The sequence below is a fragment of the Camellia sinensis genome, chromosome 8 (assembly GCF_055761805.1).
Source record: "Camellia sinensis isolate YWXY chromosome 8, ASM5576180v1, whole genome shotgun sequence".
Lineage (NCBI taxonomy): Eukaryota > Viridiplantae > Streptophyta > Magnoliopsida > Ericales > Theaceae > Camellia > Camellia sinensis.
In genome coordinates this window covers 12,647,475-12,791,653 of record NC_138968.1, presented here as the reverse complement: position 1 = coordinate 12,791,653, position 144,179 = coordinate 12,647,475, and the positions used below count along the sequence as shown (strand labels likewise).

The window sequence follows — 144,179 nt, the reverse complement described above, 5'->3', positions numbered from 1 at the left end:
ACTAGGTGTCTATACTCTCGAATATAAGACCCACCAATTCTCAACTTGAGGCCCCGCCTCAACTTCCGCTCAAACTCATAGCAACGGCGTTCCTCAGACGCCACCAATTCAGGTGCAAACCTAGACAGACTGGTAAAAGTAGCCTCAAACTCGGCCACTGACAAGCCCTGCTGATTAAGCCGGCTAAACTGATCCCTCAGCTTCTCCCTAGCTGCTGCTGATAAAAACCTCTCCTGAAAAGCATTCACAAACGCCTCCCAAGTACCACCAACACGAGCTTTCTCGTACTTCCACCATTGACCCGCATCTCCCTTCAGTTGGAAGGATGCCAAGGTCACTTTCAGTGCTCCGTCCTCGATGCCAAGCATCTCAAACGTCTTCGTTGTCTGTTCGAGCCATTCATCTGCCTTAAGCGGCTCTTTAGGATCCCCGATAAACTCGTCCGGATTACACCGAAAGAACTCCCTCTTCAAGAAGGAAGGCCCTGTCTCAGCTGCCTGATTCCCAGCTCCAAGAATACCCAAAGCTCCTGCTATCTCTCTGGCCAAGGCACCCATAGCCTGCTGACCTACTGGCTCGGCCACATTGGCCTGCCCAACTCCCTCTTGCACTGCCGGGACCTCACCCGGTAACGGTACTTCCTGCCTCGCAGGTCTACCACGCCTAGCACCTCTTCCTCGTCCTGACATCCTAATAAAGGCAACACAGAACATTAGCACATTCATAAATGTGCCGAAACTAAACACTCACGTCCTAATACATGGACAACTGTAATTCACTCCGCATAAGCACATAAACACATAAGCACTTACGAATTTCATTTCCGGATAATAATAGTCCCGAGGCGTTACTAGAGTTCCGGTTAGAAACAGCATTGATCAAGTGCTTTTCCAACAAGACTCCAGAAACTCAAGGATCCAATCAATATCCCAGAAATTAAATCCCATACCCACATAGTCACATAAACATGTTATCACTTAAGCCCATAGCATATAATACTATATCTAAGTCTCTATCAAGCGAGACAAACCCATTGTGATACTAATCACTTCCCACGTACCCAAAGTATTCGAACCCGGTACGCTCTGATACCAAGTTGTAACGCCCTCAAAATAACAACAATAAATCCATCAGATAAGACATGCATTTACATATAAACTAACCACACTCTTTTATTCATTAGAGCTCCATTACATAAATATTACATGTTAACATCATAACAAAATGCCCTACAGGCTTACAGCTTTCCAAGTTAACACTTGGTTACAACAAAAGAGTGCTAACTCGTTTACACATTAAGCCCTAGGCTTGAAGTTACATGTAATACATCAAAAGTTAAGCGACAAAAGTATGTCCGCCACTAGCCTCCCAGCTATGTCCTTGGAGGTGGCATGCTTCCTGCACCTGAAAATGATGTTCCCATATAGGGTGAGCCACAGCCCAGTAGAAATGCACTAAACCAACCATGGACATTGACTAAAACATTAGCAATTGATAGTTGGTCAACACTGATACAATCACATAAATAACATATTTATGTCAACGACTTACAAGTCCCAATTACTTTTCATTTTCCCTTTAACAACAGATAAGCATACTAGCTCTATCATCATTTCCACAGATATGTATAAAAACTATATCCACATTCTCAACAGATATGTATAACAACAATATCCTCAGATAAGCATATAAGCTGTATCCACATTCTACTACAGATATGTATATCAACAATATCCACAGATAAGCATACAAGCTGTATCCACACTCTACAACAGATATGTATATCAACAATATCCACAGATAAGCATACAAGCTGTATCCACACTTCACAAAGATAAGCATATGAGCTCTATCTTCACTTCTCTAGACAAGCATATGAGCTGTGTCTACGGAGTTCATCCCCTATCTCCTCCCAATACCTATCCGGTTTAGAGGTACATCCCCTATCTTCCCCTAAACCGCGGAGTACATCCCCTATCTCCTCCTCTACACATAACGTATATAAACACATTGGTTCTATATACAATCACACAATACACACAATTAATGTATTCTATCAACCGTCAAGTTCCATGACACATTTCATTGATTAGTTTCAGTTTACCTAATCATCATGCATTGTCTACAACAATCACGACTATCCTCCACCGATAACCCAAAGCAGTTATTTCTAAAACAGAAAATAAATGCACAAATGGATATTCAATCAACATTTCATTTCTTCATTCTTCTCAATTAATTATCCCAATTAATTAAACAATGTAGTTAGGGCAATTCCCATAATTAACATTTCAACCCTTAGGTCCCATTTTCATCAATGATTCAACAATCATTCCATTCTTTTCATGCCAAACATGCATCTAGGTTTATTATGAATAAAACCCCAACTTTTGTAAAATTACACAAAAGTCCCAAACTTTCACAAAATTACCAAACCAAGCCCAACATCTCAAAATACCAAAATTTAAAGACAAAACCCATAGAGAGGAGTAGGTTATCCCTACCTCAAATTCGGAGTCCCAAAGGAGAAGACGACAAAACCCAACGTGCTCCAAAACCCGAGATTTTCAGATTAAAATGAAGCCCTCGACGATCAACAATTTTTTTGTAAAGGCCAAAGGTGAGTAAATCACTCCTACTAGATCAAAACCTAGAGAGAAGGTAGAGTCTAGAGTGAGAGGCTCAACAATGGTGATTTTGGAAAAGTAAGAGAGAGAAGAGAAAGTGAAAAAGTGATTTGAAAAGTCACAATTTCGGGACTTTAACCCAGGTCTCCGCTCGAGCGTAAAACACCCCGCTCGAGCGTCCACTCACAGACTTCCGCTCGAGCGGCCAACCTCCCGCTCGAGCGCAGAATGCACTCGCCCAGCACTTTTGCAGAACCAGGCCTCCGCTCGAGCTCCCAACCCTACGCTCGAGCGGCACTCAGACAACCCCGCTCGAGCGGCCAATACCACGCTCGAGCGTACAACGCTGCACAGGAAAATACTGAATGGGCGTAATCTCCGCTCGAGCGCCAACACCTCCGCTCGAGCGTACAGGCCAAAAATCTGGGCAACTAGTTTTGGTTTCTAAACTCAACCAACCTGAAACAAATCCGCTCAACACATCCTATAACTCAAATACGAAGTAAAAGGATGTAAACAAAATAATAAACAACTACCAACACCCACGGACACATGTCCGGATCACGGTATAACAAGGGTAAACCCGGGATCGCTATATTCTCAAGGCTGAGAATCAAGTCTAGGCCCATGTTGCTGAGGCAGGGCCTTCTTTTCTGAAAAGGGAGTTTTTCCGGTCTAACCCGGTTGAGTTTATGGGTGATCCGAAAGAGCCACTTAAGCCACAAAAAGATTGCAGATTTGAGATTGAGGGCTTGTTTTAAAAATGTTTTTTTCATTTTTCTTTTACTCAATCCAAAATAACAATAATGAAAAATATATAAAAAATACAAATTAAAATTTTTCATAAATTTAAAGATTATTTATACAGAGATCCTTAAACTATTGAGAAATATTAATTTGACTCCTTAAATTATAAAAATATACAAATAGACTCCATAAATTATTGAAAAGTATCACTTTACCCCTAAATTATAAAAATATACAAATAGACTGCCTAAATTATTGAAAAGTATCACTTTACCCCTGAATTATAAAAATATACAAATAGACCTCTAAACTATTAGTTTATTTCACTTTAACCCATTTCGTTAACGGTCAAATTTTTACATGTTTATAATTTAAGAACATTTGTACGTTTTTATAATTTGGAGGGCAAAGTGATACTTATCAATAGTTTAGGGGTTCATTTGTACGTTTTTATAATGTAAAGGGCAAAGTGATACTTATTAATAGTTTAAGGGGTTCATTTGTACGCTTTTATCATTTACGAAATTATCCAACATACAATTGACATTTAATGTCAAAAGCATAGGTATAAGATAAAATTAAATATTATTATATTAAATAACTTATAAACCATAACGTAATTTTAAAACCATACTAAGCACAAAACTAAGAATGAAAAAGAAGTTTAGTAATAGGAATTTTATCTTCGTAATAGAAAAAAAATATTATTTTCGACTGAAGTATGACACAGCTTGGATATATATTAGATATGTCTGGGTAGGCCAAAAATTAAGAAAGAAAAATTTCGAGTACATATTTTGTGTATGCAGAAATATCATACATCGATAAGTACCCTGTACAGGTATGACTTGTTTGTCGAATTATCCATGTTTCATAGTCTCAAAATAATTCAGAATGAGAATTTTTGTATTTTTTATTATTTGTTTTGCAAAGTATATATTATTTAAAATTTAATTTTTTCATTATTGAGATAAAAAAATTATTTATTAAATATTTAAATTTAATTTTTTATATTTGGGGGGCAAATTGATTTTTAAGATATAATTTGGGAGGTAAAATGAAAGTCCAAATGAATTTTGATGCCACGTCAGCACATTTTGTCTAATTGTAGACAGAATGTGACGGCAAGGGTTAAATTGATTAATTTGTTGAAAGTTTAGATACTAAATTGAAATAAATCAAAATATGAAGGTCCAATTAAAAAATGCGTGATAGTTTGAGGGACAAAATGATATTTCCTTTAAAGACATTGATATTGATTTATTGAATGACCCATTTGAATGATATTTTTGACTACGCTACTGGAGGATGTAACCAATATGATGCCAGTGTGATATAAAATACTTTTTCACACATGCAGGGGCGGAGACAGCAGTCCTGGCACCTCCAATTTCCTACAAAATCTCTATTTTATACATATGTTTTTGACATTTTTTTTTGTATATTATATAATGGCCCCCCAACTTCAATCTAACAGTCACAAAAATTGTAAAGATCCTAATGTAGTAGAGTTATCTTTCAAAGAAATATTTACAATAATGTTATGGTAATCATATTTTCTTATTATGTATTGTTTATTCTCTTATGTGTCAGTGTTATATTAGTATCAAATAGAGTGGTTAAGGTAATAACATTATTGTAGTTCAAAAAAAAAAAAATTTCTAACATTATTGAAAAAATTTAGTCCGGTTCCTGTTAAAAACAATATAGTTTACTTGTGAGTTTCTATAATTTATTTAATGGAATAAATTGTAAAACTTTATGTACCTAAGGATGTTTTACAATAGATTAATTATATTAACATTACCTTAACCTTTATCTATAAATTCTTACATTTTCACCTCCTTAACCATAAAATTCATACAAATAATATTTAATTAATACTAATCTCTTATAATTTTATAGGTCGATTTGGCATCTATTGAGTAATATTTAATAATAATTTAATCAAATAAAACTCCAATGGATCCATTTACGGTTTGGTAGATTTATCTTGTCTTCTCTTTGGCGAAATGGTATCTCCATCGAAGAAATCTTGGCTCCGCCCTTACACACATGGATAGAGCTACGAAAGAGGTTGATCCATACTTCAAGGCCCCGTTTATTTTCAGAGGTAGAATGGAGGAGATTCATAGTGAGGGGATTGATAGTGAGGAGATTAAGTAAAATTGTATTTGTTTTGATGATAGTTGTTGGTGTAAGGATTGTTAAATTATTTTTATATAAAATAAATAAATAATAATAAAACAAATAAAAAAAATACAAAACATTAAACATTAATGTTTAAAAAAAAATGCCTAACATGTAAAAATTAAAAAAATAAAAAATTTTCAGAAAAAAATAAAACAATGATTTTTACTTAACAAAAAGGGTAAATTATACAAATAGTCCCTGTAATTTACACGATGTGTCAATTTGGTCCATGTTGTTTTAATTTGCTCGATTTTGCCCATTAATTTAACGAATTGTGTCATTTTAGTCCAATAAATAATGGTTGTTAAGTTTGGTGGACGGAAAGTCAAAGTATGTGTCAATTTGGTCCCTGTAGTTTACACAATGTGCCAATTTAGTCCCTATCAAAATCGAGCAAATTAAAACAATAGGAACCAAATTGACACATTCTCTAAACTATAAGGACTAAATTGACACATTGTGTAGACTTTCCGTCCACCAAACTTAACAACCGTTATTTATTGGGTTAAAATGACACAATCTGTTAAATTAAGGGGGCAAAATCGAGCAAATTGAAATAACAGGGATCAAATTGACACATCATGTAAATTACATGAACCATTTGCATAATTTACCCTAACAAAAAATACAAAAAAATTAAACATTAATGTTAGAAAAAAAATGGCCAACATATAAAAATAAAAATAAAAAAGTAGTCCGGCGGACTATTTTTCTAATACTAAGTGCTGGAGCTCAATTCGAATCCCCTCCCCAAGGGGATTTATAATCTGGTGGAGATTACGAATCCCCTCTCCATCTTCCAAAACAAACACAAAGATAATGGGTCCCACCTTACTATCAATCACAATCCTCTTTCTATAATCCCAAACAAACGGGCCCAATACTTGAAGTACATGGTTCAAATGAAGAGGTTCTTCCAATATGTATATGTTGTGATGATTATATACACCTTCACAATTCATTAATCCCCTTACCGAAAAAAAAAAAATCCAAGGTTTTAATATGTACAAGATGATTGTGTTGGTAAATTCACTTTTTTTGAACTGGCAAGTTGTAGGACGTTACAAATGATATCAAAATTGACCCGTGCAAATGACTGTGTGAGTCATTGTTCCGCATGGTGTATGGCAGTGGTCACCAGTAGGGGCAATGACGGTGTGTGGTTGATGGGGTCCATCCCCCATCAACCAAACAAAAATTCTTTAAAAAAATATATATATTTGTATTACTAATATTTTATTGGGCAAATTACAGCGATAGTCCCTGTAGTTTACTCGTTTTATCATTTTGGTCCCTGTTGTTTCAATTTGACCAATTTTGCCCCTCAATTTTACGAATTATGTCAATTTAGTCCAATAAATAATGGTAGTTAAGTTTAATGGACAGAAAATCAAATGATGTGTCAATTTGGTCCCTATAGTTTACAGGATGTGTCAATTTAGTCCATGTTGTTTAGACTTTCCTATAAACTATAGGGACCAAATTGACACATCCTGTAAACTACAAGGACCAAATTGATATATCATTTGATTTTTTGTCCGTCAAACTTAACCGCCATTATTTATTGGACTAATATGACACAATCCATAAAATTCAGGAGCAAAATTGATCAAATTGAACAACATGGACCAAAATAATAAAACGGGTAAATTATAGGAACCATTTGCATAATTTGCCCCATTTTATTTTGTGTAGTTTAGTTCATTTAAAAATCAAGGGACCCCATTAAATAAGAAAAAAAAAAGTTCAATACGATGGTGATATCATGTCATTAGTATTACCATTCAATAATATTTTGCCATCATCTCTCATGTATGTGTGACAAGGTAATTATATTTTGAAAACGAAATCTACTCTCCACGTGTAGGCCCGGCCCTAGCCATAGGCCCACAAGGCCATGGCTTAGGGCCCCTCAAAATAGGCCCAAAATAAGGGCCCCTCCTATTATAAGTTAGTATAATATGTTAGGTGTATTTTAAGTCCAAAAAAAATTAAAAAAAGGCTCAAACTAACTTAATTTTTTTGACCCATTAAAAGGCCAATAGTTTAAGGCCCAGCCCAACAGTTTGAAAGGCCCATTTTTCTAATTCCTAACCCTATCATCTCTTAATCCAACCTTCCCTACATTTGTTTGATAGGACGAAGCACACACCAGCAGCAAGGACGAAGCACACACCAGCAGCCCAGACGAAGCAATAACAAGCACAGGTAATTTTTTTTTCTATTCAATTAATTAAATATTTATCTTGTCTTTTGTACAATTAATTACTATTATAATATTGGTATTTACATTATCAATAAAAATTTATTTAAGTTTAATAGTTCACATCACATAATTTAAAAGTTTTGTGTTTTGTTAAGTGGTGGTGCTCTTGTTTTGAATTTTGATTTTAAAAAATATTTTGATCTTAGCACAGCAAGCATAGGTAAATAATTTTTTTTTCTATTCAATTAATTAAATATTTATCTTGTCTTTTGCACAATTAATTGCTATTATAATATTGGTATTTATATCATCAAGAAAATTTATTTAAGTTTAATAGTTCATATCACATAATTTAAAAGTTTTGTGTTTTGTTAAGTGATGGTGCTTTTGTTTTGAATTTTGATTTAAAAAAATATTTTAATCTCAGCACAGTAAGCACAGGTAAATATTTTTTTTTTCTATTCAATTAATTAAATATTTGTCTTGTCTTTTGCCCAATTAATTGCTATTATAATATTGGTATTTACATCATCAAGAAGAATTCGTTTAAGTTTAATAGTTCACATCACATAATTTAAAAGTTTTGTATTTTGTTAAGTGGTGGTGCTCTTGTGATTTTAATACAAATCTTTTGTCCTTTATCTTAATTTTTTTTTATTTAATAAAAAAAAATGTGAAGGGCCCCAGAAATTTAGTGGTTGATTATCTTCTTTGAGCCCCGAAAATCTCAAGACCGGGTCTATCCACGTGTACATATATTGTTCAATGGTGATATGGTGTTATTGTAAAACTAAATTTTTACTCATCAAATAAAGGTGTACACCCGTTAGAGATCCACTGTTTGAGAAGATAAAATCTATTTGGTAAATAGTTTTTGTTTTTTTGCTTTGTGTTGCTTGTCTTTGGTAAAATTTTTAAATTTTAAATCAATTATTTATTTATTTTTAAATTCATTTAATCTACATAAAAGTAAAATATTTCTGATTTTTTTTTTAAAATTAATTAAATACAAAATATAAAAAAAGTCACTGCATTTTTCATAAATATTTTATTTTTTAAGTGCATCTAAAAAAATGACTAAAATATAAAAAAATTTACTAAAAACAACAAAACACAAAAAATCAAAAAAAAAAAAAAATCAAAAACTGTTTTTAAAAATTCAAAGCCAAACAAAATAATGTTGTTTAGCTTTAGAAAAATATTATTTTTAAAATTTATAAAACTTAAACTTATGAGATGATCTCATCTGTAAAAATTTCTAGAGTCTTCACTGGTCACCGATTGATATTATAAGTTTATGTTAAAATAAAAATTTTCTAATTATTATTTTGTAACTTCACAACATTAAAGAGCATTTAATAATATAATTATCAATATGACTTTTTTCATCTGTTTCACAATCGATATTCAAAATGTTTCTATTGCACAGGCTTTATTTATAGGGATTTTTATTGATAAACCCCATTTAGAAGTGTTTTAACCCAAGAAGTTCATGAAGGAATTTTTTAACCCATTTAGTCCCATGTATGTATAGTTTTATTCCATAAAGTTCTTTTTCTTGATTTACACTATTTTCTTGGACACTTATTCCCTTATATTTAATTTTGATACCCTTATAAATATTTTTTGAACAGTTAGCAATTTTATGATGTGAACATTCATATTTTAAAATTCACATTGGTAGGAATGTAAAATTGGCCCGTGGGCGGCCCGAAACCCGCCCGCGAGGCGGGGCGGGCCCGGCCCGTTGACAATGTGAATATTCACATTGACATGTTAACATTCACATTAATAGGAGTGTAAAATTGGCCCGCGTCCTGTGGCGGTGCGAAACCCGCCGGCGGCCCATGGGCGGCCCGGGGCGGGCCCAGTCCGGCCCGTTGACAATGTGAATATTCGCATTGACATGTTAACATTCACATTGATAAGAGTATAAAATTGGCCCGCGGCCCATGGGCGGCCAAAAGCCCCCCCCGCGGCTCAGGGCGGGCCCGGCCCGGCCCGTTGACAATGTGAATATTCACATTGACATGTTAACATTCACATTGATAGGAGTGTAAAATTAGCCCGCGCCCCGTGGCTGCCTGAAACCTGCCCACGGCCTGTGGGCGGCCCGGGGCGGGCCCGGCCCAGCCTGTTAACAATGTGAATATTCACATTGACATATTAACATTCACATTGATAAGAGTATAAAATTGGTCAACAGCCTAGGGCGGGCCCAACCCGGCCCGTTGACAATGTGAATATTCACATTGACATGTTAACATTCAAATTGATAAGAGTGTAAAATTGGCCCGCAACCTATGGGCAGCCCGAAGCCCGACCGCAGCCCGACCCGTGACATTGTGAATATTCACATTGACATGTTAACATTAACATTGCTAGGAGCGTAAAATTTGCCCGCTGTTCGAAGCTTGCCCGCGGCCCGGGGTAGGCCCGGCCCGGCCCGTTGACAATGTGAATATTCACATTGACATGTTAACATGCACATTGATAGGAATGTAGAATTGGCCCGCGGCCCGTGCGCTGCCCGAAGCTTGCCCACGGCTCGGGGCAGGCTCGTTTGGGTCTGGGCCCGAGCCGGTGGGTCGAGCCTCGGGTCGGGCTGATGGGCCTAGGCCTAGCCTCAGGCTTGGGTCAGGCTTGGGCTGGCCTGGCTATTTTTTTTTAATTCTTTTTAATTTTTTCTACCAAAATTTTATTATTTTCCACAAAAAAAGACACTAGGCCTCAGCGTGAACCGGGCCTCGGATCGAACCTTGAATGGGCCGAGCCGGGCTTCAAAGTGATGGCCCAGACCCTAGCCTAGGGTCTCGGACTAGGCTCGATCCGGGCCCAAAAGAGCCTTTCCTGAGCCGTGGGTGGGCTTCGGGCAGCCTACGTTCTTTTTGACAATTCCATTAAGTCCTATTTGAAGTAAGAAGACCAAAATACCATTTTTATCTACTTATATTCTATTGAGTCCACATTCTTTTCTTATGTTTCAATAAGTCTTATGGGAGACATAATTATCAAAATACCCATAATGTGAATGTTCACATTGTCAATGTGAATGTTCATATCATCAATGCGTAGAGGCCCGGGCTGGCCCATATCGAGCCTCGTGGGTGTTCGAAAAAATTCGGGCCAGCCTGGCCTGGCCCGGCCCACGGGCCAAAAAATTAGGCCTAGGCCCTAGCCCTGGCACAAGGGTATTCGAGCTTTGGACGGGCTGATGGATCGAGCCTCGGGTCAGGCCGGTGGCCCTGGGCCTAGCCTCGAGCTTAGGTCGGGCTTGGGCGAGCCTGGCCATTTTTTTTAATTCTTTTTAATTTTTTCTACCAAAATTTTATTATTTTTCACAAAAAAAGACATTGCGCCTTGGGCGGGCTGAGCCTCGGACCGAGCCTGGAATGGGCCTTAAGCGGGCTGATGGGCCGGGCCAGGCTTCAAAGTGATGGCCTAGGCCCTAGCGGGCCAATTCTACATTCCTATCAATGTGCATGTTAACATGTCAATGTGAATATTCACATTGTCAACGGGCCGGGCCGGGCCTACCCTGAGCCGCGGGCAAGCTTCGGGCAGTAGACAAATTTTACACTCCTATCAATGTTAATGTTAATATGTCAATGTGAATATTCACATTGTCACGGGTCGGGCCAAGCCCCCCTTGGGCTGCGGTCGGGCTTCGGGCCGCCCATGGGCTGCGAGCCAATTTTACACTCTTATCAATGTGAATGTTAATATGTCAATGTGAATATTCACATTGTCAATGGGCCGGGTCGGGCTCGCCCTAGGCCGTTGGCCAATTTTATACTCTTATCAATGTGAATGTTAACATGTCAATGTGAATATTCACATTGTCAACAGGCCGAGCCGGGCCCACCCCGGGCCGCCCACAGGCCGTGGGCGGGTTTCGAGCAGCCACGGGGCGCGGGCTAATTTTACACTCCTATCAATGCGAATGTTAACATGTCAATGTGAATATTCACATTGTCAACGGGCCGGGCCGTGGGCCAATTTTGTACTCTTATCAATGTGAATGTTAACATGTCAATGTGAATATTTACATTGTCAACGGGCTGGACCGGGCCCGCCCCGGGCCGCAGGCGGATTTCGCGCCGCCATGGGATGCGGGCCAATTTTACACTCCTATTAATGTGAATGTTAACATGTCAATGTGAATATTCACATTGTCAACGGGCCGGGCCCGCCCCGGCCCGACTCGAATTTTTTCGGGCACCCACGAGGATCGACATGGGCCGGGCCCCTACACATTGACGATATGAACATTCACATTGACAGTGTGAACATTCACATTAGGGGTATTTTGGTAATTATGTCACCCATAGGACTTATTGAAACATAAGAAAATAATGTGAACTAAATGGAACATATGTAGATAAAAAGGGTATTTTGGTCTTCTTATCTCAAATAGGACCTAATGGAATAGTAAAAAAGAATATGGGTTGGATGGAATAAAGCTCTTAGAAAGTGGATTTATCAAAAAAGCTCTCTTATTTATATTTATGCAATTTGATAGGTGGTGTAACCCATTCATCCGTTTCACAATCAATAATCAATTGTTACTATTGCACAAGCTTTGTTTGTATTTATGCTATTTGATGGGTGGTGTAACCCATTCATCCGTTTCACAATCAATAATCAATTGTTTCTATTGCACAAGCTTTATTTGTATTTATGCAATTTGATGGGTGGTCTAACCCATGCCTACATCTATACACTATAGCAGGGGTGTTTAGGAAGAGGGTTGGATTAAAATAATTTACTAAAAAATTAAATAAATTAAAATAGTTAAAAAGATAAAATGTCATATCTAATTTATAATCATTTTATTTTTTTTCTCATAACTATCAAATCAATTAAAAAAAAAAGTCAACTAAATTACCAAGCAAAACTATTTTAACTAAATTAAAATAGTAAAAATCTAAACAGGTAATTAAAATAGTCCATTTTCGAAGAGCTATAAGAGGGAGCTACTACTGCTATAGTAGCATGGCTCTTTTTTTTTTGTTTGTCACTTTTGCTCTTCTCTAGCCTTCTTGGGGGCGCTTTGGAAACATTCTAAAAAAACTAATTTTTTGACTTTTTTGACTTTTTTACACAAAAAAAAAAAAACTTATAAACAAGATCTTTTAACACAAAAAAGTCAAAAAATTAAGTTTTTACCAACTTCTCAAAACACCACTTAATAAGTTAACCATTTAGGGTTTGCTCCATAATTTTGAATGTGCATGTGCATTTGTATTTTTTGTTGTTTTGTTTTGTAGAGCTTCGACGTTGTGTAGTTGCGTTTGAGCTTCCACGTTGTGCTTTTGTATTTTTTTTTTGTTTTTTATTTTTACACTTGCCAACGCATTAGTGGTGCTTTTAAAGCTTCCAATTTAGTGCTTTAAATCGGGACTGGATCTCAAAGAAAAATGCTTCATACCACTAATTCAACACCACTAATGGACCACCCCACTATTGATGTGATAGTTTGGCCTTTGTTTTTTTTTTTTCCCCTTGCACTTGCCCACTCATTAGTGGTGCTTTTAGAGGTTCCAACTTAGTACTCTAATCAGGACTGTGTGCCAAAGAAAAAGTTTCATACCACTAATTCAACATTATTAATACATCACTAATTACATGACATCATGTAAACCCTACTATTAATGTGATAGTTTGACTTTTATTTTATTTTATTTTTTCTTGCACTTACAAACTCATGTTTTAGAGGTTCTAATTTAGTGCTCTGAATCGGGAGTGTATCTCAAATCAACCCATTCTTCTTTCTACTCTCTTGAGAGAGAACCACCACTGCTGACCGCAAGACTACGTGTCGCCGAATTCTTCCTCTTCTACAGCGTCAGCGAGAATAAATACGAAGTTGAATCCTCCCATGGGAGGACTCTTTTCTTCTCGGAAACATCAACGGCGAAGACCGACAAGGCGATGACGATGAGGAATAAGAAAGACAGGGTCTTAATCTCATCTTCTCATTGGTACTTGGACTTTCTATTTTCTCTCTTATTCTTTTCTCCTCTTTGCCTCTATTTTGTTCTTCACTTCTTTTCTTGCATTCTTCCTTTTTTTTCCCTTTGCAGCTAAGGCCGATTTAGTGGTTCAACTTTGAGTAGTGTTCTACTCGCAGATTGCCATCTATTATTTGTTACGAGTTGATTTTCAAAGGTATTTGTTGCACCTTTAACTACTATTTTTGTGCTATATTTTTTCCCAAAATTGTAACCCTGTTGGTTTTGGGTCTGTTTGATTGAGTGTTTTGGGGAATCTATTTTTGGTCTCTGTTTAGTATTGTGTGTATAATCTGGCTTTATATGAAAATTTGTTATCTAAATTGGCCATTTAGATAGTTCTAGAAGGCCAAAATCACAAACCCTGTAATAGCTAGGGAAGAAGAGACAGAAACATAGAGAAAGGAAGTAACAAATCTCTGTATTATTCTCAGAAAATTACATATCCCTCATATGGGAGTTCCCCAATTATTTATAACTACTTCTTTACCTCACACCTCTAACTAGCTAACTAATTCACAACTGACTTCCTCTAACTGACTAACTAATCTCTCAACCAACTACCTAACTGACTTCTTCTCAACTGACCCTCAATTGACCCACAATTCATAACATTCTTGACATAACATTCCTTGCTGCTTGAGAAATAGCCTTGGCCTCAAGGTTAAAATTGGAGATACTTTACTTCTATCAATGAATGGTCAACCCAGGTAGCATCCTCTGGAAAAGAATTCGCCCATTAGACTAACCATTGAACCACAGTCTTATTATCACGCTTAACCATCCTCATATCCAAGACAACCATAGGTTCCAGTTGCAAAGTTCCCTCAAGACCTACTGGGGGAAAGAGTAGTGTGAGCTAACACATTAGTCCCAATTTTCTTTTTAAGCAGTGAGACATGAAAAACAAGGTGAATTTTAGCAGTTGTTGGTAACTACAGCTTATAAGCTACTGAACCAACCCTTTCCAAGACCTGATATGGCCCATAAAACCTTGGAGATAGCTTCATATTCCTTTGCAAAGGCACTGTAGTCTGTTTATAAGGTTGTAACCTGAGGAACACCCAGTCTCCAATTTCAAATTCCCTTTCACACCTTCCCATATCAGCATAATGTTTTATCCTTTGTTGTGCCTACGTCAAATGCTCCCTTAAGGTCTTGATAATAGCAGCCCTCTCTTTTACTTAATTACCTACAACTGCTATTGAAGAAGGTGTGGAAAGGCAAAAAGTATGGTCAGGAGGTTCTTGTCCATAGACTGCAAAGTAGGGAGTAGTTTTGGTGGCAGCATGATAGGTGGTATTATACCACCACTCAGCTAAAGAGAGCCACTTAGCCCACTGCCTAGGACAGTCTCCAGACATACACCTAAGGTAGTTCTCCAAGCATTTGTTCAAAATTTCAGTTTGACCATCTATTTGAGGGTGATAAGTAGTGCTAAGGCACAACTTACAGCCATGTACAGTGAAAAGTTCATGCCCAGAAATGGCTAGTAAACACAGCATCTCTATTTGAAATAATGGTAGAAGGAAGACCATGCAACTTAAACACTTGATCAAAGAATACTTTGGCCACATCTGTAGCCATATAGGGATGTGATAAAGCATGAAATGTCCATATTTTGACAATCTATCTACTATTACAAAGATCACAATCTTGCCTTGAGAATTTGGTAAACCTTCAATGAAATCCATGGAAATGTCAAACCATATCCTATTAGGAATGGGAAGGGGCTGGAATTAGGCTTGGATACTTGACATTTTCACTTTTGTATGTCTGACATGTATCACATTCAAAAATGAAATGAGCCACATCCTGCTGCAGGCCCTTCCAATAAAAATTCCTATGCAATCTTTTTGTGGTCTTGATTATCCCTGAGTGTCCTCCCACAGGTGAAGAATGGAAGTCCTGAATAAGTTGCATCCTGAGGGCTGAGTTCCCAACTACCAACCTGCCATGGTAGGTTACAATATCATGGTCCCAAGCATAACCAGCATGAGCTTGACCTTGTTGCAGATCCACTATCAACTGTTGAATGTCAGCATCTTCACTCCAACTAAGCTTTACTTCAGCCAACCAACTGGTAGAGACATAAGATAAAGCATGAATCATAGCTATTGAATTAGCAGTATTGGTCAACTTTTCTTTCCTGGACAAAGCATCAGCAGCTTGGTTATCTTTCCCACATTTGTATGTGATAGTGTAGTCAAAACCCAACAGCTTAGTCATCCATTTTTGCTGGAAAAGAGTTCCTACTCTCTGCTCTAAAAGGTATTTTAAACTTTGGTGGTCAGTCCTAATAAGGAAGTGCCTATCTAGAAGGTAATGCCTCTATTTGAGGACTGCAAACACTACTGCCATTAATTCCTTTTCATAAGTAAATAGAGCTTGGTCTCTTGTTGAAATACCCTTACTCCAATAGGCAATGGGATGCCCATCTTGCATAAGCACAGCCCCAAGGCCTGTGCCAGAGGTATCTGATTCTAAAACAAAGGCCTTACTATAATCAGGTAAGGTAAGGACTGGTGTTGAAAGCAATGCAACTTTGAGTTGAAGAAAAGCTATTGTAGCTGCAGGGGACCATACAAAGGAATCTTTTTTTTTTTTGGATCAACAGAAGCCCACTTTATTGATGAAGAAAGTATAGCATACACAACTTACATCAAGAAAGAGAGAATAGTAGAAAGCACAAGACCCTAAATTGGTGAGGAACCAATGAAGGAAACAAAGAGAAAGAAAAAAGGAAGAGCAAAGACAGAGCAGGGTAGGGGGACCCTGAAATACTACCACCAAATGTGACTCCAGAAACACTATCAACCAACCCCTATAGCCAGACCAACAGCAGCATATAAGCCCCATACCAGCAGCCTACCAGTAACAAAACTTCTTGCTGTAAACCTGACCACACACAGCATAGTAACAGGCTTCCAAAATTCGTACTTCACCTATAACACCACCAGCAGAGACCACACACCCTTGCTTCCTGTCAGAAAGCTGCTGCTGAACCACAGCATCAGGTCAGCCAGCATACCTTCTAAACAGAGCAGGCAGGTAGCATACCGATCAAACCACCAGCAGCATACCAGCATACTAACCATTTCCAACCCGAATCTCCTGAATGTTACAGATAATCTGCTGCACTGAGTAACAGCAATCCTGAGTGTACAATTTAGCCCACAAAGCAATCCTCGTCTTGATTAACTCACACAGCTCCTCCAAGTGCATTTGGCTATCACAGAATAGTTTCTCATTCCTGAATTTCCATAACGACCACAAAACCGCAAATGGTATAATTCGCCAGATCTTATTCAGGTTTTTTCTCCACTTGAAGCCCCTCCACCAATTAAGAATCCCTTCCACAGTTTGTGGAATTACCCAAGTCAATCCCCACCACTGCATCAGATCACACCAAATTCTCCAAGCAAATGGGCACCATAGAAGAAGATGAAATACAGATTCTAACCCTTCATTACAAAACACACACATAGCAGAGGCTTCCGGCTCCAACACACCAATCCTCTGTAGAAAACTAGCTGTTTTAAGTCTCCTCTTCCATGCTAGCCAAACTAAAAATTGAACCTTTGGAGGAGAAAAATTATTCCAGATGAACTTTGTTACCAGTAGTCTAGAAGACGGCTCAGCCAAAGAATACAGAGAGGAGACCGAAAACTCAGCAGATGGAGATGCCAACCATCCAAGACGATCCTCCCTATCCGAGAGGCCAACCATATTCTGGTCCACAAAGGTACTCAATCTTCTAAGCTCATCATTCTCCCAACCCAATAACCTTCTTCTAAACTTGAAAGTCCCCCTAGGAGAAGCTTCCTGCCTCTGTAGCACCACTCTCAGAGACACCTCATTTTCAGTTGAAAGACTATACATCCTAGGAAACTCATTCTTGACACAGCAAGCCCCCAGCCAGTAATCAGTCCAAAACTGAATTCTAAACCCATTTCCCACCACCACCCGACTATTGTCCAGGAAAACACTCAAAAGCTGTGGGTTAGATTGACCTAAACTAATAATGCCACTCCAGATTTTTGAATAAGAGCCAGAGAATGAAGTACTAGGCAGCCAATTTCCACCCACTGATCCATACCTACTACACAAAACTCTTTTCCACACAGTATTTGATTCAGCCCCAAACCTCCACCACCATTTAGTCAACAAGCACTCATTAACCATCTTGAGTCTTCTAATGCCCAAACCCCCATTCTCTTTACTTTTGGTTGCTTCCACCCAACTGACCAGATGAACTTTTCTCTTCAGATCAGACCCTCCCCAGAGAAAATTTGCTTGAATCCTTTCTATACCCTTAGCCACAGATACAGGAATCTTGAAAATGGATAAATAATAGATAGGCAGACTAGATAACACAGATTTTATAAGGACCAACCTCCCACCAAAAGATAGGAAGCGTCTTTTCCAAGAAGCTAGTCTAACTCTGCACTTTTCTATGACTGGATTCCATGTTTTTCTTAACCTGGGGTTAGCCCCCAAAGGCAGACCAAGATACGACATCGGAAGCTTCTGGCTTGCACAATGGAGTCTAAAGGCAAACTCCTTCACCTCTTCATCTGACACTCCAATTCCACAGAGGGAACTCTTATGAAAGTTAATCTTCAACCCTGAAACCAGTTCAAAACACCTCAGAATTCGTTTAATAGCCATGACCTCCTCCATATTGGCTTCATAGAAAATTATTGTATCATCAGCAAATTGGAGATGTGAAACCACCACTTTATCTTTGCCCACTACAGCTCCCTTGACCAGCCCCAAAGATCTGGCTCGATCCATTAGCAAATTCAGCCCTTCAGCTACCAAATTGAAAAGGAATGGAGACAACGGATCACCTTGCCTAAGGCCTTTTTCAGGAAAGAACTCAGCCGTAGGGGAGCCATTCACTAATACAGACACTCTGGCTGATGTTACACACTCTTTGATCCACCCTCTCCACCTAGCCCCGAACCCAAAATTTTCCATCAAAGATACGAGACACTCCCAACTGACAGAGTCATATGCCTTCTGAAAATCCAGCTTGAGAATCAACCCTTTTCTCCGACTCCCCTTCCACCAATCAACAATCTCATTCGCAATGAGTACACCATCAAAAATGTTTCTACCTCCCAAAAACGCTGATTGAACCTCTCCCACCACCCTAGGCATCACCTTCTTGATTCTATTAGACAAGACCTTAGCTACAATCTTGTATAGAGACCCAATGAGACTAATCGGTCTAAAATCTGATAGACTAGAAGGGCATTTAGTTTTTGGGATCAAAGTGATGAAAGAATTATTCACACCAGCCCCCAATTTCCCACTATCATGGAATTCTTTGAAAAATAGAAGGACATCAGACTTCACACAACCCCAGCACTTCTGAAAGAACAGCAGATTAAACCCATCAGGACCAGGAGACTTATTCCCATCACAACTCCTAATAGCACTCCACACCTCATCTTCAGTAAAATCTGCTTCCAGGGTTCCAGCCACTGGATCCTGACCAATAGATTTAAATTGACCCATCAACTTTGGCCTATTTCTCCAATTTTCAGAGAACAAGCCTTTAAAATGCTTTAATACCTCCTGCTTCACCAAAATGGGATCCTCGAAGAGTACCCCTTCCACTGTAATTGAGTTCAGCAAATTTCGATTCTGTCTAGAGGAAGCAATGATATGGAAATACCTTGTATTCTTATCCCCCTTCAAGCTCCAGTCTAGTCTTGATTTCTGAAGCCAAAGCCACTCATCCCTCTTCCTAAGAGACCACACCTCCTTTTTGACCTCCCTTCGTCTGACAATCTCAGCCTCTGACAAGTCTCTAGCCTCAGCCACCAGATCAAGCTCATGAAGCTCCACCTCTGCTTTTTTGAGGGAGTAGGAAATATTGCCAAACACTTCATCATTCCATTTTTTCAATTCCATCTTAAGATATCTAAGTTTTGTAGCGATGACAAATCCTGCCCACCCAGAGACATTTGAAGTCTCCCATATTTGCTTGACCATATCTAAAAAATTAGGGTGTAACAACCAAGCATTTAAGAACCTAAATGGCTTTGGCCCCCAGTCCCTCTCATCCTCCATCAATACCAATGGACAATGGTCAGACACACCCCTTGGAAGGCCCCACAGCTTAAAATTAAACCTACTCAACCACTCAGGCGCTAGAAGAACTCTGTCAATTCTACTCCAATTACCCCCATCTTCTGAATTACTCCAAGAAAATTGCCTGCCATGCATAGGGACATCATACAAGGCTAACCCTTCAATAAATTCGTTAAACTCTACCATCCCTTTATCCCTTCTTAAACACCCTCTTCTGTCCCCTAAATCTCTAATTTCATTAAAATCCCCACCTACACACCAAGGTTCTGGAAATCCTAGATTGAGACTAGTTATACCTTTCCACACTTGCCTCCTACTTACTGCATCATTAGGCGCATAAACATTAACCAAAACACACCTAAAATCTGGAAGTAGTGTACCTGACAGTAGGAGAAACCTTCTTGAACCACAACACTGAGATAATGAGAACACTGAGGGCTTCCACACGCAGAGCAGCCCACCAGCCGAACCATCCGCATCAACACACATGTATTCCAATTCATCAACATGCCAAATCGACCGAACCAAATCGTCTGACATACTTTCTTTCTTAGTCTCTTGAAAAAAGGCAACATCAATTTTTCTCTCTTTGAGTAGAGACCTGATTCTTCTTCTCTTTTCCGGCCTTCCAATCCCCCTAATGTTCCAAGACAGCAACTTCATTAAAAACCTCACAAGAAACACCTAAATCACCCATGAAAACCGTCTAAACTAAAACAGTTTCATCCATTTTAGTTGCCCTCTCCACATCGTTTTTTTCCAGCTCCATAATTCTGTGGACTATTTCCTTTTCCTTCCCTTTAAAAACTGATGCCCAAGGATTTACCCATCTCCACTGTCTTTCGGGCTTCCTGAAGGACTTGGTCTTCTCCCCTCTCTGCCACACTAGCCGAACTTGACCGAGATAAAACAGCCGCAGCAACTCTGAATGCAGGTCCTTTATGCCACACTCCTATAGATGATCCGCCAATTCGACCTCCCTTTCCCTCTTTCCGAGCTAACTTACCACGCTCTCCCTTCAGCCTGGGCAGCAGAGCTTTCTCCTTCCCTACTGGTTTGCAATGTTGAAATTTCATCCCCCTCCAATCCACATTCTGGCCTATATCCATCAAGTCCACACTCCCAACTTCTGGGTTGGGCCTAGACACAACCTCTTTGTTTTGGGCCTCCTCTAACAGTACTTGAATTCGAATTCCAGGCCTCTCAAGGCCAGATCCACTTATGCTTTTCATAAACCCAGGGGTCACAATTTCCTCATCCTCTCCCTCCCTCTCATTACTCCCCCTCTTATTTACCGTTGTAATACCAATACCTTTTCCACTGTTGCATGCTTCTGCCCCTTTTACATTCCCCATACTTGGAATGATAGTTTCTCCCACTAGCGACTGGGATGAATCGTCCACCTCCCACTCACCTGACCCTTGTATGCCATGCGTCCCAACATCCTTCTGCAAAGCTGCCATGCCATTCCTCTTCTGGACAGTCTGCTCACCAATATCTGCCACTGCAACTTGCAGCTCTCCTTCCACCTCAGCCACCTCCTCTGCTACTGGTACACCATTGCTGCCATACATGTTCTCCATATTGTTTGAGCTACATCTTTCATGAAGAGAGCACTTACAGGCTTCTGTGATAGTTTTAGTTACCCTAACTTGTTCCTCACAAACTCTAACTGAATAATTTCTGCCAGAACACCTCACCTGAACAACTGAATTTATATACCCCATACAAGAGGTAACAATTTTAATTCTGCCATATTTGAAAGATAACTGGTTGGTTGTCTCCTCATCCAACCTGATTACCTCCCCCCACAATCTCCCAATCTTGTTAAAGGTGTCTGAACTCCATAGATTAAGTGGAACTCCATAACAGCTCAACCAAACTCCACGTTCTTGCTCTATGTGCCCGAACTTCTTCCATTCCGAAACTGATTCGCACCATTCATGCAAGCAGTCCTTTAGTATTGATGCATTTTCCTTCATATCTTCAGAAGATTTAAATGACACCACTGCCATTCTTCCTCCCCCCCTCCTAACCAGAATTTCTGCTGATCCTTTTTCCATGACTGCTTTTCGGAAGTTTGAAAATGAGTAATAGCTTTTCAACTTAACAATAAGGCTATCATATAGCCATCCATTCCCTGCCTCATGGGCTACCACCGATGGACCCACACTTTTCTTGCTATCTCCCAGCTGCACTGCTTCTGCATATGACCGATAGCCTATGTTTGGCAGAGCTTTTTGGCCCTTTTGCCCCCGAGATCCTCCCTCCTCTCTTCCAGATCCATTCCCTGGTTGCCCTTCTTGACGTCCTCTGCCACCTACTGCTTTCTTTTCAAACTCTGCTTTCTTAACTCTCAAGGCTTTATCGTCACACCACAGCCCATTAGCTTTTTGGATTGCCACTTCAGCAGCTACAGGACAATCGTACCTGACAAAGCCAAACCTGGACCGCGTAGATTTCCTTAACTTATTTGGAATGAATACATCTCGAACAATTCCAAACTTCCTGAACAGATCATTGAGCCCCTTCGAGCTCAAGGATAAGGGAATATTGTCAACAAAGATTGTATGAATACCAGCTCGGCCTCTATCTTGGCTCTGCGAGTGCGTACCCTTGCCATATAGCACCGGTTTCCACCCTCCTCCTAACATGAACTCAGCTACGTCCATACAAAGGAATCTTTCTGAGCAAACAATGAAGTGGAGAGCAAATTCGACCATAATGCTGGATAAATCTTCTATAATAACCAGTGAGACCCAAAAAACCCCTCAATTCCTTGATAGTAGAAGGGATTGGCCAAGATTTGATAGCTTGTAACTTTGTTGGTTTTGCAGAAACACCTATAGCTGAAACTAAATGTCCCAAATACTCCACCTCAGCCTACAAATGCTGCAAATGGTCTCCCCAAGACCCACTATATACCAGGATATCATCAAAAAATACCAGAATAAATTTCCTTAAGAAAGGTCTAACAACTTCATTCATGAGACTCTGAAAGGTAGAAGGAGCATTAGTGAGTCCAAAGGGCATCACTAAAAATTCATAGTGCCCATCATGAGTTCTAAAAGCTGTTTTTTCAATGTTAGAGGAATGAACCCTGATTTGGTGATAGCCCGACCTGAGATCCAATTTAGAAAAATATTGTGCCCCACATAATTCATCCAGAAGTTGATCAATTACTGGGATAGAAAACTTATCCTTGACAATAGCATTATTAAGAGCTCTATAATCCACACACATTCTCCAAGTGCTATCTTTTTTCTTAACCAACAGTACTGGTGAAGAATATGGATTGACATTAGGCCTTATTATACCAGAGGTAAGCATGTCTTTTACTTGTTTCTCAATCTCAGTTTTTTGAAAGTAAGGATACTGGTACGGTCTCACATTTGTAGGTTCAGTCCCTAGTTTGAGAGGGATGCAATGGTCATGAGATCTATGAGGTGGTAAGTCCTTTGGTTCTTGAAATACACCTGCAAAGTCAGAAAACAAAGCCACCAAATCTGGTGGAGTCTCATTTTCCCTCACATGACAATCAGCCTGCAACAAATAGAGTTGGGCTATGGCTCTTTATGGCTGTTTGTGCAACAACTTCTGCATCTTTTCTGGGCTCAAAACCTTTAATTCATCACTCTTTCCCCCTCTCTTAAAACATGTTTTCTGCCATTGAGATGAAACTCCATGCTAAGATGCTTAAAATCCCACTTAAGTGGACCTAGAGTTGCCAACCATTGGAAACCCAAAACTATATCAGACCCCTTTAGTTGCAGAACCCTTATGTTAGCCTGAAAAGTTGTGCTTTGCGTTTCCCACTGAAATTTTTTGCACATCTCTGTACTCAACATTCTTGTCCCATCAGCAACTGATACTGGTAAGGAATCAGTATTTTCACTCTCAATATTAGCTCTTTTGGCCATTGCTGGACTTAGAAAATTATGTGTACTTCCCGAATCAATCAAGATGATGATAAGGTGTTTTTTAACATTACGTCTAACCCTCATTGTTCTATAAGAGATTGTACCAGTTAAAGCATTCAAAGAAATTTGTAGTTTCCTCCCCAGATACTTGTTCCTCATCTTCCCTTTTATCTTCCTCAAGAGCTGGTAGTTGATCATCTTCCTCTCCATCTTCTTCTCTTTCCATAACATACGATTGCTTCTTTTTGCACACATGCCCTTTAGTATACCTCTCATTGCACTTAAAACATAACCCTTTAGCCTTTTTTTCTTCCAATTCCTTAGATAACTCTTTTCGAACATATCCCCTATTACCCACTTGTGACCTATTTAAAGAAAAAGGAGAGATGCCTTCTGATTTGGTTCCCAACCTAGTCTTTTTGGTAATGGCTTCAATACTTGTTTCTTGAAGTTTTGCCAACCCAATAGCCTGAGTGATAGAGGTTGGTTTAAACATTAACACCCAGGTTGAATTTCATTCTTAAGACCACTTATGAAACAACTAATAAAGAAAGTTTCGGGGAGGTTTTGAGTTTTATTTGCCAAAATCTCAAACTGTTCTTGGTAAGCTCTCACAGTAGTGGTCTGTTTCAATTTGTTTAGGTTACCCATTGCATCTTCATATGAATTTGGGCCAAATCTTGATAGAAATCCTTGTGTAAACAAATCCCAAGTAACATGATGATGGCATCTTTCAAACCATTGAAACCGCTGTAGGAACGAGTCCTCCAAATGAAGAGACGCCAATTTCACTTTATCAAGATTGCCAACCATTTGGATTATCACCATAGAAGCGAGGAAATTCAATCTTCGCAAATCGTTGATGAGATTGGTAGTCTGACCTGCATGGCAAATCCTCGTGAGCTTGAAAATCCCCACGAGCCTGAACCCTTATTGGAAAAACCCCTGACTGTTCTTGGTGGAGCATTCTAGAATTGTCACTCCGATCTACATGCTGTTTCCCATAGATGTGTCCTTCCATTTGATCATACTTCATACTCATGGTAGCAATCAATTCCTTGATATCCCCCAAATCTTTGATAGAACTCCTGATTTCCCCGATTTCCTTCGCATTTCTCTGATTTCCCTCCTTTGATGAGTGCAATGTCTCCTCAATTTTTTTAGCTTCCTGGGCTGCTCTAGTTCTGTCAACCATAGTGGTTGCAGAGGATGAAAAGGCCAAGAACCTAAAAGCACTAATACCAATGTAATAGCTAAGGAAGAAAAGACAGAAACATAGAGAAAGGAAGTAACAAATCTATGAATTATTCTCAGAAAATTACATATCTCTGATATGGGAGTTCCCCAATTATTTATAACTACTTCTTTGCCTCACACCTCTAACTAACTAACTAATTCACAATTGACTTCCTCTAACTGACTAACTAATCTCTCAACCAACTACCTAACTAACTTCCTCTCAACTAACCCTCAATTGACCCACAATTCATAACATTCTTGACATAACAAACCCTAACCAAGATTTTGTATTATGTTGCATTGGTTTTCGTCATTTAGTATTTTTTTAAAAAAATATTTCTGAGTGTTTTTCCATTGCAGTGCTTATTTGATGTATTACCAGAGGACTGTAGACTTGATGTCTCTTCATTCTGGTTTGTATTTCTTCTTTATTAAAAAGACTACTGAAATTCAATTAAATCATATGACCTTTTTGGTTGCTTTGACTATCTAAAGAAAGTAAAGGTAAAACCTTGGGTTTATATACATAAATTTGTTCTGCTTCTTGATAGCTTTTAGGAAACAATTGGAGCAATGGTAGAAAATTCATAAAATTATTCCTCTTCTAGAGTCTCCATAATTGATTACAGCCTATATATGGCTTTCATAGATATGGTTTTTAAGGAAGTGGTTGTTTGGAAGAAAAAGTTTGTCTACCAAGAGAAGAACCAAGAAATAGAAAAGGCTGTAGGGGAATTTAGGAAAGCCGTAAAAGAATTGGCAAACACTGATGGTTTTATTTCTTGTTCTACCTTTGTGATGCAGATAATCAAAATGAATAGAAAAGTTGTGGTCTTCATGATAAACAACTCTGTTAGATGGGCCAGGTTATTGTGACATTGCAATTCTTAAATTCGCCTTGATTTTTTTACTATTATTGACAAAGATAATTCTTGTACAAATTATGTATTTCTCAAATTTGCATCAAGTAATTGTTTTGGTTCTTGTACAAATTATGTATTTCTCAAATTTGCATCAAGTAATTGTTTTGGTTATGTACATTGTCTTAATTAGAGCATATTGGAGAAAATAATTCATGTAGCCCACTTAATTGAGACACAAGGATATGCTTGGTTTGGTTTGGTACTGGATTCAGTTGTGGATACTAAACTAGGAAGCACGGGGTACGGATACAGGATACGGGTACGATACGGATACGGATACGACGATACGAAAAAATTTAAAAAAGTAGGATACGAATACGGTGGGAATACGTTCATAAAAAATATTATTTGTACAATTTTTAATAATGTAGCATGCATAAAAATAAAACTTCAACAATTTTTAGTAATGTAGCATACATAAAAATAAAAATTCAACAATTTTTAGTAATGTAGCATACCCTAAAGTATGACCCATTGTACTCATTTTGACAGTAATTGCATTTAAACCTGGTATTACCACCTTATTCTCCCATTTTTTCTAGTTTTGTAACATAACACCAAAGAGGAGCATGATCTTCTTCTTCCATTGGTGTACCACTTGTTGAACCTAAACTTCCCGTACCCGAACTCATTTGCTAAAATTTATAAATTTGGTATACAAATAAAACAAAACATTAATGTAGCATCACCCATAACAACCATAATGCATCACCCATAACAAAAAATCTATCAATTCAATTAAATTTCAGCAATTTCAACAATATAACATCACCCATAACAACCATAATACAATTCAAAATAAGGGAGAAAAAATTTACAAAGTTCTTTTATTTATCAATAAGTTTATTTATTTATTTATCCAGACCAAGTTTATAAATTTACAAAGTTCATTAATAACTTTATTTATTTATTTATTAATAAATTTTTTACCTTATTTGATTTATTTTATTTTATTTCACAGGTAATACCTGTTTTTTTTTTTTTGGATACATCAAAATACATACAAAGTTATTATTTTTATTTTTTTATCTTATTTGATTTATTTTGTTTTACAGAGTATACATAAAAATAAATAAATAAATAACTAAATAAAATAAAAATAAAATAAAATGTGACTGGAAAGAGAGAGCGAGAGACGATAGATAAAGGGAGAGGGAGAGATCGACCGGGAGGAGGGGAGATGAGATCGAGCGATCTGTCCATCTACAGACCAGACAGATCGAGCGAGAGGGAGAGGGAGAGGGAGAGAGAGAGAGAGAGAGAGTGAGATCGAGAGAGAGGGAGACAGAGAGGGAGCGAAAGGGAGAGAGAGGGGGACGAACCTGATCGACTATCGTCGAGCTGCTGTTCGCGAACCTGATCGACGAACCTGAGCGAGAGAGAGACGACGACAAACTCCTCTCCTCCTTTGCCGCTGCTGTTCGACCTAGGTAGGTTTGGTTGATTGATTTTTATTTTTTGTTTTATTTTACCTTATTTTGATATTTCATATTTTGACCCGCATTTTAAGTTTTTGAAATTATTTTTTTCTCCGCCGTATCCCGACACTACCATCGCGCATCCCAAAGTATCCGAAATTCAAAAAAAAAAAAAAAAAAACTTTTTTACCACATCTGATACGTATCCCGCTGTATCGGGTTCGTATCCACATCCGAGACATATCCGATATGCCTACGAGACCATTTTGAGCTTCATAGATACTAACAAAATACTGACTTCACCAAGGTTATAATGACAAATCCTTAATGGTAGAAGGAAAAGAAATAGAAATTAATTATTGTTCTATGTCACATTTGAGTATAACTTGACTTTTATTTTTCCTGTATTTTTAAATTTTGAAAGGCACAATGAATTATATAACTTCAACATAATATATGTTTGCTCTTTGTGTTTTTTTATTTTTTTTGTTTTTCATATATGAACGTTTGCAGGGTTTGAGTATTGTCTGGAACTTCAAATTTTGCTAATTCTTTTGATTACCGTGTTCTGTTAGATTTGCTCCTGCCACTTTTGGGAGGTGGGAAATTCTTTTGTTGTCTCATTGGACCAATATGTAAGTGTATGTATCTCCAAATTCTAAGAGTCATGATTATCTATATTATTAAGGCTTGGTTTGGTTTATGATGATCTATATTATTTGATTGTGAAATCATGCTTCTCACTACTATTAATGTTTACCATTGCAAGCTATTTGTCATGTTGCTGGTCAACTCCTGTGTAATTTTGAAATATTTCTTTGATTTTGAGTTCAACTAGTTTGGAAAAGAAGCCTCTTGAATTTGTTGCTGGTTTTTTTTTATGGAAATGCCTTGTATAGATTTATCTAAATAGTGAGTCATTGTGAATGTTTGGCCAGGCCTCCTCTTGAAATATAAGCCATTAGTATTGTTTCGTAAGAGAATTACAATAAATAAATAAATCCTTTCTATGCAATTATTATCCCTTTGAGAATTAAATTGTCAAACATTTGTTTGGATTTAGATCTAGCTAGAACTACAGATTCTTGTGTCATGTAGTTGCAAATTAACTTTCTAGAACAATGCTTTAATGGACCTACGGTCTTTTGAGAATTTTTTTAGTAAAGTATTGTAACAGGGTAAAACATGCCATATTGTCTTTGGGATAAACAAATTGGGGTATTTTTTTGCAGGCGCCTTTGAAAGCTTGGTAATATGCTAGCTGAGTGCGAAGCTGATCGCTACTGCCATGTAGCATTCTTAGAAGGTATTATCCAGGGAATCTGTATACTTTGTCTTTCTATTTGATTTTCAGTCCTATCTGCTTTCATTTTATTTGAGGAGTGATTTTGTGTCTTCTCTTTTTTGAGGGTGGAGTTGAATTACAATAGTATGAAGAACTATCAATGACAAAAGGAAAAAGACTCTTAGAGCTTTTTATTCTCATTTTACTAAAAGAGGAGAGTATTTGAGTTAACAACCTAGACAAGACTGCTTTCCACATGTTTTCCACTCTATAGATTTTTAATCTACTTTTCTTGACACAATAGATAACTCTTAAGCTCTTTCATATTGGGTTTAGGTTGTGTGTGCACACACACACATGTTTTGCTTGTTTGTGTGATGTCAATGATCCTCCGACTATAAAGAGGTCCATTTATTTTTTCTAAATCGGACTTGATATATACTTGCATAGGGTTACAATTAGAAAAAATCAAATTTTATAACCTCCTCCAAGTTTTGCAAAATAGGCACCATGGATTTTTTTATTGTTTGCTTATATATTTTCGTTCTATTTGTTCTTTAGGACCCTTAAGTTCCAGTAGTGAGCTGGTCCAATGTTTTCAAATATGAGATGTTTTCATCCATAGCACTCACACAGCAATTAGCAGTTGTTGAACGTTTAAAACAGCAAGCCACAGGTAGCATGCAGGAGGGTAACATTAATAATTAGTGATAAAAAATTAAGAGCTTGTTTGGGGTGTAGTAAAATAGTACACTTTTTATCTTTTTAGGGTCATATCACCTCTCTATTTTTCTGTATATCTTTTGGTAAAAATTTAACAAATGCACTTATTTAAATCATACCAAACCCCTAAGTATCTGATGGATGTAAATTTCAAATCAAAGAATTTGAGGTTATTTTGAACCATGGGCATGGGCCATCGTGCGTAGCACGACCCCTCGCAATTAGTCCACATATATGTGTGTGTTTTGTGGGAAGGAATACCATTGCTCAGAAAACACAATTTGAAGCTTGTGAAAGCAGTTTTATTTTCTCATAAAATATTGAGTTTATACTATATTGATTTGGTATTTGGGATGATCAAATGAACTGTTACTGACACCTTTCTATTACGAGTGCACTCTTGTAGGGAAAATGACGATTGCATCCTATTAACTTGCTACACCAAGTACTCAAAAGGGTGAGAATTTACTCTTAAGAACAGTAATTACATGCATGTGTCTATAAATTTTATGTGTATCGTTTTATTTCTTTTATAATTGTAATAAATTCTCATCTATTTTATATTTTGAATTTATGATTTAAATAAATTATATTTTATCCCCTCAATTTCCAACATGGCCGGCGATTGGAGTTGTAGGGGAAGAAGGAAAGAGGAGGGATAATTTGATAATTCAAAGGGTCTGATTCCTTGTTTTTTCAATTATTTTAGATGGTTTCATGTCTTTAATTTGCAATTCTTTTCTAAGCTTCCATATTTTTGCAATATTGTTTTTGGGTCTGACCATATATACATATATATTGCAATTTCCCCTAGTTAATAGGTCGGTACTATGTTTGATGCTTAATTTTTCACCAGTTAAAGAGTAGTACTTCCCACTCTTTTGTCTTTAATCAATTTTTTGTTTCAATTTTATCGGATGTTTCAATTTTTTCTGTACCATGTTTGATGCTTGATTTTGTTCTGCATGATTACCTTAGAAATTTTATTTTTTATTGCTGAATTGAGCACATATTCTACACCTGTGGCTAAAATAATATTCAACTCATGTTTTGTTTATCAAAATAATGAGTGAAGATCAAAACTCACATGAACTGTGATAATAAAAAAGCTATGAAGCATAGACACGGCAAAATCAGCGCCGTGGCGGTGTCGGACACAAGGACACGCCGGGGACACGCCGGGGACACGTACGGGACACGCCATCTTCCGTGTCCCTTTAATTTAATTGTTTTTCTTGTAGGGGACACGCGTGTCTAGATCTGGACATGGCGTGAGACACGGCAAGGAGGGACACGGCAAGGAGGGAGAGACAAAGGAGAAAGTGTGAAGGAAGAGAGTGAAGAGGGACAAACCTATCGAAGATCGAAGCTCCAAGCTCCAAGCTCCATCAGTCGATCGAACAATCGAACACCCCCAGACAATCGCGATCTGTCTCTCTCTCTCTCGCCTTCTCAATCTGTCTCTCTCTCTCTCGCAACCGCGACCGCGACCGCGACCTCGACCTCTCCCTTGCCTCTGTCGTTTTATCTGAGGTTTTAGTTATTATATAATATTATTATTATTATTATTATATAATATAATACATATTATAAGATATTATATACTCATACATATTAATAAATAAAAAAAAAACACATGTATATAAAATAAAATAAAAAAATTATTTGAAACATATTATTTAAAAAATATAATAAATAAATAAAATAATTAATGTCTATTAAAATAAAAATATTTATAAAAAAATTAAAAAATTCGCCGTGTCCTCTGCCATGTTCGTGTCCCTAGTTTTTAGAAATTGCCGTGTCCCATGTCCATGTCCATGTCCATGTCCATGTCCGTATGCGTGTCTGTGTTCGTGTCCGTGCTTCATAGTAAAAAAGTTCTAATTTATTTAACATGCCTAAATTTATAATTCTTAATAGAAAAGAATAACAAAAAAATGATTATAAAAGAATAAAGTTCAAATGTTAAATACTGACTACTGTTAATATATACTTTTGATAACTCGATATCTAACTCGAAGTATCAATCCCATCATTTTTTTTTTCATAACTTGATATCTGATCTATTGGACTGGCCCCAAGAAATTAGTTGGGGCTAGGAGATTTTAACCTAAGAGCATCCACAATAGACACACTAAGCTGTGTGTAAGTGTCAGGTGCTAAGTTTTGGCTAATTGAGGGTATTGTTTGGGGCTACAATGGAGCTGTTAACGTGTGTGTGTTAGTATCAGATGTTAATATGTGTGTTAACTGTAGCGAGCGTTTTACCCAGCAAAGGAGAGAGCGAATGTGCGTGGGGGACGTCCCCCCAGACGTGCGACCGGAAATCTCCCCGGATGTCCGGCTCCGAATCCTTCAAGAAAGAAAGAAAAAAAAATTTGGTCTTACCGGTTGATCGGTCAACGCGAATTTTTTTTTTTTTTTTTTTTTTAACTTGGGATTTTATTCCGGATTTGAAATTTAATTTTGGGCTTGACATTTTTGATTAAATTAAATTATTTATTTATTTTAATTATTATATGCACACACACACACACATATATATATATATATATATATTTAACACACTTTAACACACCCCTTAACACATCTATTGTACCACCATTCATTTACTATTCACTCACTAAATTAACAAACTCTTAACACATATTTTTGGGTCCCACTTTTAACACTTTTTGTCATATAACACACTTTAACACACAATTTTAGCACATCCATTGTGGATGCCCTAAGACCTTGATGGATTGCAACCCCATGCCCCAAACCTCGATCACTAGGTCAACCCCTATTGTCAATATAATAGCAATATTCTTATTTGATTACATGATGAAACAAGAATGAAAATACATTTCATTCAACACAAATTGCATTAAAATATTAAGGTAATATATTGTCTTAGCAAAGAAACAAATAAATATCCAGTATTCATACTTAAAAACAGAGAAATAATGAATATAAGCCTCCTAGTAATTTCCAACTAGTGCTTGCGTCCTTCCTAGTCTCCATCTTCAACACCACCCTGCATTTAAGAATTCAAACATCAGTAAAAGTCAAGTACTCATCAATGAAGGTGCAGGATTATTCTTACATGTCCACGTCAAAGTTCCAAACCATTCCTGAGAAAAGCTAACTATACTTTATCAGAAATAATACATCCTTTTAATTTGGGAACTCTAAAAGAGCACTAATGATGTGGAAAATCAAAAAAAAAAAAAAAAATCAAGGCCTAAACATCACATCACGTGGTACCCACACACTAATTAGAGCTCTTAATTTAGAGCTCCCAATCTTTTTGCATACTTTATAGATAGATTCGTCTGCTAGGCATGCCAAACCCAAAAATAGTGCAGTACAGCCTAGTAACTAAAAAGGTGAAGGCAGTCGTGCCAACATGGCAAATCAGTAAAACTTTGTGATGACCAAAAATTGATTAAGACCCTAAACCTACAAGAAAAATATAAGATAATGAAGCAACAATGCAATCCTACAACTAGGAGTGTAATTAGTTTGGATATGGGAAAAATTTCCCAATTAACACTGAAAACAGACCACAACAATTAAACAACCAAACCAAACAGATATGCATAGGGCCGGTTCAGAACGGTTTGATTTAGTCAGTTTGGAAAGTAAGAAAAAAATAATAAAACAACGCCTAATTAGTATATATTAATGTGTGTTTTGGAGGGAAAAGATTGAGTACACATCTAACTCTTGGCATAATGCACAAAGTAATAGTCCCAAAACTTGAATCCATAACCTCGAGGTTATTAAGCCAAGTCTTAACTATTGAACCGATGGTTACCTCTAAGAAAAAAATGATAAAGAAGGGGGAAAATTCATTCGAAAGCTATCACATATACTGTCTTTATGTCTCACCTAGTTACTGATAAACGCGTTTATGATTATATGCTCACTTGCACCATTTCATATCCCATATCTAAGTTCAACACATTTCTTACACAGGCAATATATCAAACTTTTCAACCCCTTGCATATATGCAAGGTCTAGACTATTTCTTATGTGAATCCAACCCTTATCCATTAGAGTTATCCTCGAGAGCACTTGAAGTTCTATATGTAAATACTCCTTACCAATCACAAGAAGAACAATTTTTTAGAGCATAGAAATTAGAAAAGTATAAGTTTGCCTATAAACATAACAAAAGAAGCCTTAGCTGGTTGGAAAGCAATGTCTGATACATAGAGACACAGACAAAGACAGAGAATCATGAAGTTAAATTTATTTTAAATAAGTTTATCAAACAGATTAATAATTTACTCAATCAGGGAGCCTGCACATCAAACATATTTCCAATGATCTTTCACAATCAAGATGTTGCTATTAATTGTAGTTCGGTACACGCATGTGACAAAGCATGTGACCCATTATCCCCCCCCCCCCCCCAAAAAAAAAAAAAAAAAAAAAAAACATGAAAAGCCGACACACCATTATACTAATGTCCCTCGTACAGGTTTAAAAAGTATATCAATAGTGCAAGACATAATAGCCATCTTAAAACAACGCCCAAATTGTATACATTGATGTGTATTTGGGAGAGAAAAGATTGAGTACACACCTAACATTTGGCATAGTCTACAAAGTGGTTGCCTCGAGACTCGAACCCATAACCTCAAGGTTATTAGGCCAAGATTTTACTATTGAACCAATGGTCACCCACATAATAGCCATCTCACCAAACACATAATAGGAGTCACTTTAACTAACTGATTGAACATGCAAAGGCTTAGTGCCAACGCCAAGCTTCAATAATTAATAATATGAGTTCAGTATTATGAATATGTAATCATCCAATCAATTGTAAGAAAAAAAACCTAGAAAGGAAAATGACATAAGAAAAAGAGAATGACTTATTCACAGCTTACCGGTGAAGCTCAAGTTTACGGACAACCTATCAATGAGTGACACCACACCAAAGTTACAGATCTCACACAAAAAAAAGGAAGTTTCTCACACACGTGATTCTACCTCCCACCCATCTTCATCCATTTCTTCCTGTCTAGTTGCACACAACCTCTCCCCTTGTTTCCATCGCTTGGTGCATGTCCGCCCTGACTGCCAACGTCTTCCCTTCCACTGCCTAAAGCAAGTCTCGACCTCTACCCCTCCACCCTTACTAATTGCTGTTCTCCACTCATCCAAAATCCTTATCTAGATGTATCTACCATGGTTTTAGAATTTAATTTATGCAACAAGTGACTTGTGTATCACTAACAGATTTCATAGATTTTATACAAAGTGGTCTTAACCAAACCAAACAAAGCCTTAAGCCCCATCAAATGAGATTGGTTACATGAATCCTTCTTCTCCACTCAGCTCTATCAAAGGCCATTTCGTTAGTCAAATTAAGTAAATTCATGTTTCTATTTATTACGCTAACCAATGTCAATCTAGGCCTACCCTGTCCTCTAACACTTTCATCTACCGTTACTGCATCGTATCTCTTCACTACTACCTCTGTTGGTCTCCGTTGAATATGACCAAACCATCTCAATCTGTTCTCTCTCAACTTATTTTCTCTCAGTATTACTCCTACCATTCTCGAATATACTCATTCAGAATTCTGTCTTTTCTAGTCTTGCTAGACATCCACCTTAACATCCTCATCTCAGCAACACTCATTTTATCAACATGTTGTTTCTTGGTTGCCCAACACTCCATCCTATACAACATCGCTGGTCTAATAGCCGTTCTATAGAACTTTCCTTTTAGTCTAGTGAGTACTCGTTTATCGCACAGTACCCTAGATGTACTTCTTTACTTAAGCCACCCTGCCTTAATTGTATGGATCACATCCGCTTCAATCTACCCTGCCGTTGTGATAATCGATATTAAATAACGAAAATGGTCACTCTTAGGTAGTTCTTGGTTCTCAATCTTTACTTCTCCTCTGCTTTCATTGTTATTGTTACTAAATTTATACTCTATGTACTCTGTCTTAGTTTTGCTTATCCAAAATCCCTTAGATTCAAGTGTCTTTCTCCAAATTTCCAACTTTGTGTTAACTTTTTCTCTAGTCTCATCCACTAACACGATGTCATCTACAAAAAGCATATACCACGGTATATCATCATAAATATTTCTCGTCAACTCATCCATAGCTAAAGCAAAAAGATAAGGGCTTAAGGTTGATCCTTGGTGTAACCCTACAGTAATTGAAAATTCATTTGTCTCTCTAGCAGGTGATCTAATAATGGTCACCACCCGTTCATACATGTCCTTAATTACATCAATGTAACCTTTTGTCCCCCATTTCTTCTCTAACACCCACTAAATTATATCCCGAGGCACTGTCATATGTTTTCTCAAGATCAATAAAAACCCCATATGAATGTCTCTTTTCTTCTCTATACTTTTCTATTACTCTCCTCAAAAGATAGATCCCATTGTTGACCTACCAGGCATAAACCCAAATTGATTCTCTGACACCTTTGTTATATCTCGCAATCGACGTTTCATCACTCTCTCCTACACTTTTATTAAATGACACATTAGTTTAATTCCTCTATAGCTGTTGCAATTCTGAACATCTCCTTTATTCTTATAGATTGACACTAAAAGACTCTTCCTCCACTCATCTGGTATGTTCTTAGTCAACAAAATCTTGCTAAATAACCTAGTCAACCAAGGAATCTCTTTTTTACCCAAACACTTCCAAGCTTCAATAGGGATATCATCGGGTCCTAAAGTCTTATTCGATTTCATCTTCTTAAGTGCAATTTCCACTTCAAAATTCCTAATCTTGCGATAGAGCCTATAGTCTTGGTTTTCCTTATTACTGGCTACTTCCTTCTCTATTGACCTACCTCCATGTTCCTCATCTAATAGCTTCTCAAAATAGTTCTTCCACCTCTCCTGAATCTCTTCATCCTTCACCAATACTTTAAAATCCTCACTTTTGATGCACTTAACCTGATTAAAATTTCTTGTTTTCCTCTCTCTTATCTTGGCAAATTTGTATACTCTCTTCTCTTACTCTCTTTCCTCCCTCTTTACTATCTAGTCTAGTGTATAGGTCATCATACTACTTTTTTGACCTCCTTATTAGCCAATCTTTAACTCTTAAGGTTTCCTTAGTTATATCCTTCTACCACTTTCTAAAACACTCTTTTTTTGCCTTAACTATCGCTTAAACCTCCTCCCTCTACCACCAAGTTTTCTTAGCGTTGGGCCCCTTTCCTTTCGACTCTCCAAGACCTTCCCTTGAGATTCTCCTCATACAATTGGCCATTGAGTTTTACATAGTGGTAGCATCATCTTTCAAGTCCTAAGTACCTTCTTTATTCATTCTATTCTTAAATATTTCTAATTTATCCTCTTTTAGGTCTCACCATCTCGTCTATGACGCCCATTATCCTTCCTAGCTTAGTATTGCCCTTTAAAGCATAAATCTAGTACCAAAATCCTATGTTGAGAAGTCAGGTTCTCTTTAGGAATCACCTTACAGTCGCTGTATTTTAGAAGGTCCACTTTTCTCACTAAAAAGTAATCTATTTGGCTCTTAATTGACCCACTCTTAAAAGTTATCAAATGCTCATCCCTCGTCTTATACATAGTATTGGCCACCACTAGGTCAGAAGCCAACGCAAAATTTAAAATACTCTCTCTAGCCTCATTTCTCACACTAAAACTATATTCACCATGCAATACTCTAGCCTCATTTCCTGTAATATCTCATCTATTTGCACCCAAAAATCCCGCTTAGTTTGATCATCTAATCCTACTTGGGGGACGTATGCACTACTAACGTTCACTATATTCCCTCCAATAACTAGTTTAACTAACATAATTTTATCGCATTTCCTAATGACCTCAACTACATTTTTCACAAAACCCTTGGCAACTATTATTTCTACCCCATTCATGTGTCTATCCTTGCTACTATAATATAGTTTAATATATGTTTTCGGTCCTCTATAACCCATTAGAAGTTCTTGATTTGATTTTTGTGAAGAGGGGATCGGAATTGAGGGAAGCGGAGAGAGAGGTTAAAGGATAAAGGGGCTGCACAGTTAGGTAGGTTGAGGGGGAGCGACGGTGCCATCATGTGCAACTGGATGCGTTGATTGAGGTCGGCAAAGGGGCTAAGACGCTAGACGGAAGACCAATAAAATCCATCATCAATAAAAGCTGAAAATAAAAGATCCATGACAAAACAAGTACCAAATATCTTCCTCTGCTATTAGCCAGTGAGAGTTTTGTGCAAAAACTCCTAATTTGGAAATTGCGTGGTTTACATTACTGGACCAGATTTGATAACAAAGGTGATTTCTGCTTGTGGGCAATGTATGTAAAGCTAAATGCAATCATAGCTTTGATTTCTTCTTTGTCGTGGCCCAGAGCAATTCATGTTTTAGTGGGACTGCTAATGATAGTGTTGAATTTGCTTAGGGAATATTAGGTGATCACTGAGAGAACTGCAAAACTTATTCTAGTGTTTATCAGGTAAATTTTGGTGGTACTCATTTCAAAGACAGTACGGCAATAGTAGGTGTTATTGTGAGAAACTCTCTAGGTAGTGTGATGACTTAGTGCTGAGAATATGGAACATATTAGACATCAATCATATAGAAGTTCTTAGTGCAATGAAGGTTGTCAATTAAGACTTTGGGCTTCTCAAGTATTCACATTGAATGGGATTTCTTAACAGTGATTAATGGTATCAAGGCCGTGGGAGATAACTTTTTTGTAATTAGAAACATCAGTAAGATTATTCAAAATTGACTTAGATGTTTTCAAGAAATTTAGGTATTTAATGTCAACTAACGAGGTAATAAAGTTGCCCCGCTACTTGCTCGGTTCGCACAGAGTGAAGAAGGGATGAGATTGCGGATCGAAGAAGTTCCAATCCAATGGAAGTCAATGCTTGTGTACTTTTTGAATCTATTTATTTGATGCAATTCTCTTTCTCCCAATAATAAATAATAAATAACTAAATAAATATATAGAAAGATTTTTTTTTGGCAAGTGAGATTTTATTACAAACAAGAAAATATATACAAGGCTCAATACACACCTAAAAGGCACAAGAATGTCACAAGGCAAGACCCGGAAAAGCTAAACCCCTAAAAGAAAAACTTCAATAAGATACTATATACTATTATATTAAATATTTACATGAAGAAAATAACTTTAAGATGATTGACGATGAAAACCACAATGCAATATAGTCTCACTATTGATTCAATAGGCTCAATAATGAACTAAAAAAATGCAATCGTCCATTGTATTCTAATAAAACTTGGAATGTTTTGTTTGTTTCAAAGAAAAATGCATAACAGACTTTGAATGGTCTAAATAAGTAATAGAGGTCATACAACAAAAAAAAACAAAAAACCCCAGTTTATTATAGAAATAGGCAAACCAAATAAAATCATAACAGATTAACATGGGTTACATCATTTATCAAAACCCAAGAAATGTAAATTATGTTTTATCAACACTAAAAATTTTGAGTTTGAGGGCCACATCCCGTTCTTTATCTACTTGATCTTGTCAACTACTCTTAAATAACTATAAAAATTTAAATTACACTATCACTAGCAAAGCGATAAATAAACTTACCTGAGTTTGAGCCCCTTGTAGCCAAAAGGACCTTGCTTCATTAGTTTGACAATGTCGTTAGCATTCAAATTTATTAGATGAATGTTATCAAAATATGTAGTAAATAAGATGAAATGTATCTTGGACAAGGCATCAGGGAGAACTTGGTGCAGGACCTTGACAATTTTTCCAAAGGAAATATTTCGATTGATGCCCCTTCCATGTTTGCAAACAGTCCTTAAGTAATTTACCACTTCACATGGCACCTTAAAGTAGCTTCAAAAAACAGATTGTCCTTGTTTATTGATGAAATACAGAACTTGCCGTAGTGGCGACTGATCATTATCCCAATATCATTCATTATTACTTATTTGGATTCTATACAGGCAATCATCCACATTCGCAAGAGGGGTGCTTCTATCTAAACAGACAAGACGGTTGAATTCACTTGGATTTCTCTTTTGGATTTTGTAGATTTTATAAATAAAGTGTGCTCTATCCACTTTGTTGAAAAAAATGGGTGAGAATAATTAAAAAATGCTATTTTCTTAACTTGATAAAGAGTAAGATAATTTGAAAAGAAGATTGAAAAATATTGTCCTTCATGAAAACCATAATGTAGTAAAATGCTGTCATAAGCATGACGAAGGGGAACATTAAGAGAAAATCTATCCATAGCTAAATATACCATGTGTCTAAATTGTTGAATGTCAAGAATAATCCCATCTATTAGGCTAAGGTGTGGAGGAGGGTTCGCAACCAAATCTACCCCCCATACGTCCCAAGATCCAGATGCAGTTGTACGCCTAATCTGCCTAATATTTAAATTATTCTACAGATCGCCATTGAAACCATCATGTTCGTGAATATCTATCAATAGCTTAATTATTTTATTAAGTAGTTCAATAAATAAACTACCAAGTCCAATAATGTTGTACTCCAGAGTGTTTCAAATTTCGTCGAAATTTCTCTCAGTGATCCATTCGTGAAAGTTTTGTTAAAAATTAAACAAAACCAAATAGATGAAGATTAAAATCAAACATATGCAGACTAAAGAAAATAGAGGGCAACAGTGGTTCGAAAAACATGAATCTATTAACCAAGTACAAAATCATACAATAATCTTTCACAAGACTTGAGTCAAACACCTAATTCTTACCATAACCCTGGCAATCTCTACTTGCATAATGTCAAGTTTGAATTAGGGTTGTAGCTAGAATATAGCTGAGGTCAACCCCGTCGCGAAGGGTTTTGCAAAATTTGTCATGTAGAGTTTTTTTTTTTTTTTTTTTTTTTTTTTTTTTTTTTTTTTTTGGCGGATACTTTTCAATTGGCGCGACTTCACATTCAACTATTTTTTATGAGTCCTCGTTTGGAATGTGGGTTGATTTTTTTGATTTTTTAGTTATTTTAATTTGGAGTTAAAATTTTTTGTTTGTGATAGATTTTTTGATTTTTGTGGTTTGGATGTGATGTTTTGTTTTATTAGATTAAAAAACCTATTTTGTTTTTTTGCGCTATTTTAGCCCAAACCCTATATGCCAAACAAAGCCGAAAAATGTTAGACAGCTCCAAATTTTTACTAAATTTTCTCGGATAAATTATATTTTACCTCTTTTATATTTAGTTATTTTTTATTTTTACTTTTCAAGTTTGTGTATTTTTTTTTTTCACTTTGTTTCTTCATATTTTGATTATTTTTATTTTACTCTCAAAGTTAATTTCTATTAAAAATTAGACAAAAAATGATACATTGACAATTATGTGATATAAAAATATTTTATTATATATGACTTACACCTCTAACATAAACTTAAATGTTAATATAAAAATATATTTTTTATGTTACGTGACAATTATTATGATATTTTCTGTCTAAATTTGAACAGAGGTTAGGTTTAGGAGTCAAGTGGAAAAAATTTGAATGGCCAAAATGAAAAAAAAAAAAAAAAAAAAAACAGACAAACAAAGTTAAAAAGACTAAAGTGAGAAAATAGTTAAACATAAAAGGATAAAGTGTAATTTACCCAAATTTTCTTCCAGACACTTAATTGTGTATGGATTTCACATCGTGTGAATGTTTTGTGTAAAATTTAGTAGAATTTTTTGTATCTTATATAAGTCTTACACCCATATGAATACTTGGCAAAAAAAAATTTGGTACAAATTTTTGTATCTCAAAATTAATTTGGGTGTAAGACTTATATAAGATACAAAAAATTCTACTAAATTTTACACAAAACATTCCCATGGTGTGAAATCCATACGCAATTAAGTGTTTGGAAGAAAATTTGGGTAAATTACACTTTTATCCTTTTATGTTTGACTATTTTCTCACTTTAGTCTTTTAACTTTGTTTGTTTTGTTTTTGTTTTTGTTTTTTTGTTGTTTTTTCCATTTTATCATAATAACTGTCATGTAACATAAAAAATACATTATTATATTAACATTTAAGTTTATGTTAGAGGTGTAAGTCATACATAATAAAATATTTTTATATCACATAATTGTCATTGTGTCATTTTTTGTCTAATTTTTAATAGAAATTAACTTTGAGAGTAAAATAAAAATAATAAAAATATGAAGAGACAAAGTGAAAAAAAATACAGAAACTTGAAAAGTAAAAATAAAAAAATAACTAAATATAAAAGAGGTAAAATATAATTTATCAATCTAATGTTTTTCGGTTTTGTTTGGCATATAGGGTTTGGGCTAAAATAGCGCAAAAAGACAAAATAGTTTTTTTAATTTAATAAGACAAAACATCACATCCAAACCACAAAAATAAAAAAATCTATCCCAAATAAATTTTTTAAACTCCAAATTAAAATAACTAAAAAATCAAAAAATCAACCCACATTCTAAACGAGGGCTCATGAAAAATAGTTGAACGTGAAGTCGCGCCAATTGAAAAGTATCCGCCAAAAAAAAAAAAAGGAAAAAAAAAAAGAGCAAGTGAAAAGCAACTCTACATGACAAATTTTGCAAAACCCTTCGCGACGTCGTTGACCTCAGGTATAATCTAGCTACAACCCTGATTCAAACTAGGTGTTTGACTCAAGTCTTGTGAAAGATTATTGTATGATTTTGTACTCGGTTAATAGATTCATGTTTTTCGAACCACTGTTGCCCTCTATTTTCTTTTGTCTGCATATGTTTGATTTTAATCTTCATATGTTTGATTTTAATCTTCATCTATTTGGTTTTGTTTATTTTTTAACAGAACTTTCACGAATGGATCACTAAGAGAAATTTCGACGAAATTTGATACTCATTAGTACAACATTATTGGACTTGGTAGTTTATTTATTGAACTACTTAACAAAATAATTAAGTTGATAGATATTCAGGAACATGATGGTTTCAATGGTGATCTGTGGAATAATTTAAATATTAGGCAGATTAGGCGTACAACTGCATCTGGATCTTGGGACGTATGAGGGGTAGATTTGGTTGTGAACCCTCCTCCAAACCTTAGCCTAATAGGCGGGATTATTCTTGACGTTCAGCAGTTTAGACACATTTTATATTTAGCTATGGATAGATTTCCTCTTAATGTTCCCCTTCCTCATGCTTATGACACCTTTTTACAACATTGTGGTTTTGATGAAGGCCAATATTTTTCAATCTTGTTTTCAAGTCATCTTACTCTCTATGAGGTTAAGAAAATAGCATTTTTTAATTATTCTCACCCACTTTTTTTCAACAATGTGTACAAAATCCGAAAGAGAAATCCGAGTGAATTCAACCGTCTTGTCTGTTTAGATAGAAGCACCCCTCTTGCAAATATGGATGATTGGTTGTATAGAATCCAAATAAGTAATAATGAATGATATTGGGATAATGATTAGTTGTCACTACGACAAATTCTGTATTTCATCAATGAGCAAGGACAATCCGTTTTTCGAAGCTATTTTAAGGTGCCATGTGAAGTGGTAAATTGCTTGAGGGCTGTTTGTGAACATGGAAGGGACATCAATCGAAATATTTCCTTTGGAAAAATTGTCAAGGTGCTGCACCAAGTTTTCCCTGATGCCTTGTCCAAGATACATTTCGTCTTATTTACTACATTTTTTGATAACATTCGTCTAATGAACTTGAATGCTAACAACATTGTCAAACTAATGAAGCAAGGTCCTTTTGGCTGCAAGGGGCTCAAACTCAGGTAAGTTTATTTATCGCTTTGCTAGTGATAGTGTAACTTAAATGTTTATAGTTATTTAAGAGTAGCTGACAAGATTAAGTAGATAAAGAACGGGATGTGGCCCTCAAACTCAAAATTTTTAGTGTTGATAAAACATAATTTACATTTCTTGGGTTTTGATAAATGATGTAACCCATGTTAATCTATAATGATTTTATTTGGTTTGCCTATTTTTATAATAAATTGGGGCTTTTTGTTTTTTGGTTGTATGAACTCTATTACTTATTTAGACTATTCAAGGTCTGTTATGCGTTTTTCATTGAGACAAACAAAACATTCCAAGTTTTATTAGAATGCAATGGACGATTGCATTTTTTTAATTCATTATTGACCCTATTGAATCAATAGTGAGACTGTATTGCATTGTGGTTTTCATCGTCAATCATCTTAGAACTTCATGTAAGGCTTTATTTGTCATAACTTAAAAAGGTCAAAAAGTCACTATCCTATTTAAGTCGCATCATCTTATTTAAGTCACATCACCTCTCTACAACATCACTTCAAACCCAACTAATACCCAACCCATATTTTATAAAAAGTCAAAAAGTGCACTTATTTAAATCATTCCAAACTAATATAATAGTATATAGTATCTTATTAAAGTTTTTCTTTTAGGGGTTTAGCTTTTCTGGGTCTTACCTTGTGACATTCCTGTGCCTTTTAGGTGTGTATTGAGCCTTGTATATATTTTCTAGTTGGTAATAAAATCTCACTTGCTGATAAAAAATGTTTTTATATATTTATTTAGTTATTTATTATTTATTATTGGGAGAAAGAGAATTGCATCAAATAAATAGATTCAAAAAAGTACACAAGCATTGACTTCCATCGGATTGGAACTTCTTCGATCCACAATCTCATCCCTTCTTCACCCTGTGCGAACCGAGCAAGTAGCGGAGCAACTTTATTACCTCGTCAGTTGACATTAAATACCTGAACATCTTAGTCGGTTTTGAATAATCTTACTGATGTTTTTAATTACAGAAAATTATCTCCCGCAGCCTTGATACCATTAATCTCTATTAAGGAATCCCATTCAACGTGAATACTTAAGAAGCCCAAAGTCCTGATTGACAACCTTCATTGCACTAAGAACTTCTATATGATTGACGTCTAATATGTTCCATATTTTTAGCATTAAGTCATCACACTATCTAGGGAGTTTCTCACAATAACACCTACTACTGCCGTACTATCTTTGAAATGAATGCCACCAAAATTTACCTGATAAACACACTAGTATAAGTTTTGCAGTTCTCTCTGTGATCACCTAATATTCCCTAAGCAAATTCAACACTGTCATTAACAGATTTCTGCCTCCCACTAAAACATGAATTGCTCCGAGCCACGACAAAGAAGAAATCAAAGCTATGATTGCATTTAGCTTTACATACATTGCCCACAAGCAGAAATCACCTTTGTTATCAAATCCGGTCCAGTAATGTAAACCACATAATTTCCAAATGTGCTTAGCAAGTAGACAGTGGACAGTTAGCATCATTCACCATTTTCTTGTGTTTCTGAAGTTTCCTAACTGGCGCAATAACAGCACAGGCCTTCCAAGCAAAAACCTTGACTTTGTTAGGGATAATTAAGGCCTCGTTTGGCAAGTGGTTTTTTTAGCCAAAAAAGCCAAAAAGTCACTAAAAAAACTGAAAAGCCAACAACCCATACCAAAAAGTCAAAGATTTTATTTTCTCTCTATTTTTTGCACATCTTTTGGTAAAAATCAAAAAGTCATCCCAAACATGTTAGTTTTTTTTACATCACATTTTAGGCAAAAAGCCAAAAAGTTACTAAAAAAGCCTGTAGACTCCATATTGCCTTTCAAAAAAATTTCATGCATCCTGAGTTTGAAATTGATGGATATGAATTTCCAGCATTCAAGTCTGAATAATATGCAAAATGAACAGTCAACTCTGTTCTTTGTGAGGTGCAAACTGATTTATTTGTCATTGGCTAGGTGAACCCAATACATGAACAGTCAGACACAAACTTTAAAAAGAGCTCACTAAAGTCTTGCTTCCATAAACCAAAATCCCAGTCAATAAGATCAGTAACGTTCATATTCTCCATTCTAGAAATTTTCAGACTAATGACTTTGAAATAAGGGGATGGTCCCCCCAAACTGTCTCCTCGTTATAAAACAATATATTTTGGTAATGAAATCTCACTTTCTGAAAAATGGCTTGTGTGCATGGATGTCTTGCTTAACTTGAAACCACAAAAAAATTGAAAATGTCAAGTCTTTCCATGTTGAACCCCCTTGGAAATGGGTTTTTTATGTAACTCAATCGGATATTAGAAGTCTGCCCTTCTGGACTTACTCAGCACAAAAACATTGACAAGGTGATTACCAGCTCCATCCTTCCGCAAGGGATGGGGCCTTAAAGCAGGAAACTACTCATTGATTGTGCCTAGTATGTTAAAACTATTGAAGTTTCAACTTACATGATTTACTTGTTATTTGCACAGGGTATTTTACGATTTTGACTTGGTTAGATCTGATAATTTTTAGAACTGATAAAATAAATAAATAAATAAAAAGACCAGGTAACTTTTAGTGCACAGTGACATCATGTCCTGATTCTTTTTTTTTTTTTTTTTTAAATTTATACTAACAAATAGTTAATGGTTTTGCTGATTATGGCATGGAATGCAGTGATTTCATGAGGTAATATGTTTCCTCAATTTTTGTAGCTGGCCAATGTCTGAATTCAATGTTCAAAGTGATTTGGAGATGCTCTGTTATTGTCCCAAAAAATAAATATGTTACTTTGAATAATCTATTGAAATGTCAATTGTCCCATAAAAAAATGACATCTAATTAAAACCCAAAATTTGGCATGTTGATGCTCTATCCTCCCACAAGATTGAGGGTTCAATTTCAGAGGGTGCATGTGTTACCTACCAATTGTGTTGGATGATTAAACTATTCAAAATTATTTACATGGTTCATGTTGTTGAAATCGAAGTGCTTTTGTTGGAGAGTGGGAAAGTCATTGGATATAGGAGAATTAAAGATTTTGTACTTTTATTATTTATAAGTTGTGTTATATGCACTAATTAGTGTATCAACACTAGTTATGACATTATTATTGACCTCACTCATTTATCACATTACAAATACTCAAAACTTCTTAAATTATGTTACATTATCAATTGGTACACTAATTAGTACATCAATTAATGCATATAACATTATTCTTTAACTTAATTTGCAACCTGTGAACACTCCCATCCTACTACTAACATTAACTACTCCACTACTGGTTGCCACATCCATCCTTCCGCTATCATCAGCTACCATTTCCATCAGCTCCTTACATGTTTCTCTATTTTTGTTTGAGAAATTTTATGTATGCCCCAATTACAACTGATGTATTATTTAGTTATAATTTATTGTGTTGTTGGTTATGATTTATTGTGGTATTGGCTATAATATTATTTTGGTTATGATTTAAAATATCTTTAGCTATATCTTGTGTAATGTTTAGTTATGACTCGTTTTTTTTTTAAATTATGACGGAAGGAGATGTAATTATGATATTTGTAATAATCAATGCCATAAATGTCATAACTTACATATGATTATAGTATGACCAGTGCAATTTGTTTGGTTTTGGAGTTTTCGAAAATATTTTTTCAGTTTTCAATATGTATTTTATTTTATTTTTTTATTTTTAGTGAATTTTTAAAACTATTTTAATCATTTTTTTTTACTCTTTAGATTCATTTAATTTAGATACACTTAAAAAGTACAACTTTGTATGAAAAAAACTCAATACTAAAAACACAAAAATTTAATACATTTTTGTTTTTGTTGTATTTATTGAATTATTTTAAATATTTTTTTCAAATATTTTATTTTTCAAGTAAATCTAAATTAGAAGCATAAAAAAATAAAATAAAAAATTACTTAAAATATTAAAAAATTCACTCAAAACAAAACACGAAAGGAAAAAAGAATTAAAACTTGAAAACTGTTTTTAAAAACTCAAAAAAACAAACAAAAATGGCTTTTTAAAAATGTGTTCTCTGCTCCTTTCATCCATTTTTGGGTTTGAATTTTCTTAAGTTGGTTGTCTTTATCTTGAGAGATTATTTGGACTTGGTGGGCCCATTTTAGGGTTGATCTTGGTGATTTAAATCGTTCATTTTTTTAATATTTGTTGAGTAGAATATTTATACAAAAAATTAAGATGATCAAACATGGAACTATATGTTTGAATCACATTTATATTACAAAAATGGATGACTTTAAAAATAAATGTTATTGAAATATATAATTATTGATGTCTGACTATCTTAATTTTTTATAAAAATATTTTACTAAACGAATTTTAAAATGTGAATAGTTCGGATCACCAACATCAACTCTAGAATGAGCCCATCATGCCAAACAATCTCTCCAATTGGATGACAAACTTAAGAGAATCCAATTCTTTTCATCAGCCCCCCTATCTGACTCTTCATATTTCTAGGGCAACATTTATGAGTAAATAAATGGATTTCATCAACTAAAGAGGATTTCACAAAATAAAATTGAAATGAGTCTTGATTTTGTAAACATGAGTAAATGTATTTATATGAAATGGGTTCCAAAGGGGCTACACTAGTCCCTCAGTTTTTTTTTTTTTCCTCTGTCTCTCTATATGCTTGCTTGGTGTCCAAACGAGCTCCCGCATGGGAGCATCCATGCTTGCCGGCAAGGTAGTTTATGTTCTTCAAGTATACCGCACAATATAGGCCCACGGGCCAGCAACATTCGCAACCCTTCAGATCTTAAAAGAGTCCAAATCATTTCAAGTAAGGGTCAGCACGAAGTTAGGCCTACCCAGCTTGTAAAATTGGTGCCCAAACCGTCCCGCGGGCTAACTACGTGGGCAGCCTTGGGTCGAGTAAGGGGAAAATGGTCTGAACCAACGTGTTTGGGGGGATTCTAATCACTAGGTTTGGTTTTAATTTTGAAAATTTAATTTTTTAAAAATTAAGTTTTTTATTTTTTGTATTTTTTAGCTACACTTAGGGCTTGTTTGGAGTGTACTAATAAGTACATACTTTTTATCTTTTTTTCCATCACATCACCTCTTTATTTTTTTGCACATTTTCTCGTAAAAAGTTAAAAAGTATACTTATTTAGATCATTTCAAACCACCTTTTAATATAAATACAATTAAAAAATATAATATATATATATATATTTTTTCTTGGATTCAAGAAAAAGAAACTTTTAAAAAATCACTAAATACAAAAAATATAAAAAAAAACTCGAAAATTTAATACATTTTTATATTCTTGTGTATTTATGAAATTTTTTTAAATATTTTTTAATGAGTATTTTACTTTTTAGGTATATCTAGATTAGGTGCATTTAAAAAGTAAAAAAAATTGCTTAAAATATTAAAAAAATTCACTAAAAACAAAAAAAAAAAATGCAAAAAATAAAAAACTCAATTTTCAGAAAATTAAATTCTGAAAATTGGAACCAAACAAGGTGATTTGCACCTAAAAATTCATTAAATACGTTCAATTTGTCAATACTTTTTATTAAATTATTTAGGGTTGTAATTTACTCTCAATACCTCTATGTTTTTTCACAAATTACCCTTCAGATAAAATCATAATTTGTAATACACCCAAATAATAAACAAAGCAATTCAAATTATTCCGTTTTCATGTTGCCGGATAAAAGAACTTTGTCCAGCCATTTGTTGCTATACATTTACATATTCACTTTTTAAAAAAAAAAAAAATTTGATGGGCAAGAAACAACAACAATTTTTTTTTTATTTAAAACAACAAAGGATAATTTTTTTTTTGTTCATTTTGTTCGGTTCTGAGAGGCCGAGGCAAGTCACTTTGGTCTCTTTTGGCAAAAAAAGTTAAAAGTAATTTTTTTTTTACTTTTTTGAGTCACATCACCTTTCTAATTTTTTTTATACATTTTTCAAAAAAGCGAAAAAAAATAATCAAAAAAGCCAACTTTTAACTTCCCAAAATAAGCCATTCAGTCTTTGGGTAGTGAAAGGCTAAACAGTATTGACGTAAAACAAGAAAAAAATGTGCTTTTATGTAAAAAAATATATAGAAATTAATAATTGTAATTTTATATTTATGTGAATATTTGCCTCATCTTTAATGGATTGTTTCAAAAAACACTTTTGATTATTATTTTTATTTATTGTTTGATTTTATTCAAACTTTCTTTTATTTGCAAGTAACAACACAATAAAAAATAATGATGATGATAATGGATTGGAGTTTTGGAGTGAGGAAGCAAATGAAGAGAGAATAATTGAAATTTGGGAAAGAAGATGAAAAGACTTGAATATGAAGAATATGTATAAGTGATTAGGGTGTACCAAACTAAACCAAACCAAGCCTTACAATCCCATCAAATGGGGTCGGCTATATGAATCCCTCATTTTCACTCAACTCTATCAAAAGATATTTCGTTAGTCAATTTAAGTAGATTTATTTCTCTATTTACTACATTAGCCAACGTTAATCTAGGTCTATTCCGTCTCCTAACATTTCCATCTATTGTCATTGCATCGCATCTTTTTACTGCTATCTCTGTTGGTCTTCGTTGAATATGACCAAACCATGTCAATCTATTCTCTCTCAACTTATCTTCTATCGGTACTACTTCTACCCATTCTCGAATATAGTCATTCCTAATTCTTTCTTTTCTAGTCTTGATACACATATATCTTATCATCCTCATCTCAGTAACACTAATCTTATCCATATATTATTTCTTAGTTGTCCAACACTCCGTCCCATACAATATCGTTGGTCTAATAGTTTTTCTATAGAACTTTCCTTTTAGTCTAGTAAGTACTCGTTTATTGCATAGTACCTCAGACGCACTCCTCCATTTAAGCCACATTGCCTTAATTCTATAGACCACATCCGCTCTAATCTCTCCAACCGTTGTAATAATTGATCTTAAATAACAAAAATGTTCACTATTAGGTAGTTCTTGATTCTCAATCTTCACTTCTCCTTGGCTTTCATTGTTACGGTTACTAAATTTACACTCAATGTATTCTATTTTAGTTCTGCTTATCCTAAATCTTTTAGATTCAAGTGTTTCTCTCCAAGTCTCCAACTTTGTGTTAACTCTTTCTCTAGTCTCATCAACTAATACGATATTATCTGCAAAAAGCATACATCACGGCACATCATTCTGAATATTTCTTGTCAACTCATCCATAACTAAAGCAAAAATATAAGGACTTAAGGTTGATCCTTGGTGTAACCCTACAATAATTGAAAATTTATTTGTCTCTCCAACAGATGATCTAATAGAGGTCACCACTCCTTCATATGTGTCCTTGATCATATCAATGTAACATTTTGTCACCCCTTTCTTCTCTAACATCCACCAGATTATATCCCGAGGCACTCTATTATATGTTTTTTCAAGATCGATAAAAACCATATCTCAAGATTGATTAGGATGTATCATGAGAAAAAAATTTATTTTACGGTCTAATGTGCATTGTTCTTATTTGTAAGAGAGTGTTTGGCATGTGCTAAAATAGCACATGCTATTGTAACATATTATCCTATTTGGGTCACAATCATTTTATTTGGGTCACATCACCTCTCTACCATATCACTTTAAACTCAACTTATATTTTATGTTTTTTTCTTAAAAGTTAAAAAAATATATTTGTTTAGATCATTCTAAACATCTTCTAAATTTATATTAAAATTTAAAAATTTTAATTAGACGTACTAAATTACCATTTGAGTATAAATAGAATCATTCTTGTCTTGTCGGGCTTCAACACCTAGTCTCAGGTGCAATCTTATTGGCACTAGCCTAGCAAGCTTAGGCTTTGTAAAAGCCCACTGGGCAAGACAGGCATGGGTTGGGCTAGGACTGTCAATGGATCGGATTTAATTCAAATCCGACTTGAATTCGGTCTGAAAATACGAATTCGTTTACAAAAAATTCGATCCAGTAATCCGGTAATTTAATCCGTTTATTAAACGGATTGAATATGCAAAAATCCGATTCGACCCGATAATCTAATAATCCGATCCGATTATTCTCAATTTCAATGAAGAAAACACAAAATGAAAAAAAAAATCAAATTGTAGAAAATTGTAGCTCAATAAATAAATAAACGGATCAAATTATCGGATCGGATATCCGAAACCATCGGATTTGGATTTGGATATCTATAATTGGATATGGGCTAAACGGATTCAGATCGGATTTGAGTTTGTCTTAATCGGATCGGATTCAGATTTTGACAGATCTGATCTAAATCCAATCCATTTACAGGCCTAGGTTGGGCAATTGGACCCTATTTGCGTAGTTGATCCTATTAGCTCATGCTACGTGCCAAGGAATCACCAAGCAACCCAAAACATTTGGCGACTCCACTGGGAGTGGAGCAGCATCTACATGCCTTCAACAAATCAACAAATTGATATTCAAATAATGTGGTGCTATATCCCCGTGTAAATAGGATGGTCCAAACTGTCCAACTGATGTGGATTGTTTGTGTGGTGCTAATGTAGAATATATATATATATATATATATATTATTTTATTTATTATTATTAATTTCTTTTTATAATATTATATCTAACTGTTGTTGATAATATATGATTTCTTGAATTATTTTATTAGTTCTTTATTTTAGTAAATATTATATCTTTAATATTATCAGTTTTTAGTAGATTTTATAGAAAATTACGTTGTCATTGATATTTTGCTATTAATATTATTACTTGATTACGATCTAACAACAGATCCTGAATATAGAGATGGTAATAAATACTCATAAACAAACTATTTATTATTGTTACTTCTTGTATTATTAAAATGTTTTGATTTTAAGCCCACTATACTTTCAAAATAAGAATAGTATCAAAAGACTTTAACCTTTACCTGAATGTAGTCGGTGTAGGGTTCTGGCATTGGCAAGCTTGCAGTTTATAGAGGTGGTTAACCTCAACCTTTCCTTCCTTAGATTAGGTTCAGCACAGATCTGTTTCGTTTCCTAACTCAGACTGTAACTTCAAAAGCCATTTCTTTGGTTATGTAGGAGACCTAAGATTAGGGCTAGGCATAGGGTTATCCTGCCAGCATAGCCCGCCCTACCTGACCCGACCCGCACACGTATGGGCGGTTTCGCAAATACAATGGGGTAGGGTGCGGTTTGGAATATAGCAAGTTTTTGGGTTACGGGCGGGTTCAAACCTGCCACAACCTGCCCGCAGTTAGAATATTTAATATATATATATATATATATATATTTTAACCTGGACCGTTCATCTATGATCTATCCTAGATATTTTTTTGTTGACCAAACAAACCAAACCCTAATGCATTAGGAAACAATTTTCATAAGCTCTTATCTGAAAAATGAATCAACAAAAATGCTGAGAATCGTAATTGATGAAGAGATGCAATATTTTCTTCTTCTTATTCTTCTTCTTCTTCTTCTTCTTCTTCTTTTTTTTTTTTTTTTCCATTTTTTCTCTTGGATATATATACATAATTTTATTTTTATTTTTATTTATAGAAAGTATATATATATATATATAAGTTATCTTGGAAAAGAATGATGTCTTAGGCTTGTCAATGAATCAGGTAACAACTTTATGAATCATGTAAATTTTGTGTAATATTAAAAAATGTAATGTGTTAGTATTTATTTATAACTAAAAATTTCTGGATTGAGTTTCTGTATTGTAGGAATTTTTAGCATCCCCTATAAAATTGTTCATTCATTCGTTTTGAATGTAAAATTGAGAGAACCATACCTGAAATCCAAATCTCGGTCTTTTTTTTGTTTGATTTGCATTATGAGTACTGCTTAGCCTAACATTTGCTTCTGTCATTGAATAGAACCATGATGCATGGAATTGGAATTTTATAATTTTATAAGTTGGAATGATTTGTTTGTGTTAGGAGTTGATTTTGTTGTGTTTTTAATTCATTAATTATTAATATTGGAGCATTTTAGAAAATTGGGGAAAAATGACCCAAAATAAATATTTACAAAATGGAAAAAACAAAACTCAAAAATAAATTTTTAAAGAAAAAAGTCCAAATCGCAAACCTCCCGCATATCCACGAACTCTATCCGCACAAATTGCAAACCGGACTGTGGGCGGTTGCGGGTTGACTTTTTCCCAAACCACATAGATGCGGGTGGGTCAAAACCGAACCGCAAACTGCACAAATCTGATCCGCGGCCACCCCTACCTAAGATCAATAATCTCTCATATAAAAGCAATACACTCTTTTTGAAAAGAAAATATTTTTGTTTATTGAACAAAAAATTTATATGGACAAGGGGTGCCTGTAGAGTGATTTCTAGAGTATTGTTTGTTTTAAGAAGGCTTCAGAATCCAAACTTTTTTCTTAGTTTCAAGTATACTCTTTGTAATCTTTGTCCCCTCTTACTTTTCCTTAAGGCCTTTATATAGGTACTTTGTGGATTTTAAGTCTGGACTTCAACCTAATCTACAAAAATAAAGTCTTTTATTGTTGTTAGAAGACAAACAAAACACAAACAAGCAGGTGGTGTGGTCATATGGTGATCACATAGTATTCATGAACAAGAGACATTTGGTGGTGTAGTTACATAGAGGTGTAGTCCTCTCAGCCCTTGATTTTTCCAAATTGTCCATGCTTTTGTCAATCTATTGCTTTCTTTAGATTTCATACCTCCTCATCACCCATGACATCACTAAGATCATAATTCTCGTCATATTCTTCAAACATATCACCCCATCCTTCTAGATCTTGCTCCATCAGATATTTTTCAAAAAATTTATATCATATTTCGGATAAATATGTTTCAGAATCTACCTGTTCTAAGTAATCGTATACTGATTCATAAGGCAATCTTAGAATAATTATTTTTTCACGAAGGATGGTGTTATTGCAAAGGTGGTCCTTCCATAATGAACCAATTTAAACCCAATCCTTACTAATTCTATAGTTTCGTGATATATTATGAAAAATTCTCTTACCTTTACTTCTATTGGATCTATTATAAAAGGTGCTTCTTAATCTTTGAACCAATCACATTTATAGGGGATCACGTCATTCTTGTCTTTTATTTTTATCAGATAATGAGCTGCATTTAGATGTCCATTCTTTACTTTCATTTTTGCAGTTGTAAATGTGATGGGTGCCATGTTTAGATATTTTTTATGGACTTCATAAATTTTCTTGAACACGAGTTGTTGGAATCTAGTGAGCTGAGAAAATATGGTACTCTGTGGGTGAAGTGGAACATTGAATGTATTGACTATTTTTGGTAGTTGTCGTTTGCACCCCAAAATATTCTATTGAAACCAAGTAATAACTACTACTTCGAAATATAGCGGTTAAGATCAGGTGTCGATCCTTAAGGACTAATTGAGTTGCATTGATTAAAAAATAATAGTTAAAGTAATTTAAAAAGGTTGGTTTTTAAAATAATAAAATTAAAATTAATAAAACATAAAATAAAATAAGAAATATATCAGGATTTTGAATCCACCACTAACCTTACAACCAGGGTTTATTGTGTCAGTTTTTAGAAAATTATTAATTTGGATAATATGATGTAAATTGATCAGAAATATATCATCAAGAGGATTTGTATATTAAAACCAGAAAGTCACGAATCATCTTCGTTTAGCACGGGCTGTCACCACTAAACTACACTACACTACAGTTGATGCACGACCTATCTTACTATGTATGACTTGCCTAACAATTTTAATACACATCAATGAAAATAATTGTATTACATGATTTAAATAAAACATTTATTGTACAAAAAGATCTAAAAGTTATACAACTGTATCCATCCAAACCAAATCAAAACTAAACATACTAAATACAACTTACCCCAATTATTTGATTAGGGTTTCATCTCTATCCTAAGACAAGAAAACTACCACACTCTATTTACAAACTAAACACTCCCATTCTGGGCTTGAACCCTCGCCTGGCATGGAGCTCTCCCTCAAGCTCTCTGGTTCTGCTCTTCTCTTCCTTTCTTTCCTCTTCTTCTTCTTCTTTTATTGAAGAAAATTTACAAATAGAACAAATAGTAATATCAATAATATCTCTAAATAAAACTTAGTAATATAAATAATAGAATAATAGAATAAAATATTATATATCTATCTATTCTATTATTAAAAGGGAACAACAATTTTGGAGTCCTGAAGCCATTCCTGAGAAAATTTTCCCTAAAATGTCCTTAACTTCTTACACTTATATCAGTTTTAATTAAGGGTAAAATGACAAATTAAAACAATCAATTCCACTTTCCCACTTCCCACTCTCCATGTCTCCTTATTATTGTGCAGTTCTAAAGTAGTTAGAACATCTTTATTGAAAAGTTTTGAACATCTTCACTGCATTTTGTATTTGTTTTGATAAAATGATGAAAAGTTCTCTTCCAAAAGTTCTCTTCTGAAAAGTTCTATTTGGTAAGTTCTCTTTTGTATGAATGTGTGTGCTTTTCATTTATATATTCACTGAAAAGTTCTGAACATCTTCACTGCTGTCTGTTTCTATTTGATAAGTTATCTTTTGTATGAATGTGTGTGCTTTTTATATATATGTATATATGTATATATTTTTTTCCTGTAGTGAATTTCTTAGTCTCTAGCATTTCTATAACCAAAAACTACTCTCTTTTCTAACATAAAAAATTTATGTTGGGTGAGGTCTCTAAGATAGTAGTTAGATGATGCAGTGCATGAAGAACACATTGATTAATCATGATTCCCAAATAAGCACTTAGCTAGATATGGTTGTGAGATGGATTTCTCTGTTTGGCCAAAATTCATGAAAGTTTGGCCAAATCTCGTGAAATTTTAACACATCCATGTCTGGTCAAATTTCAAAGAAAGTTGCAGGTGTCTAAAGTGATAGTTGATTGATGTATACTTCCAAGCAAGGTTGTCCATATTCATAGTCCCTTACCCCGACTAATGTTGAAATCATGTCAAGAAAATTTTGTAAAACTATTATTTTTTTGTTTCTCCTATGTCTATTTGGTATGTTTTGTATACAAGTGCATTTAATTGCTTTGATTTTATTTTTAAATTGTTAGTTTTCTTCATGTATATCAAATCTGTTTCAATGTTATTGTTTATTTTTTTTTATGAGTGTTCTAAATGTCTTGGGTTTGTACTTTTAGTCTCTAGCATTTCTATATCCAAAAACTACTCTCCTTTTTAACATAAAAAATTTCTGTTGGGTGAGGTCTCTAAGACAGCTGTTAGATGATGCAGTGCATGAAGAACACATTGATTAATCATGATTCCCAAGCGAGCACTTAGCTAGATATGGTTGTGAGATAAATTTCTCTGTGTGCAATTGAATAGTTTGGATTTTTATTTTTATTTTTTGTTTCTCCTATTCAATCAATTTTTTTTTTTTTGGGTTTGGCCCAGGTGTGGAGTTAATAATTATCTATCATGATCCGAGAGGATAAGTTAATTAATTAAACCAACCTCCCTGCCTATGTTTGGGAAAATTGTGATTTTTTTTTTTGAGTAGTAAAAATTGTGAATTTTAATTGACAGATGGTGGGTAGGCAAAGATAAAACCCGTAATTCGGTTTTTAAAATTTTTGGTGGCTTTCTCCTATTTCATTTTTTTAAGCTTTTGTTTTTTTTACTGTACAAATTCAGCTTTTAAAAATTTGGTTGGTTGGTTTGTTTAGTTAATTTTCTATGTTGTTTAAAACAAAATTATGCGCTCTCAAAAAAAATATATACACTACAAAAAAAGTCACTTTTAGCGACTAAAATATTGGTCGCCAATTGTCTGTTTTTTGGTTGCCAATGACATTCTGCGACCAAAAATTTTGGTTGCTACATTTGTCACCAAAACCTTGTCGGGAAAGGTCTTGGAGGGTTTTGCCAACCAAAAAACCTTTGGTCGCCAAAAAGCAAGTCATTAGCAACCAAAATTTTGGTCGCCAATAGTCAATTATATTTCTTTAAAATTATATATTTACTGACCAATGTTTTAGTCGCCAATAGTCAAGGAATCGACGACGAACACCTTTAGTCGCCAAAAGCAGCCAATTGGCGACTAGCACCTTTAGTCGCCAAAAGCTTCAAACGTGAAAAAAAAAAAAAATTTGTTGTAGAACAATTTGATCTGCTCTTGCGGAGACTTGAACCGCTAGCCTCCCACACCATAAATCTTATGCACCACACTCTTCCCACTACGCCTCTATAACACCACATGATTATATGACATATATTGTTTATATAGTACATACATCCATATTGATATAAAAGTATATGTATAAACATAATTATTTTATTGAACATAATTTATGTAAAATAAACTATTTAGTAGCAAAATAAAAAAAGACCACTTTTGGCTACTAATTGTTTTTTAGTCGCTAAAAAACTTAACTTTTGCCGACCAAAGTCGGATTTGGTCGTCGAAGATGCACTTTCAGCTACCAAAATTTTGGTCACCAAAAAATTTAATTCTTGCCTTAGGATTTTTTGTTCTCCCGCGCTAAAAATGACCACTTTTGGCAACTAAACTTATTTTCTTGTCGCCAATTGTAGATTTTTGGCTACTAAAATTTTTTTAGTCACCAAAAAGCTTTAATTTTGGCTACTAATTTTTTTTAGTCGGTAAAACCCATATAATCAGCAACCAAACTTATTTTTAGTCGCCAATTGTAGACTTTTGGCTACTAAATTTTTTTAGTCGCCAAAAAGCTTTACTTTGGTCTACTAAAAAATTTTTAGTCACTAAAACCCATATAATCAATGACCAAACTTAGTTTTAGTCGCCAATTGTAGCCTTTTGGCTACTAAAATTGTTTAGTCTCCAAAAAACTTTACTTTTGGCTACTAATGCTATTTTGGTCGCTGAAAGCTATACTTTCAGCGACCAAATTTTTTTTAGTCGGGAAATTTGGTCGCCGAATGTGCTTTTTCCTATAGTGATAAAATGAGTGTCTTAGATGTTTATTTTTGTATTTTTTTGTATAATACTGTTAATTATACTTTCTGTAATATTGTTAATTGTTTTTGTATTTTTATTTTTATACTTTCTATTAATTAGGTTTTCGTTTATTTATTCTTTTCCATCGTTTATATCTAATCTTTTTTTATTGAAACTATTTTTAAAAACCCTTTGTTCATTTATTTATTTATTTTGAAGTGTTTTTTTTTTTTTTTACAAAATAATTTAGAGGTGCCAAAATTTGTTTTACTGTAACTGTTTAGGAGACTTGGGTTTGTGTTTCATGTTCAACCAAGTTTTAAACAAAAAATCAAAATACTCCAACTAAATCAAGCATTATTTTACTGAGTAATAATAGTATAGATATTTTTTTGTAGGTTGCTTTATGACTTTGTGTTGTTCAAACAAAACAACTTCTATGGTGATTCTTATCGACATTGATCTACTTTGAATGTAAGAATTTTGTATGAATGTTGGATTTATAATGCTTGAAACTTGAAAAATCAAAATATTCCAACTAAATCAAACATTATTTTGTGTTGTATTTTTTTTGTGTAATACTATTAATTTTTTTGTAGGTTGCTTTATGACTTTGTGTTGTTCAGAATAAACTTCTCGGGTGATTCTTTATCGACACTTATCTATTTTGACTGTAAGTATTCTCTATGAGTCTTAGATTTATAATGAGTGTTAGATTTATAATCACAACAAATATTTTGTGTTGTATTTTTTTTTTTTTTGTAATACTGTTAATAATACTTTCTACAAAAAATTTATAGAAAATGAAATGTTTCATTGTGTTATCAAGTTAAAAAAAAAAAATTAATTCAGCTTGCTTTTTTCATTTTTCAGAAAACACTTTTCAGAAAATTATACATTCTTATTTTCCGTGTTTTTTTGTTTTTACTGAATTTTTTTAATATTTTAAGCAATTTTTTTACTTTTTAGACACACCTAACATAAATACACCTAAAAAGTAAAAAAATTGTAAAAAAAATCTTTTAAAAATTCACTAAATACCAAAAATACAAAAAAATACAAGAATTCAATACATTTTTTGTTTTTTTATGTATTTATTAATTTTTTAAAATATTTTTTTCACAAATTTTTTACTTTTTAGGTACATCTAACTAAGGTGCATCTAAAAAAGTAAAAAAAATGTTTAAAATTTAAAAAATATTCACTAAAAACAAAAGAATACAAAAACCAAAAAACTCAGTTTTCAAAAAATTTAATCCAGAAAACTCAAACCAAACACACTGAATATTTTTCTTTGTTTATATCAATATTTGTGTTTGTGTGTTTATAATTGCTGTGATTTTATTTTTAAATTGTTAGTTTTCTTTATGTACATCAAATCTGTTTCAATGTTATTGTTTATTTTCCTTTTTGAGTGTTCTTAGTGTCTTGGGTTTGTACTTTTCTATTTTGTGTGCTTCTGTATATTTATAGCAATTCTGGTTTAGACCCCATCCATTTTGTATTATGGACTCGGGTTTCATGGCTTCGTATGGTTATTCTTGTCTTATTCTTTTTCCCCTCATTGAGTTTGGCTTTTGGGTTGTTTTGGTTGCGTTTGGAACAGGTTGGTAGCTTGGTTTTTAAACTCTTGTTGCCCAAAATTCTTACTCCTCAGCTCAAGCGGCACTTCTTGCACTCAAGCGGGCTTTGTGAACTCTCAGTACTTTTGCAGGTCTGCAAAGCTTCTGGGAGGGTGTATTCAACGCTTGAGTGGTATTTTCTGCGCTCGAGCGGTCTTAGCTCGAGCAGCTCTTCTTGCACTCGAGTGTTGGCCTGCTGTCTGTAAAACTACTAGGAGTATGTATTCTGCACTCGAGCATCACTTGATGCGCTTGAGTGGTGTCGCCCTTTTTCATTGTGTCTTGGCGCTCGAGTGTCACTTCTTGCACTCGAGTGGAACAATTTATTGTGTTTGGATGCTCGAGTATCACTTCTTGTGCTTGAGCAGACTGTGCGTATATCAGTTTGTAAAAGTTACTTTTTACATCACTTTTTCATGTCTCTCTCTCTAAAACTTTTCCAAACCCTAGATCTAGAGTTTCTCTCTCTACAACTCTCTCTCTCTCTCTCTCTTTCTCTCTCTACTTTTTTACCTAGATTTAGTGTATAGCGATCCCGGGTTTACCCTTGTTGTACAGTGATCCGGACATGTGTCCGTGGATGTTGGATGTTGTTTATTATCTTGTTTGCATCCTTTTTACTTTGTATATTGAGTATGGGATGTGTTGGGCAGGTTTGTTACAGGTTGGTTGTGTTTGGGAGCCTAGTGTTGCTGCCCAGATTTTTGGTCCTTCGCTCGAGCGAGGAGTCTGTCGCTCGAGCGAGAGTAGTGTTGCCCCGGTTCTGGACCTGAGAGTTGTAGTTTCTGGCTCGAGCGAGCTTTTCGTGGCTCGAGCGGTCTGGGTTTTTCTTCGCTCGATCGAGAACTTCTTGGCTCGAGCGAGAGTTTTCTGTGTCTGGTCGCTCGAGCGACCAATCCTTCGCTCGAGCGAGCGTGTTTTATATCAGCGGACAGCAGCGTCTAAAACATCACTTTTTCAGTCCTTTTCTTTGATTAAACCCTAAATCCGACACCCTCTCTCTCTAAACTTGCACTCTCTCTAAGATTTGATCTCCCTAGGGTGTGAATCTAGCCTAAGGCCTTTGTTAAAAAGATAGAGGGCGTTGAGAGCTTCGATTTAATCTGAAAAAGTTTGGATTTGGAGCAAGTTGATCTTGGAGTCTTCATCTCCTTTTGGGCTAAAACTTCGAGGTAGGGATATCCTACTCCTCTCTATGGGTTTTGTCTTTAAATTTTGGTATTTTGAGATGTTGGGCTTGGTTTGGTAATTTTGTGAAAGTTTGGGGCTTTTGTGTAATTTTACAAAAGTTGGGGTTTTATTCATAATAAACCTAGATGCATGTTTGGCATAGAAAAATAGAATGATTGTTGAATCATTGATGAAAATGGGACCTAAGGGTTGAAATGGTAATTATGGAAAATGGCCTAATTACATTGTTTAATTAATTGGGATAATTAATTGGTGAGAAATGAGGAAATGAAATGTTGATTGAATATCCATTTGTGCATTTATTTTCTGTTTTAGAAATAACTGCTTTGGGCTATCGGTGGAGGATAGTCGAGATTGTTGTAGACAATGCATGATGATTAGGTAAACAGAAACTAATCAATGGAATGTGTCATGGAACTTGACGGTTGATAGAATACATTAATTGTGTGTATTGTGTGATTGTATATAGAACCAATGTGTTTATATACGTTATGTGTAGAGGAGGAGATAGGGGATGTACTCCGCGGTTTAGGGGAAGATAGGGGATGTACCTCTAAACCGGATAGGTATTGGGAGGAGATAGGGGATGAACTCCGTAGACAGAGCTCATATGCTTGTCTAGAGAAGTGAAGATAGAGCTCATATGCTTATCTTTGTGAAGTGAAGTGTGGATACAGCTTGTATGCTTATCTGTGGATATTGTTGATATACATATCTGTTGTAGAGTGTGGATACAGCTTGTATGCTTATCTGTGGATATTGTTGATATACATATCTGTTGAGAATGTGGATATAGCTTTTATGCTTATCTGAATGTGAGATATAGTTTTTATACATATCTGTGGAAATGACGATAGAGCTAGCATGCTTATCTGTTGAAAAAGGGAAAATGAAAAGTAATTGGGACTTGTAAGTCATTGACATAAATATGTAATTTATGTGATTGTATCAGTGTTGACCAACTATCAATTGCTAATGTTTTAGTCATTGTCCATGGTTGGTTTAGTGTATTTCTACTGGGCTGTGGCTCACCCTATATGGGAATATCATTTTCAGGTACAGGAAGCATGCCACCTCCAAGGACATAGCTGGGAGGCTAGTGGCGGGCATAGTTTTGTCGTTTTACTTTTGATGTATTACATGTAATTTCAAGCCAAGGGCTTAATGTGTAAACGAGTTAGAACTCTTTGTTGTAACCAAGTGTTAACTTGGAAAGCTGTAAGCCCGTAGGGCATTTTGTTATGAGGTTAACATGTAATACTTATGTCTTGGAAATTTTAATGAATGAAAGGAATGCGGTTAGTTTAAATGTAAATGCACGTCTTATCTGATGGGTTTATTGTTATTATTTTGAGGGCGTTACATAGTGGTTTTTTTACCAGTGTGCCTTTGTTAAAAAGGTAGAGCATCTCAAGAGCTACATTTTCATTCGATTAGAGTTGGATTTCAGCTTCATTCGAGTTCTTCTCTTGCTTTGGTTGTCTTCTAGCTTTGAGGTAGGTATTTCTATACTCCTGTACAACTCTTAACATAGTTATTTGTTTTGTATAAACACTATTGTGAATTTGGAGGATATTGAGCAAATCTAGGAATTTGGTTTAAAATCAAAAAAGGGATTTTCAAATGGATGTATTGAAAATGGGTATGGGAGTAAATATGAGGTTGTATTGTAGTAAAATGGTTAAGTTTGATGCTTAGGTTGGATCTTGAAAGAGAGAGGAGTTTGCTCTATAATGTCTCAAACATTTGTTTTGTACAAATAAATGGAATTGGTTTTGGAAATGTGAAATTAGATAGATGTCTATATAAATGGTAGAGTTAGATATGTATTATCTCTCACCTATAGAAATTTGGATAGTTTATCTGTCTTGGAAATTATATATCTGTTTTGAAATATTTGTTTTGGACTATCGGTGGAGGATAGCTATGATTATTATAGAATTACGAGAGGACTAGGCAAATTGAAACTAATCTCTCGTCCATTGTCATTGAATATGACTATGTCTTAAATACATTGTAAATGTATGATATTTGGGAGAAGGGGATGTACTCCATTGAATTAATTTGGCCTATATGTCCAGGATGAAAGTCTCGAAAACCATGCGTATACATGGCTGTCGATTCGAGCAGACGAAATAATCATAAAATGGCAAATAACAGTGATTGTATGATGGTTGTAATGATTAGCGTGGTAGGCCTAGAAGGCATGAGGTACCTTTTTCGGATGATATTCTGGTATAGGAGGAAGGAGTTGGTCAGGCCAATGTGGCCAAACCAGTTGGTCAGGCCAATGTGGCCAAACCAGTTGGTCAGTAGGCTATGGGTGCCTTAGCCCGCAGTTGAGGCAGGGCTGTCATTCTTGAAACGAAGTTTTTTCAGTCGACTCCGGATGAGTTTTTGGGTGATCCTAAGGAGCCATTGAAGGTGGATGAGTGGGTAGAACAGATGGTGAAGACATTTGAGATGCTTGGCATCGAAGATGGAGGTTTAAGGGTGACCTTGTCATCCTTCCAGTTGAAAAGAGATACAGGTCAATGGTGGAAGTACGCGTGAGGGCGCATTAGGGTAACTTGGGAGGCTTTCGTTGATGCCTTCCAAGATAAGTTTTTGCCTCCCACTATTAGGGAAAAGTTGAGAGACCAGTTCTCTAAGCTTGTGTAGTTGAATAGTCTGGTGGCTGAGTTTGAGGCCACATTTACTAGCTTGTCGAAGTTTGCACCAGAACTTGTGGCAACTGAGGAGCGCCGTTGTTTAGAGTTCGCGAAGTGGCTGAGGACCGGGCTTATGTTCAAAGTGGTCTGGTCCATAATTAGAGATTATGGATGCCTTGTGGAGGCAGCGACTCATCTTGAGACTGTGATGCAGATGGAGGAGGAACGAATGAGAGGCTCTAGGAGGAGTCAGGATGTTCAAGGGAATAGTAAGAGGCAGATGGGTTTGAACCCACAGCAGTCCTAGGGAGCTTAGTCGAGGTCCATTTTTCTAGTACCGAGTTCAGGTTCTAGGAGAGGTGGTCAGGGAGAAGTCACTTGTTTCAAGTGTGGCCAGTTGGGCCAAAAGTCTCCAACTTGCTCGCAAATGGGGGGGCAACGATTTGTATCGTCTTCAGCTCGTTCTCAGAACTAGAGTCAGAGGAGAGGGCAGCTACTTGCTTGTTACCAGTGTGGCTAGGTGGGGCACATGAAGAGGTTTTGTCTATAGTTGGATGGCACACCTAGTGCATCTGGTTTGAGGTAGACACAGAGTTACCAGCTTGCACAGTCAGCACAGGCCTCGAGGGCTAATCAGGGTGCCTCTTCGGCTCAATCAGTGCATCAGACGTATACTTCAAGGGGTGAGCAGGTAGAGCAGAGGCCTACAGGGCGTGTGTATGCTGTTATCGCGCCAGACCTAGTACCAGTGCCTTCAGTAGTGAGAGGTACTTTCTTGTTATACAATTTCATTACTAATGTGTTGATTGATACGAGTGCATCCTATTCATTTATCTCATCTGCATTTGTATCGACTTTAGGGTTAGAGTTGGCTTAGTTAGCATCTCCTCTTAGTGTAGAGTCACCTATTGGTGGTGAGATTATATTGGAGCAGGAGTGTCGGAGTTGTGACATAGAGGTTGCTGGTCACCGACTTATTTTTGCATTTGTGTTGATTGACATGTCTAGTTTTGATGGCTTTTTTGGTATGGACTGGTTTTCATCTTGTCGGGCTGTCATAGATTGTTACCGTCAATGGGTTACTGTATGTACCTTGAGTGGTGATTGTTTTTATTTCTTGGGAGATCGGGTTGATAGAGTCTTATCACCAGTGTATGATCTGCGTGGACAGAGTGAGCTTAGTTTCCTTCTTGCCAACTTCTTGGGTAGTGAGTGTGATGAAGTCTACGTTGATTTGCCGAGGGTAGTTTGGGAATACCTTGATGTTTTTCTTGAGGATCTCACTAGTTTGCCACTTCAGCGTGAGATTGAGTTCTCAATTGATTTAGTGCCTGGTATGACACTGATTTCTATGGCACCGTATAGATTTGTACCTGCCGAGTTGAGTGAGTTGAAGATTTAACTCCAAGAGCTGCTAGATAAGGGTTTTATCCGCCCTAGTACTTCGCCTTGGGGAGCACCGTCTCTCTTTGCCAAGAAGAAGAATGACAGTTTGCGATTGTGTATTGATTACAGAAAGTTGAACCGGGTTACAACTAAGAATAAGTATCCAATACCTCTATAGACGATTTGTTTGATAAGTTAAAGAGGTCTTGTTGTTTTTCTAAGATAGACTTAAGATTGGGTTATCACTAGTTGAGAGTGAACGAGGAGGATATCCATAAAATGGCATTCCGTACGTGGCATGGCCATTATGAGTTCTTAGGATACCTTTTGGGCTAACCAACGCACCAACTGTGTTTATGGATTTGATGAACCAGGTCTTTTGTGAGTTCCTAGACCGTTTTGTAGTTATCTTTGTTGATGACATCTTGATTTACTCACCCTCTAAGGAGGAACACGAGAAACACTTGCGAGTAGTACCTGAGTTACTTAGAGCCCACAAGTTGTATGCTAAGTTCGGGAAGTGTGAATTTTGGTTGAGAGAAGTGAAGTTCTTAGGCCATGTGGTATCTGGGGAATGGGTGACTATAGATTCATCCAAGATAGAGGCAGTGCAAGATTGGGAACAACCTAAGAATGCTTTTGAAATCTATAGTTTCTTGGGGTTGGCCGGGTATTACTGTTGGTTCATGAAGGATTTCTCTAGATTAGCCTCACCATTGACTAGATTGACGAGGAAAGGAGCTAAGTTTATGTGGAGTGAGACTTGTGAGAAGTCGTTCCAAGAGCTTAACGTTAGACTTACCACTGCTCCATTATTGATTTTTCCGGAGAGGGGTTTGGGCTATTCGGTGTATTGTGATGCCTCAAGGGAAGGTTGGGTTGTGTGTTGATGCAAAAGGGGAAGGTAGTAGCTTATGACTCGCAGCAATTGAAAACACATGAGAGGAACTACCCTACTCATGACCTAGAGTTAGCTACAGTAATATTTGCCTTGACGATTGGAGGCAATATTTGTATGGTGAGAAGTTTGAGGTATTTTCTGATCACAAGAGTCTGAAGTGTATGTTTACACCGAAGGACTTAAATCTGAGGTAGAGGAGGTGGATGGAATTTATAGAAGATTATGATTTTGAGTTACATTATCATCCGGGGAAGGCCAATTTTGTGGCCAATGCCTTGAGAAGGAAATCTATTAGTAGTATAACTTGTATTGCTATTCGGGAATGAGAGATGTTGGGTGCTATTGGTGAGTTTGACTTACATCTTGGCAAATCCATTGAGTTTGCGACCTTGTTTTCGGTAGTTGCATAACCTACACCTGTGAACCAAGTGATAGAAGCACAGAAGAATGACCTTGAGGTAGAAATCATCGGAAAAAGATCTCTAGTGGGAAGATAGAAAAGGGCTTGAATGTGTATCCCGATTCGAGTGTTAGATACCGTGATCGTCTCTTCATGCCGGAGTCTTGTTGAGAGGAAGTACTCCAAGAGTTCCACCATTCACGCCTTGCGGTGCATCCGAGAGGCACAAAGATGTATCAAGGCCTTAGTCTTCAGTTTTGGTTGAGGGAAATGAAGAAGGATGTGGCCGTGTTTGTATCAAGGTGCCTTACTTGTCAACAAGTGAAGGCTAAACATCAGAGACCAGTGGGTTTGTTGCAACCTTGCCTATAGCCGAGTGGAAGTGAGAGCATGTCACAATGGATTTTGTTGTAGGCCTTGCGAGCAATTTACAAGGTAGTGATGGGATTTGGGTGGTAGTTGACTGGTTGACTAAATCAACAAACTTTATTCCTATGTGTGTGAGTGACTCGATAGCCTATTTTGTCGACCTTTATATTAGGGACATAGTGAGGTTGCACGGGGTCCTTGTGACAATCGTTTCGGATAGAGATCCGCATTTCACGACTTGGTTGTGGCAGAGCCTACAGAGTGCCTTGGGCACGAGGTTGACCTTTAGCACTACGTATTATCCTCAGACTGATATGTAGTTAGAGCGCACTATTCAGATTTTAGAGGATATGCTTCGGGGTTATGTTCTTGACTTTAAGGGATCGTAGGAGAGGCACTTGCCATTAGTGGAGTTTGCCTATAATAATAGCTTCCAGTCGAGTATTTGCATGGCACCGTTTAAGGCCTTATATGGCCGACTGTGTAAATCCCCTGTGTGTTGAGCCAAAGTGGGTGATGCACTAATGTTGGGTCCAGATTTAGTCTGGAAAACGACGGAGAAAGTTGCACTTATCCGTAAGAGGTTGGTTACGGTACGGCCCAGAGTCGCCAGAAAAGTTATGCCGACTGTAGGAGGAGACCTTTGTCTTTTGAGGTGGGAGATCATGTCTTCTTGAAGATATCTCCTAGGCGGGGCTTGACGAGGTTTGGGAAGAGTGGGAAGTTGTCCCCTAGATTTATTGGACCATTGAGATCCTTGAGCAGATTGGAGAGGTAGCCTATCACTTGGCCTTGCCGCCACAAGTTTCTGGGGGTTTACGATGTGTTTTATATTAGTATGTTTCAGAAGTATGAGCCGGATCCATTGCATATGTTGGATTGGACCGACTTAGAGATAGATGAGGATGCCTTGTATAAGGAGAGACCGGTGAAAGTCTTGGATACTCGAGACCAAGTTTTGTGAGGCAAAACAATTTCCTTAGTTAAGGTATTGTGGTGACACCACAGAGTTGAGGAAGCAACTTGGGAATGTGAGTTGGAGGTCCGTGATAAGTACCCAGACTTATTTGCTGATGTTTGAGTATGTATTGAAATTATATTATGTAGATGAAATATGAAAACATTATATATGTTTTGAAGATATGGAAACATTGTATATGTTGTTTTTGTTTTGGAAACACAGGTTTAATATAAAACATTGTATATGTTTTGGAAAATGTAAATTGCACTTTCAATGTTGGAACTTGTGTATCAAGCTAATGGAAATGAATGGCCGGAGAATGGATCGTGATAATGGAATTGATTAATTATCATTATTGTAACTGGTTTAAACATAGTTTTAAAGCTTGATTTGAAATTTCAGGGATGAAATTCTTTAAGGGGGAGATTATAGCGATTTTGGTTTAGACCCGACCCATTTTGTATTCTGGACTCGGGTTTTATGGTTTCGTATGGTTATTCTTGTCTTATTCTTTTTCCCCTCATTAAGTTTGGTTTTTGGGTTGTTTTGGTTGCTTTTGGAACATGTTGGTAGCTTGGTTTTCAAACTCTTGTTGCCCATAATTTTTATTCCTCCGCTCGAGCGGCACTTCTTTCGCTCGAGTGGGTTTTGTAAACTCTCAGTACTTTTGTAGGTCTACAAAATTACTGGGGGAGTGTATTTTACGCTCTAGCGGTATTTTCTGCGCTCGAGTGATCTCAACTCGAGCGGCCCTTCATGCGTTCGAGCGGTGTCGCTCTTTTTTATTGTGTCTTGGCACTTGAGCATCACTTTTTGCGCTCGAGCGGACTGTGCATATATCTGTTCGTAAAAGTCACTTTTTTATATCTCTCTTTCTCTAAAACTTTTCCAAACCCTAGTTCTAGAGTTTCTCTCTCTACAACTCTCTCTCTCTCTCTCTATAATTTTTCACCTAGATTTAGTGGTTTCTCTACTCGTGTGCCTTTGTTAAAAAAGTAGGGCATCTCAAGGGCTACATTTTCATCCGATTAGAGTTAGATTTCGGCTTCATCTGAGTTCTTCCCTTGCTTTGCTTGTCTTCTAACTTTGCGGCAGGGATTTTCTATACTCCTATATGACTCTTAACATAGTTATTTGTTTTGTATAAACATATTGTGAATTTGGAGGATATTGAGCAAATCTAGGAATTTGGTTTAAAATCAAAAGAGGGGCTTTCAAATGGATGTATTGAAAATGGGTGTATGAGTGAATATGAGGTTGTGTTGTAGTAAAATGGTTAATTTTGATACTTGGGTTAGATCTTGGAAGAGAGAGGAGTTTGCCCTAAAATGTCTCAAACATTTGTTTTGTACAAATAAATGGAATTGGTTTTGAAAATGTGAAGTTGGATAGATGTCTATATAAATGGTGGAGTTGGATATGTATTATCTCTCACCTATGGAAATTTGGATAGTTTATCTGTCTTGGAAATTGTATATCTGTTTAGAAATATCTATTTTGGGCTATCGGTGAAGGATAGCTATGATTGTTGTAGAATTAGCATGAGGAGTAGGCTAATTGAAACTAATCTCTCATCCGTTGTCATTGAATGTAACTATGTCTTAAATACATTGTAAATGTATGATATTTGGGAGAAGAAATGGGATGTACTACATGTTTGGGAGAAGAAGGAGAATGTACTCCATTGAATTAAGTTGGCCTGTGTGTCCAAGGTGAAAGTCCCGAAAACCGCATGTATACATGGGTGTCGATTCCCGAGGATAAAATATCCGTAAAATGGCAATAGTAGTGATTGTATGATGGTGGTAATGATTAGAGACCTATTGAGTTGTATACTCAGCTTGGTTGTCTGAATGAAATGGAATTGAATTCATGAATTGAAATATACAGTTGGTACTGCATGGTTTACAAAAGAATTATGAATCGATTTATCAATGGCATTGTATCTGCATATTACCTTTATATCTCTGTTAAGTTTCATATGTTGTATTGGATTATTTTTACTAGGCTTTGGCTCACCCTATATGGGAAAACCATTTTCAGGTGTTGGTGATATGCCTCTGCCAAGGGCTTAGCTTGGGAGGACTGTGGAGCTGAAGGCTCATTTTGTTTATTTTGCTTTTCATTCATTTTGTACAAGCCTCGGGCTTTATCTGTATTGAGTTTAAGACTCATTTTTGTTGTACCCAAGTAGTGACTTGGAAAGATGTAAGCCATCAAGGCATATGACTATCTGTGTTGTTTTCATTTCTTATTATCATTATGTGAATGTATACCAAACTCTGATCAATGAAAATATGTTGTTTCAATTATATTTCCGCTTATGAGATGGATTTATCACCTTTTTTTTTGGGGCATTACAATATTTATATTCAATTTTTTTTTTCAAAATTGCAAATCATAAAATGTGTGCAATTGTTTGGACTTACACTTAAACGTTTGGTTTTTTTTTTTATTTGGTATGTTTTCACTTTTTTTTTTTTGGTTTGTTTCTCCAATTCAATTTTTTTTTTGTTTGGTGCAGGTGTGGAGTTAATAATTATCTATCATGATCTGAGAGGATAGATTAATTAAGTAAACCAACCTCCTTGCCCATGTTTGGAAAAATTTTGATTTTTTTTTTATAGTGAAAATTGTGATTGTTAATTGGCAGATGGTGGGTTGGCTTAGCATCCATAAAACCCATAATTCAGTTTTTAAAATTTTTTGGGGTTTTTTCCTATTTCATTTTTTTAAGCTTTTTTTTTTTTTGGTGTACAAATTCAGCTTTTAAAAATTTGGTTAGTTGGTTTGTTTACTTAATTTTCTGTGTTATTTAAAATAAAATTAAGTACTCTAAAAAAAAAAAAATCATATAAAATGAGTCTTAAATTTTTATTTTTTCATTTTTTTGTGTAATACTGTTAATTATACTTTATGTAATACTAATTATTCCAACTAAATCAAACATTATTTTGTGTTGTATTTTTTGGTGTAATTGTTGGCTACATATTTTGTATAGGCTAATCACAGTTTAACACGTGGCAGGATGAGGGCAATACTAGAAGACAATTCAAATCTTCAATCGTAATCACACACGTGGCAGTTAGTATTGGTTATTGTGGATCTATATAGCATGGAATCAGTAGAGAAGTGCAAGTTGGCGTGGCTTTAACGGTTACTCATATTTAAATTCAAAAATCAGGAGGGAAGCCTAACTGCAGACATGGCGTAGTGGAGCTAACTGTGAGGAAACATGATCAGCAATCATGGAGGGATGGTTCGACGGTTAGAAGCTCATTTCGACGGTTATCACTGAGAAGTATAAATAGCAGAGAAGGTCCCAGAAAGAGCCCCCAGACCCAGATCCAAAAAAACCAGTTTTATCTACTTTATTTTCTTTCCAGTTTTTATATTTCTTATTCTTTACATTCCTGTACTTCAAATTCCTGCATTGCACTTCATTCATAGGAGTAGTTTCAAGTAGTTTGTCGCTATAAACCTCTATGAGGCTGATTTGGATCTTTGTAAGTCTTCCATCTTACTTAATGAAATGCTACAATTGTTCTTTATTTAATCATTGTTTGCTTAATTTTCCTAAACAAAGCCACCAGTAAAAGTCCTCTTCATTGAGGCTGAAAGAACTAAAACACAATCGTTTGATAATTGGTTGGCAATTAATATTCTGTAAGGACTGATTGATCCTTGTTGGCACGCTCAAAATTACAATAATAACCTTCGAAAGCCAAAAAAGCCAACATATATTTTTGGCATGCCCAGTGGGACTAATTGAAATGGCTAGACGTAGGAGACAAGGGGAAAATGAATGCTTGGAAGAAGGCGTGGAAGGAGAGGTAGAAATGCCTAATCCAGAGGATAATGTGATAACACATCCTGTGGAAGTACCTATTTTATCAGAACCTATGGTCGAACAAACCAGCACTTCGGAACAAGTACCACATGTTCAAGCTATTGGACAAGGCCAAGGAATTGGACCATCCACTGTTCCATCAACTCAGCAAATGAATCCATGGGGTGGCGTAGTAGATGCCATGGGACAACAGTTAATGAACATAATGGAAAGGTGGGCAACATCCTTTATGGATCGAATGAATACCCATCAACCAACAAACACAAGACATATGGAGGAAATTTCAAATGTCCCTCAGCAAAGGTTGGCTAGAGATAAACAACCTATGCAAAATAATGGACATTCTAATGGTCAAACTAGTAACGAAAACTACGAAAGACCATCACCTTAGTCTTGGTATGAACCTCTTTCGAGACCTGTGGCAAATCAAAATGCCTCATTACTTAACAGTGAAGCCATGCAAATTGGTGGATCTGACCCAACACAAGAAACTGGCATGAGGATGTTTCCAAATCCCATGTTCGAAGCCATACTTGGCACAAGGGGGTTCACTAATCATTTGTTCGAATTTATACCCGGGGGTTGGAAGGGTTCCCTACAATTGGAAGAGACACAACACTTGTTCTAGTACCTTTCGTAGGACAGGCTCAGAGGAGTTACCCATACCCTCAACAGCAGCCAGAACCACAGGGACAACCAGTCCCAAATGTGCCACCCTATGGACTAAGAGGACCTCAGGCACAAGGTTGTCTACCAAATCTTGTGTTTGTTCCTCCAGTAGTGGTTCAACAAGTACAAAATATGGTTCTTAGGGACCAAATTACTGACATTGTTAGAGAGATGTGTGGACCGATGGCTCGGGGGATTCAAACTCCTGTGTACAAGAAACTATATCCAAAATGGGTAGATAGGGTACATGAATACCGAAGAGGATTTAGGATACCAGACTTTGCTCTTTTTTATGGGAATGAAAACTAGTCAACGGTGGAGCATATTGCTAGGTTCGCTGCTTAATGTGGTGAGTTTACCAATAATGATTACATGAAGTTGAGACTGTTCCCAAACTCTCTAACTGAGGCAGCCTTTGTATGGTACATTAACCTTACACCTGACCCTATTCAAACTTGGTAATAGATGGAGGAGCCATTTCATGCCCAATTCTTCCAAACGGAGCCAGAAGTTTCTATGGCAGACTTGGCAAGGTTGAGTCAAAGGCCAGATGAGAAGGCTGCTCAATTTATTGCCAGATTCAAAAGAGCACGAAACAAATGTAGGATTATCCTACCAGAGCCTGAGTTCATGAGATTGGCTCAAAATGGTCTAGAGTTTAGGCTTCGAAAGAAGTTTAACTCAACTGAGTTTAGAGACTTAGTGGAACTGACCTATAAGGTGTCTAGGTATGAAGCATTACTAGAAGAAGAACCAGATCGAAGTAATGCATCATACAAGATGTACTATAGAGATCCTAATTATGAGATTGCAGAGACTGTAGGGAAAGAACCTGTGATTTGTGAAGTATTAATTCATAAAGACACAACAATAGACCAGCAGTTTAAAAAGAAAGACTTTCATAGGAAATACTCTTTCGATTTAACAAAGGCATATGACATTTTTGATTATTTGCTTGCTGCAAACTTCCCGAAGTTACCAAAAAGAGTCAAAATTCCGTCTCCAGAGGAATTTAAAGGAAAAGTGTATTGTAAATGGCGTAATTCTTGGTCTCACTCAACTAAAAACTGCATTATTTTTGGAGACAAGATCCAAGAGCAGATTCGAAAGGGGAGTTTAAAATTCCTAGCTAAAGCAGAAAAGGCCATAGGGATTGACACTAATCCATTCCCAGAAATTAGAGAAGTGGTAGCCAATGTTATTGTGCCAGACTTCCAGAACTTATCCTTGAAAGAATTGGAAGAGGTCAATGTGCAAATACATGTTGCCAGCCAGACTACTGTCAAGAAAGATACTAGAAGTTTACCAGTTGTTGGACAAGGTTTTGCAGACCAGAGGGAAGACTTTGATGAAGAGGCACTGGGTGATGATTCTTTAGAAACAGCTGTCATGCAAAGAATGTGTCCCAGATGCAGGTTGAGCTACAAGTGGTTGAAAGGGTTTTCGATTGATGGGAAGCAATATTACAAGGATGTGCAGAGGCGTCCTAAACCAACCAGTGCTTATAACAAAAGGCCATATCCAACTGGTATTAGGCAGCAGCCATTAATGGCTGAGGCAACAGCCACTAGAGTGCACTCCAAGGGCAAGAGACCTCCACAAGAATCCAGACCACCTAACTATTACAGAATGGAGGGCAATCATCCTAAAAGGAGACCTGAAAGGGGTTCAAGTTATGGGATCAAAGCCAGGGATTGGCCCCCTAGACCATCCTTACACAAGATGGAAAGTGCCCACCTTTATAGAAAACCTGAATTGGGCCTAAAATAGGGAGTCAGGGCCAAGCAGTGGCCTTCACAACCAGCTTCAAAGCTGGCTTTGAAAGAGACAGTTCAACAACTGGGCTAGTAGGTTCATGGGTACTTGGACTTCCAGATTGGTTTGTCATGCAAAGCAAACCTAGGGGAATGTCTACCCAAAGAAATGTTGTTGGAGACCAAGGTAGGATGGTTAAACCTCCTTTGGTGGCTTCAAATAATTGGGTGTTACTTAAGCATCCAAAAACAAAGGAACCAAGTATGGTCCCAGTGATTTCTAGGTCCCAAAGGAGAAAGATCCAGCGAAGGTATACTCAGTACCAGAAGGATCTAAAAGAAAGCGGAGAAGGCTCTTCATTGGTCCAGCCAAAGGGTCAGGCAGAGGGAGAAAAAAGTTCAAAGTTAGATCGTAATCCAAAATTGACTCCTCAAGACAAAAGGATTTGCACTAGAGAGCAATTGGCCAAAGTTCATTCTGAACTGAAAGCCAAAGAAAGGTCCAGTTTGGCAGGATTGGAAAAAGCTTTGATGGAAAGTGATAGTGAGACAGAGGGAGAAGTTGGCCTAGGCCAAAGGAAGGAGATGGTTGAGGAAGAAATGTTTGAAGCCTTCATGGCTGAGCAGACATTTTTGGTCGAAAAACCAGCAGAAACAGACCATTCAAAGAAAGTTACTAGTACTGAAGTGCCAGAATGCAGCATGGAAGATGCTTCTGAAGTAATTGAACAAGTTGGCCAGGAAGAGAAACAGGTATAGCCAGTCATCCAATTTGGCTTGTTTTCTCCAGTGTCAGTGAATATGGTACATATATTACCACAGGAATTCCAAGCTGAAGATGAAAACCAAGAAGGTTAGGAAATTGACCCAATTCTAGTTTCTAGTGAAGACTCACAAGTAAGTGTGGTGCAAGATGAATCCGAAGTGGCTATACCAATGGAAACTAGAGATGAGAGTGAGGAAGAGGCGAGTATTAACCTCTCATACCCTTTTGAGTATCCCACGATATCCATGACACAGCATGTCAAACCCTTGTATATCAAGGCCTTCTTCGATGGGATACAAATGAACTGAATATTGGTAGATAATGGGGCAGTGTAGACATCCCCGAACGCCCCGGGAGGGTGAGTCCCGTTCTGTTCATATTGGGCTCACTACAGTTCGGACTCTCGAATTGTCACGGTTCTTAATCTGAACCAAAGAGTCCAAATTTGACAAATCGTTTTGAGAAAACAGATTTTTAGAAAAGAAGTGCCAAACATGGATTGCTTTGCCAGATACAGAGTCGCCACCTAAATATTTTATTTTGGAAAATTTAGGAAACCCTGACTCGGTGCCAAAGGCCACGTGTCCGTCATCACTAAAGTTGCCTCGGCTCGGGAACTTGTGTACGATTGGGGAAGGTCAGCTATGAGTACCCCCTCTCGCCCGACCAAAGATCGGCCTCTACTAACCATGATATCTTGTTTTGAAAACATTATATGCTCTTATTCCGGTTATTAGCCTAGAATTACTATGTTATGTGCACAGCAAACAAGTATAGACCAAATCGCCTAAATTGGAACAAAACATTGCATGTTTGTTTTGAAAATGGTTTGCTACTCGCAAGTAGGCTAAAATGCAGGTTTTTCCACCCTCAAGTGGGCTTTAGAAAAGATGGTTTTGCCACTATCTAGTGGGCTTAAAACTCACAGTTTTAGTGCATTATTCCAATTTAGGTAATTCAACCTCCATCCACAAGCACTCAGGCAGTTATATCATATAAGCAGCTAGCCTTATGGTAAGTATGCTGTCATGTTTAACATTCACACTCATGCGAGATGCTAAAGCACAAAACACTTACAGTGTACTCCAAGCCAAAACAAAGAACTCGTTAGCAATCAATGTATGATCCAAATCCATGTTAAGTGCCTAATGCGACGCACACAGAATGCAATTAGGATAGGCTCGGCTAATCCTAGGAAGGCATGTGGAATGCACAAATAGCATGTATTCAAGTTGGATTTGAAATAATTATGCAGTTAGCATGATGCGCCGAGCCCGGTGCATGCAATACTGATGAATGAAGCACGCATGCATAGCATGAGGTATGCTAAATTAAATATGCCCTAATACTAACCATCAAAGCAAGTAAGTAAAAGGGAGAAAGAAGTGGGGGTTGGAAGACATGCACACACGCACCCACACTTATTACAAATCTGCCCTCGCTCGGAGGGACTAAAAGAATAATACAATTAACTAACCTACAAGCTAATTAATTATTACAGACAAATTAAACTAGTTAAGAAAATTAACTAATCTAAGAAAGCAATAAAAGCAGCCTCGGGGAAAGGGTCCAATGCACGCGTGCTCGGTTCCGCTCGAAAGGCCACTGCCATGCACAAGCTGCCTCTGTTTTCCCTGCTCTGCTCCTCTGAAGACTGCCAAAGTCCCAGGGTTGCTTCTTTGGATGCTGTGGGACACTACCGGCTGAAGGGGACCACCACCGACCAAGGGAAATGATCACCGACCACAAATTGATCCATCAGCCATTGATGGATGGCCAGTCGACACTTGTATTTAGTCGATCGGCCAAAACTTCCTGCAGAACCTGTTTTTGATAGCAGCAGAGGGCAAAACTTGGCATGGCAATGCATTTCAAGCAGATGTGTGCACCACCACATCCCTTATCATGTTTATGACTCAAAGGGACATGGTTCTCGATTCTCGGACCACCAATCGCACATTTCAATGCGTGATGGCCCAAGGAATCAAGTTGTGCATTTTCAATGTGGAGTGAAATGCACATAAACAAACAATGGGGCTCAACCTCCATCATAATCAATTCAAGAGGTTAAGCATGCGTGCCAATGTGATGCAACCTAGGCATGTGAGCTAGCATGCAATCATGGAAATGCAAAGAAGCATACAAGGCATACAACAATCATGCAAGGCATGCAAGGCATGAAGCAATGCAACTGACAAGTATGCAAGACACAATGTGGGTGTTCAAGCATGCAAGCAAGCATGTGACTTCATTCGATCATGCAACTTCAATCATGCAACCACACACAAATATGCAACAACATACAAGGTGAGCATGCAACGACCATGCAAAGGAGGGACTTACACTAGTTAGGCAGCTCTATACTAAGCCCAAAACAGTGGCCAACATGCTCAAAAATGAAGTCAAAATGACATACAAACATGCATGCACACAAGGACTAACACTTAGGCATATAGAGACAACTCTCAAGCACACTTAAGAGGATGCAAACATGGACCGATGGCATGCATATAAAGCTCTGAAAATCATGTTGTAAAGGTGCCAAACCAAGTAAACAAGATATGCTAAACATGCAACAATAGTCCAAGATTCAAGGCAAGCCCAAAGAGACTTAAACCATGGCTAAGTCAACCAAGCCTCACAAGGCTAAGAGGACTTAAAACAGGTCCAAGGCAGGCCTAAGCAAAGCTAAGGATACACCTAGATGGCATCTAAGTAACCTAAACATGCAAGCATGCACAAGGGCCTAAACAAAGGGCATAAAGCATGTTAAGGCAAATTGACAGCGGAGACAAAAAGGTAAACAACCTAAACACAACGAGACACACTCGGAAAAAACTCAAAACAAAGGTTGAAGTAAACAAAACAAAAGACACGACATACAGACGCGTTAACGAAGACGGGGGACCTCAGATCACGAGGAGCCAGTTTCTCTGGGTATTGTTTCCCACCCTTTCTTATTTGTGGTTCTCACATCATTCGGCCCTCAGGCTCGGTTTTTCTCTCTAGACCCTTTGGCTCGCTTTTTCTCTCAACTTACACCTCTCTATTCTTTATTTTCTCATTTTTATCCCTCCCCGGGGTGTTTAATGGGTGAATAGGAAGTTGTGCATTCACGCCTGACATGGTTAGCTCACGGCTGTTTCTTCCGGTGGCGTTTGGTCGATGTCCCAGGCAAGGGAACGAAGTACCTTGATCCCTTCAGATTCGTGCTTCGCACTTGGTTTGATACCTCATTGCTCGGAGGTTGAGAGAGCTTTCAGCCCTTTAATGACAGCTTCAGTTGTGCCCTTCTTGGCAAGTATGTTGGCAATGAGGGAAAGACAGGAAGCCTGACTCAGCTGTTCCCCTAGTTTATCATTTTGACCATTTTTTGTTTTGGTTCTCTACCGAAACAATTTTGACCAAAATGAGAGTCAGATTAACATGTTTAATTTTCTGATTTAAAATCACGCAAGTTGGGCTGTGAGCACTGAAAATTTTCCCTTTTTGGGTCCAAAATGGTCTAAGTTTTGGAAAAATGAAATAGTTTTCGAGAAAATAGTCAACCTCAGTAAAAATTTTCAAAAACTATTTTCGCAAACGGCCGCTGCTCAACGAGCGCAGAACTTACTTTCGAGATGCGCAACCTCGGATCGGAGGCAATGGAAAATTGCCCCTTGTTTGAAGGACGCTGCACGGCAACGAAAAGTTGCCCCTGGTTTGAACGGCGACTCATGGCAACGGAAAGTTGCCCCTTGTCTGGATAACGCCGCAGCATTTTGTAAACAGTCCTCATTAGTGACGATCACGACCAAACTCTCGGACTCGGAGAAGACGAAGATGGTCAAAACCAATATATGGACACAGTCACTTTGAAAGTGCGTGGTACTAAACTTCAGGACGAAGCTGCCTACGTATCCCAAATATGGGAATCAAGGATGATTAAAACCATTACATGGACTTAGTCGCTATGAAAGCGTTGGGGGCTGGACTTCAGGTTGAAGTTGCCTACGTATCCCAAACATGGGAATCAAGCCTTACGTAGTTTCGGTTAAGGTACACTCGGGTATTAACCTTCACTTTTTAGGCTCTAACTTTTGCCAAGGCGTCCGTTGCGGGTTTTCGACCTTGTGAGCTTTATTCTTCTTTCACTTTTCAATTCTTTTCTTTTTGTCATTCTTTTTTTTTCTTTTTCATCATTTTCTTTATTTTCATTTTTTGTATTTTCCTTTTTTGTATTTTTCTCTTGCTCTAACTTTTGCCTGGGTCGCCCTTCCAGGTTTTCGGCCCAGCGAGCCTCTCAAAGGGTAAAAGTGTGACAAGTCCATGCCAAATGGTTTTAGGGTTTTGAAGCCATCCGTGTCCAGGAGAGTGGCTGTCGTATTGATTTGCTGAAGGACCCCTTTTCGGCTCTTCGAGCACATCGGACATTTTTGCCCCTAGTTGGAGGGGTGCTTTTGTTCTAGCTTCACAAGCTTCTTCTGATGAGATCTGATCTTCTTGATTTGACTTTGGTGCCTCTTGTTCAAGGGCTGCTTCCCATCTGGCCACACAGGCCTCCCTTGATGGTCGATCGTTGAACACTCCGAATTGTGGTTCAAGGTTTTAAAGCAAGGGCTCAAGTCTTGAGGCTGAGAGCGATCCTAAGCTGCACAATCTCAAGAGCGATTCCACACAGGTCTTCGCAGGACCGCGCATAACATTTTGTTTTTGAAAGTTTTTAAAGAAGCGATAAATCGCTCGCATTGAAGATAGTGTGGAACCAGTCTGGATCAAGCCAGGGTCCTTCTCAGTACTCACGCTGACAAGCATGATTTCAATCATTAAGGGCTTAGCACGCCTCTCTTTCTCTCGATTTGATCAAAGTTTTGCAAATCCCGAGGAATTCCTTCCTCTTTGTTTTCACCGCAGTGTTCAAAAAGGTTTTGAAAAGCTTAGGTCAATGCAAAGATTTTCAGTGCACAAGAGAGCAGGTGGAATGTACTGCTGTTCCATTCAAATCCTCTGGCATAACTAGCTCAAAATAACAATAAGCACGGAAACATGATAGCCGCAGCTGTTTCATTCAGATTCCCTAGTTGCAACTGGCACCACAACAGAGACAGACTCAAAAGAAAAAAAAAAGGGTAATTACAAAACAAAACGGTGTTCGAGGCAACAACCCCAGAATCACCCAACATTCTATACAATGGGACTGACTCGACGCGACAAGACAGACCCTTAAGCAAAAAGACTGACTCAAAACAAAGAGACAGACTCAAAACAGGACCACCGAACTGACTCAACACCTAAGTCAGAAACCACAAAAATTGGCACTCGGAGATACTCAACAGTGCGTGCCAGACGCCATATCCAAAATGCACCAAGCGCCGCCCGCAGGTGGTCCAACCCCTGATCACAAACTTGCAGTATCCTCGAAATCCAATAGCTCAGTAGTAACAGACTTTGCTGAGGTAGGTGGGAGGATGACCTCACTGTCGATCAAATCTTGCACTTCATGACGAAGGCGGAAACAACCATCGGTACTGTGACCGGACTGTTAGTGGTACGCGCAGTACAAGGTAGCATCATGCGAGAGAGGGAGATTCTTCGGAAGGGGCCGAGGCTCGAGGGGTTTAAGATGCTCCTTTTTAGCCAATATTTGAAATGCCCCAGACAAAGGCATGTAGAGGGCATGAAAGACTCTGTGCCCTCGAGGCAGGTACTTTGAAGTCTGAGGGTTCTTGCTAGACGCACTAGCGAAAGGGTCGGCAGGCACTACCTTGGCTTTCTGATATTTTCCTGGTACAGGGTTAGGAATGACAGGAACTGTCTTGGCATGACGGGGCCCATCTTGATTTTTTGCCCGGCTTGAACTGCCTTCGGTTGGAGTGGGGAAAGCATCATCCACAGTTTTAGTCATGACTGCGAACACTTGCTGCTTATTCATCTCCCCAGCTTTCAAAGCCTCGACTGCCCACAACAGTTGTTCGACGGGATCAGTATCTGTTCCCACTTTGTTCTTACCTCTAGCCTCAGCCTGATCGGGGGTTTGGGTTACTACATCAGAGCGAAGCCCGGTTGTTGCTGACATGTCGTTGCTGTAGCTGGAGGTAACCTCTGGTTGGCTGAGCTCGATCACAATCTGCCCCAGCAGCGGGGGCTCCTGTGGTATGAAATTCTCGGCATACGGTGCAGCTGGTGGCGAAGCCGACATTCCATAGGCCAGATTGGCCACGGATCTCTGGAGATCGCAGATCATTCCCATTAACTCAAATGTGGTAGGTTCACGAACTTGAAACATCTGGGGTTCCCAGATCGGGCGCGCAGCAGGCGACCTGGGCGGATGCGGTACATCAACATTGGTCTCATCCTGCAAGATGATCCCTTGGTCTAACGAGGCTGCCATAACCACAATTTCCTCTGAACTCTGTGTCATCAAAAGTCTGCTGAATTGAACGGTGAATGACGGATCAGATATCTGTCTTGCCTCAGCAATGGAGAACACTGGCTATTCTGTATTAAATCTCTGAACTGAAAGAGAAAACACGCAGCATTTCGGCCTAATCAGAACAGACACGAGCAATAGCTGAACAACTGTACTCTACTACTGATTACTATTCCCCAAAATCACTGCCCCGAAACACTGGATCTGATACCTGTGGATATAACCGATTCTCAAATTCTGATACTGATGCCCTTAGGCCTGATTCCCCAAACTTGCGAATTGGTATGTACGTTCCTGTAGAGATACACTCTAAAAGCACATAGCAAGTAAATGAGAGCCAAAACAACTCTATGTTGGGGTAGGGTTTCCCTGTCCTATTTTGTCGCTAGGGTTTCACTACGCACGTAGTGGTTTCAAACAACCTATATCGGGTAAGCAACCTGTCCTAGCTTGGAATGGTCACTATGGATTCCGAATATGCACTAGGTCGAATGGTCAAAAAGGGTGCCCCGGTAAAACCGGGGTTTGTGCTCCCATACTGGCAGAGCCCATAACCGGTCAGCCTTATGGCATGCTTTGACAAAGCAAGCCTCCGGCAAACCGTTCAGGAATAGCAGACGGCAAACACAGTGTCCTAGGCGCACCAATGCACATACAATGCAAAGAAACACATAAGTGTAGTCAAAACAAGATATCATGAGTTCGAGTCAAGTTCTCTAAACTCCCCAGCAGAGTCGCCAGAAACTGTAGACGTCCCCGAATGCCCCGGGAGGGTGAGTCCTGTTCTGTTCATATTGGGCTCACTACAGTTCGAACTCTCGAATTGTCACGGTTCTTAATCTGAACCAAAGAGTCCAAATCTGGCAAATCGTTTTGAGAAAATAGATTTTTAGAAAAGAAGTGCCAAACATGGACTGCTTTGCCAGATACAGAGTCGCCACCTAAATATTTTATTTTGGAAAATTTAGGAAACCCTGACTCGGTGCCGAAGGCCACGTGTCCGTCATCACCAAAGTTGCCTCAGCTCGGGAACTTGGGTACGATTGGGGAAGGTCAGCTATGAGCACCCCCTCTCGCCCGACCAAAGATCGGCCTCTACTAACCATGATATCTTGTTTTGAAAACATTATATGCTCTTATTCCGGTTATTAGCCTAGAATTACTATGTTATGTGCACAGTAAACAAGTATAGACCAAATCGCCTAAATTGGAACAAAACATTGCATGTTTGTTTTGAAAATGGTTTGCTACTCGCAAGTAGGCTAAAATGCAGGTTTTGCCACCCTCAAGTGGGCTTTAGAAAAGATGGTTTTGCCACTATCTAGTGGGCTTAAAACTCACAATTTTAGTGCATTATTCCAATTTAGGTAATTCAACCTCCATCCACAGGTACTCAGGCAGTTATATCATATAAGCAGCTAGCCTTATGGTAAGTATGCTTTCATGTTTAACATTCACACTCATGCGAGATGCTAAAGCACAAAACACTTACAGTGTACTCCAAGCCAAAACAAAGAACTCGTTAGCAATCAATGTATGATCCAAGTCCATGTTAAGTGCCTATTGCGACGCACACAGAATGCAATTAGGATAGACTCGGCTAATCCTAGGATGGCATGTGGAATGCACAAATAGCATGTATTCAAGTTGGATTTGAAATAATTATGCAGTTAGCATGATGCGCCGAGCCCGGTGCATGCAATACTGATGAATGATGCACGCATGCATAGCATGAGGTATGCTAAATTAAATATGCCCTAATACTAACCATCAAAGCAAGTAAGTAAAAGGGAGAAAGAAGTGGGGGTTGGAAGACATGCACACACGCACCCACACTTATTACAAATTTACCCTCGCTCGGAGGGACCAAGAGAATAATACAATTAACTAACCTACAAGCTAATTAATTATTACAGACAAATTAAACTAGTTAAGCAAATTAACTAATCTAAGAAAGCAATAAAAACAGCCTCAGGGAAAGGGTCTAATGCACGCGTGCTCAGTTCCGCTCGGAAGGCCACTGCCATGCACAAGCTGCCTCTGTTTTTCTTACTCTGCTCCTCTGAAGACTGCCAAAGTCCCAGGGTTGCTTCTTTGGGTGCTGTGGGACACTACCGGTTGAAGGGGAACACCACCGACCAAGGGAAATGATCACCGACCACAAATTGATCCATCGGCCATTGGTGGATGGCCGGTCGGCACTTGTATTTAGTCGACCGGCCAAAACTTCCTGCAGAACCTGTTTTTGATAGCAGCAGAGGGCAAAACTTGGCATGACAATGCATTTCAAGCAGATGTGTGCACCACCACATCCCTTATCATGTTTATGACTCAAAGGGACATGGTTCTCGATTCTCGGACCACCAATCGCGCATTTCAATGCGTGATGGTCTAAGGAATCAAGTTGTGCATTTTCAATGTGGAGTGAAATGCACATAAACAAACAATGGGGCTCAACCTCCATCACAATCAATTCAAGAGGTTAAGCATGCGTGCCAATGTGATGCAACCTAGGCATGTGAGCTAGCATGCAATCATGGAAATGCAAAGAAGCATACAAGGCATACAACAATCATGCAAGGCATGCAAGGCATGAAGCAATGCAACCGACAAGTATGCAAGACACAATGTGGGTGTTCAAGCATGCAAGCAAGCATATGACTTCATTCAATCATGCAACTTCAATCATGCAACCACACACAAATATGCAACAACATACAAGGTGAGCATGCAACGACCATGCAAAGGAGGGACTTACACTAGTTAGGCAGCTCTAGACTAAGCCCAAAACAGTGGCCAACATGCTCAAAAATGAAGTCAAAATGACATACAAACATGCATGCACACAAGGACCAACACTTAGGCATATAGAGACAACTCTCAAGCACACTTAAGAGGATGCAAACATGGATAGATGGCATGCATATAAAGCTCTGAAAATCATGTTGTAAAGGTGCCAAACCAAGTAAACAAGACATGCTAAACATGCAACAATGGTCCAAGATTCAAGGCAAGACCAAAGAGACTTAAACCATGGCTAAGTCAACCAAGCCTCACAAGGCTAAGAGGACTTAAAACAGGTCCAAGGCAGGCCTAAGCAAAGCTAAGGATACACCTAGATGGCATTTAAGTGACCTAAACATGCAAGCATGCACAAGGGCTTAAACAAAGGGCATAAGACAACAACCTTTTAACACATTAGAAGGGCATCAAATGCAAGCATACAACCATTCTAAGTGGACTAAAATGGCATGGTAAGTGGTTCCAAACCACTGAAATAATGCAAGGATAGCGTGCTAGAGGGTCCGATACTTAAGGCCTACAAGGGGGGTTACATGGTAGCTATACAAAGCAAAGCATGGATGACCCAAATGACCAAAAATAGTCGTCAAGAACATCAAAACAAGCATAAAAGCTTCACAAAGCTAAGCCAAAAACATGCTAGAAACAAGGCTCAAAGCATAAAGCATGTTAAGGCAAATCATGGCATTACAAGACAAGTACGCAAAGCAAGCATGGTGTGTCTAAACCAAGTAAAAACAGAGCTATATTATGACATAATAAGCACAAAAAATCAGTTAAGGCATGGCCGACATACACTTAAACAAGATGCTCTCTCAAGAGGCTAAAATGGCCCTTTTCAAGGACAACAAAGAGAGGGGGTGGTCCTCTCCTTCTTAGGACCTCAAGGCACCATCCTTACCACTGAAATCCCTCAAGATTTCAATGGTAAGGAGGCCCAAACACAATGGTCCCGGAGCTCACCAAAATGGCACAAAAAAGGGGTCAAATAAGCCCTAAGAGGGATCAAACAACCTCAAGGCTCAAAACACCTTTAACCAACTATTTAGAGTAGGCAAAAGCAAAAGTTTTATATGTTATACACCAAGTCTAAAAACAGTTGCAAGGCAGACTAAAGAGCTATGCAAAAATGGAGAATAAAAGGGATAAGTTCTTACCCTTGTTGACCCTCTTCAAGAATGATGGACCAGCAGCTTCTTTGGCTCAAACCAACTCCAAAACTTCAAGAACAACCTCTTAGTACCTCAGAGCTAAAGGAAGGTGTAATGGTGGGTGTTTGTGCACAAAAGTAAGACAAAACACACACAAAACACAAGAGAGAGGGAGATATAGATATAGGATAGATACACAACTCAAACCCTAAAACTAGAGCCCTCTGAAAAATGTTGTCTAACCTAAAAGAGGGAGAAGAGGCCTCCTCTTATAGAAGATTCAACCTTGTAAAGCTTCCAAGGCAAGCTAACAAGGTTGAAATCCCTCCATACACGTGTATGGAGGGGAGCAAAGGTGGGTGCCAGCTATCACAGCTGGCACAAAAATATCTGCAAAAGCAGGTGAACAGTGGTCGGCTGGCAAAAAATGCAATTTGACCAAAATAGATGATCGGCCAGCCACAAAAAGTGCCGGCCGGCCAAATATTTGGCCGGTGGCAACAAAACAATGGCCGGTGACCCCAAGCCATGGCCGGTGATGTGTGGGGATGGCCAATAAGCCATTCCCTGCCCCCTTCAAGGCAAAACACAAGTGTTTGGTGCAAAACCAAACACAAAACAGTCAAGTCGAGAGATCCTGAGGCAAGGCGCGTAGCCGAGACCTCCGGGAACTCAAGACGAACACAAACAAGGATGATCACCGAGTGTTCAAACGGTGACGCCCAAGTCTTGAGGACAGTCAAAAATGGGGCATCTATAGGCAGCAGTAAACCTGCTTTCGAAATCTTCTTTGAAGAAACTAGGAAAGAGGAACCCTAGACTAATCCCAACCAGTACAACCATTGTTGGTTTCGCTGGGGACAAATAGATGGCTCAAGGCATTTGGCCCATCAACCTGAGTGTGGGAACCAGGGATTGCATGACGGCATTCTTCGTTATTGACAGCGATGCTAAGTATAATGCTCTACTTGGAAGGGATTGGATTCACACCAACAAATGTGTGCCTTCCTCTTTACATTAGAAGATCATGACAGCCTTGTGCAATGGAGAGACAGAGGAGATCAATGTAGACCCTCAACCCTTCATAGCTTGTGCAGATTTTACAGAGGCCAAATTGTATACTAAAGGAGTGACACCACCCAGTATACTGAGAAAGCCTGATGGATCAGCCGAAGTGACGGTTGATGAGGAATTCGCACACCTAAAGCACTTAGTCTAGGAAAGTGCTAATGAGGAGTTTGTCGCCAACGATGACAATGATGCTTGGTTGTAGACAAAAAGATGGAACTCGGGAGGCCAGATCTTTGGCTTTGATTAAGTTCTCAGTATTGGACGTAAAATCAATACTTCAGAAGATGCAAGAGCAAGAGAAAGAAGCCATGATAATTGGCTGTAAGCAGGAGCAGTAGCAGGTCAGGTTTCTGGCCTTGGATAAATACTGCGCATTGGACATTGAAACAAAAGTCCAGGAGATACAGGAAGAAGAAGCCTTATGGATAGACTTTGTCTATGATGAGAAGGGCAAATATGTTGAATCAAAGAAACTGGGAACAGGACAAAACAAGGAGTTTGCTTCGAAGACAGAGGAAATAAAAAAAGAAGCATTAGTGAGTTCCCAGATGCAAGACCCATTGGAAGAAGTGAACTTAGGGGAAGGTTCCATACAGCAGCCCAGCTACATTAGTGCTTGGTTAAATGCTTTTGACCGGGACCAATTGTTGATGGTCTTGAAGAGATATAAAGATTGTTTTGCATGGTCTTATAATGAACTACCAGGATTGGATAGGCCATTAGTACAACATAGGCTCCCTATGAGGCCTAATTTCAAGCCATACAAGTAAAAACCAATAGGATGAGTCCCGAAGTGATTCAGAAGGTCAAGGAGGAAATTCTCAGGCTCCTCAAGGTAGGCTTTATTAGGACAGCCAGGTATGTTGAATGGCTATCCAATATTGTGTCTGTAGTTAAGAAGAACGATAAAATGAGGGTATGCATCGATTTTAGAAACTTGAATTTAGCAACTCCAAAAGTTGAATACCCCATGACCATAGTAGATTTATTGGTGGATAGTTCAGCAGGGCACAAGATTTTATCAATGATGGATGTGCACTCTGGTTATAACCAAATCTGCATTATAGAAGAGGATATCCACAAGACAGCATTCAGATGTCCTGGGAACATTAGCACCTTCGAATGGGTTAAAATGCCATTTAGTCTGAAGAATGCTGGGGCTACATATTAACGAGCTATGAATACTATTTTTCATGACCTCATTGGAGAATATTTAGAGTGTTACATTGATGATATTGTAGTAAAATCCCAATCCATGGAGGAACATTTGTATCAGTTGGAAGTAGCTTTTGAAAGAATGAGAAAGTTCAAGTTGAAACTTAATCCTCTCAAATGTGGTTTTGGCGTATCAGCTGGAAACTTCTTGGGCTATGTAGTACACAAGAAGGGAATAGAATTTATCAGAATAAAGCCAAAGCTATCATTGAAGCCAGACCTCCATCAAGTAAGAAAGAATTACAAAAATTCCTTGGACAGGTTAATTTTCTTCGAAGATTTATTTCTAATACTGTAGGGAAAACTAAAGTATTTTCTTCCTTATTAAGGCTGAAAGATGAAGAGGAGTTTGTGTGGACAGCAAAACATCAAACTGCTTTCGAAGGAATCAAAGCCTACTTGGCCAACCCTCCAGTGCTAATGCCACCAAAGGGTGATAGGCCCTTGAAGTTGTATATAGTTGCAGCAGAAGATTCACTGGGAGTTTTCCTAGCCCAAGACAATGAAGAAGGCAAAGAGCAAGCAGTTTATTATCTTAGTAGGTTTCTAAATTCTTGTGAATGTAATTATTCAGCTGTGGAAAAGCTGTGCCTTGCATTGTATTTTGCTGCAATGAAATTAAAATATTATCTTTTGCCTATAACTGTCTTAGTAATTGTAACCACAGATTTGGTTAAATACATGTTATCTAGACCTATGTTGAAAGGAAGAATTGGCAAATGGATACTAGCTTTATCAGAATTTCATCTAGAATATGTCCCCCAAAAGGCAGTAAAAGGACAAGTTTTAGTTAACTTTTTGGCAGACCATCCATGTCAAACAGAAAGCCAAGAGATAATGGAACTTGGTATGGTTAGTGTTGAACCATGGCAAATGTGGTTCGATGGATCAAAAGCCAATGGTCTAACTGGAATTGTTGTGGTGATTAAGTCATCACTAGGGGTAGAAACCACACATGGTTTCAGAGTGGATGAAATTACTTGTTCTAATAATCAAGCTGAATATCAAGCTTTAATAATGGGACTCGAAATACTTATTGGATTACAAGCTCATGCAGTTGATATATTTGGAGATTCCCAATTGGTGGTTAACCAGGTGAAAGGGATTTTCAAATGTCAAAGTGTAAGCATGTTGCCATATTCTGGTGTTGCATTACATTTGCTTTCTCAGTTTCAGATAGCAAATGTAACTCATGTCTCAAGATTCTTGAATAATAAAGCTAATGATGTGGCTCAAAAAGCTTCGAATTTCAAGAGAAGGGATAACACTTAAAGGAACATAAAGCCAAACAACATATCAAAAGGTAATACCACCTTTAAATAGAAGGAATATGGTCTTAGAGGCCAATCATAATGACTTGCAAGAACAAGATTGGAGGCATCTAATAATGCAGTATCTAGCTGGCCCATCTTCGAAAGCCAGCAGGAAAATCAAATTGCAATCTATGCAATACATAATGTATGGTAATGCTCTCTACAAAAGGGGGATAGATGGATTATTATTGGAATGTTTAGGTCCAAAGGAAGCATTGACAGCCATGGCTGAGGTTCATGAAGGCATCTGTGGTGCTCATCAGCCTGGTGTGAAGATGAGATGGCTGTTTCGAAGACATTCCTACTATTGGCCAACCATCCTTAAGGACTGCATAGAATATGCTAGAGGTTGCCAGGCATGCCAAAAGCATGACACAATAAGGCATGTACCCATAACTGATCTGCATGCAGTTGTGAAGCCTTGGTCATTTAGAGGATGGACTATGGGTATGATAGGGAAAATACACCTACTCTCTTCGAAGCATCATTGTTTCATCTTAGTGGCCACAGATTACTTCACTAAGTGGGTTGAAGCTAAGCCATATAAGGCTGTAGACCAGATCTAAGTTATTGGATTCATTAAAGATTTGATCCACAGATTTGGTATCCCACAGACTATAACTGTTGATAATAGGACTGTATTTGATGGGAAAATGGTAAAGTCTTTTGTGGTAGAGTTTGGAATTAGCCTTGTTAATTCTACCCCCTATTATGCATAAGCCAATGGTTAGGCGGAATCATCCAATAAGTCTTTGAAGAAAGGAATACAGAAAGTTAGGGAAGACAATCCTAGGGATTGGCATAACTTGCTGTTGGATGTATTATGGGCTTATAGGACTTCTCCAAGGTCAAGTACAGGAATCACTCCTTATGCTTTAGTATATGGGCATGATGTAGTGCTACCTGTGGAAATTAATGTTAAGTCCTTGAGGGTGAGATGCCAGGATCAGTTAAATCTTGAACAGTACCATCAGAGTATGTGCTTAGAATTAGAAAGTATGGATGAAGCTAGAATTCTGGCATTAAATAGCATTCTTTTCCAAAAGAAGAAAGCAGCCAAAAACTATAATAAGAAAATCAAGCACATTAGCTTTGATGAATGTGATTTGGTATGGAAGACAATACTCCCAATAGGGATTAAAAGCCACAAGTTTGGCAAATGGTCACCTAACTGGGAAGGACCATATCAAGTTCATAGAGTCTTGCCTTTAGGAGCATATCATTTGAAAAATTTGAATGGATATGTACATCTCAGGAAGATTAATGACAGATATTTGAAGCTTTATTATCTAACCGTGTGGGAAACACAAGGAATAGAATAAGTGCTAAATGAAAAGAACATGAAAACACTCAAATGATAAATAAGGATTTTATTTCATAATGAGTTGAATACATATAGCCATAGATTGGCCCAAAAGTCAGCACAATGTTTCAGTTGTTCCTTTACAATAGATGCTCTACTCTTAAGAGATGGAAACACCTGAATGGCTGTAGCCATCTCCTGCTTTCGATCAACCAGTCCTTGATTAGTGATCTGCAACTTGGTGGCAGCTCAATCTAAAGCTTGGTTGACTGCTGATAATTCCTCTTCAAGTTGAGCTTTCTTCTCCAATAGTTGAGCTCAAAATTGGGAGATAGAGGAATGTTGTTCCTTCAGTTCTAACACTTCAGCATGTATTTTGGAAACAAAACTCTGGTCTCTTAGCAATTTCTCCTCTGCAGCCTTGGCGACATGGCAGATGTTGATGTAAAAATCAATGGTAGCTGCCGCTTGAGATAAATGACTTGAAATAGTCGTACTGGATTGCTCAACAATCTTGCAGCACTGGAGGAAGCCATTCTTGATTATAGGCCTTTGTAAGGCTTCAAAAAGAATCCTTCAAAAGGATGTCAGCAGCTCCAAACAACTGTCCAAGTCTATTGAAGGCAAGAAAGTCCTACCACTGGAAGAAGAGCTCTCAAAAATTTCTAGTAGAGAATCAACTAGGACTAATGGCTCAGTTTCATTGCTAGCTGTTGGACTGGTGGAAGGTATGTCAAGAAGACTAGCTAGCCTAGCTTCAAAGATGTCCACCTTATCTATTGACATGGAAGGTGCAGAAAGAACTCTGGTAGAAGGAAAAAATGGCTGCATAGGAATAAGAGAAGAAGGTGAAGTATCCTTAGCAGTCTCTGTGGTTTTGGTTACCAGTAGGTCAAGAGAAGAGGGATTGGAGCTAGGTAGAGATAATGAACAAAGAAGTGGTGAGCGACTAGTGTCTTCTCTACGGGAATCAGCTATCACTGGAGATGAAGTAATAGGTGAAGTAATAGCTGGAATTTCCTCAGAAGGGAAATGAGCATCAAGGCTTGAAGGAAGAATAAATTTAGTAGAGTTGAAGGATAGAAAAGGAAAGTATGAAGTTAAGCCAAAAGATAAGGATGCAGGAATGCTTGGCTTCAAGAAAGGTATGGAAAATGTAGGACCAAGAAGTGGGAGTATTATTTGAATTGGCTCCACATTTTGAGGTTGTTCAACTTCAGATGAAACCGAAGAAGTCCTTATTGAAGGAGAGGGTAGAGTAACTGTTGCTACAAAACAAGAAATACTAGGTGATGTTAAGTCTCAGTATCAAAAATTTGAGAAATGAGAATAGAGGCACAAAGGGAATTACTGGTTTCAGAAGTAGTGGCTATGATCGGAGAGCTGCGAAGAGTATAATATCCAACAGTTTGTTGTTTTCTTGTAACTTCTATTTGGAGTGTATCAGCAGCAATAGCTTCATCCCTAAGCATTTGCTGTTGCCTCCTTTTCTCAGCCCTTTGAAATACAATAAGCTCTTTGGAATGCTCTGCTTCCACTACTTTAGTAGATGCTTCATGAATAGGATCTCCAGTGAAATTAGACAGAGAGACAGTCATTTTCTTCCTTCTCTTCAAGGGTGTCTCTTGCTCTTTTTCTATCTTTTCTTGTTCTGCTTCCGTTTCTCCTATGTGAACCTCAGATATTTCTTCTTCAAGGTCAAGTAAGAGCTTTCTTTTCTTTTGTTGTTGCTATTTGCTCTTTAGAAGATTTAAAGCTTGAACCTTTTGGGGAGAATCTTCTTCAGAGGCACCCGCACCACCTACACCAAAGAAAGAGTTATAAGTAAAGACAAGAGTATCATAAAGGAGAAGGGGAAAAAAGAAATAGGAGTACTTACCTTTTCCTCGAGGCAGCTCGAGTAACTCTAGAAAGAGTTGAAGCAACAGGAACAGACTTTGTGGTGACAGGCGCAAGAATCGAAGTAACAGGAGCAGTGGAAGAGGTAACAGCTCCAGCCCCTTTGGACTTGGCTTGAGGTACATCCAGTACCATTAACAGATCATGAGGAGGAATGGCCAAGTGTACCTCCATATTGACCATCCACCAGTTCTGGCACCTTTTCAATATGTTGCTTTGAGGTATGAAGGGGAAGTACTCAAAGTTAATGAAATCTTGAATGAATTTGGAAGTTGCTTCTTCCAATCTAGATCTTCGAACTTTCAGATCCCTGCTGGTAAGGCTTAAATTGGTCTGACTGCAGAGAGGTATTGGGACCCCTTGTGAGAATCCAAATTGCCTAGCAAATTGGGTGGGACAATAAGGCTCAGCAATGCATTTGTAGGCTCTGGGGTTCATAGTCCCAATGAATAATTCTCTGGGAATCAAAATAGAAGCCCACATGTTTTTGTGCTGAGGTGTAGAATAGGACCTATCACTCAAAAAGGTCCTCAACCAGGATGGGCCAATATTGGTAGGTTCGAAAGGATGAAGGCTGTGAGAAGAAGGGGAAGCAGAGAGTTGGTGGAAGAAAGAAAAGTAAAAAGCAAAATTGGAAGGATAGAGTGAAACATTGGCTAACTTCATGCCATGAGTGGTAGGGTTTGGCTCCAAAAACTTTAGGCATTTAGACTGTAACTCAGTAAAATATGCAAAAAGCCAAAGTTGAAGTATCCAAAATGGGCCTCCCTGATTGGCATCCAAAGGTTTTTCACAAAAAAGGAAACAAGCTCTATAAACATGACCTAGAACGTATAAACCTAAGGCCACCTTTCTTTGTAAAACAAGGGCTTTGGCAAGAGGGGCAAATTCATGCATGATCCTCTGAGAAGACGTGCAGAAGAGGAACTTGCAAAGCCAATATAATATAAAAGAAAAGAATTCCCTATCAATCACAGGGCCCTCTCTTTTACTCTTAGCCTTGACAAAGTCACTATAGGATGAGTTCAGTGAGGGGAGGGAAAAAGGGGTTTTGAGGTCAGGATAGTCTGGACTAATGGGGGTACCAGTAGGGGACAATCCTAATAGATAGCAGATGTCAAGAACAGTAGGGGCCATCATCCCACATCAGAATTAAAAGAAATTAAAAGCAGAATTCCAAAAGCAAAGGGCAGCAAGTATTAAAAAAGGGTCCTCCAAAATGGTGAACCTGGATAATTGGAGGGTGTCGAAGAGGCAGAGCTCCTGAAGATCCAGAGTCCTATTAGGGACGACCCAATCATACCATTCTTTCCACTCTGGTCTCACTATGGGCCAACAGCGATGGGAGCGGTTCATCTTCTAGCCTCCCCAGTCATGACCGTAAAGGAGACAATGGTCTTCTAGACGTGAATACAAAGTTGGAAGCTCAGTAAGGATCTCCTTAAAGATGGGCCCAAGCACATAGCCTTGCTGCTCATGACGATGAGGAATGAAGATACGTCCTTCAATGGCTCTTTTCCCACCAGCCTTGTACTTCTCACACTCTTCATCAATGATCCTTTTAAAGCTACAGATGGACTCGCACGCTCCACAACCGGTACTTTCAAGGAAGAAGAAGCCTTTGATAGAGGGTTTTTTCAGAAGACAAAGTTAGGAAAGAGAGTAAAAGGAAAGATAAAGCTAACAGAAGATGAAGGGTTTGTGTGTTAGGCAAACGAGTGAATTCAAAGCATGAAATAAAAAGGGTTTTAAATCTTTGTGTCTGAAAATATACCCAATCGTGGGATTCATAAAGAAGTACTAAAGGTACGGATGCGAAAAGTTTCCTTCAATATTGATAGTTATGGAGGGAAATGCATCTCAAATACTGATGTCAGCTTCGAAATAAAATAGTTGGCTTCGAACCAAATTTTGGCGCCCAAGTCAAATAACAAACGGCTTTGAAGGCAGGAAGTCGACTTCGAAGCACATTCCACACTTAAGGATGCAAGAGTGCTCAAGTATTTATTTACTTCAAAAGGATTAAAGACCTGTTTTAGGTTTCTTAGTGAGAGTAAAATCCTTCAAAGAAAACTTGAAATACCTTAAGGTTAGAAATTGTTTGTTCTAAGTTTCAAACCAATAGTTGGTTTGATAATATACAGAAGAAATCACTTTTTTAGAATGAAATAGTGCAGTCCTTAAAAGAGGTTTCCATATTTTGGAAAATATAGAGTTTTGTTTGAAACCAAAAAAAAAAAAAAAAGAAAAAAGAAAAAGAAATTAGTTGATTTGAAATTACTTGATCGTATTAACCATGTGTCGGGGAATTGAATATGATCAAATCAAGTTTCGAAGGGCAAAGTTGGTTAATTCAAAGCTGATAGCTGAAGAATTATGTTAGTCCTAGAATTGGTATGTAAGTTAATAATTGTTTTCTCAAAAGAGAAGATTTCACATTTTGAAAGAGTTTGAGTTGGGATGGAGTTAAAGCACATCAACCATGCAGTTTACAATTGGAGTGGTAAATCAGAATCTGATAGATAAGTGCTATTTATACTGGGATTCATTTGATTACATTCTCAATTTCGGAGAAATATGGAATGGAGAAAGTTACAAGGTCATGGAATTTAGTCCAACAAAATTCAATAAATGAGTTCTCTTTTCCTATTCTATTCTCTATCTTGTCCAGGTTTGGTTTATCTAATTGGTAAGCCCTCAATTGAGAAGAGAGTTGTTGGGCCTTCACTTCGAATTCTATCTGTTTTAGAGCTTTATTTGTGGCGTCCATCTCCTCTTCTTCATGCACTTCGTTCATAGCAATGTCCTCTCCATACTTAGAGTCCTGGCTCCTGAAGGCTTCATATTCATCAAGGAGGTTCTTTACCTCATACTGAACCTGGATTCAAGCAGAAATGGCTTCATCCAGAACTTCACTGGTGATGGAAACTTGGAAGTGTCAGTTGAGCAGGAGAAGAAGTTGGTCTAAAAAGGTATAAAGCTCTATTTGGGCCACAATGTTGAGAAGATGGCTTCGAGACATAATGTCATAAGCCCACAGAAAGTTTTTGTGGGGAATGTCATTTCGAAGGACTTCAAAGGATAAATAAGAAAAGGCAGTAAGCAAGATCTAAGCCCTGATAAGGAGTTGGAGGCACCAGGACCCGGTAAAGGGGGAAGGATTGGCCCTCAGAGAGAGTGAGCCTTAACTCATCAATCAAATTTGGATTAGGAGGCAGAGGAGGAGAAGTCGGAGGTTCCCTGGGTGAATCCAGAAATTCAGGTCTGGCCACACATTCTAGCCAATCAGAGGTGTAAAGTTTTGCTTTTTTGGCTAAAAGCACAGGACTGATCCTTAAAGCTTCTTCAGGACATGGGACACTTCGAACCATCCGAGATGGAAAGGTAAAACTATACCATGCTGTAACCAGATTGTCTTCAAGACTGGGTCTACGGTTAATAGGAACATATGGATATACTACAGAACTACGTTTGGAAGGAGGAACTTCAAGAGGGTCATCGAATTCAGGGAAACGATGATGAATGCGTTCCCTCGTCTGAGGTTGAGTAGGGGTAGGCCAAGTTCCCCAGCCAGAGGTCGTAGAAGAAGAAGAAGCAGCAGCTTCGTCCCACGTGGATGGCTTTGTTACAGAAGAAGAGCTTCCAATATCCATGGTCTCAAATTTGTGTTCCAAAGAATCGTAAGCAGTAGGTTCTTGGTTCGAAGGTCGATGATTTGCAAAAGCTTCCATAATTTGTATAAATGGAGGCGGATAAAGGTGGCTAATCAATGCATGAAGGTTCTTTCGAAGACGAACAGTATCATCAAATAACTCTTCGTATGCTTGATCAATGTAAGAAAAGACTTGTTTGGCCATGAAAGATGTATCAGTCTTTTTGAATACTGAGATAGTGGGGATGATCAAAGGATAGAAGAGAATTTAATGCAAGTGTTTCATTGATGAATGATTGTTGTATTTTTGAAAAGCGCAAAGCCCATGCACGTTCTAAGATGTGGGTAAAATACCTTGATCCACTAATATCACCAAGTATTGGCTATTTTAGTGCGGGGGGTAATGTTGGCTACATATTTTGTATAGGCTAATCACAGTTTAACACGTGGTAGGATGAGGGTAATACGGGAAGACAATTCAAATTTTCAATCGTAATCACTCACGTGGCAGTTAGTATTGGTTATTGTGGATTTATATAGCATGGAATCAGCAGAGAGGTGCAAGATGACGTGGCTTTAACGATTACTCATATTTAAATTCAAAAATCAGGAGGGAAGCCTAACTGTAGACATGGCGTAGTGGAGCTAACTGTGAGGAAACATGATTATCAATCATGGAGGGATGATTCGATGGTTAGAAGCTCATTTCGACGGTTATCACTGAGAAGTATAAATAGCAGAGAAGGTCCCAGAAAGAGCCCCCAGACTCAGATCCAAAAAAATCAGTTTTATCTACTTTATTTTCTTTCCAGTTTTTATATTTCTTGTTCTTTACATTCCTGTACTTCAAATTCCTGCACTGCACTTCGTTCAAAGGAGTAGTTTCAAGTAGTTTGTTGCTGTAAACCTCTACGAGGCTGATTTGGATCTTTGTAAGTCTTCCATCTTACTTAATGAAATGCTATAATTGTTCTTCATTTAATCATTGTTTGCTTAATTCTCTTAAACAAAGCCACCAGTAAAAGTCCTCTTCATTGAGGCTAAAAGAACTAAAACACAATCGTATGATAATTGGTTGGCAATTAATATTCTATAAGGACTGATTGATCCTTGCTGGCACGCTCAAAATTACAATAATAACCTTCGAAAGCCAAAAAAGCCAACAGTAATACGGTTAATTTTTTTACAGGTTGCTTCACGAATTTGCATTGTTCAGAATAAACAACTTTTCGGGTGATTCTTTATCGACACTTACTTTGACTGTAAGTATTCTATATGAGTGTTGGATTTATGCTTGAAACTTGAAAAGTCAAAATATGAACAACTAAATCATATATTATTTTGTGTTGTATTTTTTTTTTCCTGTAATACTGTTAATTATACTTTCTATCAAAAATTTATAGAAAATGAAATGTTTTGTTGTGTTATCAGGTTTTTTAAAAGTTTTTGGTTTTTTTTTTTTTTTTGGGATTTTTTAATTTTTTAATTATTATTTTCCTTCATTTATATCTAATCTTTTTTATTGTAACTATTTTAAAAAACCCTTTGTTTATTCAGTTATTTATTTTAAAGTGTGTTTATTTTTAAGAAAGAATTCAGTGGTCCGAAAATTTCATATGATTTTTTTAGTGTTTACGTACTGAGTTTGTGATAATAAGAACAATTAACTTCTATAGTCGTGTTTTATTAGTATTTATCTTCTACTTCTCTTTTGACTGTTAGTATTTTTAATTATTTGTTTATATTTAATCGAATGTTTGAAAAATCTATATTCAGTTTGTTTTGAAATTATATCTCAAGTTGCACATGCTTTGGCTCATCATTACCAAGTAATCTCTTTCACTTGCAATTTTATTTAATTCTCCACAAATGAGATTAGTACTTAAACTAATATGGATTATAATACATATTACTAAAAACAAACATATAAAAACACTTACATAAAAATACTATTGTGAGTATATGAGTGACATTGTGGTTAACAATCCCATAATATATTATTACTGCCTTTTACATAATTTCATGTAGATAACTATAAAATATGTAATTTGTATCTAATATATAATGTAGGAACATTTTAAAAATAGCCATATTTCAACTACGTAACACATATTACTAAAAATAAACATATGAAAACACTTACATAAAAATACAAAGCTTATTATATTGTGAGTATATGAGTGACGTTGTGGTGTTAACAATCCCATAATATATTATTGCTGTCTTTTACATAATTTCATATAAATAACTATAAAATATGTAATTAGTATCTAATGTAATGTAGGCACATTTTAAATATAGCTGGATTTCATCTACGTAAGTGTTAATTTGCCAACAATCTGAGGAAAAATGAGTTATGATTACCCTAACACATCAAATCTGAGACATGTACAACAACAAAATCGTGAACGATGTCGTTTATACCTACAACAGAGGAGGCAACGCTTAGCTTCGGAACCAAATGCTCAAATTGAACAACCATAAAGAGAATTCGAATAGTTACGCCTTCAAAACTTGAGCACTGAACAATGCTCAGCAAGATTGGAACAATGTCGTCTTGCTTAGCGTAGGCGAAGATCATTTATTCATGAACAAAGTGCGGGTTCTAATGTGCAACAAAGAGAAATTCAACGAGAAAGTTGGCGTAATTATGCTAGACAAAGGAGGGTTGCATTGACTACTGAACAGCACGAACAACAACTAGCAAGGCGATGAACAAATTATCGACAAAGAAGGCAAATGTTTGAAAACTTCGAACAAACTTCTCATTCAAATCAACCACATAATATGACAAATGCACAAACAAGTAGTAAGTATTCAAATTTTATAAACGTTATTATTTTTTTAAGCATTTACACTTCTAAATTTGACATTAATATTCATTTAATTTATTATTTATAATTTTAACTGTTAGTATGCATATTAAACTTTTTTGATGCAATTCCAAGAAGAAATCGAATAGGATGGCACAGGCCGTGAGAAATAGTTTTGCCAACCATTCACGAAGAAGGCAATTTAGTTGTGACTAATGTTTTTAGTCGGGAAAGTGGAATGACTCCACTCTCACGTATCGACTTACCCCGATATGCACCTACTCATTTGACTTATGAGCATGGAAGCACTAGTAGCAGCAAACAAGATGATCCTCGCAAAGTTCAGATGGACGGTAAAAATAAATTATTTAGTTCAAGTACTTTTACAAAACAAATAATTTTTACAATAAATGTCAAAAAGATGAACATGCAACACAAACACTTTCAAATAAATACTATTGTGTTAATAATAAACCAATACATCATACATGTATTATCATAGGAAATATCCCTCATGTCGACCACAATCAGGATGCTTTGAGTGATGAAGATATTCTAGATAATCGATCATTTATCCATAGAAGATATCACAATTGTGCAAGAAATTTTCATGAAAGTGAAAGGTTCTAAAGAATGTAGTTTCCTGCTCCAACTACATGTAGACACTGCAACGCAAGATTGTTCCATCGTGAAACATCTACCATGTGTTGTAATAATGGAACAATTGTTTTTCCACCAGTAACAGCTTCAAATGAGATGATTGATATTTTCTCTAACCAAATAGTGGAGCATCGTCATTTCAGACAAAATATTCGAGCTTACAATCATATTTTCTCATTCAATTCAATGGGTGTTCATGTTGATGACTTAGCAACAAGAACTCGAGGTGTGTACACATTTTGTGCACAAGGAGCCATGTATCATAAGATTGGGAGTCTCTTACCAAATTCTAGCAACAGATCGAGATATTTGCAACTGTATGTTTATGACATTGACCACGAGAATGAGAATCAAATGTCTAAAAATGAAGAATTGTACTTGGATTTGCTAGACAAGATAATGAATATTTTAAATGCTCATAATCCATTTGTACACGTTTTGCTAGTTGGATCCGCATCCAGAAATAAATGAATGCAGATTTCAGATCAAAGAGCAATCGTGTAAGATGCCCCAATACAGCCTTCTGACTGCTCCTGAAGTTGTTGCAGTTTTAGTAGATGGAGAAAAAGCTGGAAATTTAAGACCAAGAGATATCATTGTCCAATCAACCAGTGGTCACCTCCTAAATATTCCCGATATTGTCGGATACTATGATTCATTACAGTATCTTTTGTTGTTACCCTATGGTTCATATGGATGGGATGCAAATAACAAAAGTAATGATTGTAGGAAAGTAACATGTCGTGACTTTTATTCTTATATGCTATAGGTAACAACGTACACATAATATCAAAAAATTACTTCGTTGAAGTTATTTAATCTATAATTATTTTGAATAAAAACTTTACTTTTAATTATTTATAAGTATTCAAATACTATCAATTTAGATTCACCCTGGTGATGAATCTCTTTTTCTTCGAGGTCGCCTCTTACAACAGTCTGTCATAGATAATTACGTGAAGATTGAGTCCAACAACTTAAGATGGATACGTACTCATCAGAATCACATTTGAGCAGATTTTTATCAAGGTTTTGTAGATGCAGTACACGTTGGTGAAAATAATGGAGGTACAAATTGTCACGTATGGTATTACAACTATATGTATGCATGTTTGTTTATATTCATACATATAATTTTTTTGTGAAATCCAAATTTGTTTAGGTGATGTTGGTCGTAGAACAATGTTACCATCGCCATTTGTTGATAGCCCACGAGACATGTATTAGTGATATTAAGATGCAATGGCTCTAGTCCAAAAGTATGAAAAACCTAATCTTTTCCATACAATGACCTGCAATCCAAATTGGCTTGAAATTAAAGCTGAGTTGCTACCTGGACGGTCACCACATGATCGTCCTGATTTGTTGACAAGAATATTTCATTCAAAATTTGATGAGATGAAGACTGACATTCTGACAAAACATGTACTCGGGAAGGTTCTAGCATATGCATATGTTATTGAGTACCAAAAAAGAGGCTTACCATATGCCCACATGGTCATTATTTTGGATGAAAATGATAAGTTACGCACTCTTGACGATTATGATAACATTGTCAGAGCTAAAATTCTAGACAAGAGATTAGAGCCTAGATTATACAGTGTAATTCTAAAACACACAATACATGGCCTATGTGGAATGTATAATGAGCAGTAACCATGTATGACAAATGGTCAGTACAAAAGACGTTTTCCAAAGCCATTTTCTCTAATTACTACACTTGAAAATGATTCATGTCATGTTTATCAAAGAAGAGAAAGGGGTCAGTTCCATTAGAGAGTAATCAAAGCGTCTTGGTGGATAATAGTTAGGTCATTCCGTACAACCCATGATTGCTTTTGAAATATGATTGTCATATCAATCTTGAAATTTGTAATAGTGTTACAAGTGTGAAGTATTATACAAATATGTTTATAAAGGGCCTGACCGTGTTGCACCAGAAGTTCGTCAAGGTCCTAATTATGATGAAGTACAACAGTTCATAGATGGAAGATGGGTTTGTGCTCCAAAAGCATTATGCAAAGTATTCAAATTCCTAATGACCAAAATGACCTCTAGTGTAAAATGCCTCCAAATACACTTACCAAATAAGCATCAAGTGAGATTTTATACATTTCAAGACATCACAAATGTTTTAGGAGATAAGTATTATTCCAGAACAATGCTTACCCTTTCAATTAAATGTTGATGATGAAACTGCAAATCGGTACTTATATCAAGAGATCCTTCAACACTATAGATGGTGCGATTGCGAAAAGATTTGGCAGTTGAGATTGAACCGTCAAAGAGTAATTGATAAAATTTACATAGTTTCACCATCAGAAGGGGAGAGATTTTACCTGAGAATTTTACTCAATTATATCAGAGGACCAAAATCATTCGGCCATTTGTTAATGGTTAATGGATAATGGAATTACGTACTCAACATTTAAACAAGCAGCTGAACATCATGGTTTGTTAGAGCGTGATAATAGCGTACGACATTGTTTGTTAGAATCTGCAACCATGCACATGCCATTAGCTTTAAGGAGATTGTTCGTTACAATTTTGGTTTACTACGTGCCAACAGGGGTACGAAGTTTGTGGGATGAAATTTATCCTTAATTGAAGATTACATATCTTCAAATAGTATGAATAATATGTATATCCTTAACAAAACCCTACAAAATATAAATCGTCTCCTACTACAGCATAATAAGAACATATCAGAATATGATTTGCCAAAGATGACAACGAATTTGGATGATAATTCAACAGTTCCAAAGGTCATACAAGATGAGCTTTCCATTGTAACTCCTCAAGAAGACTTGAATTCTATTGCTACATTAAATAATGATCAACGCTTAACATTTAATTCAATCATGGGGACTGTGGAATGCAATACTGGTGCAATCTTCTTTGTGGATAGCCCGGGAGGAACTGGAAAGACATATTATATCGTGCACTGCTGGCCTCAGTAAGAAGTCAAGGTCAAATTGCAATTTGCAACAGCAACTTGTGGAATTGCAGCTATACTTTTACTTGGTGGAAGGATAGTCCATTCAATGTAACGCCCCCAAATTATTTACATAAAAAGGACTCAAGTTTACCCATCATCAAGATCTTGATCCAAATGTAATAACTTCCATAGCATATATATTGTATAAAATATAATGTTTCATCCATTACAGCATCATTAAATCTCTAAGATGTGTACTCATTACATTTTAGAGATTAACCAAAATTATTCTACATGCAACTATACATTCAGCATTTCTAGAATATGAATCTATAGCATGTGGCACTACAAGTCAATTACAAATAAATGCCCTTAAGGTTGCAAGCTCCAAGACTTATGCCCAGTTATACAAAAATGGTTATTGGAACCCATACATTTAAAGCCCTTGGCTTGTCAAAATAACAACAAAAGAAAAGAGCCATATGCCCTCAAAACATTTCCATGCCTTTAACTTGGCGGAAACACCACATCTTTTCCAGCACAAAATCCGCTAGGGTGAGCGCAAAGCTCAGTAGGAGCACCTTAACAAAGTATATACATTTTATACAATCTCTTGAGATGAATGCATATGCCATGTCATGCTCAAAACATATTTCTTATCATTTTGGAAATCTTGTGCACAATGCCAATTTAATAACACAATGATCCAACGATTTCAATAAAATTTTCATGGGGTTATAAATACGACTCAGTTAATTCCTAGGTTGGTGTCTGCAAGTAGACATATCAAGCACTACCAATCCCTACTGTACCGGTCTCTCACTGGAAGGCACGTGGTACCTCCTCTGTGCCTGTTTTCAGTCTTTTACCATGGACACTTAGGCCAACTTAACCAATACCAAACTGCACCCCTTATCTGGACATACCAACGTATTTACCCCAAAACAATTCAAAATGATCTTGTTTCAGAAAACAACACATTTCTCAAAGCAATAATTTTACAATGCAAGGTTCAAAATCAACTTCAATAGTGATTGAATGTAATGACAATGCAAATGTACAAGGCATTTATATAGTTCCATTTTCAATTCCACCACACAATCCTCCATTGTGATCAAATTTCCATATCTCACCAATATAATATCATAATACAATTTCAAGAGATAATACAACAATATCAACATTCACGTATTCTCCACATTTTAATCTCTATTTTTCCACTTGGTCATTTCAGGACCGACCAATGATAAACTACACAACAAGCTTTAATCTAACCATTTCTCATTTTTCCATGGAATTTCCTCTTTATACACAATCATAGGAATTTCTCAATCATATATTCATCATAATACTTGACAAGCATAGACTTCATAACGTCTCATCATTTTCCCAACCCAAACTCTAGAGTTTCCACAAAATTAGGTTTTCCTCATTTTTGAAAGGATTTCTCCAAAACAACATTCCTCCTTAACAGTATAGTGTATACCCTCAAGAGCTTTAGAAAACATTGAGAAAACCCACTTTTAAAATCATCAAGAACTCATGAGCCAAAATCAAAGTTCAATACTACAAGAGGAAGTTCCAAAATCAACATAAACTTGCAAAAATGTGTATATATAACTTTTAAAGAATCTGTAGCAACCCTAATTTTTTTTAAGTTTTTAAGTCATTATTTATTTATTTATTATTATTATTATTACTTTATTTTTTTTATTTGGTTTTATTAATTGTGTGGATACATGAGAATTTAATGTGGTATTTAATTACTTTAATGTGATATTTAATTATATATAATTAATCCAAATATTTATATCTATTTATTATATATATATATATATATATAAAGTGTTATATATATTGATTTTGCATAGCATATTTATATTGGTTGTATTTGTACAACAAAACATAATATAATAGTTATTAGGGTATAATCATTAGAAGAAAAGAGTGCTGTGCAGGAGAATTTTTGAGAAAGCCGAGAGAGAGAGAGAGAGAGAGAGAGAGAAACGACAAGGAGAGAGAGGTGAGGTAGAGAGAAAGAAAGGATTAGGGTTTTATTTTGGTGGCTTCATTAATTCTTCAAGTATTTCCTTGATCTTCAAAAAATAATAATGAGTGCAAAACCCACTTTCCTTTATTTATGTTTATTTTGTTGTTTTTATTTATTTAGTTTTATTTATTTGATGTTGGTTTGATATTGAACTTGCATGTAGATGATGGATTGATTTCATTTATTTTGGTTAGATGTGTATGCAAGGTTTAGAGTTTATATATATATATATATATATATTTATTTTGTGGATATAATCACACTCATGGATATATGAAATTAAAATAAATAGGAACCCATAGATAAATTCCGAATACTCCACCATGTCTCCATAAATATTTGTTTTATTTGAGTGTTGGTGAGAAAAAGTGTATATAAAAAAAGGTGAGGATTATGAGATTTATTTGAATGCCTTAGGCTCGGCATTGTTATGTTTGTTCTCATAAGTAGATGAGGGATTGTGTATATATATATTGTTGCCTCGTTCTCACGAGTAGACGAGTGGTTTGATTTCCGTGCATACGTATATTCTAACCGTCCAGGGAGTGCAGGTCAAACTCCGGACGATATCACCGTGCAAGTTTGGCTTCAGAGAGGTGTTAGGTATACGGAAGGCACATGCGATATATGTGTAGGCCGGAAGTGGAGGGCCGAAGTGGTAGAATTACGGTACAAGGAATTAAATATGAACTTATTGGTATAGTTTGAATTATATTGATTTATACATCTTGAAAAATAGCAACCGATTTCAATAAATTATGAAATTTCGGCAGAGGCATGTATACATAATTCTAGACAACTTTTGTATTTTAACTTTTTACTAAAAAGATCGATTAGAACTTGTAATCGGATAATCTTGGTTACAATATTTTTTATTCATTTTAGCAATGCAGATTTTAGATGCTGTTTTAACCCACAAAACGAGCTCATTTTATTGATTTCACGTAAACTGAAGTAAAACATTATTCTGAACACTTTTTGTGTTTTGAACTTTATCGAAAAAAATCATCTTAGGGCAGTTTCCTTTCGTTTTTAGCTTCAAATTTTTTGGTCGAATTTCGTCTAGGTTCTTCTATCAAGTTTTTCTCTCTCAACCTGTTCAATTTCTACTAAATTTGTTTGCGTTACCGTTTAGGAATTCTTTGAGTTTTGGTCAATTCGGATGATTTAAGTATGAAGCTTTGCATTTTTGTACTTCTTCAGTAATTTACTTATGATTAAATTATACTAACTTTATTTTTTTACTAACTTTTTTTTATGCAGGGCTGACCCACCATATTTATTTTTATTTTCATTATTTTTTTTATATACTCAATTTATATTTAGTTGTGTACGAAAAGGAAACTAAATGCCACCGTATGTCGAGAAACTATCCCTTCATCTCGGTGCGGGTGGAACTACTTGTCTTGTCTCATAACAAGAATTAAATGTACTTTTGTTTGTGTCTAGTGGACACGTGGGTATCGAATCTTGTACTCATACCAGTATACTTATATACTGATCCGTTTTGTCTCTTGGCATCTCGGGTGCATTCTGTTTGAGCGCAACCAAACTTCATTTCCAGAATTAGTTGGGATTACGGTGGTGACAAGAAATAACTATGGTTGTAGGACATGTCTGTCTGATTTCTTTTGTTTTCTTGAGCTTAAGGTTGATATTAGTTTATTATTTTTTTTATGACGTTAGTATTTTGATAATTTGGCATTGTGGGTTATTTTTTAACTTTACATTATTTAAGTTGTTTTGACTATTTGTTGCTACTTTAATGTTGTAGGTATTGGATTGTCATGAATTTATGATGGATAGTTTGGTTGGCATTTTAATAATTTTTTATCCCTTGTATTTTTTTTTTATTTTTGAGCATTGAAATTTACTTAAACCTTATGGAGATGAAAACATTTAGATTTTGTTTCTCCCCTAGGATTTGGATGATGGAATATTGGTTGGAATTTAGTCCTAATTTAATATTTAATTGTCCAAATTTTGAGGCGTGACAGTTTGGTATCAGAACTCTAGGTTACCCTAGACTTGTGAGAGTTTAGGTGATCCTCGAATTGTGGAAACATGGGTTAGCTAGTTTAGTTTGGTGGTAGAATTTATTTTAAATATTTATGAACGAATTCTTTTTGTGTGTTTAACTTGAAGGTGATGGCTGGAAGGTATAATTTGAGAAATGCTGAGCCTAGTGGCACAGGGGAAAAAACAACTGCTAACGCAGTGGCAGCAGTAGCGGTTGTTATCGGGGCAACCAATACTGTGTAGGTTAATGTGGGGGAGATGATGGCTCAACTACTTCAAGTCATGCAAAACAACAATCAAGGCCATCAGGGAGATCCCTTTGCAAAGAGAAACAAAGACTTTAGTTCTTTGGGAGTTCATAAATTCTCTGGAGATGGAGGACCCACTGCAGTTGACACTTGGGTCCAGAAATGTGAGATGGTGTTTGGTCGTATGCAGCTCACTGAGGTCCAAAAACAAGAGTTGGCTACACATCAACTTGAGGGAGCAACCCTATTTTGGTGGAACTTGTGCAAGGAGAGTCTCGATTTGACGACTTTGAATTGGGCAGATTTCAAAACCCGTTTTGATAAGAAGTTTGTCCCTGCTGCTATTCGATCTCAGCTAAGTGATGAATTTTTGAAGTTGACTCAAGAGGGTAGAACAGTGATCGAGTATGTCACCAAGTTTAATGAGTTGTTTCATTATGCCCCTCACTTGGTTAACACGCAAGAGAAGAAGAATGAGAAGTTATTAAGGGATTAAATCATTACCTGTCCAAGTCCTTTATTCTCTTTGATGGTAAACCGTCTGACAGAGTTCTTGATTTGGCACTGAAGTATGAGGAAAAGAAGAAACAGTTTAAAGAATGAAAGGTTAGGGTCGGAGAGACTTCCAGAGGGAGTCATTTCCAGCAGCGTGATGGGAACAAATGCCGACCCTACGATCAAAGGCATAGGGGTTAGCAGTTTCATAGGCCACAACAATAGGGTAGTTAGGGAAATTTCAGACCTTAGGGTAATTTCAGGCCTTAGGGCAATTTCCAGCCCCAAGGGCACTCTTATCAGAGACAGGGTGGTCTGTGCCCACAGGGTTATCAAGGATAGCGGTAGCAGGTGCCACAGATGGGTTATCGTCCTTTCGTACCTTAGTTGGAGGGAACCCCACCTATCCGAGCAGTAGCACCTCAACTAATCAATAGGAAATGTTTAGGGTGTCAGCAATTAGGACATGTAGCCAAGGATTGTCCTTAGAAACAACAGGTGCAACGAGGTCAGGCAGCTCCAGCTAGGGCATTTGTAGTGATGCCATGAAATGACAAAGTGCAAGGTACCTTTAATCTTTTTCAAGAAACCATTAGAGTACTTTTTGATACTGGTGTCTCTCATTCTTTCATATCTAGACAATTTGTAAAAAGAGAACACCTTGTAACTACCTCCTTGTCTAGACCTACTCGTGTTGAGACCCCTTTAGAAGGGGCAGTTACTCTTTATGAGATGTGTAAAGATTTTGAGATTGACTTTGTAGGTAGAGTCTTGTATGTGGATCTAATTGTGTTAGGGCTTGAGGGGTTTGTCATTATTTTGGGTATGAATTGGCTGCGAAAACACTTTGTGACCCTAGATTGTGTTGGAAGGACTGTAAATATTGATATTCCCGGTATGCCATGGCTTACCCACACTTGTAGCGATGGAGGAGAGTCAGTGATGACGAGTTTTCTATGCTCAGTAGAAATCCCTAAGTAGGATATTAGTAAGGTATATGTGCTACGTGAGTTTGATGATGTATTTCAGGAGATACCTGGACTTCCACTTCGATGGGTAGTAGAATTTTGCATTGACCTAGTGTCGGGAATTGCATCGATTTCTAAGATGGCATACAGAATGGCGCCTAAAGAGCTTGTGGAGATGAAGAGGCAGCTGGAAGAGATGCTTAAAAAAGGGTTCATACATTCAAGTAACTCCCCGTGGGGAGCACTTGCGATCTTTGTCTCTAAGAAAGATGGCACTCTTCACATGTGCACAGATTACAAAGAGTTGAACATTGTGACTATTAAGAACAAGTATCCGCTACCTAGAATTGATGACTTGTTTGATTAGTTAAAGGGGACAGCCGCGTTGTCTGAGTTTGATCTCAGAACGGGTTACCATTAGATGGGTGTGTCATAGGAAAGTATGTCGTTTACTACTTTTTGGACTCGGTATGGATTGTACGAATTTCCTGTAATACCTTTTGGTTTGACAAATGCTCATGCCTATTTCATGGACTTGATGAACATAATTTTTCAACTGTATCTAGATAAGTTTGTGATTATCTTCATAGGTGATATCCTGGTGTATTCTAAGAATGAGGAAGAGCACAGATTACACTAGAAAGTCGTGTTGCAGACTTTGAGGGAGTAGCAATTATACGCTAAGTTCAGTAAGTGTCACTTTTGGGAGAAAGAAGTTCGATTTTTGGGACATGTTATGTCCAATCAGGGGATAACGGTAGATCCTAAGAAAGTTGTTGCGGTTAAAGAATGGAAGCAGCCCATAAACCCTTCATAGGTGAGGAGTTTTTTAGGACTAGCTGGTTATTACAGGAGATTTATAGAGAAGTTTTCCACTATTGCAGCACCCATGACCAAGTTGACCCGAAAGAATGTGAAGTTCTTATAAACAAATGATTGTGAGAAAGCCTTCCATGAGTTAAAACAACGTTTGACTACAGCTCCGATGTAAACTATACCACTACGAGGGGAAAAGTTAATAGTGTTTACTGATGCGAGTGGAACTGGTTTGGGATGTGTGTTGATGTAGCATCAGAGGGTTGTATCTTATGCCTCATGATAGTTAAAACCTCACGAGAAACGATACCCTACTCATGACTTAGAGCTTGCAGTAGTTGTTTTTGTATTGAAACTATTTGTTTGAGGAGCGCTTTGAGTTATACACAGACCACAAGAGCCTTAAATATCTTTTTTCTCAAAAAGAGTTGAACATAAGGCAATAGAGATGGGTTGAATTCATCAGTAGTTATGATTTCGAGATCCTTTACTACTCGGGGAAATGAAATGTGGTCTCAAATGCACTTAGTGAACAGCATGGAATTATAGCTTCTTTGATGATTCAGGAATGGAAGTCCTTAGAGTTAGTTTTGATGCATGATGTTCAACCAATAGAGAGTGTCGAGACGACATACATTGGCAGTTTGACCGTGCAGCCGACGTTACTGGGTAAAGTTTGTCAGATACAATATTTAGATGGGTTCCTCGTTAGCAAGCTCGATGTCCTTGTAGTGGATTTGATCGATGATTGTCCTACTGATTGGTTTGTGGACTCAGAGGGGGGATTGTGATTCAGGGGCAAATTGTGTATACCTAACATTATTGAGTTGATGAAAGAGATTATAAATGATGCTCACAGGTCTCGATATACTATTCACCCTGGTGGGACTAAGATGTATCATGACTTGAAGAGGGCGTTTTGGTGGGAAGGTATGAAGAAGGACGCAGGAGAGTATGTTTCTCGATGCTATGTGTGTTAACAGGTTAAGACAAAACACCAATGAAAGTTTAGACTTTTGTAGCCTCTCGAGATCCTTACTTGGAAATGAGAGTACATCTCTATGGACTTCGTGGATGGATTGCCACGGTCTAAGTGAGGCAATGAATCTATTTGGGAGATAGTGGATCAACTCACCAAGTTTGCTCATTTTTTTCCTATCAGTGTTCACCGAACTACAGATAAAGTGGCTAGGGTGTATATTTGAGAGATGGTGCGACTCCATGGCGCTTTAGTTTCTATAATTTCAGATCATGATCCTTTGTTTGTGGCAGCGTTTTGGGAGAGTTTTCAGCATGCTTTGGGTGCTAGGTTAGACCTAAGCATGGCTTATCATCCTTAGATGGATGGGCAAACTGAGCGGGTAAATTAGATCTTGGAGGATATGTTGAGAGCTTGTGTCTTCGATCTTGGTGGTAGTTGGGAAGAGCACTTGCCATTGGTAGAGTTTGCTTATAATAATAGCTATCACTCAAGTATCGGGATGACACCTTTTGAGGCTTTGTATGAGAGGCCATGTCGATCACCTGCTTGTTGGATGGAGGTAGGAGATGCGCCGTTGTTAGGGCCAGAGTTGGTAAGAGAGACTATGGAGAAGGTGAACATTATTCGAGAACGTATTAAGACTGCACAGAGTCGTCAGAAGAGTTACATTGATAGAAAACGTAAGGGGGTTGAGTTGAATGTTAGAGATTTTGTGTTTTTTAAGGTCTCATCGATGAAGGGCATCATGCGGTTTGGAAAGAAGGAAAAGTTGGCACCTTGATTTGTGAGACCATATAAGATCATTGAGAGGATTGGTAATGTGGCTTACAAATTAGCCCTTCCACCTACTTTAGCTATGATTCATAATGTGTTCCATGTATCTTTATTGTGGAAGTGTGTGCAAGACCCTTCCCAAGTAGTATCACCAGAAATGTTGGAGATTAGTGATGATCTGACATATGTGATGCGACTGGTTACTATTCTAGATCGGGATGTAAAACAGTTGCGGCACAAGAAAGTGAACTTGGTGAAAGTGCAATGGAGCGAGGATAAGAATGATATTACTTGGGAATTGGAAGAGAAAGTTCGGTGAATGCACCCTAAGCTTTTTGCTTAGTACTCTCTCCTATCGAATCTCGGGATGAGATTCTTTTAAGGTGTGTATATTGTAGCGACCCTAATTTTTCTTAAGTCATTATTTATTTATTTATTATTATTATTATTACTTTATTTTTTTATTTGGCTTTATTAATTGCGTGGGTACATGAGTATTTAAGGTGATATTTAATTATATATAATTAATCCGAATATTTATATATATTGATCTTGTATAGCATATTTATATAGGTTGCATTTGTACAACAAAATATAATAGTTATTAGGGTATAATCATAAGAAGAAAAGAGTGTTCTGCGGGGAGAATTTTTGAGAAAGAGAGAGAGAGAGAGAGAGAGAGAGAGAAACGACAAGGAGAGAGAGGCGAGGTAGATAGAAAGAAAGGGTTAGGGTTTTATTTTGGTGGCTTCATTAATTGTCCAAGTATTTCCTTGATCTTCAAAAAATAATTATGAGTGCAAAATCCACTTTCCTTAATTTATGTTTATTTTGTTGTTTTTATTTATTTAGTTTTATTTATTTGATGTTGGTTTGATATTGAACTTGCATGTAGATGATGGATTGATTTCATTTATTTTGGTTAGATGTGTACGCAAGCAAGGTTTAGAGTTTTTATATATATTTATTTTATGGATGTTATCACACTCATGGATATATGAAATTAAAATAAACTAGGAACCCATAGATAAATTCCGAATACTCCACCACGACTCCATGAATTGTTGTTTTATTTGAGTGTTGGTGAGAAAAAGTGTATAAAAAAAAGAAGTAAGGATTATGAGATTTATTTGAATGCCTTAGGCTCGACATTGTTACATTTGTTCTCATGAGTAGATGAGGGGTTGTGTATATATATTGTTGCCTCGTTCTTAGGTATACAGGAGGCACATGGGATATATGTGTAGGCCGGAAGTGAAAGGCCGAAGTGGTGGTGTTAAGGTACAAGGAATTAAATATAAATTTATTGGTATAGTTTGAATTATATTGATTTGTACATCTTGAAAAATAGTAACCGATTTCGATAAATTACGAAATTTGGACAAAGGCTTGTATACGTAATTTTAGACAACTTTTGTACTTTAACTTTTTACTAAAAAAATATATTAGAACTTGTAATTGAATGATCTTGGTTATAATAGTTTTTATTCATTTTAGCAATACAGATTTTAGATGCTATTTTAACCCACAAAACGAGCTCATTTTTATTGATTTCATGTAAAATGAAGTAAAACATTATTTTGTGTTTTGAATTTTTTCAAAAAAAATTATCTTAGGATAGTTTCTTTTCATTTTCATCTTCAAATTTTTCGGTCGAATTCCATCTACGTTCTTCTATCAAGTTATTCTCTCAACCTATTAAGTTTCTACTAAATTCGTTTGTGCTGCCTTTTTAGGAAATTTGATTCTGTACAACTTTTGTTATTTGATTTTTGGTTAATTCGAATGATATAAGTATAAAGCAGTGTATTTTTGTACTTCTTCAATAATTTACTTATGATTAAATTATATTAACTTTATTTTTTTGCAGAATGGTGGGTCTGACTAACTTTTTTTATGCACACCCACCATATTTACTTTTATTTTCATTATTTTTTTTTATATACTCAATTTATATTTAGTTGTGTACAGGAAAGAAACCAAACGCCATCGTATCTCGGGAAATTACCCCTTCGTCTCGGTGTGGGTGGGACTGCTTGTCTTATCCCGTAACAAGAATTAAATGTATTTTTGTTTGTGTTTGGTGGACACGTGGGTGTCAAATCTTATACTCATACCAGTATACTTGTATACTGGCCCATTTTGTCTATTGGCATCTCAGGTGCGTTCTGTTTGAGCGCAGCCGAGCTTCATTTGCAGGATTAGTTGGGACTACGGTGGTGACAAAAAATAATTGCGACTGTAGGACATGTCTCTCAGACTTCTTTAATTAACTAATCTATTTTTTTATGACCTTAGTATTTTGATAATTTGGCATTGTGGGTTATTTTCTACCTTTACATTATTTAAGTTGTTTTGACTATTTGTTGCTACTTTAATATTGGAGGTATTGGATAGTCATGAATTTATGATTGATGGTTTGGTTGGCGTTTTAATAATTTTTTATCCCTTGTATTTTTTTTTTGAGCATTGAAATTTACTTAAACTTTATGGAGACGAAAACATTTAGATTTTGTTTCACCCCTAGGATTTGGATGAAGGAATATTGGTTGGAATTTAGTCCTAATTTAATATTTAATTGTCCAAATTTTGGGGCATGGTAGAATCCCTACCTCAAGCTTGGAAGAGAAAGAGGAAGAAAACCCTAGTACTCAAAGTTGGTGAAAACGCGATCCAATCTGTTATAAACGTAGCTCTTGTCGTCCTCTTCGATTTGGTGTAAAAAGCCCTCTCAAATTCTTGGTAGTTCTTGTTAAATCTTAAGAGAGAAGATTGAAATTTGGTGGGTTTGTAGAGAGAAGGGAGAGCAAAGATGAATATATATATATATATAGAGAGAGAGAGAGCTGAAAAAGTGGTCAAAACACCTTTTTGGCATCAGTTTTGAGGAAAATAGCACGAAATTCGAGATTGGACGCGTCGAAATTCGCACATGCGGTTCAAATTCCGCACGAGCGGAATCCCAAATCTGCACGAGGGATCAGATTGCTCTTCACGAGTGAATTGACACAGAGTGAACCCACAAATTCACCAAAAATCCACACGTGCTGTTTCCCATTCCACACGAGTGAAAATTTTGCCGAGAAAACTCCCTTCCTTGAGCGGTTTCCCCCAATCTGCATGAGCGGTTTTGCCAGGCAACCTAGAAAATGATTTTACACCCGAAGGCAAGTTCTAAAGCCCAAATCTCGAAATTTTCAACTTGGAAACATTAAGAGAGGTTAAGGAAGAGTAGAATAGAAATCTCAAAGACTCAATACGATAATTCAAAACGCCGAAAGCAAAACAAACTAACTAAATATGAAAAAATTAGTCAAGTCAAGACCCGGGACATCACAACCTCCCCCCCTTAGGAAATTTTATCCCTGAAATTGAGTCGCACCTCTTACTAGAAACCTCCACAAGAACAGTGACAACTAAACAATTCAAAGACTCCAAGCGATAATAACCACGCTAATAACAACGACGAATTGATAATAACAACAATTCAACAATAATATGGAGATTTTAATCTCACCAATATTCCAATATTATCATCATAGTTTCCATGGGCCATAGCCACAATATCAACCACAACTAATACGATAATCACAAGCATGAGGTTCAACAAGAATTGTGAAAATTTTACAACAATTCTCATGCTTGAAAACAATAATAATCATAATAAAAAGTAGTTAGCACTTTTAATGCTTCATTTCCAAATATCATGAGAATATTATAAACTAGAACAATTAAGCGTTCTCAAATAAATCTGGATACTTGGAGCGGACTTCTGCCTCCTGTTTCCACGTTGCTTCCTCAACTCCATGGTGTCTCCACAACACCTTCACTAATGGTATAGTCTTACCCCTTAACACTTGTTCTCAGTATCTAATATTTGGACTGGTCGTTCTTTGTATGAGGCATCCTCATCTACCTCTAAGTCAACCCAATCAAGTACATGTGAAGGGTCGGGTTCATATTTTCTAAGCATAGATATATGAAACATGTCATGAACGCCCGAAAGTTATGGTAGTAAGGCCAAATGGTATGCCACTTCCCCAATTTGCTCTTAAATCTCAAAATGTCCAATAAACCTTAGAGACAGTGTCCTACTCTTCCTATATCTCATCAAACCCCGTCTCAACAAAATCTTAAGAAACATATGGTCACCAACATCGAAGGATAGAGGTCGACTTCTCTGATCGGCATAACTCTTCTGTCGGCTTTGAGCCATAACTAACCTCTTTCGAATAAGAGCAACTTTCTCGGTCATCTCTCGAACTAACTCTGGACCCAACAATGGTGCATCACCCACTTCGGCCCAACAAACTAGTGATCTACAAGGTCAGCGATACAAGGCCTCAAATGGTGCCATCCCAATACTTGCTTGATAACTATTGTTATAGGTGAATTCAATCAACGGTAGGTGCCTCTCCCATGACCCCTTAAAATCAAGGACACAAGCTCTAAGCATGTCCTCCAAAATCTAGATAGTACGCCCCAACTATCCGTCGATTTAAGGATAATAAGTTGTGCTAAAGGTCAATTTAGTTCCCAATGCCTCTTGAAGGCTTTGCCACAAACGGACTGTGAAGCAAGGATCTCTATATGAAACAATGGTCACTAGGACCCCATGAAGTCAGATTATATCTCAAATGTACAACTCCGCCAAATAATCAACTGAGTCACCGGTATGCATCAGAATGAAGTGTGTGGACTTAGTTAACCTATCAACAACCACCCAAACGACATCATTACTCTGTTGTGTTCTCGGAAGCCTGACTACAAAATCCATGGTAACATACTCCCATTTCCACTCAGCTATAGGTAAGGGTTGTAGAAAACCTTCTGGCTTTTGATGCTCAGCCTTCACTTGCTGGCAAGTAAGGCATTTGGAAACAAATAAGGCGACATCTCATTTCATACCTCTCCACCAAAACTGGCGACTAAGATCATGATACATTTTAGTGCCTCTTGGATGTACCGCTAGGCGTGAGTGATGGAATTCTTGGAGTACCTCATCTCTACAAGATTTCAGCATAAACAAACGATCTAGGTACCTCACATTCAAGTCCGAGTGGATGTCCAAACCCTTCTCTTCTTTCCTATTGGAGATCCTGTCACGGATTGCCTCTACTTCAAGATCACTTTGTTGTGCCTCTATGACTTTACTAATCAAAGCAGGTTGTGCAATTAAGGTAATAAAGTAGCACCCTCACTAGACTCGCCAAGATGCAAATCAAACTCACTGATATCGCCCAACATATCCCATTCCTGAATGGCCACACTTGTCACATTACTCACAGATTTTTCGACTCAAGGCATCAGCCACAACATTGGCCTTTCTCGGATGATAGTGTAACTCAAATTCATAATCTTCCATAAATTCCATCCACCTTCGTTGGCGTAAATTCAAATCTTTTTGGGAAAACAAATATTTTAGACTCTTATGATCAGAGAAAACATCAAACTTCTCAAGATACAAATAATGCTTCCAAATCTTCAAAGCAAAAATTATTGCCACTAGTTCTAAGTCATAGGCGGGGTAGTTCTTTTCATGAGTTTTCAATTGTCGTGAACCATAAGCCACAACTTTCCCCTTTTGCACCAATACACAACCAAGCCTTTCCCGGGATGCATCACAATACACGGTATAACCCAAGCCCCTTTTTGGAATTATCAAAACCGATGCGGTAGTCAATCTAGTCTTAAGCTCTTGGAATGACTTCTCATAAGCCTCATTCCATGCAAATTTGATACCCTTCCTTGTCAATCTAGTCAAAGGTACGGCTAGTCTAGAGAAGTCCCTCACGAAACGACGATAATACCCGGCTAACCCTAGGAAACTCTGGATTTCAAATGCATTCTTAGGTTTCTCCTAATCTTACACGGCCTCTATTTTAGAAGAATCCACCATTACCCCTTCTCCCAACACAACGTGCCTTAAATATTTTACCATCGTCAACCAAAATTCACATTTCTCAAGCAAGTGAAGCACCATCCGCAAGTGTTCCTTATATTCCTCCTCGTCAAGATGTCGTCCACAAAGATGACTACAAAACGGTCTAGAAATTCTCAGAAGACTCAATTCATCAAGTCCATAAAGGAAGCAGGTGCATTGGTTAAATCGAAAGGCATTACTAGAAATTCATAGTGGCCATAGCGCGTACGAAACGCCATTTTTTGGATGTTCTCATCTCTAACTCTCAACTGATGATATCCCAACCTTAAGTCTATCTTCAAGGAACAACGAGACCCCTTAAGGTCGTCAACAAGTCATTTATTCTAGGTAGAGGGTACTTGTTCTTAATAGTAACTCTATTCATTTTGCAGTAATCAATACACAACCGAAAAGGACCCATCCTTCTTCTTCGCAAAAAGAGTCGGCGCTCCCCAAGGTGATGTACTAGGGCGAATGAAGCCCTTGTCTAAAAGTTCTTGGAGTTGGATCTTTAACTCATGTAACTCAGCGGGTGCAAATCTATGTGGTGCCATGGAAATTGGTGTCGTGCCAGGCACTAAGTCGATGGAGAATTCAATCTACCTGATGGGGTGGCAACCTGGTAAGATCTTCAGGAAAAACATTAGGGTATTCACAAACTACCCTTGGCAAATCATTCCAAACCATGCTACCCTCACTGGCTAAGAAAATGGCAAAGAGGAAACTAAGTCCTCCTCGACTGTTAAGGTCAAACAACAGAGGAATCGAACCATTATCCCGATCACACAGAAAATAAAAACAATCCCCGGTAGGTGTACATACGAACACTCGGTGGCGTTGACAAACTATAGTAGCTTGGAAGTGTACCAACATATCCATATCCAAAATGATGTCAAACGTGTGCATGTCTAAGATGATGAAGTCAAAAGAGAGTCAACTATCTGCGACCTCAATCTCGCAAGAGTGGCACACTTGCCCCGATACCACTCTACTCCTAAACGGTGACTCAACCCACAACGGAGACTCTAACTGATCAATCTCTAACCCTAATGCAAAAGTAGTAAATATAAATGAATGAGATGTACCCATATCAATCAACACACTAGCCAAAGAATTGAACACAACAAAATTACCTCTCACAACAGAGGATCTTAGCAACTGCTCTGGCGTTGTAACAACATACACACGCCCTGTGACCTCTAACCAACCTTCTCATCTCTTGGAGCATAGGCCTACTATACTGACTGAGCCAAAGTGGCTCCCTGATTAGCTCGAGTGGTTTGAACTGAATAAGCCTGCTAGTGGCTCTGTGTCTGCCTCGACCTTGATGCTTCTGATGTGCCTCCTAACTGTGGGCAAGCTCTCCTCAAGTGCCTCGACTGACTACACTGAAAACATGTAGGCCCTTGTCCCCTACTCTAAGACTGACTTTGAGATCAGTTAGGTGGTGGCGGTGGTAACATCTGCTGCCCTTTTCCCTTTTGTGGGCACGCATTGGCCTTGTGACCCTGCTGGCTATACTTGAAACAAGTGAAACTGCCTTAAGCATTCTTTCCCAAGCCAATACTAGGCAATAGGAAAGTAGATCTAGTCTGCTGTGGTTGGGGCTGGGATGAAGCGAAGCCCCTATGTTTCTTACTAAGTCTAGAGTCCTCCTGCGACTTTTGACCTCTAGGCCTCGAACCCCGAAGGCTCGCCTCCTCGGCCTGCACTGTAATCTCTACATGTGCCGATGCCTCCACAAGATGGTCATAGTTTTAGATCATGTTCCTGGTAAGTTTAAATAAAATCCACGTTCTCAACCTCTTCTCAAATTCTATGCAATGGCATTCTTCCGTTGCCACCAACTCCGGTGCAAACCGGGACAAACTAGTGAAGGCCGCTTCAAACTCGGGCATGAATAGGTTTAGTTGTTTAAGGTTTTGAAATTCTTGCCTCAATCTCTCCCTAGTAGTGGGAGGTAGGTATTTGTCTTGAAAAGCTATAACAAAAGCTTCCCATGTCGGTCCCACTTGGCCTTTGGCATACTTCCACTATTAGCTTGCATCCCTTTTAAGATAGTAACTCGCTAGAGTCACCCTCAGTTCATTATCATCGATGTGAAGCATCTCAAATGTCTTCACCATTTGCTTGAGCCACTCATCCACCTTCTTGGGCTTAAGGCCACCATGAAACTCGTCCGGCTTAGCCAGCTAGAACTCTCTAGTAAGAAAGCTCGCCTTTGTCTCTAAGACATTCTCCTGGGCTTGGTTCTCTGCCCTCAAGATGTTCATAGACTCCCTCAAAGCCCCTGTAATTTCTCGGGCTAGGGCATCCATAGCAGCTTGACCCACTTGGTTGGGGACTCCCGCTTGCCCCCTTGCTTGGCCACGTTAGCTGAGCCTGCTTGCTCAGCGACATTAGCTTGATCGAACCCCTACTCTTGCATCGAAATCTCATGAACCGGTAGCTCATGAACATTTTGGCGAGGCCTACCATGCCTCCCGCCTATACCACCACCCACACGTCCTCCTTCTGACATCCTAATTAAGGACAAGAATAAAAAACTTAGCACAATAACACATATGTGCTCGCAACTTTATCTCACACGTTATATCACAATTATTTATAAGTTTCCATGTCACATAAACACTTAATTTCATTCCACATAAGCACTTAATCACATAAACACATACGAATTACCCCTTTACGATGAAATTTGTCCTGCGAAATACCGAGAATTCTTATTCGAATGAGCATTGATCACGTGCCTTTCTAATAGGACTTCAAGGAATTTAATAGGTGCAAAAAACATCCTAAAAGTTCAATCCCATACCCATCTAGTCATAAAAGCATGTTATCACATAACACTTAAACATCTCCTAGTTTAGCGAGGTGAACCCATTGTGGAAAAACAATCACTTCCTGCGAGCCCCAAATATTCAAACCTGATAGCTATGATACCAAGTTGTAACACCCCCAAATTATTTACTTACAAAGGACTCAAGTTTACCCATCATTAAGATCTTGATCCAAATGTAATAACTTCCATAGCATATACATTGTATAAAATATAATGTTTCATCCATTAGATCATCATTAAATCTCTAAGATGTGTACTCTTTACATTCCGGAGATTAACCAAAAGTATTCTACATGCAACTATACATTCAACATTTCTAGAATATGAATCTATAGCGTGTGGCAGTACAAGTCAATTACAAATAAATGCCCTTAAGGTTGCAAGCTCCAAGACTTATGCCCGGTTATACAAAAATGGTTATCGGAACCCATACGTTTAAAGCCCTTGGCTTGTCAAAATAACAACAAAAGAAAAGAGCCATATGCCCTCAAAACATATCCACACCTTCAACTTGGCAGAAACACCACATCTTTTCTTGCACAAAATCCAATAGGGTGAGCGCAAAGTCCAGTAGGAACACCTTAACAAAGTATATAGATTTTATACAATCTCTTGAGATGAATGCATATGCCATGTCATGCCCAAGATATATTTCTTATCTCTTGGAAATCTTGTGCACAATTCCAATTTAATAACACAATGATCCAACAATTTTAATAAAATTTTCAAGGGATGGTAAATACGACTCAGGTAATCTCTAGGTTGGTGTCTGCAAGTAGGCATATCAAGCACTACCAATCCCCACTTTACCGGTCTCTCACTGGAGGGCACGTGGTACCTCCTTCGCTTGTGTTTTCGGTCTTTCACCATGGACACTCAAGCCAACTTAACCAATACCAAACTACACCACCTATTTGGACTTACCAACGTATTTACCCCAAAACAATTCAAAATGATCTTGTTTCACAAAACAATACATTTCTCAAAGCAATAATTTTGCAATGCAAGGTTCAAAATCAACTTCAATAGTGATTGAATGGAATGACAATGCAAATGTACAAGGCATTTATATAGTTCCATTTTCAACTCCACCACACAATCCTCTATTGTGATCAAATTTCCATATCTCTTTTCAATATAATATTATAATACAATTCCAAGAGATAATACAACAATATCAACATTCATGTATTCTCCATATTTTAATCTCTATTTTTCCACTTGGTCATTTCAGGACCGACCAATGATAAACTATACAGCAAGCTTTAATCTAACCATTTCTCATTTTTCCATGGAATTTCCTCTTTATACACAATCATAGGAATTTCTCAATCATATATTCATCATAATACTTGACAAACATAGATTTCATAACGTCTCATCATTTTCCCAACCCAAACTCTAGAGTTTCCACAAAATTAGGTTTTCCTTATTTTTGAAAGGATTTCTCCAAAACAACATTCCTCCTTAACAATATAATTTATACCCTCAAGAGCTTTTAGAAAACATTGAGAAAACCCACTTTTAAAATCATCAAGAACTCATGAGCCAAAATCAAAGTTCAATACTACATAAGGAAGTTTCAAAATCAACATAAACTTGCAAAAATGTATATATAACTTTAAAAGAATCCTTACCTCAAGCTTGGAAGAGAAAGAGGAAGAAAACCCTTGAACTAAAAGTTGGTGAAAACATGATCCAATCGGTTATAAATGTAGCCCTTGTCGCTTTCTTCGATTTGGTGTAAAAAGCCCTCTCAAATTCTTGGTAGATCTTGCTAAATCTTAGAGAGAAGATTGAAATTTGGTGGTTTGTAGAGAAAAGGGAGAGCAAAGATGAATATATATATCTAGAGAGAGAGAAAGAGAGAGCTGGAAAAGTTGTAAAAACACCTTTTTGGAAATCAATTTTGAGGAAAATAGCATGAAATTCAAGACTAGACATCCTGAAATCCGCACGTGCGATTCAAATTCTGCACGAGTACAATCCCAAAACTGCACAAGCAGATCCAAATTTCTCTTCACGAGCGAATTGACATAAAGTGGACCCAAAAATTCACCAAAAATCCACACATGCGGTTTCCCATTCCGCATGAGCGGAAATTCTACCTAGAAAACTGCCTTTCGTGAGTGGCTCCACTAGAGCAGTTTCCCTTAATCCACATCAGTGGTTTTGCCAGGCTACCCAAAAAATGATTTTACATCCCAAGGCAAGTTCTAACACCCAAAACTTGAAATTTTCAACTTGGAAACATTAAGAGAGGTTAAGTAAGAGTAGAATAGAAACCTCAACGACTCAACACGATAATTCAAAATGCCGAAAGCAAAACAAACTAACTGAATATGCAAAAATCGGTCAAGTCAAGACCCGGAACAACACATTCAAGATTCAAGATCCCATTAAATCCAGAGGCTTTGTCCGTGTGCTCCATTACTAAATAATTAGATTTGGTAGAACTAATTAGATATGCAACAATCATCATTTGGGATGAAGCTACAATGACGAATCATTATTTTGAAGCTTTGAATCGAACATTCATTGACATCATTAGTGTCGATTATCCATTCAATGGAAAAATTATGGTGTTTGGTGGTGATTTTCGACAAGTACTTCCAGTTGTTCCTAAAGGTACAAAAGTTGAAACTATTGCTGCATCGGTAGTCAAATCACCTCTCTAGAGTCACATTCAAATACTTCGTTTAAAGCAAAATATGCGCTCTATAAATGACCAACAGTTTGGTGAATTTCTTTTACGTGCTGGAGATAGTGTACAACCTACCATTGTAGATGAAATGACTAAAGTACCAATATTGATGGCAATACCCTGGAATGGCAAAGAATCAATATTTTGTCTGTTAGAAGAAATTTATCTTGATATCAGAAACCATTCTTTTGATGCAGGGTATATGGTTAGTAGGGGCATAATAACTCCTTGCAATGAAGATGTCGACAAGCTCTATGAGAAAATCATTTAGAGATTTCCGGGTGAATCAAGAGTGTACCACTCATTTGATAAACTTGAAAATGATTCCCAAAATTTGTATCAACAAGAGTTTTTAAATTCCATTTCACTAGGAGGAATGCCCCCACATGCATTGTATTTGAAAGTTGGAGCCCCAATTACGCTTTTGAGGAATCTTGACCCTTCTTCTGGTTTATGTAATGGCACAAGGCTACTGTGTTGAGTTTTGAATGATAATTTCATAGATTCAGATATTTTAACAGGACATTTCAAAGGCATGAGAGTTTTCCTGCATCACATTCCATTAAAGGATCTGGAAAACTTAAAACTTTCATTTGAAATGACTCGCACACAATTTCCAGTTCGCCTTAGTTTTGCTTTGACGATAAATAAATCCTAAGGTCAAACAATTTCACATGTGGGATTTTACCTTCCGGATCATGCATTTAGTCATGGACAACTATATGTTGCTTTATCTCGAGGGGTGCCAAGTCTTGGTTAAAAAAGGTTCAGTTAATAATGAAGAAGGAGTGTATACCCAGAATGTAGTCTACAAAGATGTTTTGTTTCCAAATTATTGATATAGGAGGTATGTACTAAACATGATCTAATTTTTTTATATTCTGTCATTTTTTTAAAATCACTTCTGCAATTAATATACTTATAATATATCTTTATATAATTATTGATTGTAGGAATACTTGAAAACTACTTCAACTTTGGGAGAATTATCAAGAGGAGGTAGATATGGCTGCAGATAAGAAAGTTAAAAATCAGGTATTGGCTTCACTTATGTTCACAAAAAAAAAAAAAAAAATTGTTTTTAAAATTTTGCTATTTAATCTAACAACATTCACATATATTTTGAGTTTGACTATACCTTTTTAATTAATGTAGGTCAAACAGTTTTCCATATATAGTTTTGGATGGAAGGTCTCTATTAAAGTTGATAAAAAACAATTGGGAAAATTAATTGTGTGAGAGCTTTTGAGGCAACGACAACATCGGTATGATAACGTGTTTACGACATTTTATATGAATAATTTCAATATGTTACTATCACGACCCAACCCCTGGCCCCGGCCCCGCCCCGCCCCACCCCACCCCACCCTAAGAGATTAGCAAAGTGACTGGCTAGTAATCCAAAGATTACCAAAGGCCTCGTAATAGAATCATAGTAATAGGGGCTAGTGGAAGCCAATATAAACAAAAATAAATCGGCCAATGAGTTGTGCAGACTTATATGAGATAAAATAATCTACACATTTACCAATATACATTGTCATCTGTAGACACACCATTTTTGACCGACCTTAAGACTCAGACGTCATCGATTGAGCGCTCGGTCATGGTGCATGTTGTGCTCGTTCTGAGGTTTCGGAGTTTCGGCTGAGAGCCTTACCCCTGGACTTCGGGACCCTTTTGTGCTTTGCCTCGATTTGCGAACTAGGTCTTATTTTCTCTTCCCGATGGGAGGGAGAGGTCTAGTAGACCATCTCTCAGTGGCCGTAGGCTACTTTTCGTGGTCGTAGGCCACTTTTCCCGTTTGGAGACCAGTCCCCGGTTTTCGGAGCCGTCGGCCGCGCGCCTCGGTTCAGGATCGCTTAACATTCTCCGTTTGGCACGGTTTTTGGCACACACCTTGTTTCCGCTGTCTAGAGGGACACTACGGCCCGGGAGACCACCTTTGTGGTCGCACGCCACTTTTGGTGCTTAACAGCCTGTTTTCGGGGCACCCGGCCGCGCGTTTTGCCCCCCGAACCGTCGTTTTGCATCGGTGTTGGTTCATTTTTGGCATGAGCTTTGTTTTCATTGTTTGGAAGGTGGTACAAGGGTGGGAGACCACCTTTTCTCTTGGAGACCACTTCTGTGATACCCCTATTCCGTAATGTGCTAAATTGGTCCTTAATTTGAATATGATTATGTGTTTAGCATGATTTTATGTGCCATTATGTGAATATATGTGATTTTACAATTCTATCTGTTCACCGTAGGAATATCTGTTTAAATAATCCGCTTTGGAAATTAAATTAAGGGCCTTATCGGCTACAAAACCCAAAATTGATTACGCCTTTGTGATTAGTGTAATTTTTAGAGCCTACGGTAAAATTTAATTGAAAAATTGATTCGGGCCAGATTAAGTCGATTTAATTGATGAATTAGTGCCCAAATATTTTATATTGAAATATTATGTTAGTGGGCCTTGTTGTATGATAGCATTACACTCCCCTTTAGCCCTTATGAACTCAAAATCTGAGTTAGACTATTGAGAGGAAGAGAGAGCCGGCTGTAGAGAGGAGGAGAGAAGAGAATTGAGCAAATTTAGCTCAAAGCTTGGGAGCCTTGAAGATTATTCAAGTTTTGACCATAGATTGGGAGAATCAAGCCTCTAGGTAAGTGAATTCATGGATATTAAGTTGTAATTTTGTGAATTCAAGTTGAAATAATGGTCAAGAACATGATTTAGTTTGATTATGAGGAAATTGAAGTGGTTTGGTTGAATTGAAGGCCATTATGTGCATGCATGTAAGAGAGTACCTTGAAATTGCATGTTTTGTATAATCCATGTATAATTTTGATTGAAGCTCATGTTATAATCATCATTTGTGCCATCTAAGTTGAGGATGTGGCTAATTCATCATATGCGTGTACAATTCGAGAAGACATGAGCCTGAATGCATGAGTTTGTTATGTTGATGTTGTGTTTGACATGTTGTGAAATATGCATGTAGATAAATCAAGAAATTGAGCTCCATAATATTATAATCTTGCATTGGTATCATGTTAGTATGATTATATTTGAGATTTGAGCCATTGCATGCAAGTATTGAGGCTGAGATTTCGAATTGGAGCTCAAGAACTCAATCTGGAATTTCCAAATTTTGATGTTCACTTGAGCGGGGGAACTGTCGCTCGAGTGGGAAATACGTGCTCCCAGTATATTTTCTGCAGCCTTTAATGTCTGCTCGAGCGGGGAAGTCCACGCTCGAGCGTGGAGCTACGTAGGATGGACTTCCGCTCGAGCGTCCTAGGTCACGCTCGAGCGTAAAAATAAGACATCCAGAACTTTTGCAGGTATGGCTTCCGCTCGAGCGGGTAAGTTCGCGCTCGAGCGGGGAGCCATGTAAAGGGGCCTTCCGCTCGAGCGCCAGATTTAACGCTCGAGCGTAAATTTCCTATATCCAGTACTTTTGCAGGCCTCAGGGGTCCGCTCGAGCGGCTAAGTCCACGCTCGAGCGGGGACCCTGTTTTCTGAAATCTTGTTCATGCATTCTGTGATTCGTTTTCCGTTCTCTTTCATATGTAAGCACTCTTAGGCATATGTTAAGCATTGTAAATGAGTTAATGAGATAAGAACAAAGCCTAAAGAGGAATATGTGAATTAAGGAACGGATTGAATTGCTAGTGACCCTTTTGTGTTTATGAAATGTGTAGGGTCAAGCTCCAGGGCAAATCCACAAGCCGATCACTGTGAGTAATATCAATATTTGAAAACTTGTGAATGTCCAATTGTTATTCCCTTATAAGCCTTATGAATTTGCTAATTGGGATCGTGGACAAAAACCTGACATGAAAATAATTGGACCTAAGGTCGTTTTGTCAAGAATGAATGGGCCAAAGGCCGTTTTGATACAAATGAATGGGCCAAAGGCCGTTTTGATATAAATGAATGGGCCAAAGGCTGTTTTGATATAAATGAATGGGCCGAAGGCCGTTTTGATACAAATGAATGGGCCGAAGGACGTTTTGATATAAATGAATGGGCCGAAGGACGTTTTGATATAAATGAATGGGCCGAAGGATGTTTTGATATAAATGAATGGGCCAAAGGCCGTTTTGATACAAATGAATGGGCCAAAGGCCGTTTTAATACAAATGAATGGGCCAAAGGCCGTTTTGATATAAATGAATGGGCCGAAGGCCGTTTTGATATAAATGAATGGGCCAAAGGCCGTTTTGATACAAATGAATGGGCCAAAGGCCGTTTTGATACAAATGAATGGGCCGAAGGCCGTTTTGACAAGAATGAATGGGCCGAAGGCCGTTTTGTCAAGAATGAATGGGCCAAAGGCCGTTTTGACATAAATGAATGGGCCGAAGGCCGTTTTGACGTAAATGGAAATCAGAATGGGCCAAAGGCCAATATGTTTAGAACTTCAGTCACTTGATCTAAACTTCGTATAAATGTACATATGTTAAGTAGGGATATGAATTGGGCCCAAGGCCGTTTGGAGTATGTTGTTCTACATATTGTTTATATGACTTCTGTATTTGATATTATTCACTAGGCTATCGTTCGCGCTCATTCATGTGTTTGTAGGTGAGCCAAGGGAAGTCCAAACCCAGCCCCAGTGAAGTCTGCTAGGATTTGAGGAAGTCAGCCTTGCGTCTCACTCTTGAGACCTATCCTTGCCTTTTTGTTATGCAATTATATTTTGTCTTGCCGGCAAGGACTTTATGTATATTTGTAAATAGTCTGTCATGGGTTGACTTAGTTGGATGATCTTGTCTGTAAAGAATTTTATGGTACTGTATTTTTGGCGTGGGTTATTAACGTATATGAGTATGGTTTGTTTTGAAGTGCATATAAGCACGGCTCTATGGACAAAGTTTTCGACTATTGCTTCCGTTTCGCCCCTTTACTCTGTTGAGTTATGTCTGTTTTGGTTTGAGGCCGTAGGTAATCTCAGGATTACTGGCTGGTTACGTCCTTAACCCGTAGGGGCAGGTTCGGGTCGTGACAACTTCTCTCTCTGGCATCCGATTTTCTTGTCGAGAAACTGGTCTCCTTGATTTTTGAGCCACATTTGCTAGTCTCCCACCATACCACTAGCTTGCATTCAGTTGGGAGACCATCAAATGGGCTGGCCGACCAACTTTTTTTTGGGAGACCACTTTCCTAGGTCGGCCGACCAGGGGAAGTGGTCGGCCGACAACCTTAACTGGTCGGCATACTCCCTCCAGTTTTGTCTCTGTAAGTTGTTGCCAGCTGGAAGGCACAGACTGTATTCTCCATACATGTGTATGGAGGATTTGCACCCTTGCTTTAGTTTCTTGAGGAAGCTTGAACCTTTGCTCTAGCTTCTTGAGGAAGCTTGAACCCTTGTTCCAGCTTCTTGCGGAAGCTTGAACCTTTGCTCTAGCTTCTTTAGGAAGCTTGAACCTTTGCTCCTCTATAAGAGAGGGCCTCCCTCTCCTTATAATGGGTTTCAAAAAAAATTTGTTTAAGGCAAAATATATATCCCTCTTTATATCTCTACATTTTGGGTTCAAAAGTGCATTGTTCTTGGCCTATTGCACCACACCTCATAGCCACACACCTCCACCATTGATCTGAGGTTCTTGGAGGGTATTTTCAGAGGTTAAAGAGTTGGTTTTGGGATGGAGAAGTTGCTGGTTTTGCTGAGCTTCAAGGGTAATCAATTTTCCCTCTTTTAAGCATTATTTTGATCCTTCTCTTAGCCTCATTTGCATGCTTATTTGAGCTTTGTTGTCAACTGAAAAAAAGGTTCATATTTAAGTATTTTTCATGTTTGTTTAAGGCTCTTTTGGTGTTGGGGGTCATCTACCCTCTTGCATGCTCTATTTAGCCTTGTTTTGTGCCATGCCATAAAGCATTCGAGCTAGTCTTTGCTTGGCCTTCCTACCACTAAAATCCAGTATATTTTCAGTGGTGAGAATGTAGTTTTGAGGGCCTAGATCAGAGAGGGGTGACCCTCTCGCTTTGTGGTCTTGTTTACTACCATTTTTGGCCTACCAAAGGGGCATATGTTTATACCATTTGGAGGCCTAGTTCAGGAACTTTTTGGTGACTTATTGGACCTGCCTAGGCTCTGACCATGGTTGGTTTGGTCCCCTTTTGCTTGCTTCTTGCATGTGTAGAGTAATCTCTTTCATGGCTTATCAAAGGAGCATGTCATTCTTGCATGTTTTGGTCATGTTTCAGTGGGTTTTTGGTCATTCTGTGGCATATCATAGCTCTATCTTTGGCTGGTTTAGTGGCCTCTTGAATGCGTCACATGCTTGTAGTGTAAACCATGCTCACTAGCTTACATTGCATGTTGTTTTGGCCATTGATTCTAGCATATTTTGGCCATACTTCAAACTGATTTTGTTCATATTTTGGGCTTCCTTAGCTCTTTTTTGAGGCCTCTTCATCGAATGATGCTTTCCATGCATACTTGTAGTGTAATATCCTTGTCTAGCCTTGAGTTTTGGAGCCTCTTGCATGCTTAACTTGAGGTGTTTCCATGCCTTGGCATCATTAAGCATGTTATTTCAGAGCCTATACTTGTGCCATGTTCCTATGTTTTCCACTCTTTAAATGTGTTTGAGAGTTGTGCTTGTATACCTCATTTATGGGCCATTGCATGAACTTCATTTTTGTGCATTTCAAGCCATCATCTTAGTCCATTTTGCCACTGTTTTGGGTCTGCATAGGGACTGTTTGGGGTTGGTTTGTTCATTTGGGCATTGCTTTGCATACCTCTAGTGTAATGCACTTCACTAGTTTCGGTATTTGAGCCATTCAACATGCATAACATGAGTTGTTTGCATAATTCGGGACCATTTTGTATGTCATTTCAGAGCTGGAACATGTGTTGTTGTATGCAATATTTCATTATTTCCATGCTTTCATACAGTTGTGTCTTGTGCCCTAGGCTTTGGGCCCTTGCATCTTGCATGTTTGCATGTGCTTTGTTGCCTGATTTTTGTCATGTGTGGCCACTGATTTGGGTGTGGCTGAGGCCCATTCATTTTGGTTTAAGTCCATTTTGCATTGAGTATGCCATTGTAGGTCATAGCATTGAGTATGCCGCATTGTCGCATGTTTGATCATTGCATTGCGAATGCCTTGTTCACTTCATTGTGAATGATAGTCTTCACATGTGCATTGTGTATGACATATAGTATCATGTGCACTGAGTATGCCATTATTAGTTTGTAACATTGCGTATGCTAGTTTGCATGTTTGCACGTCATCCTTTGCATGTTTGCATGACTTGGTTGCATCGCCTTAGGATTGCATGCTTGAGGTCGCATTGTGCATGCCATTCTACTTGTTGCATTGTGTTTGGAATAGAAGTTAGTCCAAACACGGGAAACGAGGGGTGTTTCATACTCCAAGTGATGAAACATGTCTCGATTCTCGATCGCCGACACTCTTGACTAACACATGATGGAGTTTAGGCATTTATGTGTTTATATGTGCATTTATTTCACATTGAGTCGTGCAATCCGACTCCTGGCCATCATGCATCGAGATACGTGATTGGTGGCCCGAGGATCAAGGACTACACTCCCTAGAGCTTATGCAATGATGGGGAGAGTGGTCGTGCACACATATGTTGAAAATACTTTGCCGTGCCCTTCCCTTTCCCTTTGTTGTAGAAAACAGAAACCAGGAGAAGGAACTGGTCGGCCGACCAAGTTTTCTGGTTGGCCAACCACCCTGTGAGAAAAAATTGGTCAGTGGCCCTCCTAGTTGGTCTCCCATGCCTATAAGCTGGTCGGCAGCCTTCCCACAGTTTACCGAGGTGGAGTTCCATCCCTCTGGAGCTTTGTGCAAGTTTCTGAGATCAGTTGCAAACAAAGGTGAGTTGGGGCATCGCGATGGATTTCCCGACAAGGTGACTCGAGCGTGCATGCATCCTTTATCATTCAAGGCAGAGCTGAGGCAACCCATTCCACATAGTTTGCATGCTAGTTTAGTTAATGTGTTAATTAGCTAGTGTTGTGTAATAATTAGTTAATTCGATTATGTATTATTTATTCTGACCCTCCGAGAGAGGGCAATGTTGTAATAAGTGTGCGTGTGTGTGATGTATGTCTTCTAACCCCACGTCTTTCTCCCTTTCATTTACCAGCTTATGATGGTAAGTTTTAGGGCACGTTTCAATTAGCATCCTTATGCTCATATGTTTGCATCCATTCATCTGTTTTGCATGCACCGGGCTCGGCGCATCATACTAACTGCATCGTATTTCAATTCCAAGTTGAATACATGTTACCTGTAGCATCTCATATGCCATCTTAGAATAGCCGAGCCTATCTTAGTTGCATTCTTGCATGTGTTGCATTAGGCATCTCAGCATATTTAGGATTCATGCATGTTTTCTAATTAGCTTCTTTCTTTGGCTCGGAGTACTCGGTAAGTGTTTATGCTTTAGTATCCTTGCATGCGTGTGAGTGATTGCCTTGATAGCATGCTTGCCATGAGGCTATGTGCTTATGTGATATAACTGCCTGAATGCCTGTGGGTGAAGGTTGGGTTGCTTGAATTGAAATAATTCGTCGAAACCCGTGTTTTAGCCTACTTGCAAGTAGCAAACTTCAATCCATTTTTAAAACAAACGGATATGCGATGCTTTGCTCCAACTTAGGCAATCTAGTCTATACATGTATGCTATGCGCATCACATAGTAATTCTAGGTTAATAACCGGAATAAGAGCACATGTGTTTTCAAAAACAAGATATCATGCTTAGTAGTGGCCGATCTTTGATCGGGCGAGCAGGGGTGCTCATGAAATGACTTTCCCCAATCGTACCCAAGTTCCCCCGCCGAGGCAACTTTGGTGATGACGGACACGTGGCCTTAGGCACGAGTCAGGGTTTCCTAAATTTCCCTAAAATAAAATATTTAGGTGGCGACTCTGTATCTGGCAAAGCAGTCCATGTTTGGCACTTCTTTCTAAAAATCAATTTTTCAAAATGATTTGCCGGATTTGGACTCTTTGGTGATTTATCGATCTCGCATTGCACTTTGCGAGATTAGATTCAGAACCGTGACATTGAGTTCGAACTGTAGTGAGCCTAAATGAACAAAACGGGATTTTTCCCGGGACGTTCGGGCGCGTCTACAGTTTCTGGCGACTCTGCTGGGGATTTAGAGAACTTGACTCGAACTCATGATATCTTGTTTTGATTACACTTATGTGTTTCTTTGCATTGCATTTGCATTGGTGCGCCTAGGACACCGTGTTTGCCATCTGCTATTCCTGAACGGTTTACCGGAGGCTCGCTTTGAGAAGCGTGCCATAAGGCTGACCGGTTATGAGCTCTGCCACCATGGGAACACAAACCTCGGTTTTACCGGAGCACCCTTTTTGACCATTCGACCTAGTGCATATTCAGAATCCATAGTGACCATTCCAAGCTAGGACAGGTTGCTTACCCGATTGTAGGTTATGTGAAACCGCTGCGTGTGTGGTGAAACCCTAGCTCCTGACAAAATAGGACAGGGAAACCCTACCCCTCCATAGGGGTGTTTTGGCTCTCACTTGTTTGCTATGTGCTTTTAGAGTGTGTCTCTACAGGAATGCATGTATCAGTTTGCAAGTTTGGGCATCAGGCCTGCGGGCACTAGTGTTTTGAGAATCAGTATATCCGTGGGTATCAGATTCAGATTTGGAGCAGTAATTTGGGGAATAGTGATTAGTGGTCGAATACAGTTCTTCAGCTATGTCCATATCTGTATTGATTAGGCTGAGATGCTGCCTATTTTCTCTTTCAGTTCAGAGACTCAGTTCAGAGCAACTAGCGTTCTCCTCTGCTGAGGCAAAGTAGGAAAAGACACACCGATTCATCAGATCCGTCAATCACCAGTTACACCACCTCTGTCCAGTTCAGTGGACTTATGACGACCCAGAATTCAGAGGAAATTATGGTTATAGCAGCCACACTAAACCAAGGAATCATCTTACAGGATGAGATCGATGTTGAAGTACCACACCCGCCCAGGTCGCCTGCTGCACATCCGATCTGGGAACCCCAGTTATTTTAAACCCGTGAGCCCACCACCTTTGAGCTGATGGGAATGATTGGCGACCTTCAAAGATCTGTGGCTGATCTAGCCTATGGAATGTTGGCCCCGCCACCAACTGCATCGTATGCTGGGAATTTCATGCCGCAGGAGCCCCCGCTACTGGGGTGAATTTTAATTGAGCTCAGCCAACCTAAAGCTGTCTCAAGCTCCAGCAATGACATGTCGACGACAACGGGGCTTCGCACTGAAGTAGCAACCCAAACCGTCCACTAAGCTGAGGCTAGTGGAAAGAACAAGGTGAAGGTGGACACTGATCCCTATGAACAACTCCAGCAGGCTGTTGAGGCTCTGAGAGCCGGAGGGTTGAATAAGCAGCAAGTACTCGCAGTTGTGGCTAAGACTGTGGATGATACTTTCCCTACTCAGACCGAGGGCAATTCAAGCCAAGGGAAAAATTGAGAGAAGGGTCATCATACCAGAACCATTCCCTCCAACCCTAATTCTGCACCCAGGAAAAATTAGCAAGCCAAGCCTATACCTGCCGATCCCTTTGCTAGGGCGCCCAGCAAAAATCCACAAACCTCGAAGTATCAACCCCGAGGTCGCAAGGTCTTCCATGCCCTCTATATGCCTTTGTCCAAGGCTCTTCAAATCCTTGCTGAAAAGGGGCATCTTAAACCCCTCGAGCCTTGGCCTCTCCCTGCTCGTCTCCCACCCGGCCATGATACTACCCAGTACTGTGCGTACCATCAACAAACCGGTTATAGCACCGACAATTGCTTCCATCTTCGCCACGAAGTACAGGATTTGTTTGACAATGGGGTCGTCCTCCCACCAAGCTCAGTGAAGCCTATCGTCACTGGATCAGTGAACTTGGAGGATAGTATGAGTATGTGATCGGGGGATGAACCACCTGCGGGCGGCGCTCAGTTTACTCCAGATGTGGCGTATGGCACGCACTGTTTTGAGCATTTGCGAATGCTAGTTTTGTACTTTCTGACTTGGGTATTAGGGACAGTCTTGTTGTGTTATCTGTAGTCAGTCTTTTTGTACTGAGTCAGTTTGGTCTATCTTGTTGTATCGAGTCAGTCCTATTTTGTTAAAGTCGGGTGATTTCGGGGGTGTTACCTCAGATATCACTTGCTTGTTTTGTGTTTGTCTTTCCGCTTTCTTTTGAGTCTGCTTCTGCCATGGAGCCAGTTGTGCCAACAGATCTGAATGAAACAGCAGTAATTTCACACTCTTGTGTTTGCTTCTGCCTTGCGCCAGTTGTGCCAGAAGTTTGAATGAAATGGCAGTTCTTTTCACCTGCTTTTCTGCGCCTTTAAATCATTGCATTGACCTAAGCTTTTCAAAACCTTTTGAACATTGTGATGAAAACGAAGAGGAAGGAATTCCTTGGGATTTCAAAATTTGATCAATTGAGAGAAAGAGAGGTGTGCTAAGCCCTTAATGATTGAGATCATGTTTGTTAATGTGAGCACTGAGAAGGATCCTGGCCTGATCTAGATTGGTTCTACACTGTTTTCAACGCGAGCGATTTGTCGCTTTCTTAAAAGTTTTCAAAAAATATTTTGCGTGGTTCTGCGAAGACCTGTGTGGAATTGCCCTTGAGATTGTGCAACTTAGGATCGCTCTCAGCCTCGAGACTCGACCCCCTTTTGCTTTCAAACCTTGAACTTAGATTCAGAATGTTCAACGGTCAACCACAATATAAGGCCTGTGTGACCGAATCAGAAACAACCCTCGAACTAGGGCAAAGAAAATCAGATCAAGAAGATCAGCTATTTTCAAAAGAAGCTTGCGAAGCTAGATCAAAAGCAACCCTCGAACTAGGGGCAAAAGAATTTCAAATGTGCTTGAAGAGCGAAAAATTGGGGTCATTGCTCAAGCTAATGAAGATCGGCAAGAATGCCAAATCCCAGAAGAGAAGAAAGAAGAAAGTATTGCTAAAGGATAACCGAGTTCCTATCCACAACACTAGGGGCAAATTCAGCCCCCCATTGGATGGACTCCTACATCGTCAGTGAACAGCAGCCATTCTCCTAGATTCAGATAACTTCTGGATCTCAAAACCATTTGACATGGACAAAGCTACACTTTTACCCTTGAGAGGCTCGCTGGGCTGAAAACCCGGAAGGGCAACCCAAGAAAAAGTTAGAGCAAGAAAAGAACAAAAAGAACAAAAAAAAAATGCAAAGAATGAAAAAAAAGAAAAGAAGAAAAATGAAGAAAATAAAAAGAAAAGAATTGAAAAGAAAAGAAGAACAAAGCTCGCAAGGTTAAAAATCCAGAAGGGCATCCTTGGCAAAAGTTAGAGCACAAAAGGAGAGGTTAATACCCGAGTGTACCTTAACCCCGAAACTACGCAAGGCTTGATTCCCATGTTTGGGATACGTAGCCAACTTCATTCTGAAGTCCAGCTGTAAAACACTTCAAATTCGATTGTGTCCATGTGACGATTCTGGTCTTTCTCTTCTCTGTATCCAAGAATTTGGTTGTAATTGTCACTGTGAGGACTGGTTGCCATGTCCTGCGGCGCTATTCAGACTAGGGGCAACTTTTCGTTGCCGTGCAGTGCTACGGTGCTATTTAGACTAGGGGCAGCTTTTAGTTTCCATGTAGTGCCGTTCAGACAAGGGGCAATTTTTCATTATTTTGGATCTGAGGTTGTGCATCTCAAGAGTAAATTCTGCGCTTGTTGAGCAGTGGCCATTTGTAAAAACAGTTTTGAGAATTTTTAATGAAGTTGACTAATTTTCCTGAAAATTATTTCATTTTTTCAAAACTGGACCATTTCTTGGACCCAGAAAAAGAAATTTTTCAGTGCTCATAACTTGACTTGCATGATTTCAAATCAGAAAATCGAACAAGCATGTTAATCTAACTCTTATTTTGGTCAAAATTGTTTAGGTAGAAAGCCAAAAATAAAAAATGGTCAAAATGATGAACTAGGGGCACAGTTGAGCCAGGTTTTCTGTCTTTTCCCCATTGCCAACATACTCGCCAAGAAAGGCACATCGGAAGCTAACAGAAAAGGGCTAAAAGCTCTCATATCCTCCGAGCAGCGAGATATCAAGCCAAGTGCGAAGCACGAACTAGAATGGAGCAAGGTATTCCACTCCCTCATTCGAACAGATCAGATCACGTCCAAACTCCCCAGCAGAGCATCGTCAACCGATGTCAGTTGCAGATCTATTGCGCGTCTGGTCGCATTGTAACCCCTCTGTGGGAGAAGTTCACTGTTATGAGTAGAAGAAAGAGAATCTAGTAGAATGCTAGGGGCAAGAGTCCACAACTTCTTGTTTATCCATCAACCACCCAGGGAAGGGACAAAAAATGAGAGATTGAAGAATAGAGAGATGTGCGCTGAGAAGAAAAGCGATGAAAGGGTTTTGAGAGACAAACTGAGCTTGAGGGCCGAGTGATGTGAGAATCACAAATAAGAAAGGGTGGGGAATAATACCCGAAGAAACTGGCTCCTCGTGCACTGAGAGGTCTCTTGCCATTGGAACACGTCTCTGTGTCGTGTCAATCGTTTTGTTTGTCTCGATTCTTGTTTTGAGTCGTTTCGGGTGTCTATAGATGTGTTTAGGTTGTCTTACCTTGTCTTTCTCTTTGTTGCTGAGTCATGGTGTGCTGTGTTCAGTCGTAGGCTCAATACCCAGTTGAGAACTTATTCTCACTCTCAATTTCAAAAAAATTGTTTTGTGCTCAGAGTGCCGTGCCGTTCTCCACATTTGTGCAAAACAAGATTTTGCTCTTTCAAAAACCGCAGGGTTCAACCGGGGTCATGTGGGAACAATAAAACCAGGACCTATCTGAAGTTATATAGGTTCCAGACTTCGAAGCAAAAGAAAAAAGGGAAAATGTCGAGCATCTGAGTTTGTTTCAACTTCTGCAAGTTTCGTCATCGCATCCTATATGTTCAGAATGAGCTGTGTGTTCAAAATTAAAAGAATACTGTGTTATGAGCCGTGTGTTCAGATCGAGCAGTGTTGTGTTATGAGCTGCGTGTTCAAAATTAAAATGTATGAGCTGCGTGTTCAAAAATTGAAATGTGTGAGCTGCGTGTTCACAATAAAGTGAATGAGCTGTGTGTTCAGAATGAAAAAACGCTGAGCTGGGTGTTCAAAATTGAAAAAATGAGCTGTGTGCCCAAAATGAACTGTGTGTTCAGAATGAGCTGCGTGCCCCAAATGTGCTGTGTGCCCCAAAATGTGCTGTGCGCCCGAAATGAACTATGTGTCCAGAATAAGCCGTGTGCCCAAAATGAGCTGTGTGCTCGAAAAATGAGTTGTGTGCTCGAAAAATGAGCTGTGTGCCCGAAATGAGCTGTGTGCTCGAAAAATGAGCTGTGTGCCCGAAATGAGCCGTGTGCCCGAAAAATGAGCTGTGTGCCCCCAAGATGAGTTGTGTGCCCGAAATGAACTGTGTGTTCAGAATAAGCCATGTGCCCTAAACGAGCCATGCGCCCGAAAAATAAGCCGTGTACCCGAAAGAAGCTATGTGCCCAAAATGAGCCGTGTGCCCAAAACAAGCTGTGTGCTTGAAAAATGAGCCGTGTGCCCGAAAAATAAGCCGTGTGCCCGAAAAATGAGCTGTGTGCCCGAAAGAAGCTGTGTGCTCGAAAAATAAGCCGTGTGCCCGAAATGAGCTGTGTGCCCAAAAAATGAGCTTTGTGCCCGAAATGAACTGTGTGTTCAGAATAAGTCGCGTGCCCCAAACGAGCCGTGTGCCCGAAATAAGCTGTGTGTTCAGAATGAGCTGCGTGCCCAAAATGTGCTGTGTGTCCCAAAATGTGCTGTGCTCCCGAAATGAACTGTGTGTTCAGAATAAGCCGTGTGCCCCAAACGAGCCGTGTGCCCGAAATGAGCTGTGTGCTCGAAAAATGAGTTGTGTGCTCGAAAAATGAGCCGTGTGCTCGAAAAATGAGTCGTGTGCCCGAAATGAGCCGTGTGCCCGAAAAATGAGCTGTGTGCCCCCAAGATGAGCTGTGTGCCTGAGATCTGCCGTGTGCTCGAAATGAGCTGTGTGTCCGAGATGTGCTGCGTGCCCGAAATGTGTTGTGTGCCCGAAATGTACTATGTGCCCAAAATCAGCTGCGTGCCCGAAATGAGCTGTGTGCCCAAAAGAGCTGTGTGCCCAGATAAACAAAGTGCTTTGTTTCGATCTGCGTGCCAAATGAACATAATATTGTGTTGTGAGCCGCGTGCCAAACAAACAAAGTGTTGTGCTCTGAGTTGTGTGCCGAATAAACCGAATACTGTGCTATGAGCTGCGTGTTCAGAATGAGCAGTGTGCTGATCTGAGCTGTGTGTTCGAAGTGAACAGAATATTGTGTTGACTGTTTCACTGTTTCAGGCCAGAATGGCGATCAGAAGTGCTCTCCCTAAGTACCATTCCCCGTCCAAGTTATCAGGGCTATGTTTGCAATGAGGGAAAGTTGTGAATATGATCAGGAAGGAAAATGACATTTGTGGTTTCTGCATGCAGAAGCTACCCCTTGTCAGCATTTCAGGACCTTTGTACTGTGAGTTGAAGGTAAATGTTCGAAGAACACAATGGAGGGGAGATACCCGTCAAAGTAAAACGGTTTATCGCCACTCACTCCATGAGGTGCTCTCTAAAGTGCCGCTTTGTTTGTTTATTGCATTCCCTAAACATCATGCTCTACATTGCTTGTAACATGTACTGTATCATCGCACTTATTGCGTTTATTTGCATCTTGTGTTATCTTGTACCATTTATCCCTTTACGCCGAGCTGCATTTAGGATCGTCGTCCTCCTGGACTTTCTCAGGTTGCGCCAAGCACGTGCTTGATAGTTTGTTTCGGACCTCCTCTCACGATTTCAGCGTGGTTTGAGCGTCACTTTCCTCACACAATTTCAGCGTGTTTGGAATTTATCCCAGGTTGCGTCATGTACGCGCTTGGGCATTTTGTTTTCGACCTTCTCTCACGATTTCAGCGTGGTTTGAGTGTCCCTTTCCTCACACAATTTCAGCGTATTCAGAATTTATCCCAGGTTGCGTCGTGAACATGCTTGGGCGTTTTGTTTTCGACCTCCTCTCACGATTTCAGCGTGGTTAGAGTGTCCCTTTCCTTACACGATTTCAGCGTGTTTGAAATTTATCTCCGGTTGCGTGGAACGCCCTCCTGATTAGTTTTCTTTGTTCTTCCTCCTCTCACGATTCCGGCATGGTTGGAGTACGTTACTCCTTTTTGCATCTACTGCTCCATCCGTTACATCCATTGCATCATATTTGTTTTATGCTGGTCTAGGAGTACTTAAATCCTTTGGTCTAGGAGACCTTAAATCCTGCATCTTTATTTGCACTGTCTTGTGCACTTTCTGGTCTAGGAGACCTTAAATCCTCTAAAGGTGCAATTCCTTTGGTGTTTGTCGCGCTCGAACGACTTCCAGTGGTCTGGTATAGCCACCTGCATGTGTTTGCTGTGAGTTCCTAGGAGACCAACTGAGGCAGTGGAAACTAGAGTTCGAATGACTCATGCCTAGAACGCAAAGGTTCGGGATTTCCGAGACTAAAGTCTGGTTTAAATACCCAGGGGTATATCCTCGGCTTGAAATCTTTATGGCAGCCCCACAGATTGAGATAGCATGTGTATGCGCCTCAATTATGGATACTGAACCAACCTAGTCTGTCACCCTGTTGGAGAATAGGGAAAGCTGCGACCATAGTCAGGGAGAAAAGTAGTACCTGCAGTTCAACTGAGAAGAAAGGGAAGGTCCCCAGCAACATGAGGTAGGTCATTGCCAATTGCCCCTGTAAGGTACCTTCACTTCCTAATTACTACATCATCTAGTATGTCCATTGCATTGTACATAGAATATATTGCATGCATTTACTGCATATCCATTATATCACTTGCGTCTTTCCATGTTAAGCTTAGTCTGGCATGTGCCCATACTTTTCGCGTTAAAGCATGGTTATGTGATTATGTGTACGCGCCTATTCCACTAAGGGAATTGTTGTTTGAGGGTGACGGCACCATTTCTGTGTTAGACGTGGTTTGTTTGTGTCCATGCCTTTTCTAGGCAAAATGTGGTTTGGCCGCACGCTTTATTCAATTCATCCATCGCATCCATTTCATCATATTTTAGTTTGTTACATTCAGCATTTAGGATCACAATCTTTCCCCAGCAGATCATTCCCCACTTATATCATGCCACCCAATTACTTGTATTTTGCGGTCTCTCTGCAAAACACATAGTTTTGCATGTGCTCGCACCCCTTTCACGTTGAAACACGGTTCTGTTATGTGTAAGCATCCATGCTGAGTGTTGGCCAGTACTAGGATGTAGGCACTTGGCTTGTGTTAGGCGTTGTTCGGCTCGTGCCCACTGCCTTTTCCGTGTTAAAAGTAGTTTGATTTTGCATCTCCATCCCTTTATGATATTTGTGTGGTTTTGTACTACTTGTGGTTTGATCATCTCGCATGCATTGCATATCATTTGCATTGTTTCGTTACAATGTATATTAATACATTGTTTTCTAATATTGCATATCATTCGCGCTATCTTACGCATTGCGCTATCTTGCGCTTCGCATTGTTTTGTGCACTGCATCACTCGCGCTATCTTGCGCACCTCATCTGCACTTGTTAGTGCATTGCATTGTTTTGCATCCCTACCGCATTGTTATGCGTTACACTTAAGTTGCATTGTCGTGCACCCCTTCCCGCATTGTTATGCGTCACACTTAGGTTGCATTGTCATGCACCTACACATCGCTTGCGTCATCACACACTTCTCATTTGCATTGCCGTGTATATCTCTAACGAATATTGTACCTGTTGAGTTTCTCTCTTTTACAGGCACGATATTGTATGTACAGTTCATTCAAGGCTGGTGTGACCAGACGATATTGTATGTACGGTTCATTTGAAGCTAGTGCGACCAGACGAACCGGACGGTATTGAATTCTCCATGTGAGACGTAACGAGAGTTATATAATTCTCCTACATCATAACTGCATGAAATGTAGTTTGATTTTCCTTCTTGCTTAAAACTGTCGCATTTATTGTGAATATTTGCTTCATTACAGTTTTCTTTGCATGATTCTTACTCCAGGAAATGTAGTTTGATTTGCATGTCATTCTTGCTTAGAACTGTTGCATTTATTGTGAATACTTGCTTCATTACAGCTCGCTTTGCATAAATCAAGTTCGGCTTTGTGCATATCGTTTTGCATTTTACCCCTGCCTGTGGGCATATCTCTTGCTTATCCCGCCTGTTTGTCTAAGTCTTCGGCCTTGTCAAAAATGGGTTGTCTCTGGGCTTTGACATTCACTCCCGTGACGTATGACTTTCGAGTTCTGTCAAAGAGGGGCAACTGTAGACACCCCATTTTTGACCGACCTTAAGACTCAAACGTCATCGATTGAGCGCTCAGTGATGGTGCATGTTGTGCTCGTTCTGAGGTTTTGGAGTTTCGGTTGAGAGCCTTACCCCCAGACCTCGGGACCCTTTTGTGCTTTGCCTCGGTTTGCGAACCAGGTCTTGTTTTCTCTTCCCGAAGGGAGGGAGAGGTCTAGTAGACCATCTCTCAGTGGCCGTAGGCTACTTTTCGTGGTCGTAGGCCACTTTTCCCGTTTGGAGACCAGTCCCCGATTTTCAGAGCCGTCGGCCACGCGCCTCGGTTCGGGACCGCTTAACATTCTCTGTTTGGCACGATTTTTGGCACACACCTTGTTTCCTCTATCTAGAGGGACACTGCGGCTCGGGAGACCACCTTTGTGGTCGCACGTCACTTTTAGTGCTTAACAGCCTTTTTTTGGGGCACCCGGCCGTGTGTTTTGCCCCCCGAACTCTCGTTTTGCATCGGTGTTGGTTCGTTTTTGGCATGAGCCTTGTTTTCATTGTTTGGAAGGTGGTACAAGGCTGGGAGACCACCTTTTCTCTTGGAGACCACTTCTATCTCCGCCAGCCGGTTTTCTTGTCGGGAAACAGGTCTCCTTAATTTTTGAGCCACATTTGTTGGTCTCCCACCATACCACTAGCTTGCATTCAGTTGGGAGACTATCAAATGGACTGGCCGACCAAATTTTTTTTGGGAGACCACTTGCCAAGGTCGGCCGACCAGGGAAAGTGGTCGGCCGACCACCTTAACTGGTCGGCCTACTCCCTCCAGTTTGGTCTCCGTAAGTTGTTGCCAGCTGTGCCAGCTGGAAGGCACAAACTGTATCCTCCATACACGTGTATGGAGGATTTGCACCCTTGCTTTAGCTTCTTGAGGAAGCTTGAACCCTTGTTCTAGCTTCTTGAGGAAGCTTGAACCTTTGCTCCTCTATAAGAGAGGGCCTCCCTCTCCTTATACTAGGTTCCAAAAAAAATTTGTTTAAGGCAAAATATATGTCCCTCTCTATATATTTACATTTTGGGTTCAAAAGTGCATTGTTCTTGGCCTATTGCACCACACCTCATAGCCACACACCTCCACCATTGATCTGAGGTTCTTGGAGGGTATTTTCAGAGCTTAAAGAGTTGGTTTTGGGCTAGAGAAGTTGCTGGTTTTGCTGAGCTTCAAGGGTAACCAATTTTCCCTCTTTTAAGCATTATTTTGATCCTTCTCTTAGTCTCATTTGCATGCTTATTTAAGCTTTGTTGTCAACTGAAAAAAGGTTCATATTTAAGTGTTTTTCATGTTTGTTTAAGGCTCTTTTGGTGTTGGGGGTCATCTACCCTCTTGCATGCTCTATTTAGCCTTGTTTTGTGCCATGCCATAAAGCATTCGAGCTAGTCTTTGCTTGGCATTCCTACCACTGAAATCCAGTGGATTTTCAGTGGTGAGAATGTGGTTTTGAGGGCCTAGATCAGAGGGGGGTGACCCTCTCTCTTGTGGTCTTGTTTACTAGCATTTTTGGCCTACCAAAGGGGCATATGTTTATACCATTTGGAGGCCTAGTTCAGGCACTTTTTGGTGACTTATAGGACCTGCCTAGGCTCTGACCATGGCTGGTTTGGTCCCCTTTTTCTTGCTTCTTGCATGTGTAGAGTAATCCCTTTCATGGCTTATCAAAGGAGCATGTTGTAGACACCCCATTTTTTACTGACTTTAAGACTCAGACGTCACCAGTTGAGTGCTCGGTGATATTGCATATCGTGCTCGTTCAGAAGTTTCAGAGTCCCGGCTGCAAGCCTTGCCTCCGGACTTCCGGACTCTTTCGTGCCTTGCCTCGGTTTGCGAATCAGGCTCTGTTTTCTCTATTTTCTCTTCCCAAAGGGAGGGAGAGGTCTCGTAGATCATCTCTCAGTGGCCATAGGCTACGTTTCGTGGTCGTAGGCCATTTTTCCCGTTTGGAGCCCGGTTTTCGATTTTTCGGAGCTGACGGCCGTGTGCCTCGGTTCGGGACCGCCTAAACACCTCCGTTTGCTCCGGTTTTTGGTATACACCTTATTTCCTCCCTTTTGAGGAACACTGTGGCCTGAGAGACCAACTTCATGGTTGAATGCCACCTCCGGTGCTTAATAGCCCATTTTTAGGGCCCCAGGCCGCGCGTTTCGGTCCCCAAACCTCCGTTTTGCATCCGTTTTGGTTCATTTTTGGCGGATACCTTATTTTCATTGTTAGAAAGCTTGTAGGAGGGTGAGAGGCCAGCAATTGTTCTGAAAAGCCGGCTTTATTTCTTCATCACTCTTCGTCGCCCGTTTTCCTCACTAAAAAGCTAATGTTGACCACCCCGGGGCCACTTTCTTTAGCCCTAAACCCCATATTTGTGTTGTACACACCTGGGAGGCCACCAATATGTATAGGCCGGCCAGTAATTGTCCTTGACCCTTTTGAACCCCTCTAAAAAGTTGGCTTTTCTCTCTCCTGGTTCACATTTTCTGGGTTTTGACCACATAGTTGTGTTGTGCACACATGGGAGGCCACCTTTTTGAGGTGGCCGGCCAGCAGTCTTCATTGACCCTTTTGACCCCTGGCCGGCCGGCCACCTGAACCTTTTGAACCTGGCCGGCCATGATCCTCTCTCCAAGTGTATTCCAGCTGTGCAATTTGTTTTCCCCTAGATTTTGTATCCGGGGGGGGGGATGCCTTTTGGGGGATATTTGAATTCGATTTTCCCCCCATTCCTCCACTCTCCTCCTCTATAAAACCAGCACCCCAGCTCCATTTTGAAGGGTTACAAAAAATTGTTTAGGGCCATTGTATACAATCCTCCCTCTCCCTCTCTTCCAAGCCTCAAAACACCCTTGGTTCTTGGCCATTTACACACCAACCCATAGCACAAGGCCTCCATCCTCCATTCCAGCATTTTGCGACTGTTTTGAAAAGGTTGAGAGCTCAGAAATTTGGACCAAGAGCTGCTGAAGTTTGGTCTTCAAGGGTAAGTCTTCTTCTCCTCTTTTCTTGCCTTATTTTGCTCTATATCTAAGCCATATTTGCTAGCATTTTTGGGCTCCGACCCAAACTGGAAATGGTCTTATTTTGAGCTTATCTTCATGTTTGATCAAGGGTTTTTCTCTGTTTGAAGCCACCTGCTACCCCTTTCCCTTTATCCCTCTTTTATGGCTATTTCTTGCATGATATGTTAGTCCTATTTGTAAGCATTTTTGGGCTTCGAGCCAAACTGTAAAGTGCTTCATTTTGAGCCCCTCTTCAACTTTGTTGAAGGTCTCTTCACTGTTTCAGGCCAGCTACTGCCTCTTCTTGCTTTCTATCTCTCTTTTAGGGCCTTATTTTACATCATATTGTAGCCCTACTTGTGAGCTGTTTTGGACTTGGTCATAAACTGTAAAGTGCTTCATTTTGAGCCCCTCTTCAACTTTGTTGAAGGGCTCTTCACTGTTTGGGGCCAGCTGCTGTCCCTTGTCTCTATTCTCTCTTTTAGGGCCATTTTTGCTTGATAGATTAGCCCTATTTCTGTTCATTTTTGAGACTTCTTATAAACTGGAAAAAGGCTTATTTTGATATCATATTCATGTTTTATTAAGGGCATTATTTTATTTGAGGTCACATGCTTCCTTGTATGCTTGATTGTCCCTTGCTTTGAGCCTTACACCTAAGCCCCAATTGCATGCTTTGTTTGGCCTTCTGGCCACTGAAATCTAGTGGATTTTTAGTGGCTGGAACACTGTTTTGAGAGCCAAGATTAGAGGGGGGTGACCCCCTCTCTCATTCTCTTATTTGGTGGCCTTTTTGGCCTTCCAAAGAGACCCTACCTTGCATGCTTCGAAGTCACTTTCCAGGGTCAATTTGGTGAGTTTTAGGACTACCATATTTTATTTTAATAGTTTTTTATGCCATGCTAAATGTCTACCTTGCATGTGCTTAATAACTCCTTGCATGGCCCTCCAAAGTAACTCATTATTTTTGCATACCATGGTTGCATATCAGTGGTTATTTGGGCCTATTTTCACATGATTTATTCACTGATTTTTGCTAGTTTGGTGAGATTACATTTGCTTCATATACTTGCCGTGTAA

At 38.2% G+C, this 144,179-nt stretch overlaps 1 protein-coding gene and 2 long non-coding RNA genes across 5 annotated transcripts; all 3 read left to right on the top strand.

The window, feature by feature from the left end:
* Positions 1–27,064: 27,064 nt before the first annotated feature.
* LOC114315097 (uncharacterized) lies at positions 27,065–30,103 on the top strand. 3 transcript variants are annotated; one of them, XR_014337373.1, is made up of 4 exons: positions 27,065–27,404; positions 27,968–28,033; positions 28,625–28,698; positions 29,807–30,103. It is a non-coding gene; the product is annotated as an uncharacterized LOC114315097 (long non-coding RNA). The 3 variants fall into 3 exon arrangements; XR_014337375.1 differs by having other exon boundaries at positions 27,070–27,404; positions 27,968–28,027; XR_014337374.1 differs by lacking the exon at positions 27,968–28,033 and having other exon boundaries at positions 27,076–27,404.
* A 28,413-nt stretch (positions 30,104–58,516) lies between these two features.
* LOC145796821 (uncharacterized) lies at positions 58,517–69,930 on the top strand. The gene is made up of 3 exons (XR_014337372.1): positions 58,517–58,611; positions 58,737–58,810; positions 69,662–69,930. It is a non-coding gene; the product is annotated as an uncharacterized LOC145796821 (long non-coding RNA).
* Positions 69,931–109,960: 40,030 nt separating this feature from the next.
* Positions 109,961–110,554, top strand: LOC145797557 (uncharacterized). Its single transcript, XM_082884938.1, has 2 exons — positions 109,961–110,185; positions 110,357–110,554. Exons 1-2 carry the CDS (start codon positions 109,961–109,963, stop codon positions 110,552–110,554), a joined length of 423 nt encoding a protein of 140 aa, XP_082741064.1.
* Positions 110,555–144,179: the final 33,625 nt, after the last annotated feature.

What these genes read in the sequence shown, in the direction of transcription:
- LOC145797557 (XM_082884938.1), top strand. Translation starts at nt 109,961, where the DNA reads ATGACACCTTTTGAGGCTTTGTATGAGAGGCCATGTCGATCACCTGCT. An exon ending in GAGATTTTGTGTTTTTTAAG is followed by an intron (nt 110,186 to 110,356) that starts GTCTCATCGATG and finishes TTATTGTGGAAG; the next exon opens with TGTGTGCAAGACCCTTCCCA.